Source organism: Barbus barbus (genome assembly GCF_936440315.1).
Source record: "Barbus barbus genome assembly, chromosome: 25".
NCBI classification, from domain to species: domain Eukaryota; kingdom Metazoa; phylum Chordata; class Actinopteri; order Cypriniformes; family Cyprinidae; genus Barbus; species Barbus barbus.
This window is the reverse complement of record NC_136753.1, coordinates 21939123-22057612: the sequence shown is the minus strand read 5'-3', so window position 1 is coordinate 22057612 and position 118490 is coordinate 21939123. Positions and strand designations below refer to the sequence as shown.

The window sequence follows — 118490 nt, the reverse complement described above, 5'->3', positions numbered from 1 at the left end:
AGGCTGCTAAATTTTATCAGGTCACCGGCCATTGGCAGGTGTGGCAAAAAAGTTAGTTTTAGGCCCTGAGTATACGTGTATCATGTGCACTGACTCTGTATACTTGTATATTTGGTGGAAATATGTGTGAATCACTTGTACATGTGTGTATTATGTGTACTACAGCTCAGGTACAGTCTGTGGAAACAAGTTTCCGCTTTCTTGGGGACAATAAAGAATGAATCTTAATCTGAAGTGATACATTGCATGCTGTAGCTGTTAATAATCTAAAACAGTGCTGAGATGAATTAATATACAATGTGAACAGCATATTTATATTTGCTGCTTCATAACAATGAAAAATTATTTGAAAATAGTAAATCATTTGTAATTTTATTTGAGGATTTTTCTCTGTCCAAATAAACTTTAAACTAAATTAACATGCATTCCATTATTGCATGTTAATTTCAATGCATTCAATACCATGTTCAATGCATTCAATACCATGTTCAATGCATTCAATACCATGTTCAATGCATTCAATACCATGTTTAAGGCTGAATAATAATTAAAATTATTTGTTCTTCCTGTAATTTTAAGGAGACTGTGCATGTTTGATTTGATTGATAAATACAAATGAATGTTAAAACTAAGGTCGCTGCTATTCCGGGCCCCCTGAACATCATTGACTCCGGTCCCCCGCGATAACGTTCCGCGTTCCCGGGCCTCCTCTCCCTCGCTGGGCCCTTGGAATCGTCCTAACCTCTCCCCCAATCCCCCCACCCCCGTTACGATGCCCCTGGTTGAAATATAAACTTATAGCAATTATGCATATAGTCAGCCAATGTGTACATGTAATAAACCGTGTTGTTTTATTGGGGACAGGTCATAAACTGTTGAGCCACACCAAGATTTATGATTGTTACCCCATTACACTTCTTTATCAGCACTCTATCAGATTATTAAGTGTGCAAACTATGTAAACCATTAATTATTTTTATTGTCGTTTTTGTATGGGGGGTAATTTTGACAGATCGACTATGTGTAATACAATAAATAATTATGACAAAAGTGAAGGTCAAAGCTTTGTTTTATCTCTATAGCTAGTTTTTTTCACAATGGAGAAGTTTGAATAGGCCAGCTTCCCAACAGTCACAGTTCATAGGCTCAGTGAACACACTTTATATTATTTGTTCAACATTTACTTTGTTTACCTGCTTAATTTCATTATGACTGCCTTTAGCATGCAGCATTACAGAATACACATATGCATTGTGTGAACTGTATAATATTTACTCATTTTGTGTATTTATTGTAATGTGAACCACACCTGCTCTATCAATATGATGGCAGTGGTGTAACTAAAGGCATATAGCAGGCTGGCACTCAGATCTTTCACAATATCTCCACACACTTAAAAATTAAATTAAGTTGATCACAGTATTCTGCTGTTAAAGGTTAAAGCGATGGGTTTTAGTATTATGGCCTGTAAATGGATTAAGTCTTACCTTGAAAATAGGTGTCAAATAGTAGATTTAAATGGGGTGTTTTCAGACTGTTTAATCAATTCATATGGGGTTGCGCAAGGGAGTGTATTAGGTCCTTTACTTTTTTATTATATATTAATGATTTATAAATGGCTTGTTCTAATAAGCTTTTATTATATGCAGACGATGCAGCAATATTTGTCTCTCATGAGAAGAAAGCACATATTGAAAATTAATTAAGTAGAAAGATTGAAGGGGTATCCGAGTGTTACGGGGCTGACGAGACGTGAGACGTGCGGATCCACGTGCAAAGCTTTATTAAGAAACATGGTCAGAAACAGGCAGGGTCAGACATCGGCAAACAGGTATGGCAAGGGCAAGACAGAGCAATCCGTGGAGCAAGCGTGGGTCAACGATCGGCGAACAGTATCCAAAGGGGCAAGGCAGAGAGATAATCCAGAGACGAGAGCAATAATCCAAACGGGGAGCAAACAGAGTCCAAACGGCAAGGCGAAGGGTTAATCCAGGAAACACGGGCAGGGTCAGACACGGCAGGAAAACAAGGCAAGACTAGAATTATGGCTCTGTAGAGTTGCTATCGCTGAATGAGAGATAAACGCTAACAATACTCGGCCCAGAGCAAGAGGAAGTCCCAGGTTAAATAGTGTGTGTGATGGGGTGATCAGTGAATTCAGCTGTGTGATCAGTGTAATCAGCTGCGTGTCGTCAGTGCAATGGATTGTGGGTATTGCAGTCCAGAGAAGTGTGGTGTGAGAGTCAATGTGGTGAGTGAGTGACATCTGGTGGTGATTGTCCGGAAGAGATTCGTGACATAGCCCCCCCCCAAGGAGCGGCTTCCAGACGCTTCCAAATAATCCAGGAGGGCGGTGGAGCGGAGGCGGAACAGGGGGAGGGACGGAGGGCCAGGTCCGTGAGGAAGTGGGAAGACCGGGGACTGAGGCAGAACCGGCAGAGCAGGACACCCAGGCGGAACCGGAGACCAGGACAGAGCAAGAGCCCACCAGGGCGGAGTAGATGACCACCAGACCGGAGTAGAAGACCACCACGGTGGAGCAGACGACCACCAGACCCGAGCAGAAGACCACCATGGCGGGGCAGAGGACCACCAGACCTGAGCAGAAAACCCTCGCCAGGAAGCAGACTGGGCAGGAAACCATGGCAGAGTCTGAGATCTGGGGGAAACAGAGACAGACAACACAGGGAGAGCAGAGACAGACAACACTGGGAGAGTCTTCGTTGCAGGGCAGGACGAGAGCTCACAGACGGCCTCTTTAGCCGTGACAGGACAGGGCGAGAGCTCACAGACGGCCTCTTTAGCCGTGACAGGACAAGGCGTGAGCTCACAGACAGCCTCTTTAGCCGTGACAGGACAGGGCGAGAGCTCACAGACGGCCTCTTTAGCCGTGACAGGACAGGGCGAGAGCTCACAGACGGCCTCTTTAGCCGTGACAGGACAGGGCGAGAGCTCACAGACGGCCTCTTTAGCCGTGACAGGACAGGGCGTGAGCTCACAGACGGCCTCCTTGGCCGTGACAGAACAGGGCGTGAGTTCACAGACGGCCTCCTTGGCCGTGACAGGACAGGGCGTGAGCTCACAGACGGCCTCTTTGGCCGTGACAGGACAGACAGTGAGTTCAGGGGCGGCCTTCATGACCGTGACAGGGCAGACAGTGAGTTCAGGAACGGTCTCCATGGCCGTGACAGGGCAGACAGTGAGTTCAGAAACTGTCTCCATGGCCGTGACAGGGCAGACAGTGAGTTCAGGAACGGTCTCCATGGCCGTGACAGGGCAGACAGTGAGTTCAGGAACGGCCTCCATGGCCGTGACAGGGCAGACAGTGAGTTCAAGAACGGCCTCCGTGGCCGTGACAGGGCAGACCGTAAGTTCAGGAACGGCCTCCATGGCCATGACAGGGCAGACCATGAGGTCAGGAACGGCCTCCGTGGCCGTGACAAGGCAGACCGTGAGTTCAGGAACAGCCTCCGTGGCCGTGACAGGGTAGACAGTGACGTCAGGAACGGTCTCCATGGCCGTGACAGGGCAGACCATGAGGTCAGGAACGGCCTCCGTGGCCGTGACAGGGCAGACAGCGAGTTCAGGGACGGGTGCCACCACTTCGGGAGGTTCTGCAGCGGAAGCCGCCACCTCTGGAGGCACTGGAGCAGACTCGTGGACAGGAGAGGCCTCAGGAGCACAGTGTGCAGCCCACACACTCAAAATGGCAACCGCCATAACGGGAAGTACTGAGGTCAGGGGAACAGTCTCTGTAACAGACAGGGTTGAGGCCCTGGGAATGCCAGCTACTCGCACTGACATCAGTGGTGGGTCCATCACACTGGATATCAGACAGGGAACTTGAAGGACTGACCTTAAATCCTTGGGTGTGACAGACTCTGGCTGGAGCACTGTGACGTGGTGTGACTCTGGCTTGACAGCGGAGACGTGGTGTGACTCTGGCTTGACAGCGGAGACGTGGTGTGACTCTGGCTTGACAGCGGAGGCGTGAGCAGACTCTGGCTTGACAGCGACGACGTGAGCAGACTCTGGCTTGACAGCGACGACGTGAGCAGACTCTGGCTTGACAGCGACGACGTGAGCAGACTCTGGCTTGACAGCGACGACGTGAGCAGACTCTGGCTTGACAGCGACGACGTGAGCAGACTCTGGCTTGGCAGCGACGACGTGAGCAGACTCTGGCTTGGCAGCGACGACGTGAGCAGACTCTGGCTTGGCAGCGACGACGTGAGCAGACTCTGGCTTGGCAGGGACGACGTGAGCAGACTCTGGCTTGGCAGGGACGACGTGAGCAGACTCTGGCTTGGCAGGGACGACGTGAGCAGACTCTGGCTTGGCAGGCATGACGTGAGCAGACTCTGGCTTGGCAGCGACGACGTGAAGGGGTGCTGTTGCTGCCGCCATTTTGTGAGTGAGTGCGGTGTCGCGTTCCTCCGCGACACCCACAGTAAAAGAAGAGCCCACACACAGCAAAGCATAGTCCATAAATTGACTGAGTGACGCACGGGGACCCTCACGGATTAACTGAGATTTGAGCGGCTGATTAATGCCCTCACAAAAAAAGTCTATTAGTGCATAGTCCGGCAGATCAGAAAAATAGGCGAGGTCTAAGTACTCCTGTATGTATTCCTCGAGCGGTCTCAAACCCTGCTCGAGGGTTAACAACAGTCGTGCAGTGTCCATACCTGGCCAATGTCCTCTGGAAAAGCCGCTGGATCCTTGTGTGTCCGAGTATTCTGTTACGGGGCTGACGAGACGTGAGACGTGCGGATCCACGTGCAAAGCTTTATTAAGAAACATGGTCAGAAACAGGCAGGGTCAGACATCGGCAAACAGGTATGGCAAGGGCAAGACAGAGCAATCCGTGGAGCAAGCGTGGGTCAACGATCGGCGAACAGTATCCAAAGGGGCAAGGCAGAGAGATAATCCAGAGACGAGAGCAATAATCCAAACGGGGAGCAAACAGAGTCCAAACGGCAAGGCGAAGGGTTAATCCAGGAAACACGGGCAGGGTCAGACACGGCAGGAAAACAAGGCAAGACTAGAATTATGGCTCTGTAGAGTTGCTATCGCTGAATGAGAGATAAACGCTAACAATACTCGGCCCAGAGCAAGAGGAAGTCCCAGGTTAAATAGTGTGTGTGATGGGGTGATCAGTGAATTCAGCTGTGTGATCAGTGTAATCAGCTGCGTGTCGTCAGTGCAATGGATTGTGGGTATTGCAGTCCAGAGAAGTGTGGTGTGAGAGTCAATGTGGTGAGTGAGTGACATCTGGTGGTGATTGTCCGGAAGAGATTCGTGACACCGAGTGGTTTTGTCAAAATAAATTGTCTTTACATCTGGGGAAAACAGAAGTTATATTATTTGGTTCGGCTGCTAAATTGAAAAAAATGCTTTAGGTAAAGGTTGGGGATAAAATTATTACACCTAAACGAGAAGTAAAATATTTGGGTTGTGTCTTGGACAGTAATTTGACTGGAGAAAAAATGGCTGCTTTGGCTCACTCTAAAATTTGTAATCGTATAAAATTTATAGCAAGACAGGTGGCTTTCTTAGATTCTGAAACTCTAAAAATGTTGGCTGGGGCATTGGTGCAGTCACACTTTGATTATGCTGCAGTCTTTTGGTATAGTGGTATCTCCAAAAAATTAAAAAATAAATTACAGACTGCTCAAAATAAGTTGTGTAGGGTTATTTTTAAAGTACATCCATTGATGCATTTGGGAGATGAACATTTTAGGAAAATTGGCTTTATAAAAGGTTGAAAAAAGGGTAATTGTTTTTAAACTAGTTATGGTGTTTAAGATTTTAAAGAAAATGGTTCCGGATTATTTGTTAAAATATTATGTATTTGTAAGAGAGATTCATTGTCATTCTACAAGGGCGAGATATATATCCTTATAGGTTTAAGAGTGAAATGGGGAAAAATTATTTTTTATATACTAGTTCTGTTGCTTGGAATAAATTACCTGGGTATATACAAGAGATACAAGAAGAAAGTATTTTTAGAAGGGAAGTTAAAAAATGGTTGTTTTATCATTGATGTTTTCTGAAGTGTGGGTGATGAGTTTCTGAATTCGATGTGTATTTGCACTCCATTTATGTTTTGTTCGACCATTTTTGAGATATTTGAGGACCACAATGGAAATAAGCCGAATGGCTTTTTTGTGTATTTTATCCTCGACATTATTTTGAAATGTGTATGAACTAGTCTTTTTTGGACTTTTTATATAATGTTTTAAATTTTGTCAAATAAACAAACAAACAAACAAACAAACAAACCCTATTTAACCCTTTTAAAAGAAATGCTGACTTCACTGTTTTACACTCATCTCATCAAATGTATATGTATAGTATATACACACGTGGTCAGAATTGTTGGTACCCTCGGTAAATATGATCAAAGAAGGCTGTGAAAATTAATCTGCATTGTTAATCCTTTTGATCTTTTACTTAAAAAATGTCATTGGAGAATAAGAATTCAAAATTGGGGGAAATAACATTATCAAATAAATGTTTTTCTCTAATACACATTGGCCACAATTAAAGGTACCCTTTTATTCAATACCTTTTGAAACCTCCATTTGCCAGTTTAACAGCTCTAAATTTTCTCCTTTAATGCCTTTATATAGCGCTTTTAACAATACAGATTGTGTCAAAGCACTTAACAGTATCAAATTGGAGGATAGAGTGTCAGTAATGTATAAAAATTAGATTAAACACTCAATTTTCACTTAAGGCATTTCATTATTGAATTCAGAGATGTCATTGTCCAGGTCAGTTTAGTTTAAATAGTATCTGCGAAATCAAATTGACGATAATCACTACAAATTAAGTGTCCCCAATTGAGCAAGCCAGAGGCAACAGTGGCAAAGAACCAAAACTCCCTCTGTGACAGAATGGATAAAAGAAAAAAACCTTGGAAGAAACCAGGCTCAGTTGGGGGGCCAGTTCTCCTCCGGCCAGGAGATTATTGTTTATTTATTGTTTACTTATTGTTTAAATGTATAAATGTATTATATTTCTATTTTATATTGTTGCAATTTCTAACAATAATAGTATTATGTAGTTAGGTATTTTATTATATTTTAAGTTATTTTCTTTTATTTTTAGTTTTACTGTATTTAAGTCGAGGTCTTCACTGGGAATATGTCCCCGGGGCTCATCCAGGTGTCCCGGCCTCCGCCGACGATCAAGGAGACATCATCTCCCGGCACCGATCCACCATCTGATCCAGACATGGACTGAGAAACAGAATAAGAAAGAAACAGATAAATATTAGCGTAGATGCCATTCTTCTTACGATGTAACGAGTACATCGTGTGGTATGGGGAGTGTTCCTGGTTCCGGTTGATCTAATTAATGCAGCCTAACAATCCTTTAATGGATTTGAATAATAGAAGCATATTAGTGTCTTATGTGTAAGCCAGGTTAAAGAAATGTGTGCTAAATAGGAAAAAGATCTGCCGCCCACAGTCGATTTTGGTATTATAGGTTTTGATGTTATCAAACGGCCAGAGTTTTGAGAACGCAGCAGACGTGGAGGACTATAATGTGATAAGAGCTCGCTCAGGTACTGAGGAGCTAAGCCATTCAGGGCTTTATAAGTAGTTAATAAGATTTTAAAATCTATACGATGTTTGATAGGGAGCCAGTGCAGCGTTGACAGAACCGGGCTAATATGGTCATACTTCTAGTAAGAACTCTAGCTGCTGCATTTTGGACCAGCTGTAGTTTGTTGATCAAGCGTGCAGAACAACTACCCAATAAAGCATTACAATAGTCTATATGAGAGCAGTCTCAGTACTATGATACGGTCTAAATCCTGACTGGAATTCCTCACAGATACCATTTTTCTCTAAGAAGGAATATAATTGTGAGGATACTACCTTTTCTAGTATCTTTGACAGAAAAGGGAGATTTGAGATCGGTCTGTAATTAACTAGATCTTTGGGGGGAAGTTGTGTTTTTTTAATGAGGCTTAATTACAGCCAATTTGAAGGTTTTGGGGACATATCCTAATGACAATGATGAATTAATAATAGCCAAAAGATGATCTATGACTTCTGGAAGCAGCTCTTTTAGTAGTTTAGATGGAATAGGGTCTAACATACATGTTGCTGGTTTAGATGATTTAACAAGTTTATACAATTCTTCCTCTCCTATAGTAGAGAATGAGTGGAATTGTTCCTCAGGGGCTCTATAGTGCACTATCTGATGCAATACTGTAGCTGACGGCTGCATGATTACAATTTTATCTCTGATAGTATCGATCTTGGAAGTAAAGTAGTTCATAAAGTCATTACTGCTATGGTCTTGGGGAATGCCAACACCTGTTGATGCTTTATTTTTCGTTAATTTAGTGACTGTATTGAATAAATACCAGGGGCTATGTTTGTTTTCTTCTAGAAGAGTTGAAAAGTAATCAGATCTAGCAGTTTTTAATGCTTTTCTGTAGGATAGGGTACTTTCCCGCCAAGCTATACGAAATACCTCTAGTTTTGTTTTCCTCCAGCTGCGCTCCATTTTCCCGGGCTGCTCTCTTTAGGGTGCGAGTGTGCTCATTATACCACAGAGTCAGACTGTTTTCTTTGATCTTCCTTAAGCGTAAAGGAGCAACTGCATCTAAAGTGCTAGAAAAAAGAGAGTCCATAGTTTCTGTTCCATAGTTTCATCAAGTTTTTCTGCGCTGTTGGATATGCTGAGGAATTGAGATAAATCAGGAAGATTATTTACAAAGCAGTCTTTTGTGGTAGAAGTGATGGTTCTACCATACTTGTAACAAGGAGTAGAATTCACAGTTTTAGCTATATGAAGTTTACACAAGACTAGATTAGAAAACACCTGACAAGAGATCACAGACCATTTTTTTTATGCAGAATCACTCCAGACCATTTAGATTCCCTGTTGGTGCTTCTTCTCTTCAGTTCACCTCACTCATTTTCTACAGGGTTCACATCACAGGACTGGAATGGCCATAGCAGAAGCTTGGTTTCATGCTCAGTGATCCATTTTTGTGTTATTTTTGAGGGGTTTTTTTCGGATTATTGTACGGTTGTGTTGGGGAATAACAGTCAAAACCCAAAGGACCAGGTGTTGTTGAATGAAGACCAGGAGTCAAAGATGCGATTCAATTGAGTAAATTTACTTAAGAAATAGTTTGCAGTTTCAGGCAGAAGTCAGCTTTAACACTCTCACAGAGTTCGTTGGCCACTCTGCTTACAATTAAAAAATCACCAACAATTATACCCTGACAAAGGATGCTATGTGCCAATACATAGGTCAGCAACATTCTGATTGGTTCTAAAAAGTAGATAAACTTAGACAGTTTCCACATGTGGATGTAAACGCTTCAAGGATATCTCCAAATGATTATTGTAGGCATCAGCAAATGAAGAAGAAGACACCTCAGCTCAGATTAGGATGGCGGCAGGTCTTCTCATCTAGCACAGAGAGCAGATGCCGACACACACACACACATACACACAGAGCCCTTCTCTGCATCTCAAGGTTTTCTAGCTTCTAGCGAGCATCTTATCAATATGGTTGGTTACACACATACTATGCAGTCATCAATCTTGGAAAATAGAAATACAGGAGAGAACAGGATTTTTTATATCTGTTATTCAACATCTAAATGTCACAGTTCTCTCCGTTACTCATGTCTCACGTAGATGGTACGTCATCCTGACCCTTAGCCTGACCTTGTGACCCTACAGAAAGAATACACTCAGCATGTGTTCACACCTTTTACCCTTACGACTTATAAAAAGAATACATGCACTTCTTCAGTCTATACGAATATAGATGGCTCTACTACTTAAATCAATCATCAAACAATCTGGGAGGTTAAATACTGATCAATAACTTGATTAATAATCACACAAGAAATATTAATAAAATAAGTAATATCAGAAGGAAGGATATGGTCAGATCGGCATCCACTCCATCCTCTCCTTCAGTCGGAAGATCCAAACATGGCCCATTATAAGATTTCTAACAGAGTCAGTCACTTATTAATTTTTTATCTGTTGGTATTTGATAGAATCAGTGATGCCATGCATCTAAACAAGATGTCCAGGACCTCCAGCAGAAATATACTGCTGTATTTTTGATGTTGTGGGCCTATATTTCATTGTACACATGAGGTACTTTTTATCCCTGTGTGCACCAAACCCATCTTGAGTGTTTGCTGCTAAAAAGCATATTTTTTATTTCCATCTGACCATAGAAGCCAGTCCCATTTGAAGTTCCAGTCGTGTCTGATAACTGAATATGCAGGAGTTTGTTTTTGGATGAGCAAGGAGAATTTTTCTTGAAGCCCTCCCGAACAACATGTGGTGATGTAGGGGCTGTTTGACAATTTTTCTGACCCCGAGACTCAACTATTTTCTGCAATTTTCCAGCTGTGGTCCTTCGAGAGTCTTTAGCAACTCAAACTCTCCTTCTCACCGTGCATTAGGACGATATAGACACACGTCCTCTTCCAGGCAGTTTCGTAACATTTTATGTTGATTGGAAATTTTTAATTATTGTCCTGATGGTGGAAATGGTAATTTTCACAGCTCTAGTTCTTTTGTTAAAGCCACTTCACTAATTTGTGAAGCTCAATTATCTTTTGCTGCACATTAGAAATATATTCTTTGGTTTTTCTCATTGTGATGGATGATTAAAGGAATTTGGACTTTGTTGTCCCCCCTATTTATATCTCTGTGAAACAGGAAGCCATGGCTGGATAATCTCATGTTCATAATCAGGCTGGTGTGCTCAAAATTGTAAATATGAATGGGAGTATACTTCAGAGATATTTTACTCAAAAGAATTTCTAGGGGTACCAATAATTGTGTCCAACGTGTATTTGAGAAAAATATTTATTTCATAATGAGATTTTCCCCCATTATCAATTGTTTTAGTTCAATGAAACGTTAGATTTGTTTAAATAAAAGATCAAAAGGATTAAAAATGCAGGCTTATTTTCAAAGCATTCTTTGATCATATTTACCAAGGGTGCCAACAATTCTGACCATGTGTGTATATGTATGTGTATATTTGTATAGTGTATAATATATTAAACATTACTTTTTTAACTTTTAATTTAAAAAAAAAAACTATAAGACTGAATTTCATAGCATTTGACTTTTGATAGAATTCACAAAATTATTCTAATTCAAAAGGATTTTGAATTCGAATTATAGGTTTTTGAAAACAACATGCAAAACCACTGCTGCTAAAACACGTTTTGTAAGATATTTTTAACCATCTTTTGAAATGTTGATATAGCCTAATAATAATATCTGTAGCCTAATTTTATAAAACAGTTGGGATGTCTACATAGGCTACCACAAAATGTCACATTAATATCATTGCTAAAATCCTCTAATGTTGTTTTTGCACCAAAATGACAGTGTCTTTGTGTTTGTATAGCCTACTAGAGTTTGTAGAGTTTATAGGTAGGCTACAACCCACACAAATATTCTAATTTGATTCCAATTTTAGATCTTGTGACACTTCCCGTTTGTCGCGGAATCCCGTTTATTAGGTTTTGCGGTAAATTCTTCTTTTTAAAAAAAAATGCTTACCTCTATTTACCTGGTACTGAAGCATTTACCTGGAAGTACTGAAGTACCTCGTCCAGTAGAGGGCGCCGATGCGACTGTAAGACTGTAAGGCCAGTAGAAGAAGAAGAAGGTCACGCCAGAATTTCAGCACAGCAGCACGTGAATGTTTGCTTCCTCGTTCATTTATCTAAGATTATATTGATGCTTGTAACGTTTGTTTCTGGGCGAAGATGACCACTCAGGCTGTACGTCTTTTCCGTAAAATGGATGGACTGTTTGCTGTGTACAAACCTCATGGAGTTCACTGGAAACACGTTCGTGACAGCATAGAATCCAGTTTATTAAAAGGTAGTGTCTGTCACTTGTGAAGTAAATGCTTATAGATAACGACTACCATTGTGATAAATTCTGAGTTAATTTAATTACATGATTATTAGTGCAACTGAAAACTAACTTTCTTCTCTTCCTTCAATGCGCTCCCTGTCATCCTCCTCTGAAGCGCTGAACTCCTGTCCTCCACCAGCTCCTCAGCTTGCAGTGCACTTCCAGCTTCTGTCCGGTGGAGAGAACAGCAGCTCCAAAGATCTCGTATTATCACCCTCGATGGTCCCCACACTGGCAGACCATCCTTTAGGTTAGTGGATAAACCTTCAAAAATATGTCCAGATCACATAAACACTTTATAACCATTAATAGTTTTGCATTTTGACATTATTTTCATAATCCTCAAGAATTAATTAATTATAGTTTGTTTTTTGTTTTTTTTTAAATTAGCATACATTAAATTCAGTGCAACAAATACTGCCGTAATGTATATTTAACTATTTAAGATTTTCATTGAAGTGCTGAGAATTGGGGGCATGCATATTTGTCATGAAAATAATGCTAATAATCTTAGTTATACTTGCATAACTACAAATATATATATATATGATTGATGCATAACTGTAAATCAGTCATGCATTGTTACCTTTAAGGTGATAACTTGCTTTTCATCTGTAGTTACAGGGCCACAGTTTCATAAGGTTCACGTCGGAGTTGGTCATCGATTGGATGCTTTTTCCTCTGGGGTGTTGGGTGACCAAATATTTTTAACTCTTGAATTTTCAAGTGATTTATTGTGGAATGCACTCTGTGCTCAATTCTCTCATAATTCTACCTCAGTTTTAGGTGTTGGGAAAGGAAATGGAGTGCTGGAGCATCTGTGCAAATCACATGTAACTCGGGTAAAGGTTATATTTTTATATTACGTAATAATTCATCTCACATTTAACTGCTATTCTATTTTTTATTATGACTATATTTTTTCCACTGATTGATTATGAATTCATACTAAGCGATGATCAAATCAGGACTATTAGTAGATGTCTAGTAGACAATTTTATGCAAACTTTTGTATTTGTTTTATATTTGAAGGACTACACACTTGAGGGGGAGTTTGGAAAAGCCTCTGATAATTTCACTGACACAGGCCGAGTCATTGAAAAAACCACATATGGTAATGTGTGCATTACAATATCATAACTATCATATTTATTATGTATAGTATACAGACTAAGAATTTGTAGTAAACTTTGTGTCTTTATTGTCTAGACCACATTACCCTGGATAAGATTGAGAGAGTTCTCGCCATGATACAGGGAGCCAACCAGAAAGCCTTAATTACGTGAGTCACTATATTATTCTACATATTGCATTTCATATTGTCTGATTTGGTTTATGCATAGCATGTCTCTAAGTATGTTATTATGTCTCTATGCAGGTATTCTCAGGTGGATCTGCGCACTCAGGAGGCTTACGAGCTTGCAGTGAGGGGTTTATTGTATCCTCATGGTAAAAGCCCACCGATTCTGACTGGTCTGCGATGCATACATTTCAGTCCACCGCATTTCACATTAGGTTAGTAGTACGCTGAATTATATATCACATAACTTATAAGTTTGTTTAACGTGTCCTTTAACATTTCTTTTCCTCACTTCAAACCAGAGGTGCAGTGTGTGAATGAGACTCAGAAATATCTGTGTAAATTGATTCACGAGGTGGGACTAGAGCTGCGGACGTCTGCTGTCTGTTCTGGAGTGCGTCGTACACGAGACGGTCCCTTCAAAGTAGAGAACACACTCACCCGACAACACTGGACTGCTGACAGCATTATACAAGCTATTGCTCTCTTTAGCAAGACTACACGCAAAATCAGGAAGTCAGGAATGTACAAGCAGACTGCTGGTCAATTGAACTCAAGCGCACAGGTCCAAGAGCAAACCAGAAGTCAAACTGAGCAAATAAATCAAGAGCATGTTGAACTCTCAAGCAGTTGTGGACAGAGAGACACCTGTGACACTGAGTGAGGGGAGACCAAAACATTACGTTAAACGAATCATCTGCCTCAATTAGGATTTGATTTCTGAATTCTTCCTTCTCTTCTGTTCACTATAATTTATGAATTTGTTGTACGATCATCATTGTGCATCATTAAAACTTTATCTTCTCAATGTCATCATTGATAATATTTAGGTTGTGTGTACTTGTTTAGCTATACTTGTGAGGGCCAAATGTCCTCACTTAAATATTATGACTTTTACATGTCCTCACTAGTTAAAAAGTCTTACAAATCAGTCGAATCGTGTTTCTGTTTAAATCTAGTCTCCTGCACAGTTTTCTGATGGTTATGTCAAGAGTAGGGTTAGGCCATAGAAAATATTATTAACCCGATATAAAAATCATGGGAGTTTATGAGATGTGCTCACTAATAGAGTGAAATCTGTGTGATATCAAAGACTAGAGAATGTAAGTATCGTACATGTTTAGAAAGCGTTTCAAATGTGGAACCCTTGTTCTCTTGATCAAATCCTGTACGGACAGTTGTAATGACGAACTCGTCCACCGTTCAATAGAAATAGTGGGTAGAAAGGCTGTTAGCATTAACTGAGTAGGGTTGTCAAAACGACGGAACTTAGTGGTCCAAAAATTTGATGGGACAAACAATCCTTTTCGAATCCTCGGATCAATTGAACGTTCGCAAAGAGCTTGACTGACATGATTCACAAAAGTTTCGAATCTTCACGAAGCAGTGCTTCGAAAGCGACCATTTCTACAAGAAAGTATCTCTAATTAGGCAGGAATGATTAGTTGCTACAAAATGTATCTTAAATGAAACGGTTTTTAAAGTTTCTACATATCTATACTCGGCTGTAAAGAATTGTTCAGACAGCTGCAGAAGTAGCACAGGCTCACGCGATACTGGTTGCTTTTCTCATCGCTACTCGGATGAGGCATTTCTGTGGATCGAGAATTGAGATTGCGATTGCTGGTGCAAATTTGTAATTTAAGTCAGAATCTTTTTAATTATACAATCTTTAAAACGGTTTAATTTTTATACGATACTGTTTTAGGGTTCAAATCTCCCCAGCGGCACAAAAAAACAATGTGGTTCAATGTGGGATTCGGCTTTTTGAGCCGTCATGCGCCCCCTAGAGCCATACTTGTAGTAATCTTCTAGTAACCAGTCTGTTTACCTTCTGTTGCATTGCTTTCTAACCCTTCGTTACCTTCTGTGGTTATGTGTGTCATTCCTATTATCAGAGCGTAAGACATGTCGGTGATGCGAGGGCCAGTGCGTTGGGTGTTATGGGATGTGAAGGACACTCTGTTAAAGGTCCGGCGCTCGGTTGGAGAGCAGTACTGCAGCGAAGCAGAGCGAGCAGGACTCAAGCTGCCAGCTGCACAGGTAGAAACTGCTTTCAGACAGGCTTACCGACACCAATCACGCCTATTTCCCAACTATGGCAGAGCTCAGGGCATGAACAGCCAGGTCTGGTGGACTGGACTAGTGAGGGACACTTTTGCCCGGTGTGGGGTAGATGACCCTGCTTTACTGGATAGACTAGCCAACAACCTCTATCACAACTTTTGTGGACCAGAAAACTGGGAGGTAAGGGGTATTTGACTACTCAGATATTTTAGCCTTTAAAATAGTTATTTTTCTTTCAAGCTCAGTATTTTAAATGGTTTTTATTATTAATTCCAGAATCCCCTTTAGGGGGCGCTCGTTCAATACACTTCTCCATTGCTAGTTATTTCTTATCCTCTAATAATAAAAAAAAAGAAATAACTTGAACGCAGGCAAGTATGCTGAAGTTTCTTACACTGACTTTAAAATGAGGAAGATGGATTTTTATAATCTCAAATTGTGTCACCGTCAGGTGTTTCCTGATTCTAATAGCACCCTCAAGTTCTGCACCGCTTTTGGACTCAAGCAAGGTGTAGTGTCCAACTTCGACAAGCGTTTGGAAGGGATCCTGAGGGGATGTGGACTTCTCACTCACTTCTCATTTCTCCTGACCTCAGAAGAAGCTGGGGTTGCTAAACCAGACCCTGCTATTTTTACCCAGGCACTGGTACGGTGTGGTGTTCCAGCCTCCAGTGTAGTTCATGTTGGGGACCATTATATGAACGACTACCTGACCTCACGCTCATTGGGTATTCGAGGTTACCTGCTTGACAGACAAGAATGTCATGGACACCTTGATGTTCCTCCACAGCATAGATTACACAGCCTAGATGAACTACCAGCTCGATTAAAACAGGACACAGACTGAGAGTGCACAAATGTTATCCAGTGCAGCTGATAATTATGTAATGTTGCTGCAGGGTTAAACAAATGTTTAAATGGACTGGAGGAACCTTTTGGGGTTGTTCACTTTGCCACACCGGCGGAACCCTCTAGGCACCGTTTTAAAAGGGGTGGTTCTCTGAGGAACTTTAAAGGTTCCTGGAAGAAGCCTTTTATTAAGAATGGTCAGGAACCACCTTGGGTTCTTCGAGGCACCATTTCCTAGTTTCAGTTCTTTCATTTTGCACCCCCACCCCCACCCCTCCCACTAGTTTATTGATCTTGCTATTGACATTTTTAATTATTTTAATAAACAAAATGAAAAACTAAAACAAATGCATATCAAACATTGTTTATTGATAAACAACAACAATATCCATAGTTTCAAATAATCACTTAGTCAATACTGCACATTACAATCCCATTCATGGAAACACAGTGTTAACAGTGTTATAAACAAAACATAAAACATTTACACCTTGACAAAACTGTAAAGAAATAAATGTGACTCAAATATCTTAGAACTTCAAAACTTTCTTGTACCTCAAAAATAGAAATTTAACATTTTATGTAAGGTGGAATCAATAGTAACATGTTCTTTCCTGTTCTAAATGGAGGTCACTGATTGGGAACATTCACACAGGACATTTTATGAAATTGATAAGCCTCAAGATAGCTGTATGTAGCTTAATAAACCTTCACATTTCTGGGTTTCTCAGCAGCAGAAGTCATCATGGGTAAACTTCGAGAGCAGTGAATGGGAGAGTACTACAAATATATTTTTTGCATTCCCATTTGCACAAATAGCAAAAGAAAAACTCTGCGATTTAGCATTTTCACGACTTTCAATCAAAGGAAAAAATGAAGAGAGACTGATAACAGCAGTCAGAAGAGAGAACGATGTCAGATTTACCGTCGCTCCCATAGACCCAGCATTAGAAACACCCTTGCATTAGCGTTAACTAGTTTTGTTTGTAATTTGATACAAATGTGATAGAATACAAAGTATAGTGTTATAAATGTTTTTTTTAATCAAAAATATATATTTAAAAAAAAATCAAGGATTTACGATGCTGATGACCGCTGAAATGCTTCATCACAGTCTTGTGAAAAGGGTCCATGATCTCCTCCTGAATGCCCAACAGCTCCTCACCATCAGGAAAATCTGCAGTGCTGCTCTCACCAAATGGGTCTCTTGTTATTACCATAGTTGTTGTGAGATTGTGTTGACTGTTAATTGAAAAAAAGAGGGATTTACATAAAATTAAATAACAATATATTTACATTCATTCACTTAGCAAGTATTCATTTAAAAATGTGGAACACCACAAGCAATTTTTTGCCATATTAGTGCACTGATTAATGGTTGTGGACTAATTAAATGCACAATATCTATTATAATAACACACACAGTGTATGTAATATGTGTGAGTGTATACAGTATATGTATACACACATGCACTAACTTACCTCATTTAACATATACAGTCCAGCACAGCAGGATCATCATGTAACAGGTAGGACAAGGCTGGATTTCTCAGAAGATAATAAAAGCGGGAAAAAAACTGTTAATAAACTTTAAATAATTGAATTCTTTAGAAGGGTTTCTGATGTATAACTGCAATTGTTCACTTATTTACACACCTTCAAAAGATGGGGTAGTTCCAGAGGGGCCTTTTTTTGTTTTGTCAGTCAGCAACCGACATCAGCAACTGTCCACAATTTGACGTGTCCACTACATGAAACATAAGCAGAACACATTTCTTTATTAACTGCTGAATAAAAAAGAATACATAGATGATTTTTTTGGATCAGTGTAACAGTGTATATAGGATTGGATTAATATGTAATTTTGGATTAGGCCAGGCTGAAACACTATTTCAGTTATTTCAATGTCAAAACAAAAGAAATCTTACATAGTGCTGGTCAGTGAACCCTTTGAGATTTTAAGAGAACTCGTGTAAGTTATACTGAATGTTCTGAGGAGATAAAATGATTTAAAAAAAAACGTTTATGTAACGTTATGTGTAAATGACTCGAAAGAATAGGCTAAAGTTAATATCTTATTAGACAGCCTAACGTTACATGTACGTTAACTTGGATGTGTAACAGTTAGCTATTCAACAAACGTAAACGGCAACAAATAACGTTGGTTAAGAAAAGGAAAATAAATTACAATGACTAAAAGTTAACATGGGAAAAGTTCATTAGATTCGTTATCATTACGAATCTATTAAATTAACTTAGCGGTTAAACAAACATTTAAAAAGAAAAACATACAGTTAACTTAATCGTGTCAGCGTAGGAATTACTGTACAAATAGTAAATCTGTAACATATTTATTTTGGAGCTTTAAAACGTTACTCACCTCGCACAGCGGTTATTTCTTTGAGGAAAGGAGCCGTTATTTTCTTTGTATTTGAAATCGCTCTTGCGTGCACGCGCGCGACCAAACAGCAGGAGCTCGAGGACGCCACACCATACATTTTCTTCTTCTTGACGACAGCATAAACATAATTATTTTATTAATTGTTGAACAATTAACTTTTGAATAATTGAAACTTATTTAATTAGGGAAATAAACAAATTGTAAATATTACTCGTGTACCAATTGTTAGAATTAGTGTTTTTTGTATTATTAAATGAACGCATTGAGCCATATTTAGGCTTAGTTCAATAATATTTTTAATGTTTACCTTAAAGTTTCAGGGTAAAAAATTCCACCTTCAAATGATTTAAAATGTATTTCAATAAAACTATTTTTAGTTATTGCAGTATTTAAGTTATACAACATTTAAAATCCAACAAATGAAGGGAGATAGAAGTGCAATCTGGTGGAAATAAAATAATTTGTAATAACATGGTGTAGCCATTGGATGTCTGTATGACCATATGCATATATTCCCTATTGCTGAGAACAGTGTTTTCAGAAATAATTTTGGTTGGATATACTGTGGCTGATTTGTAGATTTACTAATAAGTGAATAATCCCTTATTAATTCATTCATTGTTTTGTTATGACGGCCAATTCTGACTGTGAACAGAACAAGTGTGACCAATTTTAAACCATTTAGTCTTATACCCAAGTTTTTTGTTTTCACATGGCAAGTGCCACAAATGTCATTATGTTCCATCCGATAAAGTAAATAATAAGTCATTTAATTTTGTCACATGAATCTCTGGGTTCTTCCAGATGCTGGCTTTTACAAGTAAGATATTCCAGGAACCATTTCAATGTTAATAGATCTAACAATAACCCTTTTTTTTTTTAATTGGAGTTCCTCCAGGAACCTCCAGAGCACGTTGAGGTCTTGGTGTAATGAAATGGTGACTCCAGAACCTCAGTACTGGAAACAAAGTGCTTCAAGGATCTCATGAGTTTCTGCACGAACTGGAAAGACTGTCATGGTTCCTCCAGGAACCCTTTTATCAGAAAAATAGCTTTGGGGCACTTAAAATACATTTTGAAGTTCCTAGAGTACTCAAAAGGATATCTGAGGCACCTTTAGTTTTTACAGTGTATGATGAAACACAAGATGTAAGCTAAAACATCAGAATGTGAGACTGGAAAACAAAAAATCATGTTCTTTTAGAAGTTTAGATTTAATGAAATCGTAATATACTGCCAATACATTATATTGTATTGTTAATCTGCCAATAAATTATATATTGTTTGTGAAAATTGTCTGATTGTTATCCTCTCTTTCGTACATGTAGTATCTGGTAAAGACTGTAGTATTGACTGATAGTCTGAGTCTCTCTCTCTCTTTATATATATAAAGTGTTTATTTGCAAGAACAGATAACAAAAAAATTATTATTGAACATTCTTAACGGATCTGTTTTTGCAAATTAACTTTTCATATATTTACAGAAATTAATGATCAATTGTTTACTGATCAATTGACAAATAATTAATAAATTGATTAGGAGGTGTGTATAGATTATTAAATCTATGTGTAGCCTATATTAAATTACTAAATACAATCTATAGTTAAAGACAAAAACGCATAAAAACGTGTTACCTAATGTTTTCTATAAACTGTATTAAATGTCTTGTAGTGGACTGAATGAGGGACATTATTAGTTAAAGTTGGTGTGACAGTTGTACTTTATGAATTTTCATGGACCGATAACAAACTGAAAAGCAAACAAAATTATTTATATAATCTAATTAGTTTGTTTTGTTTTTACATCACTGGCTGAATGAATCAGAATATAAATTCTTCAGTGAAATAATCTTCAGACAATAATATAAAGACAACAGGGGTAGTTACTGTAGAGCGCTGATATCACTGTTTCAGCGCCGAGGCTGCAGTGGATGGATTGTGGAGAGGGAGATCACTTAACCCTAATACTCAAATACTCTTATTCCTCCCCATCTGCTCCAGCAGATACCAGCAATGCTTGGACATTAAAAGACTGACAAACTGGGGCAAAAATGAGAATGGCAAAAAAATTAAATATGAAAATTATGCTCTTCAATTATTGTGGAATTTGCATACGATGAGAAGATTATGAAATGAGGGCAAACACCAGCAGGACACAGATGGTGAATTTCCATGTGCCCGTACAGAGCCGCTGTTCCCTGAGTGCTTCCTCGGGCGATGTTCATATAATCGACAACTGGAATACATCCTCTCTTTTGTGTTTCTATCTCGCTGCTCCGTAAGAGTGTTGTGTATATTGCTGGAGTTCCCTCAGCAGAGTGCTTAAAACAAAGCTGGCTTTAGAGGCTCAGCCAGTCGGCTATGAGGGTCTGTGCTGCAATCCAATTGAAAACCTTAATGGGATTGGGAAACCCATCAACAGAGGATCGTGGTAGAAGAAGAAAGGGAGAGGAAATCGAGGTTAAGAGCAGTTAAGATGACATATGTAAAATACAGATGGAAGAAAGACAAAAATAAAGGCTCCAAAAGAAGAGAACAGAACCATTATTTTGGGTTCTTCAAAGAACCTTTCAGAAAACAGTTCCACTAAAGAACTTTTTTTTTTTTTCTTAGTGTGAAAAGCATTTTAATCTAAAAAAAAATTTTCCACCATAAGGAACCTTTTGTGCTGTGGAAATGTTCCATGGATGTTAAAGGTTCTTTACTGGTATCTATTTAGTGAGATTCTTGGGCACATCCTGGGGCACTTGAGGGAAATACTACTTGCTTTATAAATAAAATAGAATAAAATATGTGGAGAGAATTTCAGCCAAAATAGGGTATGAGCACAGAAAGTAAATTACAGGCAAATAAAAAAAAAAATACTCACGCAATGTCCATCACGCAGGCACTTTGCATCATGTGGTCACTCATGCGCAAGCTTAAATACTCTCGGCCATGATCTCTAGGGGCCTTTCCCTCATCTCACAAAAGGTTTAGCCAAACAAACAAATAAATAAATTGGCAAGTAAGTAAATAAAAGAGCTGAGCTTTACCCGCAGCAAAAAGAACACTCTGGCTCTTTGTTTGACCCTTTTAAAATATTCAGATGGAGGATACATATGGACATAGCGGTTTATAACTTGGCAAGGAGGAAGAGATGTTTCATAAAAAGTCTGATGAAACGAGAAATTACGATAGGTAAGAAAGAATCAGGTCCAGTCCAAAATTTGCCGCACTTTGTGATATTTGGAAAAATATGCAAACTTAAACAAAGAGGTCAAAACACTCAACAAAACGTCATACAGCCAAGCATGTGACAGTCTTGGAATCATCTAACCTTCATGCTTGACTGATGATCAGTGATAGTCAAGAAAACACATCATTCTCCATATACAACCAAAATAATATTCCCACACATTATTTACAAAGCATTTTCCCCAACATGAAACACAACAGTATTTTAAAGAGAACGACGGATGGTGTTTACAGTATATCATACATAAATGTCAGTCAATAAGCAGTTAACCAGGTTTAAACAGGATTCAATTGAAACAAAGCAAGAGATGCAACACTGAGCATCATCTCTAGTCTAAGGCCAATTCATCCGTTAGTCTGAGAGTGACAACATCACAGATGACTGCAATTCCACATCTGGAAATTATGCAATGACTGCATGTTACAAAACTGTTCAGTCCGAAATGTCCAAAGCTTACTTCACCTTTTTAACCAAAATACTCTCATAAAGACCAAAACAAAATACTATTACATTTGATAAATCCGAGGTTTAACACAATTACATACATTTTCTTTTCTGTCATTGCACTCTCATTCACTTTTGACTGAATTCAGAATTTTGACTTTTCTCATTCACTGAATTTTATACGCAGTCCTTATACAATCAATCACATTTGTTTGTTTATATAATACATTTTTATAGTTAAATTACATCAGGATCAGCCACATAGATCAATAAATAAACAGGTCAATCATCCTGAATCTGTTCTTTCAGGCTGATCAAAATCATTCAAATAGACAATAACTCAAATGTTGCCCATGCTAACAGACTAAGTGTTTAATTTATCACTTGGATGACTTTTGGTATCATTATATCAAATATTTCATGAATTTTCACACAGTGATCAGACTTCAGTAAATGCCTCCATGATCTCATAACAGAACACGGCCAAATCTAAGCCCACCAAATCATTTTCTTTTTTTTTTGTACTAGATCAGTTATTTGCCAGCTTCCAAGAAGGACTTTGATTGAATAAAACCTACAATGGCATATTTTATATTTGAACAAGCACCACATTTTGACATTCCAAAATAAAGCTATATAAACCCTCTGACCGTAAGGGTCAATCAACATTTGTTTTATAACATGAGATTGGCAAAAGCTTGGGGACAGATATGACAATGAGAACAAAATGAACATATGGATTAAAATATTTCAGTGTAAAAGTTTCCATATATCTTACAAGCATAAGTTAATAAGGACAATGTGCATCAAATTGAATAATATCAATAATGATTTGAGCCTCTGTATGCATGTGTGTACCCCACTAAACGTGTACTTTAGGATACAGTGAAGTGTTTTATTCCTCAAACGAGTTATTCCACCAACATCCATCATGGAAAACATGCGTGCAGATCTATAGGTGACAGTATTCACAATGTGTTTGAAATCTACACCACACAAGTGCACAGTGAAATACATGTAATTATGTGATCAGACATGCATGTATCCAATCATACCATATGTGAACATGCAGATGTTATGTGACGTCACACCGTGACGAAAAATAGTGAACATACTGAAGCTCCTTTTAAAGACCATTTACCCTACTGATGTTGACAAATTTTTGATAGCACATTATATGAACAAACACTTTTTGCGCATGAAGATATCGTGTTGGATTTGTGAATCTATGCATAACTTCAAGTTACATGTCAAAATTGTGAAATTTTTCACCATACATTCCAATATTTTCTATTAAAAAACATAAAAAAATTAAAAGTGTAAGATATTATTTGTCCCTCAGAGCCGGCTATAGTGTCTCATGTTTGCTGTTAATCTATGAAAAGTTGTTTACGTTTTTTTAAATCAAAATTACAAGGAGATCAAGCTAAAATAAATTGGCAATAGAGTCTGTTGTAGTTTTAATATTACTATGCTACTTGACTGACTTAAATGTTAAATTATCTCCCATTCTTTATCCATTAACGTGATACAGAAATTAATGTGATATTATATCCATGTTAAAAAGTATATATATTAAACTACTTTTTAGTGAGTTTCACATCCCATTAATGGCATATTATTCGTGTTTTGCTTATAATTAGAGTATTTTAAAAGAAAAACTGGGGGAGTGTTGTCTTATACATCTATGACGATATTTATAGCTTTAAGATAAGCTCTGTTAGTAAGAATGATTTCTCTAAAACCTCTCTCATAGTTTTCACTTTCAGATCAGTTTTTTTGGCCATCGATCCATACCTTATTCGAAACGGCCCTGTCTCTACATCACTGGATCCTGTAGTTGAGTTCCATGTAGCTTGTTCTGAGTTCTTCTTTCAGAGTTTCTCAGTTTCTGAGTTCCATCTTTAGCTCTTGTCATTGCTGTTGTTGTTCCAAAAATATCCTTTTTGGAATGACACAGTCTGTCTGAATGTAAAGTTCCATGTTTGATTGAGTTCTCCCACTGCCCACATCGAAATGCTCTCAATACGTGCTGGGCTTACCAGCTGTGCAAGTCTGGGAAATGCAGTCATAGCGAAGTCCAGGAGTAAGATGGAAGATTTTGTGGTTTCATTTTTAAGAGAGCACCAGCGTGAGCTCCAGACAACGCAGGTCAAACCACTGCATGAGAAATAAAAGCATTAAGTCATTGCAAGCAATGTAGAAACCTTTTAAGATTCTAGGAATAGGGAAAGCAGTGGGGTTTGATCAAACTACTCCAAAACACTTTACAAATTAATACCTTGTGCATAAGGAACATTTTCTGATGAGACGAGAAGACAAGATTATGGAAGTGGAAGAGAAAATTGACAAAACATACACATGTAAGACAAACATGACACAGTGTTTTACGTCAAACTGATGCAAATGTATTGATATGTTACTGTGGAAACATAGCCATAGTTCTATCTAACAATTAGAAATGCCTGACGATGCTGACAAAGTATGTGCCAACGTCCTGTTGACAAATCTACTTAAAGGTTTGCAATACTCTGTCAACAAGCAGCACTGTGAGCAGACTGGCAGAGATAACTGAGGGTATTTGTATGGACAAAATTCCAACAATTCCATTTCTAATTGCGTAATTATGTCTGGGGATATTCAGTTCCTGCAGCGATTACACATAATCTGCCCACTAAGTCAAGGAACATACACTCACAACATAAGAAATATGCTACCAGGTTAAGGTTTAGACGCACTTGACTGAATCGTTTTTAAAAATCGTTTAATTTTAAAGCTTTAATTTTTGAAAATAGTTTTGTAGACAAATATAAATTATTTCTACATATCATACATTCATTGACAGTCTTAGGACAGAGTGACAACAGATGGCTAAACCAACAGCTTAAACCCTTGAGCAAAGACAAATCATAAGCCATTAAAAGTTAAAGGCCTCACACATATGCTGGTCTCAGCATGCAAACACCCCCCATTGATGATCATAATTAGACACTGCATGACACTTAACACATGACACTACAGCTCAGCAAAAAGTTGTGTAAAAATGGAAATGTAGCACCAGAATACCTGTTTCTGAGTGACAGCATGATGTCCCACCCGTCAGAATACTCCTAGGCTTCTCCGACCAACACGAAATGGTGTTACCTCGCCCACACCCACCCCGTCTCCACCAACAACTAGAAAGACAATGTGTGAACTCTACAAATGACCTCTTTCTCCTCCAAAAAAAAAAAAAAAAAAAAAAAAAAAACTGTATTGCACAGTTAATTCAACAAAGAGAGATATAAAACCAAATAAATAACCCGCTCTTGGGAAATTATGATATATGCTGGAATACATAACCAGATTTTATTACGTTCTAAAATGCTATATTAAGCAGCAAATGTTTCCTGAGAACCCCATTAGCATATTAGTATGATATGTGGAGGATCACATGACACTGAAGACTGGAGTAATGTCATCTTTGCTTTCACAGTAATACATTTAATTTTAAAACATTAAATTAGAAAATAGCTCTTTTAAACTGCAATCATATTTCACATTATTACAGTTTTACTATATTTTCAATTTGAAAAGTTAATCAATACAGATAAATACATTTAAAAGGTGTGCTAATTGAATAATACTTACTTTAGTAAAGTGCAGAGCAGCATGAGTAGAACACTGCCCACCACACACAACACCAGCATAGTGGCCACGGTCTGCTGCCTGTGGTTAGACGCCACCACAGCCAAGAGATCTGCATGTTCACAACGCATACCCACAAAGCCAGGATGACATCTACACAAACAAGACTGACTTATTATTACTGAAAAGGGGGCCTTTATTAAACTAAAGCCAAATATGACAATATGCATAGCAAAAAATTTGTATATTCAATAGATGTTAGTAAAGCATTTCATCCTAAAATGAGGAATCTGCCTGTATCGTGTTCCTAAAATCAATCAAATTCAAACTGACTATCATTCATTTGACATTTTGTGGTGAACTATGACATACGGATGTGGACATAGAGAAAAGAAAACAATAAATTCCCTAACAAGAGGAGGACTCATACTAACTCAGAGACAAGCGTCAACACAGATTTGAATACTGCTATTGTGCCAAATTTATACATGGAAATGCAATTTAGCAAAAGGACAAAACATGCTTGTATCTTGACAAGGACAGCTTAACGAAACGCTGTCAGCAAGAATTTATCCAAGTCAGTCCGCAATCAAAATGCATGTCTGTCCTTTTAGCCATTCAAACTCATTGTTATGTAAAAATATGTTGTTTGACCAGAAAAAAAAAATATATATATAGATGAGATTTAAAAACAAAAAAAAATCTGACCCAAACTACAATCGTAGTATTAATTTTTTTTTTCTCAGTAATCAAGATACACAGCATTTGATTTCATATAAAAACTGCCATAGCAATGCTGACAATGACATTAAATAAAACAGCACTTAACCAGTCTCTATACTCTATAGCAAGTGAAAAATATATGGCAGAAAGTAAGACTGCTTGAACATACAGGTGTTTTGACTCCTTGAAAACAGACTGTTCTTAATGATCAAATTTGAAGGAAAAAAAAAACTAATGTAAAAATTTGGATTGTTAATAGACCAGGGGAAGTCAGAATGCAGGAAAAATTCATGAAAAAAAGAAGGACAATCTTGGAACTTACATGCATGCAGGTGTTTCCTCCAGTATGAGAAAGCGGCATGTGCCATGAAAACAGAAGTGGCTGTGGGAGTCAGGGCAGTCATCGAAGTGAGAGTGGACAGCAGCTGCTATAAATTCTTCAAGAACAAAATAAACAGAAGCTAGGTTTAATACGGATATAAATGACAATATTTGGATTAATAAAATATAAAGATCTATGCAACAATTGCTTAAAAATGTGTTTGCAAATGTTATGCCTGATGACCAATAATAATACCATTGACCAGTATCTCAGTTCATCATAAATTTGTGAACAACACACAAGATGACATCATTACTGATCCCAAACAGAATTATCACAAACTAAACACAAACAGAATTATCAAATAATATTACATTTCCAGCCTTTATTATCATCAAAGCTAGAGCCAAATTAGTGATGTTTTGTCAAAGGCACTGGTGGAAACTGAAGAAGTGGAAGGAAAAATGCCAAGAAATTCCAAGTTCTCAGCCAATCAGAATTATAGGATTTTATATTATCTGGAAGATCATAGCCCTTTGGATTTTATATTTTCAAGACTCGCCAATTTCTCAGACTCTATCCTCCCTAAGGCACACTTCTGCTTTGAAGAAAGTACGAAAACAGACATGGTATAAGACAAGAAAAAGCAACACTTAGCCAGGACTACCGGTCAAGATCTGAGGGACTTTCTTGAAATTGACAGATTTCCCATTTCTAATCATTGTGAGCTTTGTCTACAGAAGTTATTTACATTGGATAAAAACTGTCTGCAGTATAATGAAAAAAATAAGCTAATTTTAATAGACAATGATTAAAATCTTGTGTTAGCAGCCTAATATTACTATGTGTCCCCTTCTAGCATTTGTTTATGAATTGAGGACAAAAAAGAATCTAAATTTTTAATTTTTTTTTTTTAAACAAAAGATAAACTGTAGAATGGGGACTTGGTTCTATCCACGGGCTGTTGTTGGGACTTTGAGATGTGGCCGTTGCACTGAAAAATAAATGCATGGTTGCAGTTGATTGTTGAGGGGCAGGGTTTAAGCGGGAAAACTGATTGGCATATATCACCAAAAGAGAAGTTTGTCATTTCCATGGGAAGATCAAGTTTTAACACTTTGGTTAAACATTACAAGGACAAAAAAGTCAAAAATTCAAAAAGAAAAAACATGCATGGATGCAAGGATACATAAGATCGTTCACAATAAGATCTATATCTGTCAACCTCTAGACAGCAAACTAATTATTATATCATTCCAAATATTAATACATTAAAATATTAAATGTTAATTTTATATAAATTAAATATTTAATATATAATATAATATATAATTATATTCCACATTCATGGACTATATGAATTCTTATTCAGAAAATTACACATTGGATTTCAGTCTATGAACGCCAAAATGAGCTGAGCATAAAGGAAAAGGTAGACAGAGCATACTTTTGACACGTGTAGTAGTGGTTGTCGTCGTGCTGGTGGAGGTTGTTGTGGTAGTAGTTCTTGTTGTGGTGGTTGCAATGGTCGTTGTTGAGGTAGAATTTTCTTGCACCTGCCCATATGTAAAAAGGGAGCCTACAAATCAAACAACAAGCACATATTCAAAAACAATAGCACTACAATTTAATGCTAATATTGCTGAGAACAGCTAAGTAGATTAGGATGAGGTGTTCAAAACTATTCAAATACAACTGCTACTGAGTATTGTGAACACCTTACCCAAATGTGAATATGAGGATCCAACAAAGTAAAAAATTGCCAGAATCATGACCGTTACAGCAAAGAGAAAACAGCGGAACAACAGCATCACACACTAGAGAGAAAAAGGATTGAGCGGTGTCCAGCGCAAATGAGTAATAGCTACTTAAAACCCACTTGCTTTAGACTCAGAGATCAATTAAAATGCCCTGGAACAGTGGGAGTAACTGACTTGTGACCTTCAGTCTATTTTAAGAGCTGCTAGAGAAAGACTGGGTTAAGATATATTAAAGTGGATTTGTGATGCGGATCTCTCCGCATACACAGGTAAGACACTGCCAAAGGAATCTTTGTCATGGCGTGCTTAATACACTAGTACATTTAAAGAAAATTGCAGAACCACCACAAATCACAAAATGTATCGCTCTGCTCCAAAAGTTACCTAGCAAAAGAGATTTAAGGCATCATATATGCGTAGAATTGCACTGCAATGATCTCATTGAAAAAAAAAATCCAACATGACAGGTGAGTTAAGAAAATGTTTATTATAAATAAACTTAATTTAATCAATACTGAAAGTTCTGATATGCTTATAAGAGTATTGTGCTTTTTGCGAAACAATACACTAATGCCAAACTATTGAAAACAATTAGTTGAGCAACTCTTGCAGAGAGCTATCTGTTTAGGGGTTAGAGTTGCTGTCTACATCTTGTGTTCCAAATCATAAGGTTCCATGATGGTTAGGAGGCAGCTGTCTATGTAGGCAGAAGACAGTGATGCAGCACAGTCCTTTTTTTCTCTCAATATTTTTGACACTGGGCTGTCAATTTGACATGTTAATGTGGGTTTAATTCTGTTGAAAAATGTCACTATATAAACACTTAAATTATCTCAATCGATTTTGTTAAATGCTATTCATATTAATACATCCCGAGTTCGAGTTAATTTCACACTGAAATTGGTTTAATGTACAGTATATGTAGGCCAATATGTATGACGTTCAAGTTACATCAAATCAATGTTGTCAAGTTTTTTGATTTGCATATTTGACCTATCTTTTGATGTCAATCTAATGTCTTTTCAACATAATTTGCTGACTGAGTTGTGCTTGGACCCCAATTATCGCCGCTTGCAGCTATATATATTTTTTTAAAGATTGACAGTGCAAAAAAAAAAAAAAAAAAGGCCATGCATACTGATCCAAAATCCGTCTAATGTTCACTCTCATGCCACTAAAATGGCTTGAAAGAGTCTGGGACCTCAAGACATGTTCGTATTTGTGCACAGGGCCTTTATGAAAATCTTTGTTAATTGAGAGGGCACTGTGCTTCATTACAAAGGAAAACCAGATAAGCTCATCGGGTTACAAAAATATTTTAGTGTCCACATCTCATGCAGAGATAACAATTAAGTACATTGATAAACACAAAATACATTGATAAATTGCCTAGATTAAACCCTTGTCAGAGAAGTGTTAAGTTGGAATATTTGCTGCATGAAAAGAGTCGTGGAGAATGAACCTGGTCATTTCCTAACCCCATCCTTCCTCCTTCACCCTTCATCAATTAATATTTAAAATAAAATATATAAATATTCAACATAAAAATAAATTCCTGATAGTAAGCATTTCTTTCTTCTGTGGAACACAAAAGGTGATATTTTAAAGAATGCAGGAAACCAAATAGTTTTAGTGACTGTGCTGACTTCCATTGTAAGGACAAAAAAAAAAAAGAAGAAATTTCTCAAAATATCTACATGAAAAAAAAGCAAGTCACACAGTTTTGGACCAAGATGAGGGTAAATAATGACAATTGAACCCTTTGTTATCATTGCAAAGATATTCCTAGACTTTTCTTACCAGCTGCCGTTCCTTGATCATCAGCAAACAGTTTATTAATGGAAACCTTGCCTATATCCTTGAAGAATAAAACCGCTGCTTGCAATACAGATACATTCACTCAGTCATTAAAAGTAGCTTTTTATGGGGCATCAAATCAAGTCAAATCAAATCTATAAATAAATAGTTTTTACAAGAAAGTCGTACAGTTATGTCGAAGATTTACCATAGAGCATCCTGAATCAGGCAGGTTTAAAAATGCCCATTCATGATGTAATGCATAAGCATTTGCTTAATATTAAAAGCACAGAAAGCAACAACACACATGATGTCCGGCTGATTTTAAAATTCCTTCAATCTTTACAGACTTTCTCTCACTGAAACTGTTTGCAGAGTTAAGAACTTGCCTTCATTGTAGAAACAAAGCCATAAAAGATGGACGCTAAAGAATGGCTCTATATTTAAACTAAGCTCTGTTAACCTTGTTAATGACAGGAGCAAGACTACTGAGCCAAAGAAGCTGCTAGACAAAAAAGGACAGCAAAACACTGTTTCTTCAATGCCTTGGATGAACCCCGAAAGCACATTCTTCATACTATCAAGCTAAAAATCTGTACAACAAAGCAGAATATTATATAACATTAATCTGTCATTACTAGTTATGAGAATGAAACGGTCAAGAGAGAAGTTTGCACCCTAATATTATTGGGGTTTTTTTACACTGATGACTAACTTGGAGTGTCAAATCATGATGCTAAAACTAGGCTATACATATATAATATAAAACACATGCAGAACATAAAATAACTGTAAAAGCTTTATACACTGCTCTCAGATTCAGTTCAAATTCTGAATAAAAAAAGAATCTGATAGTTTGACAGCTTCCACTTGAGGCAATGTGGGCTATTTAGGCTAAACTTTAATATTTTGGTTCATTAATTGAAGTACAATTTACATTTCAGAGTTACTTAATAAAAAATAATGCCAGTAAATTTAATGAACACAACATCAAACACTTTTACTCACCGGTGAGAAGGAATATTGTATCCCAAAAAGCACGATACATCATTATAAGGCGTTTGTGTGACTCGCAGCGTCGTCTCTTATATTAAAAATATTTATCTTTGCCAACATAGATGAAGGCACGCTCGTATTCTTTAGATTGGCTAATATTATTGATAGTCTGTTGCGCAGGTTAGAAATCTGACTTTCATAGTAAACCGGTGTGCATCTTTCTTCGTAGTTTCACGTGTCCTACTCGACAAAAGACGCCATGCGTCGACTCAGGTATTTTGAACTTGATGTTAAACTTGAGCAACGCCGTCTTTCCACAGAGGTTATATGAAGCCCTAACTATATATATATATTTTCTAATTCACTATCATAATAAAGATAAGTGGTAAAACATTGTTAACTACAAAACCACATTACTACTAATCACTCCTAGCACAGAAACCTCTCCACACCCTCGACATCCTTCTGTTGTGCGCGCGTGCGTAAGTGTGCGTACGTGCGCTCGTGCGAGCTAAAGAGAGGCGTGCGTCGCTATTTTGTTTAAACCTGTTTAAACTCCTTTTTTTTTTTTTTTTTGATGTAAGTGATGTAATAATTATTTTTCCTTTTTTTAACTATGTAAAAAAAAATTTTTTGACATTGCTTTGATATTCAGAACTAACTACAGAGTGAAAGTTTTAAAATTATTATTAAACGTTTACAAAAAATGCTGTCTGTCTGTCTACAGCGCTTTATTATTGCTCAGATATTTATTTCTTTAGAGGCAGTAGGGTCATGGTTACACTGACCTGGCAACATCTTATCTATATTTCTATTGTCACACATGTTAGATGTGGCGTGGCTTCTTTTAATCCACTCCCACAGGTAGGCATATTGCCTTATCATTAAAATGATTCCTCGAGATTGGATTGATTTGGTTGATCGCTCTTAGTGGTCTGCTGTTACAACACATAAGGGGAAGAACCCAAATATCCATAGAGGTCATAGGTCAGTTATGCATTTCTTTGTGTTGCCTAAACTGATCTCAAAGAGCATTTGCTTAGCTGATGCAAAGTATGTGCTAAAAGTTAATTTATTCATAGGTCAACCAAAAACCAAGCTTTTACCTATTCCTTAAACTTTTCTGTTCCAGTGCAAAATTCAAGAGTGCCAAAATATGATAATGTTATGCTGCCCCCTAACGGAATGAATGGATAGCCTTAATATTACTGCTGTTTTATGCTGCCATACCATAAATATTCAAGTAGCCTACGTGTGATGATTGAATGTAAGACAAGCTGAATTTATTTATTTATAAAAATAAATAAATAAATAATAACACGTAAATATTCTGTTTAACAGTAGGCTATCCAACAGTTATATTTATATTCCGATAGGTGGAGTTGAACTACAGTTTAATTCGATCTCATTTTCTTTCAACTGGATTTGAACTTTTAAGTGGACACAGTGCAATGTATAGTTTGTAAAGAGCAGATTAGTTTAATTCAACAGGAGTTCTCAAGAGAATTTGAAAATCTTTTACAACATTGTTTTATCTAGTCAAGAGGGTGCTTGGTTAAACTATTCTAAGGTTACTTATTATTGGCTGTAACATTTGTAGACGTGTGTCATAGTCTCGAACTCTCTTCATACGCACATTTCTCAGAGCATCTGTGTCTCATTTAATGGCGAGCACAAACTGACAACTGCCTTCTTTATTCTTGGATTTCATCCTCTGGATTATTTTTCTCAACGCAATATTAGTAAATATAAAGAGGCCAGCATGACCACAAAGGAGAAGAAGGTAGAATGTCTATGTCCTTTTGCTGGTGTTCTTTATAGTCAGATTTTAGTTTTTAAATTATATAAGTTGTGAATTTCACTGTAAAGTCATAACTGCTACTAATAATGACAATTTAATAAAATATATATATAAAAATACATTTAAAATCAATTTGTGGAGCACATCAAGAGACTCAAAATCCCCTTAATGGTTCATACATAACATCATATGTTGACACTTAATGTTTAATAGTAGTTTAATAATTTACTTGTTTTGTTGTGAAGTTGATTTGTTTGTTTTGTTGCCTAGAAGTGCATTAAATGACTGTTAACATTATAGTTGATTTGTCTAATCAGGGTCATACATACACTGGTATTAATGGTGACCTCTACAGCTATTGAGGAACTCTACAATATGGATACAACCTGGCCATAATGAATGCACCGACTGTTGTAAGTGTTTCATTGGCTTAGTGTTTGTGAAAGAGTACACATTTTTACATTTATGTCATAGCCTGTTAGTTGTCTCTGTGTCTGTTAATGTTAATTATCAGTTTTCTGTTCTGTGTTCCTTCCTGCAGTTCATTCAAAACTTTGTCAATGATACATTTCTGGAGCGATGGGGAATACAGTTGGGGGTTTATGAGGTCACATTGATATGGACTTTTATCATTTCCATTTTCTCACTGGGCGGCTTTATTGGGGCCCTGATAGCAGGCCCAATGTCAGTACATTTCGGGAGGTATGGTTAATCTTTTTGTTGTACAGTATAATTTACAAAGTTCATGTTCCATGCAAATTGTTTTATTAATATTTATTTATATTTGATTATTTAAATGTAAAAAAAAAAAAGTAAATTTTAAATAGGTAATAAATCTTTAAAGTATGCCCTGTTATGTTCTTGTTTCCAAGGAAGAAGACTATGTTGCTGAACAATGTCTTTCTCTTATCAAGTTCATTGCTTGCATTGTTAAGCCGAACAGCAAAGTCATTTGAAATGATTATCATCTCCAGATTTTTGGTTGGCATAAATGCAGGTACTGTGTATATTTAATATTTTGCCATTGAGATTATTAGTTTCTTCCTGGTATTATTATAAACCATCTTCTCTGTTTCTATTCAGGCATCAGTATGAATGTACAGCCCATGTATTTTGGTGAGAGTGCACCGAAGCACTTACGAGGGGCTGTGTCCCTGTCCTCAGCTGTCTTCACTTCTTTTGGCCTGGTGTTGGGACAGGTTGTCAGTCTGAAGTATGTTATATATTTGATGCATCTCTTACGACGCTAATGAGAGCGATTACCGTTTCATTATGTAATGTAAGGAAATGGTAACACTCTTGAAAAGTCTATGGTTCTGTGAAGAACTTTTAACATCCATGGAAACTTTCAAATGCACAAAAGATTCTTTATAGTGGAAAAGAGTTCTTTAGATTACAGACCAGCTCATTACCAGTTTCAGGACCAGTTTAACCAGCTCAAACCAGCTGCCATGCTTCAAAACATACATAACAAACATATGCTGTTTTTTTCAATAGGGTACTCACTGAAAGGTTCCTTGGGGAACCTTATTTTTAAGAGTGTAAAGATAAGATAATATTATATGTACTTTAAACACTTTTAAAGGGATAATTCAAATTCTTTCCCAGAATGTCAAAGCTGCTTTTGGCCATACAATGAAAGTAAACCATTCACTTTTGGATAGAAAAAAAAATAGTACAAAACTTTAGATATCTCCTATTGTGTTTCACAAAGCATGTAATTCTCACGCATGATTGTGAGCAGAGAGAAGAGCTGGATGAGATTCTGCAGGAACAGAATGAAACAAAGGGAGAACGTTCCAAACAGCCGTGGGAGCTCTTCACTGACCGCAGTGTCCGCTGGCAGCTCGTCCTGAGCAGTGCCATGCAACTGTGCGGTAATGACTCGGTGAGACCCTGCCTCTGTCCAATTCTGTGTCATTATATCTTTGGCTCTTAGTTGGAAACTCAAGTGTAACTGGATCACCGGTGCATTGCTTCATAAATTGAATGTTTACCAAAAAAACACACTCAGCCGATCATGAGAATAAATGCTTATGTTGTAGGCTTTATGTTAATATTTGAAGGCGTCTTCATGATTCTAGGGGATAAAAATGCATGCAAACAGACACAAAGCACTTATCAGAAGTTAAAATAGATTCATGTCTTAATTAATCAGGATTCTTTGATAAATATAAAGTTAAAAAAATGTACATAACACTGTTTCCACAAAACTATTAAGCAGCACAACTGATTTCAAAACACCAAATCAACATAGTATGATTTCTGAAGGATCATGCGACACTGAAGACTGGAGAAATGGCTTCTTAAAATTCAGCTTTGGCATCGCAGGAATGAATTACATTTTATAATATATTTTAAATATATTAAAATAAAAACAGTTATTTTAAAATGTAATCCATTTTACTATGTTGTTATTTTAATGTATCAAATAAATGTAGCCTTGGTAAGCATAAGAGACGTCTTTTAAATCATTTTTTTAAAGATCTTACTACCCACAAACATGAATAGTAATGTAAATCATTTTTAACATCTTTAAAAATGCTGATTTTTAATATTATATATTCACTTCTAATATTGTGATAAAGAAACATTTATTCAGTAAATTCTCTTCAGTTATTCAACATTTGCAGTTAATTGTTAACTCTTAAAAACCTTTATTTGAAAAACATATTTGATTCTTTCCTGTAAATTAAATGAGGAACTAAAACAGCAGATGACTAATTGGCTTGCCTTGCATAAAGCTTTGGTAAATCTCTCCTGTACATAACACTTTTTTTAAATAACTCAAAATGCTTCAGAAGGATTTCAAGTGTTAGTGCTGGTGTGTGTGTGTGTGTGTGTGTGTGTGTGTGTGTTTTGCACACTCAGAAATTCAAAAGATTAAGGACCATTTTTTTCAATCCTCAGATTTACTTCTATGCTTCATATGTGTTCTAAGAAGCGGGTATATCTGCAGGACAGATCCAATATGTGACCATTGGCACCGGGATGTGTGAATTCACCGCTTGCATTCTATGTGTGAGTCTTCCATTAATCTGTTATCAATTATGTAACTGTCCCAGAACTATACCGGCAATCCTTTGACCCACTTGCATAGTTTGAGTGATCTAATTCACCCTGAATACTAGGCTCATCAGTGAGGACTGGACAAATCTTTTGCCAAGACATAGTCTGTTTGGAGGACCTAGATTACTATTTTAATAGTGTAACTGAACACTGAATAATTTCTGTGTAGAATGACATGGCCATACATGATTTTAAATATGTGTGTGCAGAACCTGTTGATAGAAAGGTTGGGTAGAAGGCTGATGTTGATGGGCGGTTATGTTCTCATGACAGGATGGGCTGTAGTCTTCACTGTTGCTCTATCACTTGAGGTGTGTATTATTCGGTGCTGCATTACCCCGCTTTCCCTTTACCAGTGCACACACACTGTCACGTGGAATGTTATGTACAAGCTAATGTCTAACCCCAAAGTGATAATGTCCAACTTTAACTTTATTGTCATCTAGAGTGTTCAGCTTTGTTTAACTATGTCTTTTACCTCTGGTTTTACCTTTCACCCAATAGAATATGGTTACCTGGATGCCTTACCTGAGCATGACCTGCATCTTCACCTACATTCTCAGCTTTGGCATGGGACCAGGTGAACTACAACAGTGCCTAGTATATACATATATTCTGTTGAAAAAAACCGCATATGCTGGTTAGGTATGTTTTGAAGCATAGGTGCTGGTTTAAGCTGGTCCTTAGCAATTAGCTCCTGCTCAGGACCATCTTAGACCAGCACATGACCAACTTAAACCAGTTCAAACCAACAGCCATGCTTCAAAGCATACCTAACCAGCATATGCTGTTTTTTTCAACAGGATAATGTAACCAATTCTATAGTGTTCCAATTTCTTTTCTTCATACGGTAGCTGGGGTGACTGGAATCCTCCCAACAGAGATTTTTAACCAAACATCACATCCTGCCGCCTACATGACCGCTGGCTCTCTAATGTGGCTGAACCTTTTCATTATCGGGATGATCTTCCCTTTCCTTGTGGTGAGAACTTGAAAAAAAGTCCCAGTATCTTACATATTTGACAAAATACCCATTAAGAATAGGATTTCCTTTTCTTCTGAATGTCCTCTGTGTTTGTTTTTGCAGAGCGGTTTAGGACAGTATTGCTTTGTGCCATTTGGGGCTGTGTGCCTCTTGACTGCTTTATATATTCAGATGGTTCTACCTGAAACCAGGGGAAAGACCCTATCGATGATCACTAAAGAATTTTACAGACTCAACTACCGTGGACAGGTGAAGATGGATATAGAAGGAAAACAAGCTCAGTACCAACTAGGGGAAGTCTTTCACTACACTGCCTTATAGAGTGTTAAATATTCTCACCAACTAAATTAATATTTTTAGAAAAATATCTTTGAAATGATGCCTTAATTGTTCTTCACCCTGCAGTAAGTTTACATCTTTGTACATGCATTACTTGGTGAATATTGTATTCTGCATCACTTGACTGACTTGCTTTGCTCACTTGATTCATCCATTAGTCATGCATTACCATCTCACATTATTTAAGAATAAGATAATGCTAACCATAGACTTAACTGCTTGGAAATGAGATTAAAAGTAGTTCTCTGTAGCTCCGTTTACCATGATTCCCATCAGGTAAGAAAAACAAAATCTTTTTGTAGTTTTGTTAACACACTTGATACAGGAGATGGTTTAAGATAACATTTAGGTTAGTTGACTTTGAGGGTGTGCAGCTATAACAAGTCTGCTGAATGTTTTTCCTTAAGGTCAGTGTGACTCAGCAACACTCTTACGGGAGCGAACCCCTGAAGCTATTCTATGGCAACAGAGAGCTTTAGTTCATAGTAAACACGTGATTCTGGCTGGTGCTGAGAACAGATTAACAAGACTATTCTGCTAAATCTGTTGCTTATTTCTGCAAGATTATTGCACAAATGGGCAACCGTACCTAAAGTTCTGCCAACTTTGAAAGGACATACTGTTTTAGGTCACAAATTACCTAGCTAAATTACCTAGTTTTGTACTGGACTGGGAATGTGTTATTCTCATACATCAAAGTTATTAATACTGAAGTTGTTTATTTTGTTAAAAAATCCTGACCATTTGGTTTCTTGCTATTGTGAAATGGGTTAGCTATTAAAATTAGGGAGAAGTCAAGTAGGTAAATTGTATGTTAAATACAAATAAATATATTCTGTATATATTCTAAATACACCATTAATATACAGTGCTATGCATAAGTTTAGGCACCCATGCTAAAGTTGACTAAAAAGAGGAATAAAAAATAATCTTTTGGAAATTGAACTTAATGCCTTAATTAAAAAAATTGGGAAAAATCCATCCTTTAAGGACACCAATTTTCTTTGTGAATGAATAATGTATCATAAATAAATAAATAAATGTTCTTCCTTAAAATACAGGGTGCATAAGTTTGGGCACCCCTATGTTAAATTCCCATAGAGGCAGGCAGATTTTTATTTTTAAAGGCCAGTTACTTCATGGATCCAGGATACTATGCATCCTGATAAAGTTCCCTTGGCTTTTCGAATTAAAATAGTCCCACATCATCACATAGCCTTCACCATACCTAGAGATTGGCATGGAGTACTTTCCATAAAATCACCTCTCAATGCAAATCAAACCAGCTATTAGGCTAACTGAAATAAAACCATGCCAATCTATAGGCATGGTGAAGGCTATGTGATGATGTGGGACTATTTTAATTCGAAAAGCCAAGGGAACTTTATCAGGATGCCTAGTATCCTGGATCCATGAAGTAACTGGCCTTTAAAAATAAAAATCTGCCTGCCTCTATGGGAATTTAACATAGGGGTGCCCAAACTTATGCACCCTGTATTTTAAGGAAGAACATTTATTTATTTACGATACATTATTCATTCACAAAGAAAATTGGTGTCCTTAAAGGTTGGATTTTTCCCAATTTTTTTAATTAAGGCATTAAGTTCAATTTCCAAAAGATTATTTTTTATTCCTCTTTTTAGTCAACTTTAGCATGGGTGTCTAAACTTATGCATAGCACTGTATTTATAAAAATGGGTTCTTAAAATACCCATTGTAACCTACATGCTTTTTTTCATGTAAAATGGGACACACATTTTAAGCTAGTTTTTGCTTAGGTAATACATTTGCTTATGATGGGACATTGTTTAATATACATTTTTCAAAATATAAAATATTACATCCACTGATCGTGCATTCATATATAGTATATTCATAATAGTATAAATAATTGAAAAACTTCAACAGAAGTGTGGTAAACAATAAAATAGTTTCATCTATAATGTGCCTGCTTTTGTGTGTGCACGCTTTAATCCAACAGTGTAAGTGTCTAAAACACTTCCATATTTCTGTGTTTGCAGTATGTGTGCATGTGAACAGGTTTGTTTATGGCTTCAGGTTTTCTTGTGCTTTTAAAAAGGGGCTTTTAAAATGGGTTCTTTTTTAAAACGTAACCAGTAGCCTAATAGCCTGCTGTGTTTTTGGTTTTTTAGAAACCCATTTAATTCCATAAGCCTTTGCACATTCAAAAGCTTTCATTTATTAGAACGGCCTATTTTATCTATCATGTTAAGGTAAATTACGACAGTCGAAAAAAATAGCTGACAGTCACTGATGCCTTAACCTTGGATCTGTGCTTCAAAATTGTATTCATTCAAAAGAATGGATTAACTCTTTATTGGAATTGGTGTCAAAATAACAAACCGCTGAGCAAATAATTTTGTGCTGCTTGTAATTGTTACTGGGCCATTAATTGAGTATCTTTATGATTTTGACTTTCAATCAGACAAGCAGCAGGAAACAGATTTTGGAATCCTCATCAAGGCATGTAAAGATTCATGCTTGCATGTGAAGGTATGAACAATATTAGCAATAATGAAAAGCATAATTTTGATTTCCTGTTATATTTTGGCCTTCTTACCAAATAATCCTCATTTAATAACCTTATGCATATGTGTAATGTTTATGTTATGATTAGATCAGTTTCACCAGTCAAGTATGACATGATGAAAAACTACACCATTGTTTTCACAGCAGGTTGCCAGAGTCACACTGTTTTTACACAAAATAACATTGAACGATATGCACAATTATGTGTTCTGAGGTGCTCATCACAAGAAAAGAAAATTCTCAAATACAATTTTATTTTATACCCATCTCTGTACCAAATAGACAGAGACACAAAACAGTATACAAAAACAAACATCAATAGAAAAGTATGCTTATATCCAAATGTCCAAAAATTGATCAACGTTGTGACATAAATTGCAGAGAAACATTTTGTCAGAAAACAAAAAAGGTAGAATACCAAACGTACAAATGTACACCTTTCTATGTGCATGTCTTTATACAAAAGTGTCAATGCAACTCTGTTTGTATATGGTTTTTATAAGATAGGTCCTTTAAATTACAAGATTTTTCCTACCCATCGTGTTCACAATCAGTACTGGGAAGGCACTTTGCAACAAACAAATATACAAATAGTTAAGCAAGAAAACAAACAAAAAATTTTTTCCAGTGATGTAATAAGCCAGAACACCATACAAGACAAAAATAACAATAAAAAAAACTGAAGAATTCCCTACAACTTACAATTTGTAAATAAATAAGGGCTGCAAATATTCAGATCACACTTACTGGGCAGACAATGATTGTTGCTATTAGAATTGTAAAATTGCAACCAATTAACAGATGTTATGATCTGATATTAGCAATGATTAGTCAAATAAGTAAGCTGAAGCTAAAAACCTGCAGGTTTCCACTGTTCAGATGAGTCTGATTCAGATTTTACGGCTGCACATAAAAACAATTCGAACAAGTACATAAGGTAATAAAATAAAGACGTTTTTGTGTGTGTACATTATGTCATTCGTAGCTTTAATCACGAGTGACAGCTTGCAAAACCTCGGCAACACTGTACAAACTGCCATTCCAAATACTCCAAATACATTTATGGTGCACTATACTACTAATCTGCAGGGTAAAATAAAAGGGAAGGTAACCAGCATTAACACTGCATTTAGAGTAAGAGGAACAGGGTAACACCAAACACACTCTCAAATACTTGCATAATAAAGACACAACAAAATTATGGATTTGTCAATAACAACTTAAAACAATTCTGTTAAAACTTACTCTCCAAAAAAAAAAAAGGAAAAGAAAGATCCATTCATTCAACAAGGCCAAGGAAAATATCTATATACAAGGACCCTGTTTACATAAACTAATATAATTGGCCAGACATATATACATATTTGTTTTATATATATATATATGAATGTTACATGTCATGTATAGTGACAAAACTTTAAATTAAGCAGGAATGTACTGAACCACTTAGAAAAACTCTGATATATTAAAAAAAGATTAAAAAGCCCTCTGTTTATATTACATTCTAGAGATAAAGGACATTGGAGAGACCGCAGCGTAAAAACGTGTACTCATACATACATGTCATCACTCTCGTGCCGTCCTCCTGTCGGCTGCATGATTCAAGAAAATAGCACGTCGCAACAACACTCAATATATACCTTTACGTAAAGGAGACTTGGACTTAACCAATAAGTTAATAAAATATATTCTTTGCTTCTTGCTATATCTTACAGTGAAACCTGAAATTGGTCCCTGTTGGACATTAAAAACTGACACACTTTTTGTGACCCAAAACAATGTCTCAGAACTACCAATTATAAACAAAGCAACACCACAAAAATGACTGAGTTAACAGCCATTATTTAGCCTGAAGTTTTAAAGGATTTAAAATCACTTAAATATTCGTTAAAGTAACTCATACAGAAAAACACTAAAACATTTATGTTTTCTAACTAGGTGTTGTAGGTTAATGATCATTGGACTACAACAGCTGCGCGAATTACACAGTCTCAGTGTTTACTGATTGTGAAAACTTTTGTTGAGACTGTTAAAATTGCAATGCTTGCTAATGTTATGATTTTTCGGTGAGGTAAGTCTGGGCAAAAATAACAGAGGTACATTCTGAAAGTTTGGGGCATTCGTTTGTCTTTTAAAGCAAACATCATCCTCAATCCACAATCTGGAAGCTGAGAGACACACGTGATACACATACATTTCAAAAGCAATTAATGTTTTTTTTTTTTTTTAGGATAGACCAATGAAATTGAGGATTTGTTGAAGGAGGAATAAACAGATTAGCTGCTTCATACCAAAATGGAATCAAAATGGCATCCATGATGGCAAAGTCAAAACATTAACAAACATTAGAATAGTAAGAAAAGCCAAAAACAAAACAAAAAGTAGTCTACATATGGCGTCAAGGAGTATGAGACAACAGACTAAACTCGCAGTTCTGAAAAGTTTGGTTGCCCAATAAGGTTATAAGAAATGTCTGCATCTCAAAGGTGTCATTTCTCCCCTAAACCCATTCCACTGCTGCCCATCTCAGAGTCCACTAGTGAGGAGGCAAAGGCTGACTGGACGATCTGAAAGCCAAAGGATTCAAGAAGTGACATATTCTGTTGGGGGGAAAAGGGTGAGCCGAGATCACCGAGACCGGACCCGGCCGCAGCACGTTTCTTATGAACCCGGTGATGGTGCTTGTTGAGGTAAGACTTTGTACGGAAGGTCTGGCCGCAGTCGCCGCAGGCAAACTTCTTTTCTTGGTCTATTTTTTGGATGTTTTTGGATCCCCCCGGCGAGGTCACTGCGTCCTCAGGTTGGCCGTTAAAGATGAAAGATGTCACCTCCATTTCTTCTCCCTCTACTTTCTGTTCAGCCTTGAGGTCCGTTCCGTTGGAAAGGTCACCGAAAACTGCATCCGATCCATCAGAGTCCTGATGGGGGCATTTCCCAGCATTCTCCTGCCCGTCTGAGGTAAACAAAGAGTGGGGAAGGGGATATCAGGGAAGGAGGGGGACAGAGAGATATACAGGAAAAGAGAAGGAGCCTCACATTAAGCAACATATCTAAAAATAAAAGTATTTCCTTCATACCTGAACCCTCATGACCACAGCAACTACTTGTGTAAACCTGTTTCAGCATAAAAACAGCTTGGCCCTCACTGATCATTATATTGTGGTTTGTCTAATGTTTTGTGCTGTTTTGTGACTCTGTGTATGAAAGAGATAGGTAAACTGGATCATATTGTGCACAACATTATACGGAAAAGTAATACTTCTGATTGTTCAGTCCACCAAGTTGCTCTAGGTTCCATAGCAGTGGCACTTAATCTTAGTTTGGGAGCAAAAAGGACATTTTTATAATTTAGTAACCCTCAAGTTGTTCCAAATCTGTATGAATTTCACTGGGGCCCATTGATTTAAACTGTATGGACAAGAAAATATCTCAAAATATCTTCTTATATGTTCCACAAAAGAAAGGCAGTCAAATAATTCTGAAGCAACATAAAGGTGAGTAAATGACAACAGAATTGTCATTTTTGAGTAAACTATCTCTTTAAAAATTTTGAGACTTGTTTTTCACAAAGTAGACACTTTCCCTGACACCAATCAACCACCATGAAAAACTATATTCTCTACTCTGCTCTGAATGATTGGTGCTCACTTTTTTTCACATGCATGTTAATGAAATTTAGCCTGAACTAGCTAACCTAAGCAGTTCTCCTAGCAACTAACAACAGCATGACAGAGCATGAGACCAAAGATAATTCCTGATTGGCTGAGCAGCACTATATTTGGGGAGAAATGAGACCATGTGCTACAAAACTCTCATTAAAGACTCTATGAACACCATGATGAGTACCAAGTATCTATTCCACTATTTTGTTCTCAAAAATAACAATTTAAACTCTAGTGGATTACAGGGCATTTTACAGACCCATAAAACTAAGATACAGTCCAGTTCTTCCAAAGCATAAATTGTGAAATACAAGAAGGTCAGAAGTGGGTGCTGTTAAAACAAACTGATGAAAATTAAGCAGCACTGAGAACCACCATACAAAAGCATGAGCAAAATACTGACGAGACAATTATTAGCCAAGAGCTGAAAGTAGACCAATATTTTACTTAAAAAAAACTTGTAAATGTAAATGGTGCTTAGCAGATATTTGCACCAGACTTATCAGTTACAGCATCCAGACATCCTCAGTTCTTTGGCTCACCACATTGCCACCCTCCAAACAGCCCGTACTGACCTGTAAGAAACCCTGGTGCTCCAGAAGAGCGGCACTCCCAGAAATAGGGAGTTGGACCTGGCTTGCCCAGGAGCAGCTCAGGCTGCAGGCTCAGGGCCGGAGGGACGGGCTGGGGTAGAACTGGCCCAGTTAGCCCCCGAAAAGACCCCTCTGTCTCAGGAAAGGCAACCACGAGCCGGCGACTGGTGCAAAGGTCTACACGCCAGTAACCACCCCAAGAGGTAAGGGATATGGGTAGAGGAAAAGACAGAGGCCAAGGGGGACAATTCACAGTCAATACAGTCAGATGACCTCTAGCTTCACATCAGTTCAGAAACCATCAGATATTATGAACATTGTTTGTTCAAAGCTAAAATGACAAAAATAAGTTTTAAATGAATGAATCTTTTTCTTTCATTACATGCCAAGCCAGCAGCTCAAAGATACTGTTGGAGTGATACTGTAATGACGATTCTGTACTGATGTAAAGTTAATGGCACTTTTCTGATGTATACTGTGTTACTTTTTTCATATTAACTGCCAAAACCCTAAAGCTTGCATTACAAGATCAAAAATAAATTCACTTCCTCTCAGTTCTAGTGAATCCACATAGTAGTTAACATTAATAACCTACCGGAAACAAGATTTTTTTTTTTTTTTTCTCTCATAATTCTTGGCATCTCCATTATTCATGGAAAGATTCTAGAATACTTTAATCCTTTATAAAAAATGCTGTCTCCATATTGTTTGCCATAATGTTCAGTAAGGAGATTCCCAATCACAAGCTGCTGGATTTTATGGCAATAATTGTTTGAAAAAGGTCCATTAAATCCACAGAAATAATGCACAGCATGTGTATATGTGCACTTATGTGGACATGCATGAATGAAGGATCAAAAACGCTTTCATTGTGCCAGCACTTGATGGAGATGAGAAGTGATAAGTAAGCGACACAGAATGGGACATATGGCCATGCTAAATTGGTCAGCAGCAATGTAAGTGACTAGCAAACAAAGCTGATTGATAGGGCTGCAACTATTATTTAACTCATGTCTTAAATCAACTGTATCTCTAAATGCACCTTATATAAATAAGCTTAAAGCAATAGTTCCACAAAAAATGAAAATTTGCTGAAAATGTACTCACCCTCAGGCCATCCGAGATGTAGAGGAGTTTATTCATCAGAACATACCTGGAAAAACCTGCTCAACAATGGATCTTCTGCAGCGAATGGGTGCCGTCAGAATGAGAGTCTAAACAGCTGATAAAAACATCACAATAATCCACAAGTAATCCAGAGTAAGCATTATTACGGACTTGTATTTTGGCCAGAAGCAACGCTTTGAAGTTAAAATACCTTATTGGTGGATTTTTTTTTTATTACAAACACAGTTTTTTTTACTTCACAAGATGTTAGCTGATGGACTGGAGTCGTGTGGATTACTTGTGAATTATTGAGATTCTTTTATCAGCTGTTTGGACTCTCATTCTGACGACACCCATTCGCTGCAAAGGATCCACTGATGAGAGATTGCTCTAGAGCTGTTACAATGAAGAAACAAACTCATCTACATCTTGGCCTGAGGGTAAGAATATTTTCAGCAAACTTTCATTTTGGGGTGAACTATATCTTTAAAAGTAAATCTTTTTAGTCTCTTTTTAGTATTTTGCCAGCAAGTCAAATAATGAAGAAGCTTGAATATTTTGAATAACGTACTTTAAAATGTACATCTGGCAGCCATCCTATGTACATATTCAGTACTTCATCAGTCAAGTGATACAAAAGGTATCATTAAAATTGCGCATTTAGATATCCATTTTACAAAACTCTACCAGCTGAGCTGAAGAAACTCATCCTTAACATTCCTCTTAATTCCTGTTACTTTCATTCACAAACGTCCTTTCTCATCCACTGAGAGAAAACTCCTAAAAGATGATGTAATTGCCAAATTCTGAGCAACATATCTCGGATTCCCTGCACATTATGCCGCAATAAATGATAAATGCGCAGCGCTACAATCTGTATTTGCGGTGAGTTTATATGCAAGCAGATGCAGCATCTGATAAGCAGCAGTGAAAACGACAGCAAGTGAGCGAGCAACAATTTGACGCTGTGGGGAGAGGCTTGCTTGCCTTCCACTGCACACTGGCGTCCTGAGTGGTAGGGGGCGCCGTTGTGCGTCTGTGGTCTGTTGGAGCGTGGTTCAGGGAACTGATGTGCTGCAGAGGAAGGGAGCATGGACGAGCTGTGGTGCGTTTTTACGTGCACCTTTAAGTAGGATGCAGTAGAAAAACCTGAGACCATTGGAAGAACAAGTAGGAAAAACAAAAACAATAAAACAAAAAAACAGAACAACACTCAGTTTTATTAATCAGAAGATTACTCTATAGCTTTGAAAAATATAAAGCATAAGCCACAAACCTTTTCAGTACTACTATTTAAAACTTCAGCCTTTTCCCCTTGACAGTTTTCTGCATTAATAAGCCAATCAGTTTCTGTGAGCCTAAACTAACTTACTAAGGATGGTGTCAGTGGCAATGAAAACATGGATCAGTAGCTGGGTATTTTGTAAGCACAAGTTCTGCTGTGTTTATAAGCAACGCCTTGATAAAATTAGTTATTTTCAATGTGTGTTTGACCAGTACCTCTGTTGCATATTCCACAGTAGTTATGAGGTCCTTCACTGTGTTTTTTCAAGTGGTCGGTCATGTAGGCCGCCCGAAGGAATTTCCCACACACTTGACATGGTATCTTATCTTCATGGCATGCCAGGTGCGACCTCAGGCGATCTCGTGTTGCAAAAGATGCGTTGCAAATCTGAGACATTTCAACATATGGTTTATAAGTATTTTCTGATAGATCAGTTTTGGGAGTGTTATCAAAACAGAAGGTTGATTTAATGGAGGTGTTCACTCAAATATTCAAATTCCACTCTTGCACATATAATCAATGTGAATGACGACCTGAGCTGTCAAGACCTAAAACCACAGCAACAAAAAACAATCTCATTGATCCCATCCTGAAAGTGTTCAATATGACTAATAAGAACATGTTACATACAGGTCCTTCTCAAAAAATTAGCACATTGTGATAAAGTTCATTACTTTCCTATATTTTAGATTCATTACACACAACTGAAGTAGTTCAAGCCTTTTATTGTTTTAATATTGATGATTTTGGCATACAGCTCATGAAAAACCAAAATTCCTATCTCAAAAAATTAGCATATTTCATCCGACCAATAAAAGAAAAGTGTTTTTAATACAAAAAAAAAAAAAAAAAAAAAAAGTCAACCTTCAAATAATTATGTTCAGTTATGCACTCAATACTTGGTCGGGAATCCTTTTGCAGAAATGACAGCTTCAATGCGGCGTGGCATGGAGGCAGTCAGCCTGTGGCACTGCTGAGGTGTTATGGAGGCCCAGGATGCTTCGATAGCGGCCTTAAGCTCATCCAGAGTGTTGGGTCTCTCAACTTTCTCTTCACAATATCCCACAGATTCTCTATGGGGTTCAGGTCAGGAGAGTTGGCAGGCCAATTGAGCACAGTAATACCATGGTCAGTAAACCATTTACCAGTGATTTTGGCACTGTGAGCAGGTGCCAGGTCGTGCTGAAAAATTAAATCATCTCCATAAAGCTTTTCAGCAGATGGAAGCATGAAGTGCTCCAAAATCTCCTGATAGCTAGCTGCATTGACCCTGCCCTTGATAAAACACAGTGGACCAACACCAGCAGCTGACATGGCACCCCAGACCATCACTGACTGTGGGTACTTGACACTGGACTTCAGGCATTTCCCTCTCCCCAGTCTTCCTCCAGACTCTGGCACCTTGATTTCCGAATGACATGCAAAATTTGCTTTCATCCGAAAAAAGTACTTTGGACCACTGAGCAACAGTCCAGTGCTGCTTCTCTGTAGCCCAGGTCAGGCGCTTCTGCCGCTGTTTCTGGTTCAAAAGTGGCTTGACCTGGGGAATGCGGCACCTGTAGCCCATTTCCTGCACACGCCTGTACACGGTGGCTCTGGATGTTTCTACTCCAGACTCAGTCCACTGCTTCCGCAGGTCCCCCAAGGTCTGGAATCGGTCCTTCTCCACAATCTTCCTCAGGGTCCGGTCACCTCTTCTCGTTGTGCTGCGTTTTCTGCCACACTTTTTCCTTCCCACAGACTTCCCACTGAGGTGCCTTGATACAGCACTCTGGGAACAGCCTATTCGTTCAGAAATTTCTTTCTGTGTCTTACCCTCTTGCTTGAGGGTGTCAATGATAGCCTTCTGGACAGCAGTCAGGTCGGCAGTCTTACCCATGATTGCGGTTTTGAGTAATGAACCAGGCTGGGAGTTTTTAAAAGCCTCGGGAATCTTTTGCAGGTGTTTAGAGTTAATTAGTTGATTCAGATGATTAGGTTAATAGCTCGTTTAGAGAACCTTTTTATGATATGCTAATTTTTTGAGATAGGAATTTTGGGTTTTCATGAGCTGTATGCCAAAATCATCAATATTAAAACAATAAAAGGCTTGAACTACTTCAGTTGTGTGTAATGAATCTAAAATATATGAAAGTCTAATGTTTATCAGTACATTACAGAAAATAATGAACTTTATCACAATATGCTAATTTTTGAGAAGGACCTGTATTACAAATCTTTTGAAGCCAAATTATATTATAGCTTTGAGTGAAGAACGATCAAAATGTCATCATGAAAATCAAAATTTCACTTTTCTCAATGAAATATTGCAGTGTTTATTATAAATGATATATCTGTGCACATCACTTTTTTAATGCATGCACTCTTGTAATATTTAAATTAACTGTTTAAATAAAACTGTTTTGCTCATATACGTTACAGTACAGAAGAAAAGATGATTGAAAGTTCTATTTCATGCCAACTTAATGTCATTATTTACTGATAATAATCTCCTGCAGCAAACCGCTAACCACTGTGACCACCGGTATTTTTACATGCACAGACTAAAGCAACAATTAAATTTTTTGAAGGCCATGTAGATGCTTTAGTCTGACTAAAATCCCACTGTAGCTTGATAATAAGTACAAGTTAAACGAACCTGGGGCCTGTTCCATAAATGATGCTAAGAAAAGCGGGGATTAAAGTCCAAAACCTGACTTGAAATAACCTAACAAATCAACCGGGACTAAAGCGGTTCCATAAACGACAATTCAAGTTCACGCAATCTGACTAATGCTATCCAGGTTCAATGAGTCAGGATAATGTGACGTACACGCTTATTCTGAAGCAGCCCTTAATGTCGATCATGGATCAAATCGATCCACCATAGCAAACAGCGAATATTTGTGCTGTTTAACGCATTTGAAACATTGTGTTTTCCTTAGTGCATAACTGATACGTCACAGGTATATTTTTTACATCTGTAAATGTCAGAAAGTCATGCAAATATATCCATTTAGCTGTCAGGAGTGGGCGAGGCTTATGCGAGAGAACGAGCGCTGCGGCGCGCATGCGCGCTACACAGACGGAGCAGGATAGAGTACTAGCGCAGGAATTCTGAATAAAATATACATTCTGCTAAAATATTTGTTGTTGGACATTAAATGTGACACATAGAATTTTACTACATATAAGTGTATTTTTATGATAGCAGTAACTGTTAATCACTAGCTCAAATGAGTTAAATGTGTGTTCCTCTTATCAGTTAAAATGTACTCTGATTTCTATTATAAATTTACATTTTTAATTCAGTGATTTTAACTAATGATTGTGTTTTTATGCTTTAATGCTTTAAAGAGCCATTTTAGATTGTAATGTTTTAATGTTCTAATAACCATAAAAGGTACAGCTGTCATAAATTCAGAGAGAAAGGCTGCATGGCTAGAAACTTCTGATCAACTGCATGCACAAGTAGCCACAATCTTAAAATGTCATTCGCCTACATTTTGGGCACAATACATTAAATACAGTTGGTTGTAGCCTATTTTTTATTTATTTGATTATTTAAGGTGTATTTTCTGTATACTTTTATTTTTGGACCGATAATAAATTAAACTGACTGTATGTGAGAGAGTCAGTGGTAATATTGATGCGTTCCTATTGGTCAGAGTTAGAGGAGCTCAGCTTAGCCTGACAGTTAGCCTGCTCCGGACCAGGTTAGTTTGCCAGCATAAGTTGCCACAGTAACTGAGCTTGAGCTATGGTAATTTTGCTTTCAGAAACTTATTTTCAAGTGAAAATAAGTCAGAATTACTGAAATAAGCCTGGCTTATTTGGTAAACTTGTTTTATGGAACAGGCCCCTGGTCAATCTGGTTTGTGAATGAATAATTTGCTGCATCCAAATTATATTATCCCCTAAAAGTATATCTTCTTTTTTGTTAAGAAACAGTACATACGTTTGAGTGTGTATCAGAAGTGTAGACTTGGATTTGGGAAGACTTGGGACATACCGTGTCATAATTGTGTCTTTAACGGACCACTATCACATAATTGTAATATGCTATGATTTGGGACACACTCATTCTAAATCGGAATACTATTTAGGATGGGAAGTATGCAAATTAGGACGCAGAAAGTGAGACCAGATTTGTGAACTGCAGCAACTGATTCATTGCTTCTCTGTTTCTGCCACAGGATTGGCATTCCGAGGTAACTAGGAATTACTCAAGCTTCAGTCTGGATCCAACCCTTACAAACACCTGAAAAGAGATGATGCCAACCCCCCCAGAGGACCTCAGAAGACTGATTACCACTAGTTTGTCTAACTAGTTCTTCAGTCTTAACATAGAGGTTATTTCTGTTTCTTCTCAGGCAAAGCTACCATATGGCTTCATAAGTTGTATGGACCATGTTTATTGTACTTTATGGTGTTTTTTTGTCATTATGACAGCCCCAGTCCTCAGTCGCTTTCGTTATATGGAAAAGAGTGGCTGGAATATGACTCAGAAATGCATCTGAAAGAAAGCCATACAGATTTGAAACATGAGAATGGGTGTACATTAAACTTTAGTATTTCTCACCTGACACTTGTGAGGTCTCTCTGTGGTGTGAACCTGTTTAATATGTCCATTCAGATGGTCTGGCCTAACAAAAAAAACACATCACACAAATCATGCATGATGACAAATACACAACGAATGCAGTGCATGTATAGAGGCATTTATAAATGACTGCGCTCACCTGGAGAAACCTTTCCCGCAGCTCTGACAAACATACGGTTTACCCACCGAGCCGTCGTGAGACCGCACATGGTAAGACATCCTATCCTTGCGTTTAAAGCGCAGCCCGCACACCGGACACGCATACGGTTTCTCACCCGAATGAGACAGTTTGTGTCGGTTGAGGTGGTAAACGTCTCGGAAGACCTTCCCGCACAGATCACACGCGACGTGTCGTCTCGTCCTCTCGCGTTTACGGTTGTCCGCGGGCAGTCCGTTTTCCTGAAACCGCGCCTGGGGATGAGAGATCATCGTCGGGCCGTCCACAGCGACCAGCTCCGCTCCGGTGCTCACGCCGCCGGTGAACGTCGCGTGCAGCGTCTCGTGGTTTCTCAACTGGACGTCGTCGGGAAACATCTTACCACATACCCCGCACGAGAAAATCCCTTCGTTTTCGTTTTGAACAGTGCTGTTGTTGTAAGTGATCGGCTCTGTTGTGGGCTCTTTTTTGGGTCTCCCTCTGCCTCGCTTGCTGCCGTCGCCATTGAGGTGGGTGCTGGGAAACTCCAGCGGAGAAACCGCTAAGCGATCGGCCGCTTGTGCTCCGGAAGCGGCCGGCTGAGAGCTGTTACTCGGGTGCGTCGGATCGGCACTGTCGCTGTCGTTGTTGTCGGTAAACACTGCGCCGTTGGACACGCTCCCGTTTGACATGTCCACTGGCAGGGGGTATGACAGCTGCTCAGCGGCCCTGAACAGGCTGTGCTCTCCTCCTCGGGAAGGAGGCACGAGGATCTGTACGTTTGATTGTTTGATGACCTCCTGACAGATCTCGATGACAGATCGCATGAGCAGAAACTTCGCCGCGGTCATAAGCTCCGGGAAGCACTCCAGACGCACCACGATCTTAGAGGTGTACGCGAAGTCCAGGATGTCTCGGAAAACTTTGGGACTGATCGTGTGCATCTCCAGCTCCTTGCCCTGGCCGTCGTCTTCCGCCTGACAGCTGAACACTGACTCAAAATACTCGCTGCACGCCGCCAACACCGCCTTGTGAGCGGGGAAGCTCTCCTCTCCGACGCGCAAGATAACATCACAAAACCTGCCTCCATCTTTTCTCTGGCTGTTGAGGTTGTGTAGCATCTCGTCGCTGTGTTTGCTCACCTGGTACGTGTAGGAGGAATTCCACGGCTGTTCTGTCCTCTCCATGCCGCCTTCATTCAACAACCGAGCCTAACGCATAAGACAGAAGAGGTAGACAGACGCAAACGAACGGCAAACACCCAATAAACAGAAGCACTCAGCAGCGACCACCACTCCTCGCCTCTTTAGCATCTAACATGTTAGCAGGGGGAAAAATGGCAGCCCCCCCAGCTTCCTGTGAACTTTGACCTTTACTTAAAGGGAGGGGGTGTCGTTCGCGTTTAATATTTTCTGTTTTAACAGTTTAATACATTACTTCGGTCCAAAGATAAAGCGCAGATACTAGTCACACACCGAAATTTAAGTTTCGCGTACGTCTTCCTGGTTCGCAGCGCTATGAATTCACATCCTTGTTTTCCAGTGAGCCCCCTCCCCCAAATGCACACCAGACACCGAATACATGACAGCAGTCTCTTTTTCTTTTAGACATTGTAACCACTTTGAAAATATACGGTAAACGTGAACAAGTGAAGTGTCAAAACTATTGAACTGCCACTGTAGCCTAGACAGTCAGCTGCTCTTCTGAACCGGTACTGTACATTTCAAGCACAAAGACACAAACAATAGAGGTAATTGGTGTAGACTGTACAATGCCTTGCAGTGTGTCTGGCTGCTGTATTGTTTGTAGTTTTGGCAATCAGATGTACAAATAATTTAGGGAAACGTTTTTTTCATATATAAAATATTGTATAAAACACTGGTTTCACACCACAATATTTAGTTAGTTTTGAGCTCAGATTGTCTTTCTTGGGTGGTTGTCTTTATTGTCTTAAGATAAAATTAAAACATGCTCTGCCTTCATATTAATTTAGTGTTGCACTTATGTAGTTTATCTGCTTTTGAGTTTCAGTACATGCATTATCCAGCATCCTTGGGTTTGTGAAAAGCCTCAGCTCAGATAACAAAACATTGTGCAGAAAAGAGAAATAACACCTGGCCAAGCGGCCATGAGATTGGGTACAGAAGTATGGCTTGGACATGCATGGATAACACTAGAACAGACTCCTTTATGTACCAAGGACACCTGATATTTGCTTATAACGCTAATAAATTATACACCGTGCCACAGCAGTTTTGGCATTTTCAAAATATACTTGGCAAGCATGGAGTATAATGACTGTCCAGTTTTACTGGAAAATGGAAGAACTGGGGCATTAAGAGCAAAGAACACCACAACATACATTCAGCCATTTAAAGCAGAAAATTTCTTCCTCAATCAACCATCTGAAAAGCCTGCTTTTTTCCAGGCAGACAATTTAAGACCTTGAAATCAATGAGTCACAAATACAATTTTGTGTGAATGATTTTATTTTTTTTATATTAACTATTTGTGCTTCTTAAATTAATAGCACATTACTTAATAGCCAACCCCTGCCACCCTAAAACAAATGTGATTCAGAGCAGTGCTTCTCATACGGTGACTAAGACGACTGCCTGGAGAAGGGATGGGAGGGCTTTTTGCTTTTTAAAAAAAAAAAAGAAAAAAGAAAAAAAAAAAAAAAGGAAACAAAAAGGCACAACTAGCACTCACTTCTTGGGGTGGAAGAATGTCCCCTCTTCCAGAACATGCTGGCTTCAATATTCCAGCAAAAGTTTCAAGGGCATGTATCTCTGGATTAGGGATGCATTAAATCGCTACACACACAAACATCTCCTTTCCAACAAACCAGCAATCAGCAGTGGCACCCTTTCCCGCCCAGATCAACCCTAGATGGGAAACATGGAACATTGTGCAGAAATTGTGACTGGACACAAAGCAACTTTCCAGTTTATCAATAGCAGGATAACCTTCCCCACATAAAGACAGAAAGAAAAAAAAAAAAAAGAAAAAAAAAAAAAGTCAATTCTATGTACAAGGTGGAAAAAGAAAGATCTATTCCCATAATCTGCATAATCTGTACAAATTGAGGCCTATACATTATTTACTTAACTGCAAAAACTGAAAATTCTAAACAAAAATTGAGAAACTACATTGTGACAAAAGCGGTAGGAAAAAACATTTCTTTTCCCTTTTTCCTCTTAACTTCAGGCCTTTTCAAAAAAAAAACAAAAACAAAAAAAAACAACCTTAACTGCAAGGGGTTTCAGGCAGAGCACAGAAAAATAGACAAGGCTCTGGCATATGTACATTATGGTAGAAATCAAAGTTCATATCTCTCCAAATAGAGGGCAGTGGGGAAGGGATGTCTTGCTTCGCTCCTGCTGACTGGTCACAGGATGTCATCACTGGTGGAACTCAAGCTCGTCAACACTGATTACTTTAGTAGACGGCATGGAGGGGAGGGGCTGTTGCAGCACATCAGAACCAAACCACTTGGCCAGACCCAGAGGAGGGCTACCACCTCTTCGCTGTGAATGGTTTGTCCGATGGGGACCGTGGCTCTGTGACTGGGGACCTCCCGATGGGGCCACTGGCAGATCTGTGGAGAAAATAAAGTAATTGAAAATTAGCATATTTATAAAAATGTAATGTGACCCTGGACCACAAAACCAGTCTCAAGTCGCTGGGCTATATTTGTAGCAACAGCCAAAAATACATTGTATGGATCAAAATTGATTTTTTTATGCCAAAAATGACTAGGATATTAAGTAAAGGTCATGTTCCATGAAGATTTTGTAAATTTCCTACTGTAAATATCAAAACTTAATTTTTGATTAGTAATATGCGTTGCTAAGAACTTCCCAATATTTAGATTTTTTGGCACCCTTAGATTCCAGATGTTCAAGTAGTTGTATCTTGGCCAAATACGGTCATATAACAAACCATACATCAGTGGAAATCTTATTTATTCAGCTTTCAGATGAGGTATAAATCTCAATTTCAAAAAAATTGACCATTATGACTGGTTTTGTGGTCCAGGGTCACATGATTCTCTCTTCAGTTTGGAAATAAAGCATCAGATTGTTTTTTTGAATCGCCAAGTCAGCAGCAAGGCTGTCATCACGGCAAAGATAGAATAAATGTGAAGCTTTAGTAATAAACATGTTTAAAAGCTTGAATCTAGTAACAGACTGATAAATTGGCTGATATTTGCCAATGAAACAATCAGAAATGGATCAGAACACTACGTTTTAGCTCAAAGTAAATGAACAAAATCATATCAGCAATTCTCTAAATTGCATTTAGAATCATTAGCTTGCATTAAAATCAGATTATCAGCCATGTCCTCTGGCCACCCTGTTCTATAGACAGAAACGGATTAATTTAACAACGGATATCCAAATTTTTTGAGATTTGTTTTTATCAGTGACATTAAATGGTAAACAGTGACTGTAAATACCTTTTTAATGTTACAAAAAACTTCCGTTTCAAATAAATTCTGTTTTTAAAGAATCCTTATACAAAAAAACAAAAAAAACAAATTGAACAGTATAACTTTAACACTGATAAAAATTATTCTTGAGCAATATTAAATTCAAATAAATTAATATTAAAAAAAATAAAGTTTCACAACAATTTCACAATATTCATGTTTTATTGCATTTGACAAAAAAAAAAAAAAAAAAAAACACAAAAAAAAAAGCAGCCTTGAGAATGATAAGACTTTTTGCAAGCCTGTTAAAAATCTTACCAATCCAACTTTAGAATGATAAACACTACTGTTCAAAACTTGTCATTTTACAACACTAGTGCTGTACTTACTTGGTCTCTGCTGCTGTTGAAGCTGTTGTTGCATGACTGCTAACTGCATGTGTGTTCCTGCAGCTCTAGGGGCCATGAGTGGATGTCCTGCAGGACCAAGGGGATACAGAGGCTGCCCTAAGAGGGCCGGGGGCAAACCCTGAAGCTGAGACAGGTCTACAGCCTGAGGGAACATGCCTGTTCATGCAGAGAAAGAACTTCACTATTCCGAGTTTTCAGTTAACAACAGGAACGGGTATGAATAAAGAAAGTCAAAGTCTGAAACCAACCTGCTTGTAATAATGTGGGACCGAGCTGTTGAGGCTGGATGCCCTGAGCCAGCATCCTCTGCATCACAAGCTGGGGTGGAGGTCTGACCAAAGGGACATGGGGAAGCAGAGGGACTGGATACATATGGGGTCTGGGGTAGGGAGAAGAGGGCCCTGGTGACAGTATGGTGGGAGTGTGGTGGCCAGTTGTTGAAGGAGGCCTGGGTCGGTCTGGGTCTTTACTATGACGATTCTGAGTAGGAACGGGGGTGGAGCATGCCTTTACCCCACCAGTCTGAGAACCACTTGTGTCCACATCTTCCGGAAAGAAACTGGGCGATGGAGGCCCATCTATAAAATGAAAAGGAAACTGCTTTAGGAAATAGGAAAAAAGAAAAAGAGCTACTGTTTATTCACCCTGCTCTGATCTCTTGATGTATGTGCATTGCTTCATACCCTCCTGTGAGTTATGAGAGTTCACAGTCTCCTCTTTACTTCCTGGTCTACTCCCTGGATCATCTCGACTTTTCTCTTTTGACTCGTACATTTTTTTGATCACAGAAGTGGGAGTGAAGGATGGAGACAGCTGCAGCAAGAGGGAAGGGAAGGAGGAAAAAAAAATAAAAAGGTTGTTAAAACCAAATAGCAAGTCATTTGTTTGCATTTGGTGTTTTCATTTTATAGAATGACATTTAAGTTAATTCAAAACATTAAAATGGCTCTGTAAAACTAAGTTGATACATACATCAGATGTATGATCAAATGCCTCCATGGCAGTTAAATTAACTGTGATGGATTTGGCTTACCACACTTGTTACTGTATTGCCAGGTGATGTCCGTCCAGGTAGGTGAGGCCCAGGTGAACGGGTCATCCTGGTTTGTCTACAAAACAGGAGACATAGATGCAAATAAATGAAGGTGTCACTGTACACACCACTATCAACCTCTTCCATTCATTAGGCTACTCTTTTGGAACTGTTCATGTTATGAATAAACTCATAAAAAGGTTCAAAGCAGGTTAAATTTCACCTTTTCAATTTACAGCACTTAGTTGTACAAAAATCAGGACAGTCCAATACAAGACGAGTGTAACTAAGTACTAAAAGATAACTCCGTGATTCAAGAGGCTGAAACCATTAGCAAGGATTGCTTTAGGACAACCTGCCTATTGTGTCTGATAATCAATATTACCTGTTCCGAAACGCCTTATCGTGAGCCTGTTTGTTGTAGGCTTGTTGGTACTGTTGGCGATTAAGGACTGCCAGTTCCTGCTGAAACAAAGCTTCCAGACTGGCCTGGTCCACTCCCATTGGCAAAGCTCTCATCTAAGAATAAGGAATTCATCTCTGATTAACAAAATGCAAAACCAAGTACATACTCTATATTTTATCCTAATTCCATGTTAATAGCCTTTACACAGAATATGTAGGCCTAAATTCTCAGAACCACTGATAAATAGTTAAATGCATTTTAAGAATGTCATGAAGGGTTGATATATATATATATATATATATATCACATGTAGACTTCTTGAAAAGAAACGAGCATCCTTTAAAAATAAATAAATAAAAATTGCCATAGTATTTGAGTTTTACCTGTGGTGTATTCCTGGCCCGATGAAAATCTGGAATTTGATCTAACACAGTTTGTGGGCCAGCAGGAAACCCTGACATTCAACAAAAGATGGGCGAGGAACATGGCATAAACAAATGACATTCATTTTGCACATTTAACATGCCCCTCTAAGTTTAAAATCAGTTACATTTAACTCATTTTACCTGTTGCAGGTGGCATGCCTGGGAAAAAGTCCTGTCTCTGTGGGAAGAGTGGGGGTGAAGCGCGGTGGTGTACGAGGCCAGGCACAGGGGCAAGAACAGGGCCATGAGGGGCAACCAATAATTCCTAAAGCACAATCTTATATTCTGTCAACTCAACAACATTAATTTCACTAGAACAGTGTTATAATACAATAAGAATAAGATGCGAGCTTCAGCTACAAGGTTACTCAACACCGCAGGATAGAAGTCAGTTATTACAGTAAATTACTGGTGCCTCAGTCATTAAAAAAGACTTTCCTGAAAAGGTATTCCTGAAAACAGTTTGCACCATTTCTTACAGTGGTTTATAGATCAGTTAAATCACATTACTGAGTTTACTGATGTCCTGTTGAGTATAAATTAGTTAAAAACTTTAGAAAAAAAAAAAAAAAAAAAGTCTGACAGATCACCTGAAAGATGTTTTTCTGCTGAGAGGCTGGTACCTGTGCCTCCGATAAGGGCACAAGAGCAGGATCCACTGACTGCTGCTGTAACTGAACACAAAAGCAGGGAAAAGCGATAATGTTAAGAGAGTTGGAGTACAAACCAGACAAAAACAGATCGTATACAACGCATGCCATTTGGTCCATAGTTTTGTTAGCTGAAGTCAGAAACACTGATGGAACCTACATCACACCAGTGATGGCTTGAGCAAAAATGGTTAAAAGCCAAGTATGTTACAAAAGATTCACTGGAGTCAGAATGGGATATGCCAAAGCAAAGCATGCAAAAGTTCACTAACAAGTCAGCCACAACTGCTAAATACAAATTTATGCCCATCACTAGTCAAAATAAACACTCATTTACAAGCCCAGACCAACTAGCAAGTAAACAGCGCTGGCTTGTGTTGCATGCAAAGGTGGGTAATATTTGAGAGGAACAAGTTGGGCAACCAATGCATCAATCTCACACATGCAGCTTTACCTGGGGCTGGACAGCATGCAGCAAGCTCTAACAAAACCATGCAAACATAGCCAATGGCTGCATACTTACATTACTCCCGCTGGCTTTGGGGTGGGTGGGCAGGGTTCCACTTGCCTTCATGGAGCTCACTAACTTATTGAATGCAGACATGTCAGGGTCTCGCGGTCGTGACGCAGCACCGGTTCCTTCCGTGAGAGCCTTTTCCAGATGCTCCACCATGAAGGGAGTTCCTCCACCTCCGCTGGGCTGCTTTTGAGGTAATGATGGAGCTGGTTCAGGCTGCACCTTCAGTCCCTTCAGACCCACCTCCACTTCCTCCAAAGACAGCACCACCCCTGAGTTTGCTATAAGAGGGCAGACAGAAAGAGGCATTTCAATTCTCTTTTTTTTATAATAATGGGCAATTTGACATCATCTGTGGCCTGCCGGTTATAGATTAAGTTGTATACATTTATAAAAATAAAAAAAAGCCACACGCAACACACCCCTCATTAGGCAGCATTCCAATAAAAATTCTAAATATACAGGATGCCACTCACTGCTCTCCTTTAGGTGAGCCTTGTTAACATTCAAGCTGGACAATAGCGGTTTCAGGTCAATGTTGGCTTTATGCAGCAGCTCCAGAATGTCCACCTTCTCTTTGCGTACCACTGAAGAGATGGGGGTGAAGTACAAAGACGTACCCTGATTCAGAGATCCAGTATGAGGTTCCAAACCTGACATACACAAATTTTTATTTAATATATATAAAAAAATAGCACAGTACAGAGTATGCACTGATGCATCAGCCACTATTTTTATTTTATTTACTTACATATTACACTTACATTCACTTTTCCATCAGAGGCAGGTTGCATTTACATTACCATTGAAAAGGGTCAGTAAGTTTTATTTTAGATTTCCAGAATATTGTATTTTTTTTGAGCATAGGAGACTTTAGAATGGTACCGTATACATTTAGCAGGGGTTGGGAACATTGATCCTGGGGGGCCACTTTCCTGCAGAGTTTAGCTCCAACCCTGAAAAACCTTGTGGAAAAAAATACCTAACTGCATCCTGAAGACCTTGATTAGGGTTGGAGCTAAACTCTGCAGGAACACCGGCCCTCCAGGATCAATGTTCCCCACCTCTGATACATAGGAAATAGTGTGTGTGTGTGTGTATGTATATGTATATAAGTGCTGTCAATCGATTAAAAAAAATTAACTAATTAATCACACATTTTTCTAAAATTAATCGTGATTAAATCACGCTTAACCCCACCTAACATTCAAGTTTTTAAATAAACAATCTTCAAATGTACAATGTACAAACAACATAAAGACAGTATATTTTTAATATTTCTTTAATGGTATCTTTATGATTGAAGGCCAGCATCACTGATATCAATACTACTGATGTCTCTATAAAAAAAAAAAAATTTGCCCCCTGAATATTTAACCATTGACTGTAGCCATTCAGCATTACAGTATAATTGAGAGCTATCAATTTTAACATTTATTAGACTTAACGTCTAATTTAAGTGAACTTAAAACAATCTTCACATGAACCCATTATAATAAATGACATATTTAGCTAGCTGTGCCCTTCAGCAGAAATATACAGAAAATGAATACTTACCAAACACTAAATTCTAAATTAAATATAGATGAACCCCTTAAAACTATAAAAGTTATTGATTTGCTCTTTTCTTTTGTTCTTGGATTAATAGACATCAAAGCAGCTGGTTATTAACTTATTTGCCTGCTATTGCTTTAAAAGCTGCTGCTGCTAAAGGTGATGGGGATCTGACATGCATCTTATTTTCTCACAAATCTCTTTACATTTTCTGACTCACTTCAGGTCTGAAAGTCTCAACTAATGAGCGGATGAGTTGAATTGGGTATTTTAGATGAGGGAGTGCTAGGGTGCCTCAGGACAGTTTTTAAAACCATTTCAGAGACATGTACTTAAATGTGACGCATATATAACATATAGGCTATTGCATGCATGCACACAGTTAAGGCAGCTTTAATCGCCTTTTTGGTAACTTCATGCCTTAACTGACGGCATAACTACGACATTGCATGCACGTAGTTTCTTTCGCTGTATGATATGAAATGATATAGGCTACAGCGCGCACCGGCACCTATGTGCGTGTATTTGAAGAGTGCGCGCTACGAGCACAGTATCTTTTACGCGCTTGTTTGACTCTCGTCTGGCATGGAGGCGACGTAGAGCACGTGTCTGAAACTTCTCCCGTTTGATGTGGTCATAAAGACATTCTGCATCTAAATAAACGCAATCCTTTGCAAGAATAAACAATTAAATAAAAGGAGAAATTCCATCCTTGCACCATCTGTGCTCTTGCCCTAATAATTGGTTTCAGCCATAGGGATGGGAACCTTTCTTAATATCTACGCAAAATGCAGTTTCTTGGCTGGGAATAAATATTTATGGTAAATTGTCAGTACATCTAAAACGTGCACCTTTTTCTGACTAGGTAAAACTGTTCTAAAAAGCACACTAACTGAACTAAATAGTTAACATTTTTAACAATAAATAGCTTTTTTAGCTCTTTGTTGGGGTGTAAATGAATCTATTTAAAGGGTCACAAAATCTCAGAGTGCTATTTCTGAGATTTTAGCAGAAGTGTTTGTGTTGCACATCATAGAAGACAATGTTACCATCCGTTAATTTTAATTGTTGGAGAAACTGGTTAATTTTAAGCTTTTTAGCACTATTTTCATCCATTTTCATCTAGCAAAGGGCTATAATATCAATGTTGTGTATCGGGGTCTATTAAATTATTCATGAGACTGAGTGTTTGCTTAATTATTCAAAGCATGTTGATTTGCTATGACAGAGGCTTCAGATTGTGAGATCACGTACATTAACAGAAACATTCGTAGAACAAAGGAGTGTTCATTTTTGCTTTGTAATAAGCGTTAGGCACAAATGCAATTCATTCACTTAGTGAGTGTAACCGTTTTTACAGCTCCTTGACAACTCATCAAAAGGCTTACATAAATGCCACAGAATAAGCCTTAAGTTATTAGAGATGCAACAGCACATTCATATATAGGTTTTCGATGCAGAGCGCAAATGGCTGTACATCCATTTGTGTTCTCAATGAGAGCGAAATGAAACCGTCTGAAACTGAAGTTGTCCGTGTTGTCGGTCTCCCCTCTTCCCCCTCCACAGCGCACCATGCCCACTTTCTTAACTTTTTTTTTTTTTCAAACAGTGGTGAGAACTAACCAGTGCTGAAACGGGGGGGTTTCATGACCCTTTAACAATAAAAATCAAAAAGCTAAGCTGATAATGAGTTCAAATATGAAAAACAAGAACTCTAGTTTTTAATTTACATTAAGTTTGTGCATGTCTATTTCTAAGCTAGGTGGGCAACCTTGAAACCAAAGACCAAACCAGGCGAATAGACTGGAACAGGAAAGAGTTACCTGCTAGTCTCTCCAACTCCTCATGCGGTGTGGAACGTAGACTGCTGGAGCGGCTGCCAGAGGGACTTCGGTTACTTGAGAACCAGCGGCTGAAACGACTGGCCATGACTGGACCCTCATCAAGAACATCTTCAATCATCTGGAAGGAAAGGGAGAAGAACCCTGGTTTAAACTGTTATAACAAAAGCAGGAAACAGCCATGGGGAGTGGATGACACTTACGTGAAGAGTGTCTGCAGACTGCTTATCACAATGGGGTGACAAGTGGGCATTTTGGAGAATGGTTTCATTTTTTCTCAACTACATTACAATTTGGCAAAAAAGTAGATGTGCATAACCCCCCCTACTCCAGATGGGCATAAATTTGCATTTCATTGAGCTTTCTATGTAACAATTCAAAACCAACAAATAACTTGACGCCACACAACTGCAAAACCAACAACGTCTGGTGTTCTAAATATGACATGAGCAGCAATACAATGGACCTCAAAAAGGCTTGCGGAACTATTCTGCAATAGCCAACACAACTACCTTGTGTTAGATTCATTTAGTAGGCACATGTATCCAGAGACAATCGATTCATTAGAGAAACATTAGGAGGCATCAGTAGTGCTGCAATACAAATCGTTCCAGTAAATGACAACTACTAAAGAGGTACAAACATTAGGGGAGCACAGTAAACGGTACAGAGCTGAGTTAAAAAAAATAAAGAGGCTTACAGTCAGTATAGATTAATAAAGTTCCCAAAAAGTACCTAATAAACCAATGAACCAAACATTTCTAAAACCCCCCCCAAAAAATGGTGTGATTAGTCTATTCCTTCTCCCTTTAAGACAAGCCAGATATTTTGTGACCATCACCCTTACAAGCATGCAGTGCTCCCCATATCTTACCGAAGCCAGGCCAGGCATGGTCTTTTCAAGATTGAAGAACTCATTGAAGTCAAATTCTCCAGGGGCTTGCGCAGAAACAACCTCGGCATGTGGAACCTCTTGGTCAGCTCCTGACTCCTGAACTACTTCAGGGTCCTCAGAGAGCCCACCATTACATTCAACTGTAGGTGTGGAAGATTGCAAAAGCATGCTGATAAAGGCACTGATCCAACAACAGAAGCATTTCTTAGGTGTCTGCATTTGTACAATACATGCCTTCTTTAACAGACTCTGGCTTCTTCCTGGAACGCTTGGTCCTCCGCTTGTCATCCTCCAAGATCTTGTCATCAAAGCCAATGAGCTCAATGGTCTCTGACTGACTAGTGGGCCCACCAGAGAACCACTCTGGCTCCTCTTCAGCATAGGAGTCATTTCTTCTTCTCTCACTGAACACTCTTTTGTCTCCAAAGTCTCTCTACAGTAGAACACCGAAAACAATAACGTTTTATTATTTGAACAATACAATAGCAGCAAAAGTTCCATTGTGTCAAACCATAGGTTATCACAATACCCTAAATCTCTTGTCCTTAAATTCACGTTCTCGGTCTCGCTCCCTCTCCTTGTCAACTCGTGCATCCCTCTCAAATACACGTGATGCAATGATACGGCCACTCCCTATGCGACGTGCTCCACCCAAACGGAGTGACTCGTTCTCTTTGTTCTCCAGAGGGCTGATGGGACGGCGAGGGAGGGCAGTAGGTGTCACTTGACAACCCCCACCAAAACTACGTCGCTGTGGACTAAGAACCACCTCAAGATCATCATCTTTTACACGTTCCCGAGGATCTAAGGAAGACAAAATTAATTTTGGTTTTATTTCAGCAACAAGATTGATAGATAAATAACATCAGAAATTTATTGGCCAATTACCTGCAATTCTGCGTTTTAGCGGAACTCTATCCTCTGCATAATCTCTCTTGTATCCTTCTGGACAGCTGTTTTCTGAAGAGGGATATAGTGAGGCATGCCATTTTTCAGGGTCCCAGACCCCATCACTATAAAGGAAACAGCACTGTTAACACATTCAAGGCTTAAGTTCTCCATACAAATAAATTTTAAACAACATCAGTCAGTAATGCGACTCCTGTAAATGAATTCTTTGATCAGCCAATACTAGAAAGCAGCTATTTGTTAAGTGCTAAGGAGCCAATACTAGGTCTTAAAATAAGAATTAAAAATCACAATGTTTATGTATACAAAAGGTTATGCAACAGGAGTCAATAATCCCACTGATGTCGTTTTCTTATGATCGTCATGCAAGACACAGTGATATGGTGCCACATTCAGAAATATTCAAACTGAACTTGCAAACAAACACTAAAAAGTTCACCTGTCATATTTCTCTGATAGACACTCTGGCCTCTCATTGGAAATTGGCAATTCTTTGATTTCCATAAGCTCTTCCTGCAAAAACAAACAATTATCAGCATGATAAAACTGTACAGAACACTTCACAGCTACTTTACTGTGTTGAGAGTTGCTGAAATCGCATTTGGTCTCATACTGTATCGCGTATCTTGTCAGTGTGTGGACTTGCTTGACCATTTTTAGTGATTAATAGGAAAGTGGGTTCAGCTGAATTCTAGCAGTGATTTGTTAGATAGGTATAAAAAAAAAAAGGTTATTATACCACGGCAGCGGTTGCAACAGCCCTCGTGTAAAGGCCAAAGAGTATGTAAAGACCATCAACTCTACCATGCGACTCAACCGGGCTAGGTCACCGGCAAAGGATACAAGTATCGCTTTTTATTTTTATTTTATTCATTTATTTTTTTCCTTTTTATGTTTACTATTGAAATGTTGTATGCATTTGTCAATTTTATTTAATTTCTGTATTTTCTTAAATGGGTGTGTATAGAGTATTTACAGAGTGTTAACTTTTATAGTTTTAGTTACTTTTTCTTATTTGTAAGTCGCTTTGGATAAAAGCGTCTGCTAAATGACTAAAATTAAGTAAGTAAAAGTAAAGTAACTAAAATGTAAACGGTTCGCAGCCATTGATCCAAGTTGTGAGAAATGTCATGTAGAACCAGCTAATTTAACTCCCATGTTCTGGACCTGTCCTGCTCCGTCTTTTTTCTAGGAGTCTGTCTATAGCCCGATTCGGATGGTAATGGTTTCTCAAATGGACGTCTGTAAAAATAAATTTACATAATCACCTCAGTGATAAAAATGGATTGGGATGGAGAATTTATTCACAGTGGAGGAGCAAGTTCGGTGATCCTACAAACCCGGGAACACGCTGCTCACATGGCCAGTCACATGATTGTCTGCTGTAAATAAAATTAATTTTATTTACAACTTTATTCTTTATTTATTGTTATTGTGTAAAATGCATTTAAAAATGTGTAAAATGTATTCTCAATTCAAGCATATTTTTAAATATATAATCCTATTTATTATTTGACTTAAATCTCCTGTTTAAGCATACCTGCTTCTGCCATAATAAAGACCCAGTTCGAATGTTTACCTGCTTTTGTTCTCTTTCTGTTTTCTTCTCTCTCTCACCAACTACCCCCTGTAAATGGTGAAAATCACTTACGTCCTCCTGAGAAATAATTACCATCCGAATAGGTCTTTTGATTCACTCTACGCAATCACATCTATAAACATTCATTCTTCTCCATTAATTGGCCTGTTCTGAGTTTTTCCTCCTGATTGCGAACTGCCATTTTATTTTGCCGAGTTCGTGGGATAAAAGATGCCTTATTTTTTTGTTAAACTGGAAATATTAAAATGCAGTCCTTGAGGTTCCATGGTTAAATTTAAGAATTTGGTTTCCCTTTTTGGATCATGTTAATTCTCTGTGGCATATATATATATATATATATACCGCTTAATACATCCGAGATGATTTGAAAGAGGTCAGATCTTCTAATCGTGATAACGGATCTCTAGCAAATTTGGTTCTTCGAATGAATTTGCGGATTTGATTAAAATATCTGGATTAAGTTGTCCAAGATTACTGCATGTTCTCGTGTTCCCCAAAAAGGGCAGATATATATTGCTACTCGAAACCACAATCAGCAATGCAGCAATTGGCTGGAGGCAAGACAGCAACGTAAATGACATCATACATTTTAAAAAGACACCTGACGAAAAACTTGACAATTTCTGGACTTTTATAAGGAAACAGCCAAGCGAAATAAAACACATAAATGGGATAATAGATAAATGAAATGTGCACTTTATTTTTTTTACATGATTACCAATTATTTATATTCATGATTTCTAGTATTTGTACAGGCTTTACATTTTTATTTCAATGTTGTAATTAGCAATTCATTTAATTTTACCTTTGAAACAGATTTTTGTGACATAAGGGCCAAGATCAAGCTATCTGCATCTCCTGCGCTCCATGAAGCCACTCCCATAATATCCGTCACCTAACCCCAACCACTACGACAATTATAAAGTAATTATTTTAATCACAAATAAATCTTTCAATGAGAAAAACTGTCTGTGTCTGTAGTATTACACAACATCATTATATTTTTCAAATATTTTTTAAAATTTTTATTTTAAATTACTGTCCCTGGATCAGTAGGGTACTTTTATAATGAAGTAGCAGTGGCTGGGATAGAGTAAAAGTATCAATTCTGCTTAAAAAGATGCAATTTAATCCTGTTTACATGAAATAAGCTTACGGACCTGTTGCTATGACAGCAACTCTGGGATGAGCTTTAAAGAACTAAACAACCCATGATCAAGCGAAATAGTCAACAATCAAACCCTGCTAACTGAGTTAGCGACGTACGAAGAACAGACCCCTGGTATGCACTATAAAAGGCACAATATTTGCTGCAAGTAAACACTTTAAAAACCTTTTTCCTCCCTCCTTTTCTCCTAATTCAGTGTTAAGCTTATTTTAATTCAGAGCAATTCTACTAAATTTAGCTTAAGAAAACTATTTCAATAAAATGAAAAAATAGAGAGGTAAAAAAAAAAAAGGATTTTAGTATTGATAAAACATTAATAAGATTAAAATAATAAATCAGATATAGAAAAAAAACATTGTCACCTTCAGGGTCATGGTTATGTAGCAACAGCTGCTCTGATGACAAACAAATTCTAAGCAAAACCAAGTCTGAATGCACCCTTGAAATTGAAATAAAGTCACTATCCACTTTTAAAATTAATGTTATAGATCTTATTGTGAACAATTCACTGGTGTATGGATTTTTCTTTTGTTTATGGAAGAAAAAATCTGCTGGTGCTTCCACTTAATCATGACTTTACAGCCTAGTTCAGTAGGCTTCAAACATGGTTTTTTATTTGGCAAGTCATTTAGAGCTCTAAGAGTTACAGCATGTGTTCAAAGTACATCACACTAAAATATCAAAAGATCAAATTTTGCTCCTCAAAAGATGTTTCCTTTAAAGGATTGTGATTGTTCTCACCTTGGTATATCTATAGGCGGAGGTCACTACTGAGTGCTTCACCGTTTCCACCATGTTTTCACCATTTTCATCCTTCTCCATGACTTAGGTGGGTGGTCAAACTGAAGTGAAGCCTCAATATCAGACACTCTAGGCACCTGTGAAAGAATTATATAGGATTAGTTTAACTCCCATGTCAATGTAATTCACATTAATTTGGCTTATTTGTCTTAAAACTCTATAAAAAACAACTAGCTATTCAATCCAAAATCACTGAGCTATTAAGTGTGCTCGTTCAAACAGGCTGGTTAACAAGGAGTATCTAAATCCTGTAAAGTCTATAAGAACTTCAAATTAAATGTAACTTAAATATATTTTAAAGAGGATTAAAAGGTGTAGATTTAACATCATCAGGTAAATGTCTGGCTCCTGAGTAGCTGTTGTATTAGCAAATGACGAGGCAGACTGCAAGCAAACTACAGAATACTAATCAGTCTGATGCAGGAACATTATGCTACAATCTCCCACACGAAGAATGCGTCCGTTTTGATAAACCCAGGCACCTTTCTCAACATATTGATGAACCCACCTGATATTTGAAACGGTGTCACAGCACCTCTCTCCTCGCCTGGAAGCCCCAGCTAGCTTCTGGCTACCTGTCCTATACCAAACTACAAGAGATGCTGCAGTGAGTCCAGATTTCAGACAGGACGCAGATTAAGCTTTCTCCCTAAAAATAAAGTTCCTCTGTCAACAATCTTGACAGGAGGTTCGGATATCCCTTGTCTCACCAGATTTAATCGCTAATTGGGAGAGAGGAGCATTTCATTAGCAAACCGGCTAAACTCAACAAGCCTAACGTTACGCCGAGGATTTACTTCGGCTCTTATGGACAAACGGCTCTATTTGCACCGTTTCTGCTTTTTAATTACACTTTTGGCTGGTTTCTCCTTTGGGTTTTTTTCGTGAGAGCGAAAAACTTCTAAAAAAATTCAGTGTTTGTTTGTTTATTTATAGGCTAGTGAGTCGGGTTAGCAGGCTAGGAAACTTATCCCCACTCATAAAGCTGCACAAGGAACATAAAAAGCGCGTCAATACACTAAAGCTTACATATATTAGGACCAATTCCAGCAGATAACTGGGTTCTATCGCTTAATTAAAGCTTGTAGTCCGACTGCAACAATCAATGTACCTCTGGGTACTTTCTCTGGGCTCTCTCTTTCGTCTCTGTTCAGTCGCAGAGCGGCGAATTTCTTCAGATCTCTGACTGGTTCTGAGGAAGGCCCCAATCAAGGATTATATAGTGTCTAATCACGCCTTCTTTAAAGTTTTAACAAACAAACACTCACATTTGATTGTAATTTAAAATCTAAAAACACATAACACCAGGTAACGTTGTTACAAGTGTGTATTTTATTCAAGGGGGTTGACAAGAGTCGTTACGGAATTTTAGAGCAAGAATACATTTCAGGCAATCAACGCGGCCACCCATTGTAAATTGCAGTCACGTGACAGGATTTAAAAAGCTTAGTTGAGTTGCTTGATTTTTTTATTTACATGATTCTGACTAAAGTTAAAAGTATTTACCTGCTATTTATTCGATTAAACAAGTATGAACAAGATGGACAAATTCCTTGTGTGCTCGCACACACTTGGCGAATAAAGCTAATTCTAATTCTGAATCTGTTTTAAGTTTATTTGTCAACCACGTAGTAGTATTTTTAGAAAAATAAAATAATTATGTAAGAAAATGTAATAAAACTATAACAAGAAAATCAATCATTGCTAATAAAAATAATATGTATAATGAAATTAAAATGCAATAGAATAAAACAGAAAACATAATTGACTAATGTATGTGTATCCACACATATAAAGTAATTGAAAATTATTATTTTTTAACTAAATAATTAATTACCACCATAACAATTTATGTGAAATGTATACAAATGATCACCCAGACTCTCAAAGTAAATGTCACTGAATTAATTTCCAAGCTTGGAAACTTCCACATGAGTAAAACTGATAAGTCTACACACCTTATCTATTTGTAGGCCACACTGAGTCATTATGTGAGTCTAGAAAATATTCTGTTCTGTGTGTCATCAAGAGATTAACATAGCCCAAATACGCAGTTCCTGCTTAACTCGCCAAAGAAATCTCACAAACTGAAATATTGACCTTGGCCTTGTCAGCACTTCTGCGTGACATTTTTAAATGAATGTAGAACACAACTTAAAAAGCAAAGCGCCTCAATATTAAATTCACAAAATCCTGTGTACAGTAAAGGCATACAAGCCCAGTCATATAGATGCGTCAGTAATGTATTTAATAAATTAAATCGATTTAATTATTTTTAAAATATCTGTATTAATATTACTGTAACACAATTTCATTATTATTATTAATTGTTATAATATAAATATTCAAGTTGTCATTTTAGGCAGGACTTTTACTATGACATTTTACCGGAAGAAAAGTTATTCAACACAGAAGAGCGGCAGTTATGGTTTGTTGTTAGTTGTCGTCAGTACGATGACAGCTTTGTAATGAGCTGTAGTAGCGTTAAAGCCTTAAGTCGAATCTATAAAACTCTAAAAGCTACTTTATTTCAACCAGCTATAGGTCAAGCACCGGGTGGTAGACAATGCGCTGATTTGCTGAAAATTATGTATGCTTGAATGATCTATTAAAGATGCAAACGACAAGACCAAAAGCTGGGAAACCGTTGTCTGGTGCTGTTGAGAAGAACCGGCCACGCAAAACATCCATACGGAAAAACACTTACCGGGTCGGATATACTTGGAACCGAGGTGGTAGACTTAAAGAGCTGAGGATAAGGTTGGAGATAATGGCATCCCCCATTCTTTTATGTATTGTGAATGTCATGATAAGTGACTGTTTTTTGGGGGGGGTATTTTGGGTATTTAGGCATCTTGCTCGGAAGTTCCTTCACTTGTGGATTCAGAAGACATTTGGACGAATAACAACATCACAAGCCAGGTCCAGTAATAGAGGTCATGTGTTTAAATAGCGAGCTAAAATGTACAAAGAAATACTACAGTGATTCTACTGTGCGATATATGATGTTTATTTAATGAAAAATGTTTTTTTTATTATTATGTATATAGATCTCATTATTGTAAGGTGGTCTTGAGGAAAACCTTAGTGGCTTGGAAAGATGAGTGGTGGCATGCAAGAAAGGAATGGACCCTAAATATAAGGGCAGATTGCCATTATACGTAAGTTAGGTCTTTTATGCTGAGCAAGGCTGCATTGATTTGAACAAAAATAGTCCAAACTGTAATATTTAGAAATATTACAATTTAAAATATGTGTTTTCTATTTTAATAAATTTAATATAAAATGTAACTTATTACTGAGTCAGCAGCTGAATTGTCAGCAGCCGTTACTCTAGTCTTCAGTGTCACATGATCCTTCAGAAATCATTCTGATATGCTGATTTGTCAAGAAACATTTTTTATTAGTATCAATGTTAAAAGCAGTTAAGCGGCTTATTTTAATGGCTAGGTTCTCAGTGATCACCAGTCATAATTGATTTATTTTTGGGCCATTTTAGGTATATGCTGTATAGCAAAACATTTCAAGCCTGGCAGGAGTTTGTTGCTGTCCAGAGAGAAGAAAAGAAAAAACTGCAACTTGCGATCAGATTTGGTATGTATGACGTTATTCTAATAATATTTTAGTTTCTAGAGTTGAATGAGGATGTGAATAACTTTTCAGCGTTTTATCTCACATTACTGGGGATGATTATGTTGTGGTAGTATGTTATAGTATCTGTAACTGAATATTTGTACTGCAGAGACAAAACACAAACTACGTTGTGTGTGGAATGGTTGGGAACTGTATCTGGACATGTGTCGCATGAAACGCAGGATGCAGGAGGCAGCAGTGCAGCACGAGAGACTCGCTGTACTAAAGTGAGCATTGCTCTAATGTGGTGTCAGAAAAATATTGCAGAGTCACATTCATAAGGGTAAAGCAGCCAGATAGATAATAAACCGCATTGCAGTCCTGGTGTAGGGTCAGAGTGTAGCATGAAATAACAGACTTGACTATGACAACATATTTTATATTAAGATTTAAGCAATTAAACAAGCATAAATGAGTCAATATGTTGATCTAATTTATTAATTTTGCGTGTATGAATAAGTGAGTACCATTATTAGACAGAAATACATCTACATTGTTCTTCAAAAGTTTGAGGTCAGTCAAATAGGCCAGTTAATAAAAAAAAATACAATACAAACAGTAATATCGTTATTACGTGTTATTGCATAATAATATTACAATTTAAAATAACTGTTTTCTATTTTTATATACAGTATTTAAAATGTAGCTTATTCTTGTGTTGTCAAAGCTGAATTTTCAGCAGTCATTACTCCACTCTTCAGTGTCACATGATCCTTCAAAAATCATTGAGATATGCTGATTTGTTGCTCAAGAAACATTCCTTATTATTTTCAAGGTTCAAAAACAGTTGCGCTGCGTGATAATTTTGTAGAAACCATGCTTTTTTCTTAATCTTAAAAACTATTTATATGGTACGTTTATATAATATAAACATATATAAAGATGCATGTGTATCATACTGAAGCCCTATTTTTTAAAATGGCCTTTTAGTAAAATACTAATGTGACATATTTTTGTTTGTGCATATGTTGGTCATTAAAGGAGGGTTTGGACTGTGTGGAATATGACACTACAGCACAGGGATGTGGAGTACCATCAAGAAGATCTTGCTTTGCAACACTGGGCTCACACTGTCCAGAGCAGAGTGAGTATGAACGTGTGAGAATGCAACTGTACAATGAAAATTTCTAAAGTGGCTATTCTTCACAGGCATGGCTGCACTGGAGAGACAGGATGAAACAAGCTTGTGTTCTGAAAGAGAAGGGGTCCAAAGCTCATCGTCACTATTGTCTTCAACTGTTAAGACATGTACTACATGGATGGATCAGACACACAGAGAACCGAGAGGCTAAGAGCAAGAAAGCAGGTGCCATTCACTTTTTATATTTATGATACATACTACTGTTGGTCAAATTGGTCAAATGTGACAGTCAAGACATTTCAAATAAATATTTCTGTTTCAAATAAATGTTGTTCTTTTGAACATTCTATTCATCAAAGAATCCTGAAAAAGAAATGTAGCACGGTTTCCGCAAAAATATTAAGAAGCACGACTGCTTTCAACATTAATAATAATAATAATAAGAGATGTTTATTAAACACAAATCGTAATAAAATGATTTAACGTGTTTTTTATGAAGTAATAACAGCTGGAAATTTAGCTTTGCCATCACAGGAATAAATTACATTTTAAAGTGTATTAAAGTAATAAAAAAAAAGTGTCACTTTAAATTATAAAAATATTTTCACAATATTAGTTTTTTTTTTTTTTTTTTTTTTTACTGTATTTTGGTCACATAAATGCAGCCTTGGTGGGCATGCATAAATGTTTATTTTATAAAAGCTTTAAAAAACCTACCCCAAAAGGCTTTTTAATTGCAATAACTTTTGCAATAATGCATTTTACTTGTCTTCTGTGTTGCAGATGTTGCTCAGGATGTATGGCGCGTCGCTGTGCTGGAGAAGTTTTGGTGTCAGTGGAAAAATGTGCTGCAATCCAGGAATGCGGAGAAAGACAGAGGACAGAGAGCAGACAAACTGGCCCAACACGGCTCCCAGCGGCTGGCGTTCTCACACTGGAGACACTGTATCTTTGCTTACACAGTTAAACAGACCGTTCTCAAATACTTTTATACTAGAAGAAAAAATGAAATATGTCAGTGAAAGCATGATGGTACCTAATGCAGTTGTTTTCCTGAGCTGTCTTGTAGATGTCAGTTTGTGCTCACAGAAGGCTAAGAGGGAAAAGGCTGCAATGCATCACAGACAACTCCATCTTCTGGTTAGTTGTGTTCTTGTCCTTGGAAATTGTAATGTTGTATTACATAGCCTTTTTGTTTGTTTTAATTATGTTGGTCTTGTATTTTTTTCCTAGCATTTGGGTTTAAGAGGCCTTGCTCTAAACATCACTCAAAGTAAAACTCATCGTCTCAACAAGAACATCAGTGTCCAGCATCATCATCACACTGTATGAACGACACAAATGCAAATCATAAACACAACTCTTGACAGATCTGTCCTTGAATTTAAAGAAGTGAAGTGAATTCTGTTATTAGTTACTCACTCTCAAGTTGTTCCAAACTTGACTTACTTTCTATTGAGGATAACAGAAGATATTTTTGTAAAATGTGGGTAACCAAAAATGTATTGGTGCTCACTGACTTCCATTGAGTGAAAAAAAAAAAACTATGGAAGTCTGTGAGGACCAGAAAGTGTTTGGTTACCCACATTCTTCAAAATATCTTCTTTTGTGTTTAGCAGAAGATAGAAATTTATACAGGCTTTGGAACAACTTGAGGCTGAGTAAATGATACCAGAATTTTTATTTTTGGATAAACTGTCTCTTTAACATATTAGTGGCAATTGCATTTTTTTCTTTTTTAAATAAGAGTTCATTGTACTATTAAAAATAATAATAATAATAATAATTGACGTAGTCAATCAGTAATGATTATGAATGTTATGTTTTGACATTTTTTCTTTTTCAATTATTATTTTAAGTCATTTATTTATCATAAGGTTTTTGTGTAAGAAGTGTAAATGCCAGAAATGGATATTGACATTTTTCAGTTGCTGGCAAGGTCTTGGAAAGTCTGGCAGTTGCGCTTGGATCAGGCTGAGGACAGAAGCCTGCAGCCCCGAATGAGTGTTGCACAAGCCCATCACAAGTTAGTTACATAAATGATTTAAATATGTGCACTGTTGGCAAAACAATCTACGTGTGCTTTTTAATTTTAGTTGGTCTGTGAGACTTTTAAACGGTTGTTATTAATCAACAGAATTTCTGTGCTGAGATCTTGCCTTCATCGCTGGAGAAAACGTCTCACAGAGCACAGACAAATGCAGGTAGTCACCACACTCTCATTACCTTATATCCTATACCTTATACCTGTAGTTAGTAATGGACTGCACTTTTTCCCATTTTTGTCTTAATTCTCCTAATACATTATCAAACTATATATATATTTACATAGGAGTTGGAACTACGTGCTGATGCCTGCTTTGCCCAACGTATCTTTCCACAATGTGTAAACACTTGGATGGAGTTTGCAGCACAACGCACAGAGAAACGAGAGCAGAAAGAGAGAGCTGAACAACATTACAGGCAAGTTTCTGTGCCTAAAATTGTGTGTGCGCATGTAGATATCCATGTCTGTGTTGTATTGTACTGAAAATGTACATGTTCTTGTCCTCTATACAGGCAGCAGACTTGCAGTTGGGCATTTTACACCTGGTGGAGAAACCTGGAGGTACAGAGAGATCAGAGACTTGCTGAAAGAACGGTATGATGACATCCATGATTGTACATTCACAAAAAAATTATTTTTAAAGAAAATAATATTTCCATTCAGCTAGGATGGACTAAATTGATGAAAGGTGACATTAAAGACATATCTATATCAAATAAATACTGTTCTTTTGACCTTTCTTTTCATCAAAAGATCTTGAAGACACAATTTATCACAGTTTCCATACAATATTAAGCAGCACACTAATTTTCCACAATGATAATATTAAGAAATGTACCAAATCCACATATGTTAAAAATATTTCTGAAGGATTGTGTGACACTGACTGAAGACTGAAGGAATGGCTGCTGAAAATTCAGCTTTGTCATCGCAGGAATAAATTACTTTGTAAAATATATTAAAACAGAAAACAGTTATTTTAAATTATAAAAATATGTTACAATATTACTGTTATTTGTGTATTTTTCATAGGCTGTGTTGCATTCCGAGCATGTGTCTTGTGCCCGTGTCTGGTCTAAGTGGTACTCCAGTTCTGTACAGCATAGAGACGAGAGACTCAAACAAGGAGCAGCCGACTCGCTTTACAAACACTCTCTGCTACGCAAGGCCCTGAACCAGTGGAGGAACCTTGTTGCAAGCATACAGACCAGGTGTGAATCAGATAATGTAGGCTACAGGAAAAGCATCTAAATAAACCACAGAGAATTTTGATGCAGTTTAAGCTTTTTTGTGTTTTGTTGGTTAGTCAGAGACATTTCGAGCAGGCAGAGGATCATTACAGACAGCACTGTCTGAGAAAAGCCATGGCAGACTGGCATCAGGTACTAGTGGCACAGCTGGCTCCATTCACTAAGAAAACACCTGATGTTTTTTTTTAAATCATACTATGTTGTTGTTGTTTTTATTGGTTTGAAATATTGTGAATCTAAAATAAGTCAATATGAGCTTGTTGAACAGTATGTAGATCACACAAGACAGAAGAGAGAGAAACTTACACGAATGGAGAAACATTACAACAGCAGATTGCTCAGACATGCTCTAGAGGCTTGGAAGGTATGAATACATTTGTTTTGACCCAGTATACAGTATATTTGCAAATATTGCTATATTATAGTAGCGTATTTTAAATGGTTTATATCAAGCTTACAGCTGAAAAGTTGATTAATTGTTTTTACATGTATGCGTGTAGTCATACCATTTGCAGACTCAATCGATCAACCAAAATGTGGAGTGCCGTTACCAGGACCATCAGCAGCACCTTGTCAGGTATTATTATGATCTATTTTTTTATAATTTACTGTAGTGTGTATTGTAAGATATGTGATCTGTTCTGCCTTTTTTTATTTATGTTTCTGCAGAAGAATGTTCTGTTCGTGGAGGATAAACGTGTCACAGTTGATGGAAGAGAGAGAGAAGGAAAACAGAGCAAAATGTTTTTCTCAAAAGCACCTTCTGTCTGAGGTGCTTATATCAAGATTTGTTGTATAAGTAAAAAGTAACACCTATTATTTATAAGTACAACTTTATAAACTAAATAATATATATTTGAATTGTTTGATAGGTGTTTCTGGCATGGCGACAAGGAACAGTATCTGCTCATCTTCACCGTCACCAGCAGGAGGATGCTCTGAAACAAGCTCAAACACACCTGGATAAATGTACTTTGGTTATATGAATGGCACTGTTATTGGTCTGTGTAATGATGAAATTATTCAGTGTTGTTTTTGTACTGCTAGTTCGCATGCAGGTGGCTTTGAGAAGATGGAGAGAGCGAAGCACAGAGGTAAAAGACGAGAGACTAGGGAATGAGAGAGCCAGCAGACACTACAGCAGAACCCTGGGAAGAAGAACCCTCAACACATGGACCACTAATATTCAGCATCACAAAACTTATCAGGTGACTGTCTCCATATCTGTATATATTTCAGTCTGATCTTAATTATTTGATATTTTTATCATGTGTATATGTTTGTGTTTTTTAGGTAATGAAGAAAAGAAGCTTCGAGCTTCACAAGTTGAGGATTTGTCAACGCTTTTTTATTTGCTGGAAAACACAGGTGAGTTTTTGTTTAACAAAGCATTCAATCATATTTTATGGATTTTATTTTAAAAAATCCTTGATGCTGATTGGTCAGTACAGTGCTTCAGCTGCTCTCTGCTATGACATGAAATGCTTTTTTTTTTATCTCCTTGTTAAAAAAATAGCACTTTATTTTTCATTAAACTCTTATTAATATAGCACAGCCTGTTGTTTAAATATAGTTGTACTTGTGATATTAAAGCTTTATTCTAGCCTCACTTACTGTGCAGTAGGTGGAGCTGTTGATATTGCCTCATTTCCTTTTTTTTGAGCTGCAGCTACTTATGATTGATTGTCTCTTTGAAGTTTTTATATTGTATTTTCTGTCTGAGTTTGAATGTTTATGACATACAGCTGCAGAGCAGAAGAACAGAAGCGGAGAAAACCGAGACTGCCCTTTGGCATTGGTCCCTCAGCCTACAGGCCAAGGTAATGCCAGATCATGCACCGCTTATTAATGATAATGTAGGTTTCCTGCAACTGCATAATTTCATACAGTTTGTTCTGTATGTTTTCAGGTGTTTTGCGTGTGGCGGCTCTGGATTGCAGAGCGTCACCGAAAACAGAAGCGTTTGACTGAGGCAGCTCAGTTTTACAGAGATGAACTGTTGAGAGAGGGTGTCACACACATCCTCACACACACAGGACACATGAATGCATTCTCAACTAACATTGCCCAGCACAGCTATGAACAGGTGCATTTCAGTCTAGTCTATAAAAGTACATATTTGTTTGTGTTTGCACAAATATTAAGTAATCTGAATCACATACAGAGCTGTCGACAGCTGCAGGGAGTGGTAAGGCGGTGTGCCATACGATGGAAGCAGCGGGCACTGTGCAAGCCTGTCAAGGGTAAAACAGACGGCCACCCCAAGAAGAGCGTGTCTTTTTTTCTACCAGAAGACCACACCCCCATCCCCACCCCTTGTCCAATCAGGAGCCAAGCAGAAGAGCAGAGGCAGAAAGATTCCATCATCAGTCAGCTGCAAGTCACTCTTATTACAAATGTTAATTCTGATTTTATTTATGTTTAAGTTGTTAGTCGGATTAGGCTTTGTTGTGCTTAAATCTACTACAAGCTTCTATAATTGTATAACACATACATATATAGGGAAAGAGTAAGTAGTGTTTGATACAACATCTTAATCCTGTTTTAATTTTTACAGATTTGATTCAGACTTTGAAAATTAGGGTATTTAATCTGATGGACCATTCTTGAGTTAATCGAATCGTCCTGTTCTGGTTACAGGTGGTCAGTTCGAGCATCTAGATTGCAACCGAGAAGACCAGATGACCTTCTGCAGTCCCCACTCAAAACTCTGCCACTTGGCTTCAAGATCAGCAGGTGTAGTATGCATCAAACCTAAAGTCGCAATCTTTTTTTTTTTTTTAATAACTATGTTCATATATTAATGAACATCTACCTTTCTTTGTGGTCCTCCAGTAGTCAGAGGGTGTCTGGAAGAGAGATTTCTCCATTACGCTCAGTCCATTTGTCCCATAGCCCACTGGAGTCACCTGCAACGGTGCTACAACCAAAGGTCCTCCCCTTCAGACCTGGCATTCCTGGATATATCTCCACTACTGTCCAGGACATACTGCTTCCTCCATCTTCATTTACTGTCTCTTTAGCACATGGCAAGGTAAGCAATGATGCTGTAAGAACACTTGTTTGAATGTTTTTCAAAAGATGAAAAACCTTTATTAGTTTTTTCCCATGGCAGTTCCTATTTATTTGGTTACTTACTGGTGTTTTTGTAGCTTTGTATTTTTGTCTTAAATGTGTATTGCTAATTCTTTATTTGAATACGCTAGTCTTTCTGTAAAGATTTCTACATTGAATTAATTATGCACTTTTCTTTTTTTACAGCAAAAACGCTTACACGATCAGGAGCTCCCACTGCATTCTATGCATTTTACTTCCCACCCTCTCCAAACACAAGGTAAAAACATAATATGAAGAAAGTTTCATTTTTATTAGTCTGAGGTTCAGTAACATTTTGAAAGAGCATTTACGCTAGTCACATCTGGGCTGTAGGTGTACATGAGAGATTACCTGAGCAGGATGAGGAGAATGAGGAAGATGAGGCTGTAGATGTGGAGCAAACAGAAAATCTCACAAAAGAACTACTAGACATTAGACTGGAAATGCAACGATACCAGCAAGACAGAAAACAGCTACAGTAAGTAAATTTGGCTTTGAATAGGGTGAGTGTGCAGAATTTCGAATTATTTATTATTAAAAAAGCACTCTAACTATTAATTATTTTTATGGCAATCAAAGAGATGTGTAAACTAATCCATAGCATATAAAATAAAATAAAAATTTTCAGCTAAAGTGATCCTGCAGTAAAATTCCAGCTGTAGTTTGACTGAATCAGCATATGAAATTTTTTATTTTTACTCTAGTAAAACACAAAGGAAACTTGGCTTTTGGTGTGAATGGTTGTTTCTGCTACTTTTCAGAGACTGAGGAGAAAATATTTGGATTCTGCACTTTACAGAGAAAGGAATGTGTTGCTTTTCAATTTTGTGATAGCCAAAGGGGTTTAACAAATCTTCAGCTTCAAAAAGAAAAAAAAAAAAAACTGCACCTAATGAGATGTTTTCACTAATATAGTGAATCCAGTCTGTGTTTGTGTATATGTGTGTGTTTAGGACATGGCGTAAGCTCCAAATGGTCTTGAGTAACTGGCTCGAAACATCAGGCATTGAGGGAGAAACTGATGAACGAGAAAGCATTTTAAAGGAGCTAAGTGAGGTATCCATATATCTTTTCTTTATCTCCTGCACTCATTCATACATGCATTCATGTTTTTAAATATGTACAGTAAAAAAATAAACAAATAACAGTGCAAGGTCTTGGTTCCTCAAGCTGCACTGTCACACAGAGGACACTGGTGGTTTGCATTTAACGCGCATATTTTTAGAGAATTTATGTAAACATAAATCTAAGATGCTCAAAACTAGCTGTGTGTATCACTAGATAAAGGTTAGGGATTGCATAAACTTGCTTTTGCTTATGATATGCCATATTGGAAATATTATAATCTGAATTATAATTGGCATACTTAAGATCTAATATGTTGTTATTATTATTATTAGTGATTTGAGTAGCTTAAATTTCTAATTTAATTTGTATGCTTGTACTTGTCTTTACACACCCCTCGAGGTCTAAATGATTTTGTATGGTGTTTATGTATGTAAGACCATTGTTTGTAGAAAAATATTGTGAGACAGTAGCTATTTGTTCATCTCTGGTTTCATTTATTTATTCAATTTTAGTAATGTTTTCATATGTTTTTTGCAGCTTGAGAGTCGCATTTCTTCTCTGTCTTCGAGATTAAACAAACAGAAACCCACCATGATTCGCCATGCTGCCAGAGTTAACACCATCCAGAGCCAACTACTACTGTCCAATGTTAATACAAAAACACCCACTAAATATGGAATATAAGTATAATTAAAGTCTATATTGTGCAGCCCATTATGTGATGCCAACTTTATTCCAGAAACAATTTCAGATGATATTGTAGTTTTGTAACCCTTGGGGGAAAAGCAAAATTGTGTGATTTCAAAACCCGTTTTTATTTCAGTTATTTATGTATTCAGAGACACTGTTGTAAATATGTATTCCATTTCTAATAAAGCATTAAATCATACATTTTAATGTTGTGAATTTGCTTGATTCCGTTCAACGTACTAAAAACTGGGTACCTGAGTTCAAATTTTGTTGGCTGCGCATGACGTTGGAATGTTGGATCCTAAACTTGCAATCCTCATTTGGACCTTCACATGGACTTCGCTGCTGCTTCAGTGGAGTAAAGGCCAGGCAAGGAAGGATGCCTGGACGAGAATAGTCCACGTGACATAAGAGTTCCAGTGTAATATTTTCCATATGCGCGCATTTATTATAAGAGCTATTCGCTTTGAAAACACCCGCTTGCACAGCACAGGTTTTTTTCAGACTGACGCAAACCTAAACAGTGAGAACTTCGGTAGGTACTGTTTCACTGAAACGTCTCTTCTGGACTCCATGTAGACAGTTACTGTGATTCAACTGCACAGAAAAAAAATTCTGATACTATGATGAAGCGAGTTAGTGTAATTGTCATCTTATTGCTGTCCTCCATCACCAGCTGGGGTAAGTGCGCGTTTGCTAAAATTATCAAAAGCTGTGAATGATTAACTCGTGCTTTTTCTGTTGTATTTTTTACATGCATTTCATCATCTTAGCCATTTAAATGTTCAGAAATATGTTAATAGTTTTGAACGTATTTTAGAATTATTAGGGGATAAACGTTTGGTGAAGAAAAAAGTTGCTGGACCTCTGCCAGAATATTCATATGTTGCACCCACCTACCTACTAATATATAAATATCCCTACTAATTATGTATTGTAATAAATAAATATATTTTTTACAAAACTAAATTAGTAGGGACCATATTATAAAACTGGCCTACATTTAAAATTGTTGGTCCAACTTTATATTAAGTGGCCTTAACTACTATGTACTTACATACTTGCATACTTTTTTAGTGCCTATGAGGTGGGATACGGGTAAGGTTAGGGACAGGATTGGTGGTATTTTTTAATTGATATATTATCAATTAATAAATCACATTTATTCACTTTAAATAAAATTAATATGTAAAATAGTGCATATATTTAGCAAAATGCTGCTCTTGAGATCTATCTATGGTCACAGAATGTCTTTCATGAGGTAAATGTAACATTACGTGACAGTTCACAAGCTGTTTTATTTGTGCATTGTTTGTGATTAAAACATTGCTTTAGCAATTATGTGAGACATGATATATTTCAAGTACTGTCTCGTTCTGTTTTGTACTGTTTCATTCATTTTTATTTTGTGCTGTAACTAGTAGTATGGAGAAAGAGATTATTGGATCATGTGCCGCTTGAACAGAGGTGGTGATAAAACTGACAATTTTAAAGCTGAGACTTTCTTTCATATTCAAAGTAACAAATGAATAATTTAGAATGTAAGGCCATTTAATATAAAGTGGGTCCCCTTAATAATTAAAGTTCTGTAAGTTTTGCCATATTTATAAAATTTTCAGTAGTATGCCTGGAATGACAGCTAGTTATAGTTTGCAGGCCGTGCAGTTTTTATGGTATATAATTGTTTCCTATTTCCAAAATAAATAGTTTATGGTGCATAAATTCATTCAAAGAGAATGAATTGTGACATAAAACACAATTGTAAATATTTTAATTTCCTCATGAAAAAAATACTAATTTATTAGTAAAAACCCATTTTATTTGTGACCTGTTATATCACTGTTCTGAACGTGTATGCCTGTATATCTGCGTTCAGGTAAGAAGATGCGCTGGTGTACAGTCTCAGAGCCGGAGCAGAGGAAGTGTGCTGAGCTGGCCAAAGCTCTGGTCGCTGTGCTTCCACCTGCGGCTGTCACAGCATTCGGCCGTCTCTCATGTGTGAAAGCTTATGGCACTGCTGACTGCATTAATAAGATACGGGTGGGTTACATATGATATTGTGTGAGCTAAAATCTGTTTGAATAGAACTCAATCACAGGACAGAAATGTAGATGCTTTACGTTCTGCTATCCTCTCCTCTCCTGTCAGGATAATAAAGCTGACCTAGTGTCTCTGGATGCTGGAGAGGTATACTCTGCAGTAAAACAGTTTGGGCTCACAGTAGTCGCTAAGGAGATCTACAGAGATGGTATCATACAAAAACATAACGTGGTTTCATTCTTGCTCTGTTATGGCGTCTTGTTGGTCATCATATGCCTCACACTTTGCAAGCAGAAACATGTAAATATGTTCCTTTTTCATTTTGTCTTTACCTCCATCTCCCAGGTGGCTGTATTCTTGCAGTTGCTGTGGTGAGGAACAGCAGTACTTTAGATATGCGCTCTTTGCGGGGCAGTAGGAGTTGTCATAGTGGAGCTCGCTGGACTGCTGGTTGGAGTCTCCCTTTGGGACATCTCCTTTCAAGAAACCTCCTACCCTGGGCAGAGGATGAGCCCCTCAGTCAGGGTAAGACGATCATGATCACATATTTTATATAACCAGTGGCAGTATTAACTAAAACTTAATATGTAACAAAAAAATTCTTATGAACATGTAGCTTTTTGCTTCACAGTGTTAACTGAAGGACTGGAGTATTGTGTGTATTACTTGTGGATTATTGTGATGGTAAAAGTTAGACAAAATTTTCAGCAAATTTTTATTTTGGGGAAAACTAAAAATAATATCATTATCATTATTAGTAAACTATTACTAAAACAACATGAAAATAACAGTGTATGGAATGAAATCAGTTTGAAACGGTTTTCCAGGTTTTCGTCGTTGTTATGTATTTCCAGTCACTTGGTAATCAGGATCATAATATTAGGAAGTATTCTGTCATGTTCTCCCAAACCAAACAAACAAAGTTTTCAAAAATATGTATGACTGTGTGCTGAGTTCCCAGTGCTCATACTTTGACTATTTTGTCAGCGGTCAGTGCTTTCTTCAATGCCAGCTGTGTGCCTGGAGCAACTACAATGGCACCAAGCCTTTGTTCCTTGTGCCAGGGTCAAAGGTCATACATTCGTCAGAAAAATTTCCATTGTGAAACGTCTCACAGTGAACCATTCTACCACAACCAAGGAGCACTCAGGTTAAAATAATCCTATTTACACCTGTATCAATAAGTCACTGCCAAGTTCCCTTGAGGATCTTACAGCATCCAGTCTTTTTCTTGTAGATGTTTACAGTCACGTGCAGGAGACGTTGCCTTCGTGGATCACACAGCTCTGGACAGCATAGATGGTTAACACAATATTTCACTCTAACACAAACATTTATGCTTATATGGATGTACTAGTGATTAAATCCTATTTGAGATAAACAGCTTTTTCTTCTTTCATATTTCTTTTTGATCCCAGCTTATAGTTTTTTTTCCTTCAACAGAAAGTGAGAAAGATGAGTTCAGACTGTTGTGTGCAGATGGAACTCATGCTCCCCTCAGCAGTTTTAGAAAATGTAACCTTGGACGAGGCCCTGGAGGAGGTGTGGTCACTCGAATGAACACCCGTAAAACTGCTCGAAAGTTCTTGGTCACTGCCCAGGTATGTTTTATGTTGGAGCCCAAAACTTGCACATTAGAGTGTCTGATCCAAAGTGTTGTCTATGCAGGACACACTACTGTAAAATTAAAGCCTACAAACTACTAATATATTGTTTATTACAATCTCAAACCTGACTCAAACCCAAAGTTTTACAGTGCATGGAAATCTTACCATAAAGGTACAGTTTACCACAAAAATTAAAATTCTGCCATCATTTACTCACCCTCATGTTGTTTAAAGCTGTATAATTTTTTCTTCTGTGGAACACAAAAGTAGATATTTTGATAAATGTCCCTGTGTTTTGTTGTCCATATAGAGTGGTGAATGATGAACAAAACTGTTTGGTTACCAATAATCTTGAAAATGTTGTCTTCCACAGAATAAAGTAGGTCATACAGTTTTAAAAAGCAACGTGAGGATAAAAGAATGATAACAGAATTTCCATTTTTGGGTGAATTATCTCTTTAACAAACAGATTGATGGTCATGTTGACCTCAGGTTCCTGCAGATGTTCCTAATAATGTTATTGGTATCTTGGCAGAAAGTACTGATAGGATTTCAGGATCTTGTGAAAAATGTAGGTGTTTTCTTTTGAAGGTATCATTTGGTTTGAGGGGAAGGGAGCGTCAGCGCTTCCAGCTGTTTGAATCAGCATCCTATGGTGGGAGTGACCTTCTCTTCAAAGATGTGACCGAGAAATTATCAGTTCTGATGGAAGACATGGATATGAGCCAGGTTCTGGGACTGGACTATGTGGCCTTGCTCAAGGGCCTTGGACATGAAGGTGAAAGATTGCTTCCCCTCTGTACCTATCTTGGGAATGAAACGCTTAGACTTTAGTGTGTGTGTGTGTGTGTGTGTGTGTGTGTGTGTGTTTGATTAGGCAGCTCACTGGAGGATAGTGTGGTGAGGTGGTGCTGTATAAGTCACGCTGAACAGAAGAAATGCGAGCAGTGGGCTCTTAACATAAAATCGGATCCTCTGGTGTGTGTGAAAGCTTCATCTATGAGTGACTGCATTGAGAAGATCAAGGTCCAGTAAGACATATTTTCAGCACTTGTGATTTTATATTTAAACAAACATCAACAACATATTTATTTATTTTATTTTATTGTAATTTTCTATTTTATTTTATTTTTAACAGATGCAGAATACAGTTTCATCACAAAAAATATTAGTGGCCTAAACATTTTCTCATTTGCAGTAGTGATTGTGATTTTCAGTGTAATTTTAGTATTGTTTACTATTGTACTATTCATTAATATTTTTACTTAGCTTTTATTATTTTTATATTTTTATTCAGCATTCATTTAAATGTAATATAATTTTAGTAATTTCATGTGCTCTTGTCATTTTTATTAGTTTTTTTATAGGCCTATATATATTCTGTTTTACTTTAATGTATTTTTTAGTACTTTACTTAATTGTATTTTATTTAGTTTAGGGGCTAAGGCAACGTCTCTAATGTTCATTATTAGTTTTTCATCTAATATTTATATTTTATTTCATTTAATCTTTTTCAAATAATGAAAACTATTTTTATCTTTAGTTAATACGGTCACTGGTGATTATTCTTTGTATCAGTGCCTAGAACAGAATGAATTGTTCATTTTCACAGAGGGATGAGGTGGATGCTGTGTCTCTTGATGCTACTCACGCATTCATAGCTGGGAAATGTGGCCTTGTCCCTGTTGTGACTGAATATTATGGTATGTAAAACATTTAAGATCCTAATGTACCATATAATACTTACTCATGTTCTTCTCACCTTGATTTGTTTTTCTCTTTGGTTCTTTTGAAATTTAGGAGAGAAATGTGAGAATCCTGAAGGAGTTGGAGGCCATTTTGAAAGTGATGGTAATACAGGGCTAAAATGATCTTAGCAAAATGCAATCTCTATTATTGTGTCTTTACAAAATACATTTATCTCTGTAGAATTACCATCAGTGTATGGTGTGGCACTTGTACGTCGAACAAGTAGGAGTTTATATTTTGGAAGTCTGGGCGGCAGACGCTCTTGCCACGGTCACATGTACAGCCCTGCTGGCTGGGTTTTACCTGTGAGACACACACTCAGCACAGAGCACAACAGCAGCGCCCCATGTCAGCCGAATAATGGTACTACATGTTACTCTCGATTACTTGGTATCTTTATCAAATAGTTTAAATATAATATTTTATTTATCTTTTAATGCAGGGTTTCAGTATGCTATCTGTTTACTTGCATGTCATGTGACCGTTAACCAGCATTAAAGAGCCATGAACATGCAAGTGTGACGTTAAATGAATGAAATACTAACTTAATCTCACAAGGTACTTTAAGAAAAAAGGTATTGGAACCCCTGCTTTAAAGGAAAAAAACCCTCAGGTCATCCAAGATATAGATGAGTTTGTTTATTCATCAGAACACATTTGTAGAAAATTAGCATTACATCACTTGCTCACCAGTGGACCCTTTGCAGTGAATGGGTGCCGTCAGAATGAGCTGGTAAAAGCAGCTGATGAAAAAAACAGCTAAAGGACCGTTGACATGCTTTAATGATGGATTTGTTTCTTACAAACACACATCAAGACATTTATTGATGGACTGGAGTTGTGTGGATTACTTGTGGATTATTGTGATGTTTTTATCAGCTGTTTGGACTGTTTCTGACGGCACCCATTCAGTGCAGAGGATCGATTGGTGAGCAAATTAAGTAATGCTATATTTCTCCAAATCTGTTCTGATGAAGAAACAAACTCATCTACATCTTGTATGGCTTTAGGGTGAGTACACTTTCAGCATATGTTCATTTTGGGATGAACTATTCCTTTAATGTAGCCCGTTTTGTTTTCAGTGTACGGTGAGGTGTTTTGGAAAGGTTGTTTGCCAGGAGGTCAAGGCAATCTCTGTAAGGTGTGTATGGGTGGGACTGGGGAAGCTGCCACTAAACGGTGTGCTGACAACCATAATGAGCGTTACTATGGCAATATGGGTGCATTAAGGTGAGGAGTTGCTATTCCACACAGTTCAAATAAAATGGTACACAGAAGAATATCTCTCATAGTTAATGTATCATAGCTCAAACCATGCAGCTTTGCAGGCTTTAAAATGTCTTTTACTTTAGGTGCTTGGTTGGAGACTCCAGTGGGAAGAGCTTTGGAGATGTGGCGTTTATGGAACACCACAATCTGGAGAGCAACATCGAACGTAAAGCTGTAAACTCTGAGAAATGTCATCGAAATGAATCACATTTGTAATATGCATGATGTGTTTGTTGGACAGGTCTAAACACCAGTGGCTGGGCAGAGGGTTGGCTCGCTTGGGACTTTGAGTTGCTTTGTGGAGATGGCAGCCGGGCTCCTCTGACAGAGTGGAAGACCTGTAACTTAGGAGCAATCCCTCCAAATATTGTTATGACACGTCCTGTTCTTATAGCTCGCATTTATGACCTCTTAATGAAGTCACAGGTCTGCATGCTGAATTAATAATCGTTTGATTAATTTGAGAGTCTTTTAGAATCAGAATACTGATGTGTTTTGTACAATAGGAAACCATAGCAGCTCGTCCAGATTCTGGGTTCCACCTGTTTGATTCTCAGCAGTATGGAGAGAGTGACCTGCTCTTTAAGGATGCTACAAAGTGCCTCGTTCACACCAGTCACATGGACTACCGCACCATACTGGGAGAAGAGTTCTATTCACAGGCTGAGAGCATCTTTAACTGCACACAATCAAGTGAGAATAAAAGGAAACATTATTATATCCATACCAGTTATTTGTTTGCATTTATATACAATCACTGGATTTTAAAAGAGCACATAGATATGTCAAATGTGTCTTATTTGAATGATTATTCATGCATATTTTAATTGGGGCTATTGTTTTTAATTATTAATTAATTTTTGTTTTTTACAGATATCTTGCAGTTCTGCAATCAAGATGTGTGCAGCATATTTTAAACAACCTCTATGAATTTTTTTGACAATGTTAAAAAAGAAGCATGGGTCAAAAATGTATATGGTTTATTTTGTATCATTACTGACATACAATAAAATACTCTCTTAAGATATAATATATATATATCTGTGAGTGCAGTACTGGAGAGTTTATTAGTTTAATCAAAGAACACTGCTGAGGATGTGTTAACGAGCCAAAAAGCGAGGACCTTCACGAAACTACATTAACCATCATGCACCTGTGTAACAACACGGAAGTTCTTGTTTTGATGACCGCTACAGCTACTGTACTAATGTTTACGAAATACAAGTCTTTTGGTGTCGAGGAGTTTATAAAAACAGGTAAGTTATTAAAGTTATGTAATTGGTTGTACATCTGAAATATTTGTTGGAAGTATATATTCGCACGAGGCATAATGTCCGTGGCATGTTTTTCAATATCTTAGCTTACTTGACATTTAAATCAAGTTATACAATGAGTTGGTCACTTTCCATCTACAAACTTCAAAAATCTGAATTAGCTGACATTACTATTTTATAGTTATGTTTATAACGTAATATTTGTCTTTAATTCCATTAAAAGTATCACACAAAGTTTATGTTAAGTAATGTTATGATGTAATAAATAAATACCGTACACCTGTAAGACATTGCACATATGCATAGACATTTTCTTATTTTTAAGTTTTATTAGTGTATTATATCCATGTATATTGGAAATTTTATTGAATAACAAATTAGCTGAACAACTTTATTTATTATAGAACTTTATTAGTTCACCATATTTCAGACCATAACATGTAAAGACAATAGAGTAGTTATTGTGCAGAACAGTTGTTTGTTTGTTGATAAACAGTTGTTTGTTGTTATCTGAACAGGTTTGTAGATGCTGTTTTCATGGAGATGCCTGCCTCCTTGTGTGGCAGTGGGAAGATGTGACTCTACAATACAAGCTAGTGTGCAACGAATTGTTCCTGCAAGTGGCTCAATTGACTCCAGTGCTGTTGAACAACTCCACGCCTTTGTGTCGCAGGCTTCTCGTCTGTTTGTAATAAGCGGTGCCAGACTCTCCACTGAATCTGGAATTCCAGACTATAGATCAGAAGGTGTGGGACTGTACGCACGGACTGACAGGCGGCATATGCAACACTCAGAGTTTGTGCGCAGTACAAAATCGAGGCAGCGATACTGGGCTCGGAATTATGTGGGGTGGCCACAGTTCTCCTCACACCAGCCGAATCCAGCACATTGCGGGACTGGGAGGAAAAGGGAAAACTGGACTGGCTCGTCACTCAGAATGCAGATGCATTACACTCAAAGGCTGGACAACAGAGACTAACTGAACTTCATGGATCTACACATAGGTAAGGGCAGGACTTGCTTGAAGATCATTTGATTATGGAGTTAAAGAATCTGTGCAATGTAAAAGGAAAAATATTTTGTGGTTTTATGTTTGTCCCGCTCTTAGGGTTGTATGTTTGGACTGCGGGCAGCTGACTCCACGTGCTGAGCTTCAGATGCGTTTTGCAGCTCTTAACCCTGGCTGGGCAGCAAGTGCAGGCGCTGTGGCCCCAGATGGAGACGTGTTTCTGGAAGACGAGCAGGTGCTGAACTTCACAGTACCTGCTTGTGATGCCTGTCGCGGTGTACTCAAACCTGTGGTGACGTTCTTTGGTGACGTAGTGAACCGGACTACAGTTAACTTTGTGCATAACAAGCTGGCTGAGTCTGATGCTGTACTTGTATCTTCTCTTCAGTCATGTTTCACCAATATCACTTTAAAAACATTTCCTATTCACATATACCAGGGTTACTCATTTCTACTCACTGGCTGCCATCTCCTGGTGTAATGATGTATCATACAGATAGGGCTCACAAAACAAATTATTGTTCATTCAAAGTTTTTAGGTAAAATAAACATAATACAAAAGATAAATTTTACATATTCACACTTTCTTGGTTAGTTAGCTAAGTGCAAATAAGAATACGGCAAGTTGGACTTAAGATGAAATAATTTATATTAAATACTTAATATAATAAATTATAAAGGTGAATTTCCCATCTAGAATTTATTCTCCAAAAAGTTACTGAGCTCCTCAAAAATCAATGTGGGAAACATTTATGGTAATGATGAAATTCTAATTAAGAGTGAAATTGTAATTAAGGTTTTTTAGGTGAATGGATTTACAAGATTTTAATCAAAATCACCATGGTTACTATACTTAACTAAAACCCAGCCACATAAAGAAATGAATGCTTGACATAAATAAAAGGTTAAATTTTTTGTTAAAATTTAAAAACCATTTAAACTAGTTGCCAAGATAAGATTTTAAGATTGTTTCCACCATTAAATAAAAAAATTAACAATTTTTTTTCTTGCGATTCTTAGTTTAGATCTCAAAAACATTTTTTGTCTCAGAATATAAACTGTATATGACACAAAAACCTATATATATATATATATATATATATATATATGGCAGGAACAAGCTTTCATACATTTCTCATTTTCATTTTGTTTAACTTGATATACTAAAATAACTCAAACTAAAGCTGAAATAAAAACTATATAGAAATAAAAACAAAACTAACACTAATGAAATTTACAAAAACAAACAACAAAATTACCAAAAATGTAAAAATAACTCAAATTAAAATAACTAACATTAAATGATAAAATAATTATAATAGTAAAATAATTGAAATGAAAATGTAAAATAAGAAAATAAAATTGAAAAACTGTAATAATAGTATCATTATCTATTGTAATACTATAATAGTATTGACTATAGTAGCAAAAATATCTCAGTAATAGCACTGTTCCCCTCTAATAGTTACAACCCTATTCCAGTGCACCTTCTCCTTGCTGCTAGTGAAAGAAAGCTTTTGGAAGCCATCATGAATATAGGACGCACTAGAGCTGATCATCTTACTGATATCAGGGTGCGTGCACACTGTGGAGAAGTGCTGCCGGCCATTCAGCTCTGAAAAATGAGAAACTCTTGAGACTCTTTTCCTTGAAGCTATTCTGAACCTCAGCACTCGACTCATCACGGGATTACTGGAACATAGATTTGGTTTGGTTGTAGGCTGGTTGCATGATACAACTGATCTCTACCTCAAGTTACGGAATTACTTTAACATACAGTGCCCTTCATACGTATTGGAACAGTAAAGACAAAATTGCTCTGTTGGCTGTGGAGTCATGACATTTGCAAATATGATTAAAAGATGAATATGAGACAAAACTACAGAATGTCACATTTTATTATTAGCCGTTTCAACACATACATGTTTTACCAAATAAAAAGAACAGCACTTTTAGAGTTCATCCCACTCATTGATGTGAGCATATGTATTGGGACAGTTGAACATAAGGCTGATATAAAAGATGAAAAGCTATTATTTTTTTGCAGATCCCTTGCGCACAATCACAACAGTGAGTCTGTGACCCATAGACATCACCAGACTCTTGGTCTCATCCTTTGAAATACTTTTCCCAGCCTTTATTGCAGCCAATCCCAATTGTTGCTTGTTTTGGGGAGTTTCTGTCTTTACTCTCCTCTTCAGCTGGTGAAATTCATGTTCAGTCGGATTTAAATCTGGAGATTGACTTGGGCAATCTAATACTTTCCATTTCTTTGCCCTTATAAATTCCTTGACTGAACTGGCAGGGTGTTTTGGGTCATTGTCCTGATGCAATATGAAGCACTTCCCAATGAATCTGGTGGCATATTCTTTAATATTGGTAGGCAAGATGGTTTTGTACCCTTCCAAATTCATTCTGCTACTGTCATCATACATTACGTCATCAGTAAAGTTGAGAGGGCCTGTTCCAGAGACAGCCATGCATGCCCATGCCATGACACCACCTCCACCATGCTTTACAGATGAGGCTGTATGCTTGGGATCATTTGCGGTTCCCTTTTTTCTCCACATTTTTGCTTTCCCATCACTTAGATAAAGGTTCATCTTTGTCTCTTCGGTCCATAAAAACCGTTCCAAAACTCTTCTGGCTCACCTTTGTGGTTTTGTGCAAACTCTAATCTTGCCTTTCTATTTTTGGTGCTGGTCAGAGGTTTGCATCTTGCTGTGTAGCATCTGTAATTCTGTGTCAAAATCCTGAGGACAGTAGATTGTCAGAGAATCACCCCAGCTTTCTGGAAGTTGTTGGTGATTTTAGGGTTCATTTTCACAGCTTTTATGATTTGTCTGTCATCAATTCCAAACTCTTGATTTCTCCATGCCCTTTGTTTTTGCTATAGCTCTAACTGACTTTCTCTTTTCTTTTAGCATCCAAATTGCTTGCTTTTCTCTCAAAGTCAGCTCACTCATCTTCATCCTGGTTTGTGTGTGTCATCATTGAATACAAGATTCAGAATACAGAAGTAATGGATATAACTGATACGACACATTCCCTGCTTTTAATATCTGAAGAATTAATGCAACAGGACACAGCTGATCACTTAGAAAGACCTGTGAGGCAACTGTTCCAATATTTATGCTCACATCAGATAGGGGGATGAAACTCTAAAAGTGCTGAACTTCTTAGCTGGTAAAACATGTGTGTTGAATCACCCAACAATAAAATGTGACATTCTGTAGTTTTGTCTCATATTCATCTTTTAATCATATTTGTAAATGAATCCACAGCCAACAGATCAATTTTATCTTTACTGTTCCATTACTTTTGGAGGGCACTGTATACACACATTCATTATCTAGAGTTGGAAGTGCAATACAGAATACAGCATTGGCACTAAAGAGTTAAGTTTAAATACTTTAAAATGATAATGTAGGTTCATAGGGACAACTGCATTTCCCATCTAGAATTCACTCTCCCAAGGGAAACGGTCATAATAATGATGAAATCCTAAATGAACTGTATGGATTATGACTCTTTTATTTACTAATAAACATTTGGTTAATGATGGATGACTAATTAAATATGTATTTCTGAATATGTGAATGTACTAGGATGTTTTTAAAATGCATTGGAACACATTAAAAATATAAATAAAAAAAATACATGTTAATCATTTATTTGTTCTGCCTGACAATAGAAGTCAATTTAGTGCTTTTTGCAATACACATTGTTTCAAAGCAGTTTTACAGAAAATCATGGTGTTGGTGTTTCTAATATCTTAATATCTGTATGCCTTATAGTTGCATTGAGAAGTTTAGAACTAGCCAACAATAAAGTTTATATTTTTCAACAATATAAACCATCAAGCAGTTGAGATCTGTTATATATGCATCACTTTACGTGAGTATAATGGATGTATCTAATGTTAGATATAAAGGATTTTTAGGATATTTTTTGGATAAAAGGGAAACCTTGGGAGTCAAAACGGTTGAGATTCACTGCCTGAATTTATTACATGCACACATTATATGTTGCTTTGGTAAGAAATCTATTAAGAGCATAAATGATACTGAAAATATGTGATGCATATCTGAGAAAACACATTTAATAATAAACAAGGAACATAAATCAGGTTTATTCAAAGGGTCACAGAGGGCAAAGTGACAGTATCTCTAGAAAAGCAGAGATCAGTCAGAACTGGCTGTTTGTTAAATCTCTCTCTCAGGTGCTCAGTCCACCGTTGCACATGACTTTGTACTTCTGACCAGAGCTCTTCAGGAACACTGAATGAGTAAAGACAACAGCGATGATTTCTGTCATCTATCTGCCATTTGACCCAGACCGTGTTCATCACCAGTGGTGTCCTACACAGACAGTTCCCAAATCCTTTAGTTTGGTCAAACCAGTATGAGGCTGGATAACCTAACAGGATTCCAAAAAGAGTGCACAAGTTCCAGTCATTATACAACTCCTCTCCCAACACAATCACTGAGCCGCCTTTCTCCAGCTCACTCATGAAGAATTCTGAAAGAGTTTTGATCATATCCTCAGTTGTCTTTTCAAAGAATCGAGTCATTGGGCTGAATCAAAACCTTCCAAACTTCCTGTTAAAAGTTGTAACTAGCAAGTTAAAAGTGATACAATTTACAAAAAATGAAACAAACTTAATTGAACATATTTTTGTTACAGTGTAGAATGTTATGAACGTTTTGAATAATTATAAAATGACACGAGTCGAACAGTTCCCTCCAAAAAGTTACTTTAGATACGCCATCGAGATATAAAGACTTTTAATTTGAAATGGTATCACGGAAGTATATTCTATTTGACAACTCGTACAGTTGTTAAAATACCAAATGGCAAACCCATTAGGAGAGTACTGTAGTACAGTGTCATAGTACAATATTTGTATAATGAAACGAAGGTAACGTTTATTTTCCACCGGTGAATCTCGGTGATTTTGTTGATAGTGAGTTTAAATAGTTGAGTTAAAAAGTGAAGTTCACAATGGGCTCAGAGGATGTGCTCAAGAGTGCTTCAACACTGGCCTCTTACAATGTTCTGCTTCAGGTACTGTTTACACACACTCTACGATTGTACACACACCAAATACATACAATAAAGCAGTATGTTGATATGTTTTATGCTGCAGGTGATGTTTCGAGTGTTGACGTTCCTCTTGAACGCATTTACTTTACGGTTCGTGTCTAAGGAGCTGACAGGAGTGGTAAATGTCAGGTGGGTTTACAGTTACACATAATCTTGAACATTCGTTTCAATGGGCCACTAACTGCAACGTTTGCTTTTGTTATAGGTTGATGCTGCTCTATTCTACATTGGTGTTTCTGTCTAGGGAGGCGTTCCGTAGGGCGTGTCTAAGTGAGGAGGGGGCGGGGCGTAACTGGAGACAGGTTATCAACCTGTTATGGCTCACGTAAGTAGAAATGCCTGTAAGTTTATTAACCAAAATGTTCTTACCTCTGGAACCAATACACTTAAAAAATGGAAATGCACTAATGAACTCTAAAAAAAAGGACTGAATGATTGCAATCAAAGATTGACTCCTATGTGAAATTTCAAGGAATAGTTCACCTAAAATGAAAATGTTTTTTATTTCTTCTCAAACTCTTAGATTTCCTGTGGGTTGTGTGTGGGGTGTGGTGTTAGTGTGTGTGTGGTGGTGGCTGCTCCAGGCACCTGATCCAGAGTCCATCCCGCATTATGTTCCCGCTGTCGGATTGTTCTGCTTGGCTGCGCTTACAGAGCTGCTGGCCGAACCTCTCTGGGTTCTTGCACATGCACACATGTTCATCCGTTTGAAGGTGTCACAATCTGCCTTTCGTACTTTATTTTGCTTTTAATAGAGTCATTGTAGATTGAATGAGGTGAAACTATCTGACCAAATGACATATTCACAGGTGATTGCCGAAAGCTTAGCCATGATTGCTAAATGTCTTGTTACTGTAGTGATGGTGGTCTCAGCACCTCAATGGGGGCTCTATATCTTTTCTGCAGCCCAGGTATATATACTTGCATATTTACATACTGAACATATACAACATATACAGTTTTTGGTTGCCTTCTGGTTTCTAATCTTGATTGTGTGTGTTTTCATTTCACAGTGTGTCTATGCAGGGTTTTTGCTGCTTTGTTACGTGTTATACTTTGTTCGTTTCCTTGGCTCAGAGGAAGCTGAGAAGAAATTGTTCCCTGTTAATCACATAAAAGACCTTCTGCCATCTAGAGTGGATCATGAGGTGACTTATTTTATAATACAACATCACAATGCTCTGTTGTATACCCTTTTTATATCAGTGAAATACTAATATGTTTGTTTTTTTAGCCACTACTAAACTGGAAGTTGACCACACTAACCTGGAGCTTTTTCAAACAGTCATTTCTCAAACAGATACTTACAGAAGGTAAAAATCATGCTCAAATAAGTAGTACTTTTTTTCTGAATGCTACATCTTTCCAATAAATATTTCATTTTGATTTTATAGGCGAGCGTTATGTGATGACATTTTTGAATGTCCTTAACTTTGGAGATCAGGGTGAGTTTGTACATTCAAATACACAAACTGTTATACTCAAACAATATAGCTATACTTTATTTTTTTATTTTCAGGGGTTTATGATATTATAAACAATCTGGGGTCAATGGTAGCAAGATTTATTTTTTTGCCCATTGAGGAGAGTTTCTATGTGTTCTTTGCTAAAGTCCTGGAACGTGGACAAGATGTACAACATCAAAAACAAGTCAGTGTCTGTTTATGTGCTAACTTAACTTTATTAGTGCAGCCAGCCACATGTGGGGTTGGATAACTGTAAAATGCTGATTGGTCCACAGGAGGAAGTTTCCATGGCAGCTGAAGTACTGGAATGTCTTTTGAAGCTGGTGGTTTTGATTGGTCTGATCATCACAGTTTTTGGTTATGCATATTCTCATCTGGCACTTGACATATACGGCGGGGAACTTCTGAGCAGCGGAGCTGGTAAATCACAAATACGCTTACTAACTTTTCAGTTCAGACAAGTAGATTTTTATTTGCGTGTGTGTGCCGTAAAGATTTAAATGCTTTGTTTGTTTTTTGCAGGGCCAGCTCTCCTACGGTGTTATAGTTGTTATGTTCTGCTGTTAGCCATTAATGGAGTAACAGAGTGTTTTGTTTTTGCTGCCATGAGCAAAGAGGAGGTTGACAGGTGAACAACACATAATTACTATACTGTATACACACTACCATTCAAATATTTGGGGTCTGTCAAATTTTGTAGGATTTTGTAATGTTTTTGAAGGAATTGTTTTATGTTCTCCTAGACTTAATTTATTTGATCAAAATACACTTACAACAGTAATATTGTGAATTATTATTACAGTTTAAACATTATTATTATTTTACAGTATATAACTGTTTTCTATGTTAATATATTTTAAAGTTTAATTTATTCCTGTGATTGCAATCATTACTATAGTCTTCAGTGTCATATGATCCTTCAGAAATCATTCTAATATACTGATTTGGTGCTCAAGTAACATTTCTTATTATAACAGTAGAAATCAGTTGTGCTGCATAATATTTTTGTGGAAACCATGATGCATTTTTAAGGATTTTTCTTATAAACACGTTTATTTGAAGAACAGTATTTGTTTAAAATAAAAAAATATTGTAACGTCTTAATTTAATGCATTCTTGCATAATAAAAGTATTAAATTTCTTTAAAAAAATCTTACTGACCCCAAAATAAAAACAAGAAAAACAGTTATTTGTTTTTGCAAATAAACTCTTCATATGTACGTATATATATATATATATATATGTATGTGTGTGTGTGTGTGTGTGTGTGTGTTTTATTTAAGCCTTTTCCATTTTTAAGAAATTGTTTAAAGAATTTTATCTCTCTCTCTCTCTTCTGTTTTTTCTTTTTAGATATAACCTAGTGATGCTGGGCCTGTCAGCCTCATTTCTTCTCCTTTCTTATTGGCTAACGTGGATGTTAGGGGGCGTTGGCTTCATTTTGGCTAATTGCTGTAACATGGCTCTACGAATCACTCACAGTATTGTTTACATACATCGCTATTTTCTTCAAAGTGAATACACACCCCTGTGGGGGCTCCGCCCACATACTGCTGTCATCATTGCACTTGGCGTGAGCTCCATCCTCACAATCTGCTCAGAGGTATCATGCAAGTGGCTTATTGTTTACATATATCAATAAGTTGTGATGAGCAAATTTAAATGTTTTGTAACCGTTTTGTCTTTCAGAGCATGTTCTGCTGTGAGGGTGGATGGTTGCTAAGGCTGGTTCATGTTGCTGTGGGGACGGTTTGTCTCCTGGGTGTGGTCATCACAGTATTTCTGACAGAAACAAAACTTGTGCAGTTTGTCAGGACTCAGCTGTTACCCAAATACAGCAAGAAACTTACATAAGCTTTTACTTTGAAAGCAGCTAATGCCTCCACCTCTCTGAGGTTCAGCTGACACTAACATGTCATGGGCCAGATTTGAATACTGTCTGATTTTTCTCAAACATATTTTGTTTTCATGAAAATTTTGCAATTTTTACTCTAGAAGATGGATTACCTCTATGTTCAGTTCTTGCTTATGCCATCAAAACTAGCTGACAGTTTGAAGGTTAGTATTCCAACAGGACATACCTTATAGAATAGTTTATTGATTGATTACAAAACAAACACAGAGAATATTGCAACGTAATGCAAAGATATCAAGGGGTCCCCCAGAATGAAACTACTGCTTCAGTGTGCCTGTCATTCCTTAAGATTGTTCATATTTTGAACATTAATGCTTTTTATTAGACATATGGAAGGTGTTCATTGACCATCTGCATAATGTTACTGCTAGATATACTGTAGCTGTGTAAATCAGTGGTGAACTTTGTATGAATGATTGATTGTATAAAATGGTTATATATAATAAATTTATATGGTACTGGGTACCTTTGACTTTGAAAACAGGTAAGATGAGACTGAAAAATATTATCTGTTATTATAATATCTGGGAACAAATTAAACTTTTTCATGACTGTACTCATGACTGTTTCCAACTTTAATTTACATACATTACCATTCAAATTTTTGGGGTCAGCAAGTTATATATATTTTTTTTTTAATGGAGCAAAAGTGACTAAAGACTTTTACAGTATTAGAAAATATATCTATTTTAAATAGATGCTGTTATTTTGAAGTTTCTATTCATCAAAGAATCTTAAAAATATGTATCGCATTCACAGTGAAATAGTTTTCAACTTGAAAATTCAGCTTTGTGATTACATAAATTACATTTCCATGTTTTTGATGTATTTTTGATCAAATAAATGCAGCCTTGGTGAGCATAATAGACTTTGGAAAACGTTTGAACTTTTGTATATGAATAGAAACATATTCTAGCATGAAATATTTCCTGAGTTTGCAAACCAGTGAAAATGACTAAGAAAGTAAAAACATTAGGACGAAGAGATTCGAGAATGGCAGGACATTAAGAAATTCCTAAGTAGCTCTGCTTAAAAAGTATGACATTCCAATGGAATACGGAAGAGAGACAAATTAACATTCACAAACAATCACTTAGCAACACACAAAAGAACAAACACAACAGTGTTCAAATAAACACTTGCATTCATTTAAAAGCACTCCCAACATAAAGCAGATACAAGGCACAAACCATAAACTGTTTTCATTTCTGAACTGCTGGAACTAATTGAAGTACCGAAGATGTCATCTTTAAATAAGCATGAGTATATCCCTACAGGAACAGTGACTGAGATTAAATGGGAGGAGAAACAGTGTGACTCATGCTTTGGCCAAAGGAATTATGGCCCATTTGGGATTGGACTCTGTAAGGGAAGGGTGTGTGAGTGTTCATAAATGCACAAACGACAAGTATAAAACAGAAACTTCAGCAAGACTGTAGGACTTCACTGATTTTGAGAGTTGACCATGTCTCAAGTAAGAGAAGATGAAACAAAAGAACTGAAGATATGTTGTTCTTGTCATTCATTTTTCTTTTTCTCTTCAGCAGGGTGAAGAAGAGGAAGTTAAGAGGCCTGAGGTAAAAGCGGAGGATTTGATTGGAGCCAGGGACAACCTGGCGTCTGGAACAGAGGTGAAGAGCAAGACCTTTGAAGTGATGCAGGAATGCGGTGAGTCGAGCCGCAGCTGATCAGCAGAAACTGCAATAATTCAGTTAGAAGGTTGTGTGTGATATTAAAATGCCACTGAATCCAAGTGTCCTTGTTGTTTGACTTTAAGCCAAGAGGAAAAAAGAAGAGCTGTGTGTTTGTGTGTCTGGTTTTTATAATATTTCCACTCCATATATAGCAGGAAGTCAGAACACACAAACACAGGGGAAGACACTCTTCTACTAATCACTTTTATTATATGCTGTTTATATTGAATAATATGTGCTCTAGCCTTTTTGATCCAGCTGTAACATTTTACTACATACTCATTTATCACAGTTTTATAAATATACCATCAATGTTCCCTTAAATTTTAAAAAAATTCACCAGTAATCATCAAAGACTATTAAAAGATTGCTAAGAAGACCACTAAGAAGGTGAAATGTATATTTGACAGTACCTATGCTTTATTCACATTTTGTCAATTCATATCATTTAAATAAATAGAGCACTTTGTATTGAGGTGACTGAAATTCAAATGCTCAAGTGTTCTGATTCTTTTCTTTCCGTCTCTCCTGTTAGAACGAGCTGGGAAGGTCGCGCCATCCATCTTCAGCAAAGCTCGCTCAGGATCTGAGACTGCCTTTAACAAACCCAGCAAGAAAAAGTAACACTATGGAACCATTATTTCACTAAATCATACAGCTAAAACATGTTTTTATAAATGAATCTAAAGCATTAACATAGAAAACAACTCATTAGCTTTTGTTAGACCACTGTAACCATTCAATATCACAGCTAAACGATATTAATAGTTAGATTGATCTTATGTACCTCAATGTAATTTTTAATGTTTAAAAAATAAATCCTGAATTAAAAATGGCTTTAAACAAGTAAAACTAAATAATACTTTTTTAAATATCCCAGAATGCTAGTTTTTAAGGTTTTTTTGGTAAAATAAATAAATGCACACATAATTTTTTGGTTTAGTTTTACATTGAAAAGAAGTTGAGCATTTGATTTTGGATGAAAATGAAATGTGTCATAAAAAGGTCCCATTTATATTTCACATTACTATCAAAAAAAGATTTATTTTCAAAACAATAAACAAAAATGAACAGCAGACAGGACAATGGAAAACGTATCCTACAGGAGAATAACAAAAGTGTGGGATGAAACTCAAGAAATTAAGTTGTCTAAGCATGCTAATTATGGAGAGAATGTTTTCTTTCCTGTTCTTCTGACTAACAACATCTGACACAATTAGGTAGAACAATACATTAGCCGTGCACTGATGTTGAACTGGCTTAAAATAGCTGTCTTGCTGTTATAATGTCATGACCCACTGACCCATAATGTCAGATGTGAACTAAACCAGTAAAGCAAACTAAAGCAGGCCATACATACAGAGAATGTGAGCGAGAGTGCTGGAGTTATTTCATAAACTTGGTGTGCTGATCTTGCAGGATTTTTGCAGAGGACTTAGCATCATAGAAGAGTTCATTAATTTCTTCCACCAGTTCCTTTTCGACTACTTCCCTTCCCTGAACTCGTGCCAGCAGACTGGCAGGGGTCAGCAGCTGCACTGCATATCTGCATTCACATAAATACACACATTAGCCAAAATTACATAACCTAATAGCAGAAATAAATCACTGAGAATCCCATTAGCAAGACAGCAATAATTATGGTAAATCAGTAGGATATGTTTTTAAAAATGTAGTAATCAGTGTTACCTGAGTGTAGTCTTGGTACCAATCTCGCCAAGATGAGATAAAGCCTCCTCGCTGACGTTAATTCCTTCAGTCTGAGCTCGGATCTTTATGATCTATAGCAACGTGCAAATTAAACAACAGCATGTAATGTCTACTTCATCTTTCAGAATATAATAAAAGATGTAAGAAGCAACTTGTTTTGACGCAAAAGTTTATGCACACCTGTTTCATTTCTTGAGGAGTGTACAGCATAGTTCTGATAATCATGACTCGATCCAGTAGATCCAGTGGAATACCGTGAGGAGAGCTGATGTCTTCAGTCCCCCTAAAACATCATTATGCATAACTGTAAACTGTACAACCAATCAAATCACTGGATCACTCTAACAGCTGGTCACAGTAAATTTCTAATTAATTCCAATATTGGTTAGGTTCATTCAAATATAATCAGATATGCTCATATTCACAGTTAATGAATTGGATATGATGAACTAACAATGAACAATAATATAACAATGTTCATATGTACAAATACATTATGAATTACTACAACTTAACAATGAACAAAAATATTTCAAACTTTACAATAAGGTTCCATTTGTTAACATTAATTAACTTCACTAGTAAACATGAAGTAACATGAAAAAAAGCATTTGTTTTTCTTAACTTAGACATTCACTAATACATTAAAATCAAACATTATTCATATTATTTAAGCACTAACAATGACCAGCTGTATTTCTATTAACTAGCATTAACCATGTTAACTAATTGAACCTGTAAAACTGTTACCAAAATATCCTACAATTATACTAAATATAAACCTGTGACAAAGCCAAGTTAATTTACTACGTTTCCCACTGTATCAAAAACACACCTGATGAGGCAGTTTCCTCTATTGGATGCAAACACAACGATAGGGGCGATGGAGCTCTCCAGTGCTCGGTGCAGGTAGGTAAAACACTCAATGTCCAGCATATGAACTTCATCAATGAACAGAACACCAGGAACCAGCTCTGCCACACCCTGATCAATGTACTTGTTCACCACCTTATTGATCTCCCCTCGCAGTTTATCTGCATACAGAATACACACACAAAAAAAGATACAGTTAAACATGGCTTTTTGAAAAAACCTGTTACGGTTATCAGTATATAAAGAATGTTACCTGTGATTTCTGTCTTTTTGGGTTTCATCAGTTGACCCATCATAGAAAGTATGTCCTGGCCTCCCTGGAAAACACAGTATGCTCATACTATTGGCATTATGGAGGTCTACTTGAAATGCTGGAAAACGTGATGTTTGTGTGCACATACCTGAGGTCTTGCATTAGCAATATCCAGGTCATGAAGTGTAACATCCTGAATAATCTCTTTCTTCTTGTGTACATCGCCTTTTGGTAGAGGTACGTACTCTTCCGCTTCCAAATCGAACTCTGTTGCAAATGTGTCACATCGTCCCTGCCTCTGCAGACCAAAAACAGAAAGACAGATTATGAATGAACTTGATAAAAGCCTTGAGAGATTTTGTGGCCATTAAATGGATTCAATTTAATTTCAAGAGAAGCGAATTGTAATTTATGTGAAGTGCAAGTGTATGCGTGTACACTACTGTTCAAAATGCTTTTGAAAGAAATTATGCTACATTTATCAAAAATAAAATAAAAAAGAAACAGTGACAGATAAAAAATGTATTCTATTTGAATATGTTTTAAACATTAAACTTAACAGTTGTGCTGGTTAATATTTTTGTGCAAATTGTTGTTTTTTTCCATAGTCCTTTATATAGATAAAAATATAAAGTTCAAAAGAACAGAATTTGCAACATTATATTATATTTGTAATATTAATATATTTTGTAACGTAATAACGGTCTTTACTGTCACTTTCAATCAAATTAATACATTCCTGCTTAATAAAAGTATTAATTTCTGTCAAAAATATGAAAGACAATCTTGTCCTTTATACCGCTGCCAGACTACCTGCCCACCTGCACTGACAAAAGATTACTTCAACACACCAACAGCAGATATAGGCAGGAGAGAGAATGGTTAAGCAAATCCGTCCTTACCTTGACTGCCCCACTGTTCGCTTCGATGTAGATAACATCACCGACCTCCACTCTCTCCTTCTGTAGACTTTCATAGATACTGGGATCCAGCTGCATGAGCATAACAAATGCTATGAGATAAAACTTTTAACTTCAAACACACACAAAATCAGCTTCCATCCAGCTCCTTATCTTTGAAATATAAGTATGCAAGAAAAGCGCTTTCACTTCTTTACCTTCAACTGTTTGGTGCCTTTTGCTGTCTTCAAACCGATAATGATATGACTGATAGTTTTGCCGTAGCCCCCCATTGGGTTCTCCGTCTCACAAGGAGTCAGTTCAGTGACCTCTCCCTCATACACCTCTTTAGTCTCCTTGATACGCAGACCTGCACAATCAAAACACAAGAATTTTAGGTACAAGAATGTACAGAACACATAAACACTGCTAACATATTAAATACTAGCAGATCTACCAATACACTTTTAAAAACCTACAGAATCCATTTTACATAAAATTACAGTGAATCTATTCACCTGTTTTTTTTGTTTTTTTTCTGTCAGCACTGTAATAACGTGTGCATGCATGCATGCATATCTCACTTGATCACACTGTCGACATTGAGTCATATTGGTGGTCTAATATCAGGATACAGTGTGTGTGTGCATGGGGAGGTATTTACTAACTCATAGAAGGACAAGTCCAAATGAATTTGAATGTTTTTTAACAGTTTCTAATCACATTTTTACCTTTATTACTAAACATATCTTTTAAAAAATTTATAAACATTCACAATTGTATAGCATTTTTACAGATTACATGGGTTCTTTGTGTGAGTGCTCACCGATTGCTCTTCTGAAGTTCTCCATCAGCACTTCAGTCTTCTTGATTTCTGTTGAATACACTTCACTGCCCACCATCGGACAGAATGGCACTTTATTTCCCAATTCCTGCGCCATGGCTAATGCTAAAGCAGTCTGCAGGGTACAGAAATACAAATATCAAACCATAAACACTTTCACAAAGACATCTCTGAAACCATTTACAATGACTGATACAATAAAGCTTGTCAGTCCTTACCTTGCCTGTTCCAGGAGGTCCGGCCAGTAAAACGGCTCTGCCAGCCATCTTTTTTAAACGAATCAGCTCTACGATGATGCCACAAGCCTAATAAAAATGTAAGAAAAGGAAAGGGAAGTGGTGTGTGGCCAAGTATGGTGACCCATACTCGGAATTTGTGCTCTGCATTTAACCCAAGTGTACACACAGTAGTGAACATACACCCAGAGCAGTGTATATAGGAATATAGGAGCAGAATATAGGAAATGTTTATATTTACAATTTTCGTTAAATGCAACATGTTTTTCAGCAACATGGTATTTTTATAAATGAATATTATAATGATATCAAATGACTAAATTATAGGTAATTAGCCAGAAATTATTAAAATATTAACAGTCCCCAAAACCAGGACCTGTTATAACCACAGTAACATACTCTTGGTGATCTGACACATTTTGTATTCGTTCTCCACAAATGATCATATAATATTCAGTGTAATCAAATTTACTAATTCAGTGTTAATTAACAAACTGGCTAAATATGAACTGGATTTCTACCTCTCTTGCTGTCTCCTGCCCCACTAGTCCAGACGCGGACTGTTTAGCATTACCGGCCTCGTCCAGCCCGAGACCCTTTACATGGCTGTGAGAAGCGATGCGCTGCGTCTTGGTTGTGCTTTTAACCTCTTCGATCTTCATGTTTCTTGTTAGTTACTTAAACACTCTAAAACAACCTCAAGCCTATTATACGAAAGGCCGTTGAACTCAAACCCAAGAGACCCGCGTTTCCATGTGGGTAACCAAGGCGATTTGAGGAAGTACCGCCCTGGAAACGTTTTTTAGTCATTCCTTGCAACGATTGGTCAATTTGTGGAATCCCTGTTTGATCATTGGCTGTCGGTGTTGTCCGTCTGATGACTGTGAACACGCCCCTATTTTCCATTTGTGTGCCATTTGAAGTGTTGTACTGGAACAAAGACGACCGCTGTGGGTTCCACAAATATTTTCTTCCGTATGAACTGTTAATATTCTTCTAATTGTGTTGTAAATAATTTTAATATTTGTAATTGTTAATAAATCATTTGACCCATGAAGCATGTTTCTTTTCTAAAACAAATGCTGTGAAGAGGAACCTATGAGTTGAGCTGATGTTATATCAGGGATAGTTTTGTTGTAGCACAGGAAGAGGAACTGTCAAATTTCAGAAAAGTTTTACTGGATGCAGTAAGAGCAGAGATATTTAGCATTTAATATAGTCTCTCATATCAGAATTAATAAGCGGATATTACCGAATTCCACCCAAATTAGAAACACTTGGTTAACTGACAGTTTAATATTGAGCTGGTTGTTTTGAACCTGCAGCGTTGTTGTTGCTGTCAGCAGTTCAAAGTCTGCGCATTCATTGTTACCCGACAGTCATGGCAGACCCCAGTCCTCCTAAAACTCTGAACTTTAACGTCGGTGTCCTCGGCCATGTGGACAGCGGCAAGACGTCTCTCGCCCGTGCGCTGAGCAGCACCGCATCCACCGCAGCCTTCGACAAGAACCCGCAGTCCAAAGAACGAGGCATCACGCTGGATCTCGGCTTTAGTGCGTTTACGGTGCCGTTACCGGAGCACCTGAAAGAGTCCGGCGGGGAAAGACAATACGACAGTCTGCAGTTCACACTGGTGGACTGCCCGGGACATGCCTCTCTCATACGCACTATTATTGGGGGTAAGTGGGTAAATTAGTAATTTTTTTATTGTTAGGGTTGATTAAATCCACGGTGGCAAACTGCATGGTTTACACGCTTGCGTGAATCAGTATATATTTCATATAATTCACTACGCGCTACTAACGTCTTTTAATTGCTATTATGAGTGCTATCATAAACTAGTTCAAGAATAGCAACCTGTCGGTGCATTTTAAACTCTGTCAAGCACTGCCACTTTTGATCAGTAGGTGGTGTGTGTGTAGTATTTGAAGAGGTCATATTAACCCTGTAAAGACTGACATATGATAAAATAGTTGAACATTTATACAAAATACAAAAAAACCTTACAAATGTGTATATGCGCTTTATGTATGTATCATATTTGATACATCAGGTTTTTATGTTAGCTATTATATGTCTCATAGTATAAAATCAATATGGTGCGTGCACACACTTAAAGATGAAAAAAGACATCAGTTTTATTCAGGCCCAATCTGAGCAGAAATATGCAGTTTTGTGTGGATGTTGTTATTTATGTGGCCAAAAAGATTAAATTCTTATATAATGTACATTAATTATTAGGGTTGGGAATCAGATACTTAAGGTCAGGAATCGGATACTTGTTGTCAAATTAAAATTTCGATTCCTATGCGCTTTTTTTTTTAATCTTCATCTGTGTGTGACCTATCGATCTGCCAGGAACTTGCTCGCTAATCTAAGCGCTCCAAAGCGTCTCACTGCAGCCTACAAGATCTAGGGGGCGTGGTTGGATCCAGATCCAACTCCTCCCACCTTACATATACCTAAACCTACCCATCTCCACCCCCTGATCCCTAAACCCACTCCATCTCCACCCCTAAACCTACCCATCTCCACCCCCTGATCCCTAAACCCACTCCATCTCCACCCCTAAACCTACCCATCTCCACCCATAAACCTACCCATCTCCACCCCCTGATCCCTAAACCCACTCCATACCTTACATATACCTAAACCTACTCATCTCCACCCCCTGATCCCTAAACCCACTCCATCTCCACCCCTAAACCTACCCATCTCCACCCCCTGATCCCTAAACCCACTCCATCTCCACCCCTAAACCTACCCATCTCCACCCCCTAGATGTGGATCCAACCACGCCCCCTGGATTTTGTGGACTGCAGCGAGCCCTACTTGCAAAGTTTGGCTACATTTGCGTTCAAAAGCCAGAAAAGCTAAGTATAATATCTGTGACCGCTAAACAGTCTTTTCAACCACACAGTATCATTATTTCTGTGTTACAAACATTCAAATCACAGAAGCACTTTTATAAAAGCTTATAGTTCAGATATAAACTCTGATGTGCACGGTAACGATTAAAATAGAGTAAATCACCTTTTGAAAGTAATTTGACACTTCAAAAGAAGATTTATCGATTACATTGTTACACCAGTAGGTGGCGAAAAGGGGCTGTTAAAATGTATTTGTCTTTGAATCATACAAGAGATTCTTTCAAGAACTCTGATTCAAACAGTAATGAAACAAGTACATCTTGAGTGAGTCATTCATAAATTACATGTGATTTTGTTTAGTTGTCTAATGTTTGTTTTTTTCTTCAGAATCATGAGAGAACCACAACTTCCATTGGGAGAAAAAGAAAAAGCAAAAAAAAAACTAAATTTATCCAGAATCATGCAGTTGTATTTTGCAAACAAAAAGCTTTTAAAGAGTCCAGTTTTTATGTAGCCTGTTGTTTTTTTTTTCATGGTATTCAGCTCCAATAAATGGTTTGCAAAAAAGAGACACAGGATAAATGTTTAATATCATTATTTAATCACACTGGAATCGAAAAGAATCGGAATCGATGAAATTCAAATGATACTCAACCCTATTAATTATATTTTTCTTGTAACAGATTAAACAGATCGCTTGCTTAAAATGCATATAAATATCTCTCTCAATAGTATGTCTTTAGTAAGATGATATTGTACGCTTTGTTTTATGATCAAAGCTCAGTAGTCTTAATTGTGGGGGCAAAACATAAAATGTAATGCAATACAATGATGATTAAGATGTGTTAGTTCCTCAAAAAAAAATAAAAAAATCTAAACAATGATATATGGATAATCGAGTAATCCTACATTTCAATTCATTAAATGTTAATATTTATAAATATTGAATATTAATAACAATATAAAAGTTATTCTTATATTCTCTTTATAAAAATCGGTAAAGATAAAAGACACATGGCAAAAAGATGTGTACTATGACCTGAAGCTGGATTTTTTAAAATTTTATTATACTAAAATGCCTTTTATTCACTAAAATATTATGAACTATCAATTAGAGTTTAGAAAGCATGTCGATGTACAGCAGAATTTTCATAATAAGCCTTAATAATGCTGATCATTTAGAGACAATAATAATTCACTTTCAAAAATGATACTGTAGGCTTTATAGATTTAAAACGTGCATCAAACGACATCTGCTTTTAATTGAAAAAGTACAAAAAATAAAATAAAATGCATTTAGCATTAGAAAATCTTTTACAGTTACAACAAAGAATAGCATTTTGTCAACATGTTATCATATCAGATTCTGTCATTTAATGCACTTCCTTTGAAACACTGAAAAAATATTTCACTCAAATTGCTCGTGAATTTCACAAATTACAAAGAAATTGTATGTAACAGTTTAAATAAATGTGAAATTTTGAAATAGAAAAACTGAAAACATACTTCACCAATATTACAGTACATGTATATTTGTTAACTTAATAGCTAGTTATTGGCACAGTACATGCAATACATCGATATTCCTCTATACTAAAAGCTCAGATGGCTTGTTTTCTTGCATACAGTCTCATAGGTATCATTTTCACGGAGGGATGTATGAAGAAATAGATGATGAGAAACAATGTCTTGAGGGTTTTTGTTAACCTTCGGGACCAAACAAGCCCAAAGATCTTTCAGTGTAGTGGGAATGTCTAGTGTAATTGCATTGATGGCTTTGGTGTGTGTGTGTGTGTGTGTGTGTGTGTGTGTGCGCACTTATGGCACATGTGGTTGATTAAGGCGGAAAGGGGCTGTTTGGGGTTCCAGCTTGACTTCCTCTCTCCCCCCAGAGGGGATCTCTCAGGAAAGACTGAGTGCCAGAGAGAGGGAGAGAAAAAGAGGGAAAGGAAAGGCAATAGCCCAGTCTCCTACCTCTCTTATACTCTGTCTCTTTTTCTGTTATACTGTCTAGCAGTGCCGATAACTGTACTTTGTCATGTTTATGTTTATCATTATCATCAATATCTGTATACTTGCATTCAGGTGCTCAGATCATTGATCTGATGATGTTGGTGGTTGATGTTGTGAAAGGCATGCAGACACAAACAGCAGAGTGCCTTTTGATTGGTCAGCTCACCTGTTCCTGCATGATCGTCATCCTCAACAAAACAGACCTGTTGCCTAATGACAAGAGACAAACGGCTATTGACAAAATGACCAAGAGGATGCACAAAACTCTTGAGAACACAAGGTAGACACTGTCAAGCACATTTACCTCTGTATTATACATATTACACATTTTGCCATGTGTTCAGATTGGAAAAAAAGATTTTAATTTTAATGGTAAAAGACTAGTACAAATGCTACAGTAAAACCTGTTTACTGGTTAACCAGGAGGTATATGGTGAAAAACTGCAATAAATCTAATGAGACATCTCAATACTGTTAAATTTACAGTTTTTGGAAGTGAAAAAGAACAAGTCATCTTATAATTTACAGTGAAAAATTTTTTTAATCTAAAGTTATGGCAACAGCTGCTGTTTTTTTAAAGTAAAATTTCACAGATTTGTTTTACAGCGTGAGCATATATAACAAATCTGAACTCCTTGATCCTGTCGCAGAATGTAACCTATGTCACATAAGATGTTATTGATAAGATGTTATAAACATTCACATCATGAGTTTCTATAAAAATGCTTTGAAACAATGTGTATTGTGCTATACAAATGAAATTGACTTGACTTTTTGCATGTCAGATTTAAAGGTTGCCCTATTATTGCTGTGGCAGCAAAGCCAGGTGGTCCTGAGGCCCCAGAAACAGACGAGCCACAAGGAATAACTGAACTCATAGATGTGCGTTAGTAGGTTTGCTGTCAGTAGCACGGATTCAAGATCCAAAAATCTGAGACCCCTTTTAAATTTAATATTTTTATAAATATGGAAATGAGCATAACATTTTAGGACTTTGAAAATGCCTAAATAAAGAACAGTTATGATGTCAAAGAAGTAATATATATATATATATATATATATATATATATATATAGGACACTAAATAAAAGTTAGGCAAATTTGTGACATTGACAATACAAAAGATCATTCCAAAAGATTTCCTCCTTTCTGTTAAAGCACACAATAGAGGGTTGTTAAATCCCAGATAATATAGATCAGGTTTTGCACATAAACTTGTGGAGTTTATACTAGCTTGAGTGAATGTTGTCATTAAAGCAAAAGGGTGGTTTTAGGTCCAGCATTTTTGGACATTACTGTATTTTGAATGGTGTGGATCATGTTTTAAAGGTGTCTCTCTCTTTGTGTTCAGTTATTGAAGGCCCAAGCCTTCTTTCCTCGTAGAGATCCATCAGGGTCTCTTCTGATGGCTGTAGATCACTGCTTCTCTATCCGTGGCCAGGGAACAGTCATTACCGGCACCATCCTACAAGGGTCACTCAGTGTCAATGATACTGTGGAGATACCAGCATTAAAGGTACTTACATATATCTACATAGCACTACAATATATACACTACTGTTCACAAGCTAAGGGTGAGTAAGATGTTTTATTTAGGAAATGTACTTCTGCATTGCATTGAATCCATTGAGTTGATCAAAGGTGACAGTTTATAATGTCACAAAAGTTTTATTTTTAAACTGCACAAAATGCATTAAGAACTGTTTCCAAATGATCAGTTTCACCATAATAGTTGAACAAATAGTTTGCGACATTGTGTACTGACATGATCAGCTCCTTACATGATCTTTTTTGATTCCTCAGGTAACTCGCAAGGTCAAATCCGTGCAGATGTTTCGTAAGCCAGTTCCTAGTGCTATGCAAGGGGATCGGGTCGGTGTGTGTGTGACACAATTTGATCCAAAACTATTAGAACGGGGTGTAGTATGCACACCAGGCTCATTGCAGACTCTTTACGCTGCTGTTATAGCTGTCCAAAAGATTGAATACTATCGCGGAGCACTTACCAGCCGTGCAAAGTTTCACATCACTGTTGGACACGAAACTGTTATGGCACGTATTTCATTTTTCAATCGAGTGCTTCTTGGCAATGAAAATGGAGACTGTAACCCCACCTCTCCAGAGCAAAACGCAAATTCTTTCTCATTTGATTGGGAGTTTCACCACTTGGATGAGTATTTGACTTGTCAGGCAGAAGGTGGGAGAGGGGAACCACAGCAATGGGCTTTACTTGAGTTTGAACGACCGGTCACATGTCCACCACTTTGCTTAGTGATTGGGTCACGACTGGACTCAGATATCCATGGTAACACATGCAGGCTTGCCTTTCATGGAAAGCTTCTGGAAGGCTTTGAGGACAAAAACTACACAGACACAGCACTGCCTCGCCTCAAAATCAGCAAAGACAAGCAGAAAGAAGGAGCAGTGGAACGGGTGACTACAAATATTTACATGTCCATTCAAAAGTTTAGGATAAGGAAGATTTTTTTTTTCATTAATATTCATTCAACAAGAATGATCAGAAGTCACAGTGAAGATATTTATAATACTATAAAAGATTTCTATTACAAATAAATGCTTTTCTTTTTTACTTTCTATCCATTAGATAATCCAGAAAAAATGTTTTATGAGTTCCACAAAAATATTAAGCAGCACAACTATTTTGAAGAAAAGTTTCTTGAGGACCAAATCATATATTAGAATGATTTCAGAAGGATCGTGTGATACTGGAGACTGGAGTAATTCAGCTTTGTTATCACAATAATAAATTACATTTTAAAATATATAAAAAAATATATATATTTTTTTTATTATTATTATTTTTTTAGTTTTAACTTTCTTTCTTTTTTAAATCAAACAAATGCAGCCTTGGTGAACATAAATTTATTTTAAATAAAGAAAAAATCTTACCAACCTTAAACGTTTTGAATTTGCATTATAATGTACATAATATACATGATTTTATATATATTATTTATTTCAATATATCCAAATGGTATCTTTTGAAAACCTCATGTACTGTGACTCTATCTAATCAGTTTTGGCCAATTATTATTATTTATTTTTTTTTATCTTTGGTCAGGTGACTGATGACTACACTGTGATTGGTCGAAACCTGTTTAAGAAGGAGACAAACCTTCAGCTGTTTGTGGGTTTAAAAGTTACACTGTCAACAGGAGAAACTGGATCCATTGAAGGTGGCTTTGGCCAAAGTGGAAAAATCAAAATCAGAATACCAGGTAAGAAAAGACAAATGCACTCTCTTTTACTCTCCCTTACTTATTCTTGGCCCCTTTTTACCTCCTTCCTCTAAGTTTCTTTTCAGGTGACTTCTATATTTATACATCCGTACAATCATTCATTCATTCAAAGACAACATATAAAAGTTACTTTCTTATAAATTTACACACACCAAAAATGCACGCTGTATCTTCAATATACGTGCAAAAGAAAAAAAACTCACATCCTTTTCCTGACCCTCAAGGCTCTTGTGTAGGTAGACTTCAGCCACACAAATACACACACACACATTACAGCACACCCCTCTATTCAGACCCAATGAAATGGAGTAGAATGAATGTAATCATAACCACACAACTAAAGATGTTTAGCAATTTTTAATATACGATAGTTCAAATTATTGTCTAGATTGAGAAAAAGACTGTCAGTCTAGATTTTAAATATTTTTGCCTTAAAATTTTTATTTATTTAGCAGTTAATTACTGTTCAAAACACAAATGATCATATGATAATTGTAAAAGGCCAAAACATGAGAGATACATTCTGTCTAGGAACATTGTATGCGCATAAATGCCTGTTCTTTATTTCTCTTCTGTTAGAGGGGCTGAAAGAAGAAACCAAGCAGCTTCTATCCTCTTCCTCTAAGAAGAAGGGGAAGGGTGGGGCCAAAAATGAATCCTCCAAATTGGAGGAAACTAAGCCCGACGCTCAGCCAGTCAACATACATCTGAACTTCAAACGCTATATATATGATCCCCAAAAAAAGATGGTACAGTCCTGACCATCAGTCCAATCATTCCTAATAAATGCTGACAGGAAAGGGACAGAAATAACACACACTGAGCAAATACTACTAAAGTCTGGGATATGGAACAGAAACGTATTGATCTTTTTTTCTTATGGGCAGAGTTTCTATTCTGTTACTTTGCATTTGTATTATTCCTTCAAATGTGGAATAATAAAAATCAACAAAAAAGAAAAGATCATTACTTAATACATTCTGTTATATGACTGCTAGTAAAACAACTCTATTAGCTAAACTGCTGTAGTTACAGTGCACTGTATTTTGTGATTTACATTTTCTTTGCAAGAGTGTGGAAAGTGCTAGTATCTTTGAGTTTGCTGTATCAAGGGTGGTTGGGAAGTTGCTTTAGGGCAAAACACATTGTGAGTATAGGCAAATATTTCTGTTGGCAAATCATGGCCAAAATGTGTTTCCATGCACCCCACCGTCAGTTACTCTACATTTATAAATATCCTTTTTTCCATATGTTTGTTCCACTGTTTATGTATGTATGTTTGTTTTTTTGTGCAGGTGAGAGTGGTTAAAAAAACAAATAACGTTAATAAGGGCCACAGTAAGTCTTATCATTGTTCATTGATTTGCTTCAAAGATTTGAATATCTATTCCAGTTACGTTGTGGCAACTTGGGGGAATCGGTAGGCAAATTCTTTCTTAATATGCGAGTATACAAATAGCACCTGTACTAAAAGATTAAATGCCATCTGTGTTATACTTCCTTGTTTGTACCTGACACCACAGGTAAAAACAAAGCCTTTATTTGTTTTTCATTATAATTGCCATTAACTGGGCTTTTTTAAGAAGTGCATACATAGGTAACTGACTATCACTCATTCGCTTACGCACGCTTTCTTTGACTAGCAAATGTGCTGTCATGGACTAATTTACAGCATCACATTACTCTGAAAGGAAGATGTTGAGTTTTTTTTATATGTTTGTATGGAACCTTTGACTACTCCGCTTTGACTTAACCCCAGTCTCTAAATGTGTAGTGTTGCACAGAAAACAATACAGGTCTCTAACAACATTAGAGAGAGTAAATGATTGAATTTTGAATTTTCATTTTTACTGACTCCACACTTATGTCGTAAAAATAGCTAGATGCAGTCTGCTGACTGATTGACCGCTCATTTCTCCTTTGTACGGATCAGAAGTTCATTGTATGTGTGTGTTTTACTGTGTATTAATATTAATGAAGCAATTTACTCTGATTAATTACATCAGGAAAGAGACAGAACACTCAGTTATATGCTGCAGGCATTAGAACGCTGTGTGAGTCTAACACAACATGGCTTTCATGCCATGTTCGGCCTGCTCAGTGTTCATGACATTGACTCAAGATCTTTAAACACAACACACACAATATTTTACTGTCCTTTTCCCTTCAGCAACTCCGATAGGAATCTCTGTCTTTTATTTTGTGTGTGAGTGCATGCATGTACAAGCCTTTGATATGACAGCTTGAGTCTGTTAACCTCTCTAATCAGGGTCCTTCATCAGAAAGGTCTTTCAGAGTGCCTGTTTAAAATTCATAAATTGAAAGAGAGGGGAGAAGAGGGACTGAAAAAGGGAATAGAGAAAAAAAGAAATAAAAACATAAACTCTCCCACGAGGTAGAAGCTGCAGATTGTCTCCTTCCTGACCCTGGACCTGCTCTGATCTTGAGATGAGCCCAAAGAGGGGTAAAGTCTCGCTCAGTGTTTGACTTACCACTAACATTAACATTATCGGCTTCATCAGCACGGGCAGTTGGCATTTGTGTGTGTACGTTTTTAATTATTTTCTTTGATCTCATGGATTGTTTCCTTACAGAGTATTTTCTGTCCCTCCTAAAGCAGTACCACTGGCTCACATGTAGAGGGCTTAGCATCCTCCAGACGTAGTCATTATTCATTTTTATAACGTTTTCTCTTTTTTTTAAATAAATAACGAAACCGGTACGTTACTCGTTCCACATTCAGTATTTGTGCATCTAGATACCTCAAATGGTGAAGCGTAGCCTATTGAACAGAGGTGAGCTATTGCTTTTCTACGTTTTCTAACATTAGTGTTACTAGAGATGAACCAATTATACTTAAAACAGTAAGTAGCTAGCTACCACCTAGTAACACCCTAGAAACCCAGAACACCACAACAACAGGACAGCAATCATGTTTTGTGGGGACAAGCAACGTATTGTTCAGAAAATAAAGGGTTGTCTTTATATTGCCCAGCTGTTAACTGACCTTATATTAAGCTAAATATAACATTTAAAATATTATAAATGCATAAAGTTTTGTGTTAGGGTTAGGTGTGGGTTATATTGTAGTAGAAGGATTTAGGCAATTTTCCCTGTCATCTCAATCCCAGAAGTGTCCTAATTTACCTGAATTAACCCTATAAGTAAATTATTAATATTTCATAATTCATGTAAATATTATTTGCTTGAATTTGGTTGGCTAATTATGGCATTTATGTATGGATTTGTCAGTATTTAGTGTTTTACTTTTTGATGATGTAAGTGCATCATGGACATGCAAGCCTTGACAATCATCCTGTTTAGTCTTGATTTGTAATGGCACACAGTTGTCAAAATGTATCAGTCTTCTCTACATATAGGTTTTAAGCTCTCAATGAATCAATCACTTGAGCAAAAAACATCAATCCTTCTATAAATCAATGGGTTACTGCTAGAGAGCTTTGTACTACTAATCACATAATTTCCCTTAGCCAAGCTTTTAGCTGAATGTAAACTAGTGTCCCTGCAAGTCTCTGGGTGAATCAAATTTTTGTGCATTTTACAGTCTTTTGAAATTTCATACACTCACACAAGCTACTTGAACATATAGAGCATTACATTTTTTTTTTATAAAATTTTGATTTGACACTTTTGCAGGAATTAAATTACATCATATTTTATTTAGATCTTATTAAAGCCTCCAATGGAAGTGATTTTAGGCTGTGATATTGTAAGCTTATTTATTCACACACACATATATATCATGTTTCCTTGTGTGCTGAAGTATGTTTTCTTCACAGAGTCTTAAAGTAACACACTCTTATAGTATAAAGGTCCACATCCACAAAAAACGCAGTCATGTAACACATTCATTCAAAAGCGTGCTTTGTTCCAGTCCATTATCCCACTTTCCATCCTTTCTTTAATGTACTTTATCTCTGTCACCCCTTTGTTCTCTCTTACCTATTCTTTATGTTTGCTTTGTTTGGGCCTTTATATCCATACAACCTTTATCCCACACCTCCCTTTCTCTTGTTTTCCTTTTCTTTGTTCTGCACTTTTCTTCCAGGTCAGCATTGTCACTGTCTATTGAAGAATTTAACTTTGTCCCACAGGTATTTTGTGCACTGCATTTGTGTTTGTCTAGATCATATACAAGAAAAGTTTAAGAGTACGAGTCCATCTTATGTGGTAGATGCAAAAGTCATTGTTTTAGACGTGTGCCGCCAATATGTGTTAAAGGCTAAAGATTGTGACCTTTGCCCTTTTGAGGTTTGCATGCAATTGTTTAGGAGTGCATCAAACTGTCATTTTATGTTTTCTGATCAATTTGTTGACACAAGTGATGGACACTTCAATATGAATTGTTAGACCGTAAGAAAGGAAGTAACAGAGGTCATTCTGTTTTGAACAATTCAGGTTACGCTCATCCACTGTCCGACTCATTGGACCAATTAGCAGGGCGGTAAAAGCCTCCCAAAACCCTTACTGTAGAGACTAATAAAATTAGCAGGCCCTCCATCTTATCTTTGACCGATAAACAGCCAGCTATTAGATTACAGCTATTAAATTAGAAACAGTCTCTAAACAAACAATTACAAAAAAAAGAGGATAAAACAGACTGTCTGTGGAGAGTTTTTATGGATGTATAGAGGCTTTTGACCATGGTGGTTCCATGATCCAAAGAAAAGTGTTATGTTTAATGGCTGGAATTTGTTTGATAACATCAGTACATTACAAAAACGGAGCAGGACATTTATCAACCTCTCCATTTAAACTCCTTTGCCATCCTTACACATTTTTCACATTTAATGTGCACTAAAAACCTAAATATTTTTCTGGCGCATGTGCAACGTCTAGATCTGCACATTTATACTATATAATATATATACCAAGGGTAGCATGTGTACACATGTAGGGTGTATAGAGTGGGTTTCAATATGTTTACTAATTACAGTTGAGGTTGTAATGACCCAGCTGTCACACAATACATCTCTCAGATTACTGTAGCAATGTGAGTCCTATTATACCCATATGCCTTTGGGTTTATTCAATCACAACAATAAAAACACAATAGCAGCTCACTGAAAGAGCCGACTTTGTGTTGTCTAAAAAGTGTGTTCAGATTTTACTCGTGTGTGTGATTCGGTTTCTCAAAAATATCAGTAGATTCTATAAATCTGTATCATCTTTCTTTCTGCAGATTTTACAAATATTTGTCTGTTAGCCAACTTATCTTAAATCTTTAGCCGTCCTGCTCTTTTTTTCTCATTTTTGCCATTGTTGCTTTTACAGCTCTATCCATGACTCGTTGTC

The 118490-nt window shown here is 37.1% G+C and overlaps 10 protein-coding genes and 2 pseudogenes across 32 annotated transcripts; 8 read left to right on the top strand and 4 right to left on the bottom strand.

Moving 5' to 3' along the window:
- Positions 1-11660: 11660 nt before the first annotated feature.
- Positions 11661-14175, top strand: LOC306844435 (pseudouridylate synthase TRUB2, mitochondrial-like). Of its 3 annotated transcripts, none has more exons than XM_079376564.1 (8): positions 11661-11909; positions 12061-12195; positions 12564-12638; positions 12726-12787; positions 12978-13059; positions 13155-13227; positions 13324-13460; positions 13548-14174. In XM_079376564.1, the coding sequence occupies exons 1-8, from the start codon at positions 11792-11794 to the stop codon at positions 13907-13909; spliced, it is 1044 nt and encodes a 347-aa protein (XP_079232690.1). In that variant the 5' UTR covers positions 11661-11791; the 3' UTR covers positions 13910-14174. The 3 variants fall into 3 exon arrangements, with proteins under 3 accessions (XP_079232690.1, XP_079232689.1, XP_079232688.1); XM_079376563.1 differs by having other exon boundaries at positions 11669-11909; positions 12726-12793; positions 13548-14058; XM_079376562.1 differs by having other exon boundaries at positions 11669-11909; positions 12564-12787; positions 13548-14175.
- A 278-nt stretch (positions 14176-14453) lies between these two features.
- Positions 14454-16702, top strand: LOC306844436 (haloacid dehalogenase-like hydrolase domain-containing protein 3). Its single transcript, XM_079376565.1, has 2 exons — positions 14454-15492; positions 15764-16702. Exons 1-2 carry the CDS (start codon positions 15154-15156, stop codon positions 16157-16159), a joined length of 735 nt encoding a protein of 244 aa, XP_079232691.1. The 5' UTR covers positions 14454-15153; the 3' UTR covers positions 16160-16702.
- A 5071-nt stretch (positions 16703-21773) lies between these two features.
- Positions 21774-31961, bottom strand: LOC306844439 (protransforming growth factor alpha-like; the record flags this gene model as incomplete). Of its 5 annotated transcripts, none has more annotated exons than XR_013781915.1 (7): positions 31482-31949; positions 28364-28495; positions 26917-27031; positions 25875-26024; positions 25311-25420; positions 24287-24404; positions 22766-24209 (listed from the first exon to the last, which is right to left on the bottom strand). XR_013781915.1 is itself a non-coding variant. In XM_079376570.1 (7 exons), exons 1-7 carry the CDS (start codon positions 31522-31524, stop codon positions 24397-24399), a joined length of 579 nt encoding a protein of 192 aa, XP_079232696.1. In that variant the 5' UTR covers positions 31525-31949. The 5 variants fall into 5 exon arrangements, 4 of the variants coding, with proteins under 4 accessions (XP_079232697.1, XP_079232694.1, XP_079232696.1 ...); XM_079376570.1 differs by adding an exon at positions 24526-24546 and having other exon boundaries at positions 22766-24404; XM_079376571.1 differs by having other exon boundaries at positions 21774-24404; positions 31482-31961.
- A 1270-nt stretch (positions 31962-33231) lies between these two features.
- LOC306845281 (solute carrier family 2, facilitated glucose transporter member 11-like) lies at positions 33232-37911 on the top strand (annotated as a pseudogene). Its single transcript has 11 exons — positions 33232-33252; positions 33588-33683; positions 33812-33972; positions 34143-34267; positions 34354-34487; positions 34985-35158; positions 36181-36291; positions 36549-36650; positions 36844-36919; positions 37194-37321; positions 37427-37911. The product of its transcript is annotated as a solute carrier family 2, facilitated glucose transporter member 11-like (transcript).
- Positions 37912-40453: 2542 nt separating this feature from the next.
- LOC306844420 (POZ (BTB) and AT hook-containing zinc finger 1-like) lies at positions 40454-54129 on the bottom strand. Of its 3 annotated transcripts, XM_079376534.1 has the most exons (6): positions 51582-54129; positions 51422-51485; positions 47076-47247; positions 46563-46724; positions 44451-44645; positions 40454-43166 (listed from the first exon to the last, which is right to left on the bottom strand). In XM_079376534.1, exons 1-6 carry the CDS (start codon positions 52763-52765, stop codon positions 42703-42705), a joined length of 2241 nt encoding a protein of 746 aa, XP_079232660.1. In that variant the 5' UTR covers positions 52766-54129; the 3' UTR covers positions 40454-42702. The 3 variants fall into 3 exon arrangements, with proteins under 3 accessions (XP_079232660.1, XP_079232661.1, XP_079232662.1); XM_079376535.1 differs by lacking the exon at positions 44451-44645; XM_079376536.1 differs by lacking the exons at positions 44451-44645; positions 46563-46724.
- Positions 54054-69416, bottom strand: LOC306844416 (eukaryotic translation initiation factor 4E transporter-like). 10 transcript variants are annotated; one of them, XM_079376523.1, is made up of 20 exons: positions 69334-69416; positions 68731-68812; positions 68163-68299; positions 65093-65166; positions 64633-64757; positions 64274-64548; positions 63979-64177; positions 63724-63884; positions 62832-62970; positions 59931-60107; positions 59461-59735; positions 58878-58961; positions 58429-58552; positions 58246-58316; positions 57842-57975; positions 57457-57532; positions 57107-57236; positions 56672-57001; positions 56403-56579; positions 54077-55179 (listed from the first exon to the last, which is right to left on the bottom strand). In XM_079376523.1, exons 3-20 carry the CDS (start codon positions 68241-68243, stop codon positions 54983-54985), a joined length of 2829 nt encoding a protein of 942 aa, XP_079232649.1. In that variant the 5' UTR covers positions 68244-68299; positions 68731-68812; positions 69334-69416; the 3' UTR covers positions 54077-54982. The 10 variants fall into 10 exon arrangements, with proteins under 10 accessions (XP_079232650.1, XP_079232649.1, XP_079232654.1 ...); XM_079376528.1 differs by having other exon boundaries at positions 58429-58465; XM_079376525.1 differs by having other exon boundaries at positions 69252-69406.
- A 1214-nt stretch (positions 69417-70630) lies between these two features.
- sfi1 (SFI1 centrin binding protein) lies at positions 70631-81292 on the top strand. 3 transcript variants are annotated; one of them, XM_079376514.1, is made up of 31 exons: positions 70631-70982; positions 71073-71144; positions 71273-71383; positions 71722-71816; positions 71965-72082; positions 72837-72939; positions 73005-73161; positions 73720-73881; positions 74006-74076; positions 74170-74262; positions 74865-74962; positions 75074-75140; positions 75269-75399; positions 75496-75577; positions 76016-76194; positions 76290-76365; positions 76502-76597; positions 76734-76810; positions 76903-77005; positions 77106-77202; positions 77281-77441; positions 77527-77601; positions 77979-78053; positions 78143-78319; positions 78398-78609; positions 78874-78969; positions 79069-79267; positions 79495-79567; positions 79663-79807; positions 80283-80385; positions 80935-81292. In XM_079376514.1, exons 1-31 carry the CDS (start codon positions 70837-70839, stop codon positions 81079-81081), a joined length of 3597 nt encoding a protein of 1198 aa, XP_079232640.1. In that variant the 5' UTR covers positions 70631-70836; the 3' UTR covers positions 81082-81292. The 3 variants fall into 3 exon arrangements, with proteins under 3 accessions (XP_079232640.1, XP_079232642.1, XP_079232641.1); XM_079376516.1 differs by having other exon boundaries at positions 70633-70982; positions 71073-71158; positions 80283-80375; positions 80935-81291; XM_079376515.1 differs by having other exon boundaries at positions 70644-70982; positions 71073-71158.
- A 75-nt stretch (positions 81293-81367) lies between these two features.
- Positions 81368-88788, top strand: sxph (saxiphilin). Its single transcript, XM_079376537.1, has 17 exons — positions 81368-81768; positions 82964-83127; positions 83236-83335; positions 83473-83652; positions 84115-84277; positions 84365-84429; positions 84571-84728; positions 85326-85512; positions 85612-85760; positions 86347-86437; positions 86535-86585; positions 86664-86846; positions 87566-87713; positions 87836-87918; positions 87994-88178; positions 88259-88445; positions 88626-88788. Exons 1-17 carry the CDS (start codon positions 81711-81713, stop codon positions 88667-88669), a joined length of 2196 nt encoding a protein of 731 aa, XP_079232663.1. The 5' UTR covers positions 81368-81710; the 3' UTR covers positions 88670-88788.
- A 149-nt stretch (positions 88789-88937) lies between these two features.
- On the top strand, positions 88938-91778 carry LOC306844447 (NAD-dependent protein lipoamidase sirtuin-4, mitochondrial-like; annotated as a pseudogene). Its single transcript, XR_013785995.1, has 4 exons — positions 88938-89008; positions 89545-90030; positions 90135-90427; positions 91518-91778. The product of XR_013785995.1 is annotated as an NAD-dependent protein lipoamidase sirtuin-4, mitochondrial-like (transcript).
- A 3062-nt stretch (positions 91779-94840) lies between these two features.
- Positions 94841-100953, top strand: LOC306845279 (man(5)GlcNAc(2)-PP-dolichol translocation protein RFT1-like). Its single transcript, XM_079377983.1, has 16 exons — positions 94841-95102; positions 95185-95270; positions 95347-95466; positions 95665-95854; positions 95951-96052; positions 96155-96289; positions 96376-96454; positions 96536-96586; positions 96661-96791; positions 96883-97027; positions 97130-97235; positions 97961-98210; positions 98297-98458; positions 98603-98665; positions 100067-100190; positions 100752-100953. Exons 1-16 carry the CDS (start codon positions 95040-95042, stop codon positions 100838-100840), a joined length of 1896 nt encoding a protein of 631 aa, XP_079234109.1. The 5' UTR covers positions 94841-95039; the 3' UTR covers positions 100841-100953.
- On the bottom strand, positions 100622-105935 carry LOC306844430 (ruvB-like 1). 2 transcript variants are annotated; one of them, XM_079376553.1, is made up of 12 exons: positions 105553-105806; positions 105014-105100; positions 104778-104910; positions 104170-104321; positions 103955-104044; positions 103201-103350; positions 103053-103116; positions 102762-102960; positions 102107-102209; positions 101906-101997; positions 101577-101762; positions 100622-100812 (listed from the first exon to the last, which is right to left on the bottom strand). In XM_079376553.1, exons 1-11 carry the CDS (start codon positions 105691-105693, stop codon positions 101603-101605), a joined length of 1371 nt encoding a protein of 456 aa, XP_079232679.1. In that variant the 5' UTR covers positions 105694-105806; the 3' UTR covers positions 100622-100812; positions 101577-101602. The 2 variants fall into 2 exon arrangements, with proteins under 2 accessions (XP_079232679.1, XP_079232678.1); XM_079376552.1 differs by lacking the exon at positions 100622-100812 and having other exon boundaries at positions 101230-101762; positions 105553-105935.
- A 232-nt stretch (positions 105936-106167) lies between these two features.
- LOC306844425 (selenocysteine-specific elongation factor-like) lies at positions 106168-116163 on the top strand. Its single transcript, XM_079376541.1, has 7 exons — positions 106168-106710; positions 109987-110194; positions 110700-110796; positions 111266-111430; positions 111718-112347; positions 112997-113153; positions 113754-116163. The coding sequence occupies exons 1-7, from the start codon at positions 106413-106415 to the stop codon at positions 113933-113935; spliced, it is 1737 nt and encodes a 578-aa protein (XP_079232667.1). The 5' UTR covers positions 106168-106412; the 3' UTR covers positions 113936-116163.
- The last annotated feature ends 2327 nt before the right edge of the window (positions 116164-118490 follow it).

Coding starts and splice junctions, on each gene's coding strand:
- LOC306844430 (XM_079376552.1), bottom strand. CDS start 105,693: ATGAAGATCGAAGAGGTTAAAAGCACAACCAAGACGCAGCGCATCGCT. Junction 104,911..105,013: donor GACCTCCTGGAACAGGCAAG/GTAAGGACTGAC, acceptor TGTACCCTGCAG/ACTGCTTTAGCATTAGCCAT. Junction 103,117..103,200: donor TTGCTAATGCAAGACCTCAG/GTATGTGCACAC, acceptor TGTGTTTTCCAG/GGAGGCCAGGACATACTTTC.
- LOC306844420 (XM_079376534.1), bottom strand. CDS start 52,765: ATGGAGAGGACAGAACAGCCGTGGAATTCCTCCTACACGTACCAGGTG. Junction 51,486..51,581: donor TGCGGGAAAGGTTTCTCCAG/GTGAGCGCAGTC, acceptor TTTTTTTGTTAG/GCCAGACCATCTGAATGGAC. Junction 47,248..51,421: donor AGAGACCTCACAAGTGTCAG/GTGAGAAATACT, acceptor GAAATGTCTCAG/ATTTGCAACGCATCTTTTGC.
- sfi1 (XM_079376514.1), top strand. CDS start 70,837: ATGCAAACGACAAGACCAAAAGCTGGGAAACCGTTGTCTGGTGCTGTT. Junction 72,083..72,836: donor GAGAGACTCGCTGTACTAAA/GTGAGCATTGCT, acceptor TGGTCATTAAAG/GAGGGTTTGGACTGTGTGGA. Junction 79,808..80,282: donor CAAGACAGAAAACAGCTACA/GTAAGTAAATTT, acceptor GTGTGTGTTTAG/GACATGGCGTAAGCTCCAAA.
- LOC306844435 (XM_079376562.1), top strand. CDS start 11,792: ATGACCACTCAGGCTGTACGTCTTTTCCGTAAAATGGATGGACTGTTT. Junction 11,910..12,060: donor AGAATCCAGTTTATTAAAAG/GTAGTGTCTGTC, acceptor CCTCCTCTGAAG/CGCTGAACTCCTGTCCTCCA. Junction 13,461..13,547: donor TCCACCGCATTTCACATTAG/GTTAGTAGTACG, acceptor ACTTCAAACCAG/AGGTGCAGTGTGTGAATGAG.
- LOC306844425 (XM_079376541.1), top strand. CDS start 106,413: ATGGCAGACCCCAGTCCTCCTAAAACTCTGAACTTTAACGTCGGTGTC. Junction 106,711..109,986: donor CATACGCACTATTATTGGGG/GTAAGTGGGTAA, acceptor ACTTGCATTCAG/GTGCTCAGATCATTGATCTG. Junction 112,348..112,996: donor AAGAAGGAGCAGTGGAACGG/GTGACTACAAAT, acceptor ATCTTTGGTCAG/GTGACTGATGACTACACTGT.
- LOC306844436 (XM_079376565.1), top strand. CDS start 15,154: ATGTCGGTGATGCGAGGGCCAGTGCGTTGGGTGTTATGGGATGTGAAG. Junction 15,493..15,763: donor GTGGACCAGAAAACTGGGAG/GTAAGGGGTATT, acceptor TGTCACCGTCAG/GTGTTTCCTGATTCTAATAG.
- sxph (XM_079376537.1), top strand. CDS start 81,711: ATGATGAAGCGAGTTAGTGTAATTGTCATCTTATTGCTGTCCTCCATC. Junction 84,278..84,364: donor CACAACCAAGGAGCACTCAG/GTTAAAATAATC, acceptor TTTTTCTTGTAG/ATGTTTACAGTCACGTGCAG. Junction 84,430..84,570: donor AGCTCTGGACAGCATAGATG/GTTAACACAATA, acceptor TTCCTTCAACAG/AAAGTGAGAAAGATGAGTTC.
- LOC306844416 (XM_079376524.1), bottom strand. CDS start 68,243: ATGGAGAAGGATGAAAATGGTGAAAACATGGTGGAAACGGTGAAGCAC. Junction 60,108..62,831: donor GGAGTTGGAGAGACTAGCAG/GTAACTCTTTCC, acceptor TGTGTATGTCAG/GTTTGGAACCTCATACTGGA. Junction 59,736..59,930: donor GGCTCACCTAAAGGAGAGCA/GTGAGTGGCATC, acceptor GCCCTCTTATAG/CAAACTCAGGGGTGGTGCTG.
- LOC306845279 (XM_079377983.1), top strand. CDS start 95,040: ATGGGCTCAGAGGATGTGCTCAAGAGTGCTTCAACACTGGCCTCTTAC. Junction 95,467..95,664: donor ATCAACCTGTTATGGCTCAC/GTAAGTAGAAAT, acceptor TCAAACTCTTAG/ATTTCCTGTGGGTTGTGTGT. Junction 98,459..98,602: donor AATACAGCAAGAAACTTACA/TAAGCTTTTACT, acceptor TTTTTACTCTAG/AAGATGGATTACCTCTATGT.